Source organism: Urocitellus parryii, chromosome 6, assembly GCF_045843805.1.
Source record: "Urocitellus parryii isolate mUroPar1 chromosome 6, mUroPar1.hap1, whole genome shotgun sequence".
NCBI classification, from domain to species: Eukaryota; Metazoa; Chordata; class Mammalia; order Rodentia; family Sciuridae; genus Urocitellus; species Urocitellus parryii.
The window spans coordinates 176,226,679-176,354,121 of NC_135536.1; the positions used below are offsets into that span (position 1 = coordinate 176,226,679).

General features: G+C 37.8%; 1 protein-coding gene and 1 long non-coding RNA gene across 3 annotated transcripts; one reads left to right on the forward strand and one right to left on the reverse strand.

Annotated features, from left to right (window-relative positions):
• Positions 1 to 1,288: 1,288 nt before the first annotated feature.
• On the reverse strand, positions 1,289 to 20,439 carry Eif2s2 (eukaryotic translation initiation factor 2 subunit beta). Its single transcript, XM_026383278.2, has 9 exons — positions 20,295 to 20,439; positions 14,961 to 15,138; positions 13,257 to 13,360; positions 9,428 to 9,563; positions 8,838 to 8,938; positions 7,340 to 7,488; positions 4,897 to 4,953; positions 2,443 to 2,528; positions 1,289 to 1,764 (listed from the first exon to the last, which is right to left on the reverse strand). Exons 1-9 carry the CDS (start codon positions 20,307 to 20,309, stop codon positions 1,589 to 1,591), a joined length of 1,002 nt encoding a protein of 333 aa, XP_026239063.2. The 5' UTR covers positions 20,310 to 20,439; the 3' UTR covers positions 1,289 to 1,588.
• A 164-nt stretch (positions 20,440 to 20,603) lies between these two features.
• Positions 20,604 to 48,170, forward strand: LOC113178986 (uncharacterized). Of its 2 annotated transcripts, XR_013343765.1 has the most exons (6): positions 20,604 to 20,753; positions 22,864 to 22,938; positions 23,176 to 23,298; positions 31,128 to 31,228; positions 37,798 to 37,984; positions 47,843 to 48,170. It is a non-coding gene; the product is annotated as an uncharacterized LOC113178986 (long non-coding RNA). The 2 variants fall into 2 exon arrangements; XR_003300298.2 differs by lacking the exon at positions 37,798 to 37,984.
• Positions 48,171 to 127,443: the final 79,273 nt, after the last annotated feature.

The following is a 127,443-nucleotide window of genomic DNA, read 5'->3' on the forward strand; positions in this document are numbered from 1 at the left end:
ATGAGAATCTGTTTTGAGAATGAAGTTTAAAAACAGAAGTTTAAATCATTACTGTTTATGAACCTGTCACCAAACTCTAACATCCCATACCTTCCCTTAAGAGGTCCCACTAAAGAAATGAACACACATACATACACACAAAAGCAAAGGAGCGCTAATTATACAAGAGGCACTGATCCTTGCTTTATTCACGTAGTAATATCCAACATTGGGAATTGTGTGGGTATAGATACAAAAAAAGGAAAATGGGATCATAAACAATAGTTGGGTTCATCATGGCAGTGATGACAGCTCAACCAGTGTGTGGTTCCCCCAGGACCTACTTGGTTGAGGGAGGGGAGGCCTCCCTCTACCACTACACAGCCAAGGTACTTTGACAACACTTGGCCTATACTTTAAATTAGGGGTCACAGTGATTCAATACAGCATGGTCGAGACACTCAGGGTCAAGTAACTGCTCCTGGCCACTTAGTAGGAATAGCCTGGCAATAAGAAATCGAGTACTGTGTATGCCTTATCCTTAGCAGATCAGGGCAAGGAAGATCACAGCAGAGACCCATGAGATAGCCTTCTCCCTGTGCATCAACAGAGAAACCCTTCGAACTAAGTCCCCAGGAGGCAGAACTGGAGGTACCCCAGAAACATCACATCAGCAGCAGCATATCTTGGTTTCTCATGGTCCCATTTAAAAGTTACTTTATTACAGAAAATAGAAAAGCTTTTGTGGTTGGCCTTTTTGAGACCCAGAACACTAAGTGAGGGATGGAGGGGAGAAGCTTCCTCTAGCACCACCATTTAGAGTTCTCTACTGCATATACCACACCACTTCCTTGCCAACACAGATACCCAACTAATGTGCCAGTTACAAGACAAGATTTATAGGCCATAAAGGAAGAAAATTCTGAGGGAGGGTACTTAGCACCTTATATTTCCCTCATGTGGTAAAGTTGGAGGAGGACCTGGCAGTGAGGTAGCAGCAACAACCCTCACATAAAGAAAATAATTGAATTTTACGGTCATTCCCTGGACATTGAAAATAAGCAGTATTTGTCCTAGATCTCATGCTCCAACCACCCTCTCATGGGAAGCCATGTCACGTTAGCCTTGTATCTCCAAAGAAGCTGAGAAGGAAAATGGCTTCCCAGCTGAATGAAGTGCCTCCCAGCATCCAGTTTCTCAGAACAAAGATCCAGAGAGCTCACCAGAGCCCAGGCACAAAATGTTTTGTTTCTGTTGAATTCACCAAGTACATTTTTTTATAGAAGAGAAAACTGAAGGACAAACCAAATTGAAAGAATCACTGTTATAATAACTTTAATTTATCTTGCATTTTACAGAAGTCTATGAACGATTTTAAAAAAGCACCTCCTTACCCCATCATGTCTGACAGTTGTTAAAGTAGGCAATGAGTATGTCAACAGCTTGAGCATCGGCATCCTGCAAGGATTTCAGATCAACCAACCACTCACCAAAGAACTTGGCAGCTTTTCTATCTTGTTTTTAATATAATGGTATATCCACTCTGATGGTAAACCTGTCCAGCCAAATCTCCACAACACACTTTGCAAAATCAGTGGTGATTAGCAAATTAGTTAGCTTTGGCACGGAGCTGTGCTCGCTTGCCCGTGACAGCCTGGAAGCCGGTTTTGATACTGGCAACAGAGCATCGAGAATGACAGGTTTCACACTGTAAGAAATAGAGCCGGGTGTCCTTCTGCAGGATGGTGTCCGGTGATCGGCATGTGTGGCATGTGACATATTCCTCTGCAGGAAAAGCAACACATAGCATTACTGGTAGCCACCCTGAAACAGAGGTTGCTCTCCTCTGCATTTACATTGCATCTACATTGGACTCAATAAGCCTAGACTGCAATTTAATTGTGCACCCAGACAGGGAAGCTTAACTGAATTTCAGCTATTGGGGCAGCAATCAGAAAACACAAGTTGTCTTTTGTAATGTCCTGGCACTAAAACATGGGTTGGGCGATGGGGGGATTCTTTAAAAAAAATAAATAAATAAAAATCTAAATTCTTCATCCTGGAGCAAAAAAGGATGAAGCTGAGTTTGAAGAGATAGGATGAAGCTGCCTCTTCTTGCTTCTGTCTACACTACAGACCCCATACCTTCCTACATGGAAAGAGGCATGCCATAGCAATTATAAGTGATTAGTAAGGTCACAAAAGCAGGCCAGGCCTAGCCTGAATTGTAGGCAGATTTCGCCTTCAGCTCCAGAATCAACCAGCAGGCTCAATCAGCTGGGCCTTAGGAAATTCAAGTCCTTTTCCCTTGTGCCCCTGTCAACTTTCTCTTTACAATCATTTCCCCTCTCTTCTTTTAAAAGACTGCTTTTCCAGGCTCATTACAAACAAAAGGCTCTCCCAAAACACAGCAGCCTGATGAGAAGTTTAGAGTGATGTAATAAAATTAAGTTACACACTTACTTATATATCTTCTCAAGACATTTTCTATTTGTTTCTGTTGGAATCTTCCTTTGATTACAAGTTGGTTATTTCCATCTATAGATCCACTATGAAAAACAAAAATAGCTTTATTATTTTTATTTTTCCCTCAAAGAATCAAATTCTAACATCTTTATATTTCATCAATTTAAAATATATTCAGGGATGTAACTCAGTTGATTTAGCACCTGCCTGCCTGTCATGTGCAAGGTCCTGGGTTTGATCCCCAGCAAAACACACACACACACACACACACACACACACACACACACACACACACACACGCGCGCGCACACACACGTTTATGTGGTGCTAAGGATCAAACCCAGTGCCTCACACATGGTAGGTGAGTGTTCTACCTCTGAGCCACAACCCCAGCCCTTAAATTTTATTTTTAATCAAGTCATCAAAGCCTGATGACCTACCTATCTTCCCTAACAAATCTAATTTTAACCAATTACTTCTGCAGGGACAACAATCAGATTCATAACTAATTTTAATTAATAACTGAATTATTAATTGCATTCATGAGCCCATTCATCAAATAAAGGAAAACAAACTTTTACTGAATGCACAGCACATGCAAAGCAATGTGAGCTATAAATATAAAAATATGAAAAGGATTATTTGTATTTTTAAAAATTCTAAGTTGCATGTGGTGGTATCCACCTGTAATCTCAGTTATTCAGGAGGGTGAGTTATGAGGATCACTTGAGTCCAGGGTCAACCTGGACAACATAGTGGGATCTCATTACACAAAAAATAAAAATAATAAATAAAATATATTTGAAATTGTAGGCCACAAACTCAATGGTACTTAATGATATTTTAAAGTTCTTGCCCAATGGCTCTGGTGGCTGAGGCAGGAGGATAGAGAGTTCAAAGCCAGCCTCAGCCAAAGTAAGGCACTACCCTGTCTCTTAAATAAAATAGGGATAGAGAAGTGGCTCAATGGTTGAGTGCCCCTGAGTTCAATCCCTGGTACCCTTCTCCCTCCCAAAATTACAAATCAATAAAACAACAATTCAGTTAAAGAGTTAAGTTTATATTTTTTCTCTATCTTATCATAAAACTGACTTTACAAGAATATTTCCTGTGATTCTTCTTTAACTATAAGGGTTTAATATCACCCTCCATGAACTATAATCCTTAATTTCTAGGCTATGGTGACTCCAATGTAGGCATATTTTTTTCATGCATTGTTAAAAGAAATGGTATTTTCTCAAACCCTAAGATATTTAACCCAATGACCACAAGTTCACTTCTACAAAAATGCTAATTATTCTGAGTAGAAAAAACACTGTCACTTTTTTTCTGCTTAAAAATAAACAATGATTGTATTGAATTTATTTAAAAACTACAATTCTATAACAGAGCTTGCTTATCTATCATGGTCAATAAATTAGTTCTTAACCCCACAGCAAGTATAGCAAACTCCACTTGTGATTTTTTTAGAGAGTAAAAGTACAAAACACCTTATTTATCTCTGTGCTGACAGTAAGGCACAGGAAATTAAGCCCTTGAAGAACTCAAGCTCCAGAAACAAGTAAGATCCAAGTTTGCATCTTGACTGTGCCACTAACTAGCCACAGGAACCACTATTTCACTAAATCTGTTTCCAAATCTGAGCACTGGTATTATTTTCTACTTTACAGAAACACTGTAAAGATTGAGATTGAAACCAAAAAGCACTGCACACAACAGGTGCTCCACGTGTGTCATCATTATTATAAATGAAGTCTACATTATCTATTTTAAAGGGACATTTGGCTTCCTGAACTTATAGTAATTAAACTCATTGGCCTGGGCTCCCTGAGATCCTGGCCTCTCTGAATGGGGATGGACTGGCTCAGTGCCTTCAATAGATGAACCCAACAATCAATACAACTGATTGTAGGATTTATCTACTTCCCTGAAGTAGCTACTGAACTCAAATCCTTACTTCAATGGTTTCTCCTATGCTACTCATTACCTTACAAACTATTTCTCCAATACCCTGTTGTCAATTTAGAAAAAAAGTTCTGACTCAAGAAAATGGGTTCCTCTGAAATCTAATATGTGCTCCACAAAAAAGACCGAGAGTTCCAATTAGTGACAGGGAAGTCTAAACATGGTAGTACTTGTGCTTTCAGTTTGGTACATCAGTGGGCCTGATCAGATGAGCCAGTCAACTCTGTACCCTGTTTTTTTTTTTTTTAAGTTGTTGATAGACCTTTATTTAATTTATTTATTTATATGTGGTGCTAAGAATTGAATCTAGTGCCTCACACATGCTAGGCAAGTGCGCTACCACCAAGCCCCAGCCAAGCTCTTCCATAGAAATGAAGTAGTTTCTACTGCTCTAAAAGTTCTGGATATCAGGTAAATGTTATTTCTGAGCACATTAAGAACTTGTAAAGTGTCTGGTAGTACATAAATATGAATACAGTTTCTTACCTTGTACCCAATTCTGCCAATAAAAATGCAAGGAGATGTTTGGGCTGACGATGTAATCTAAAAAGAAAATCAAATACATGAACTGTAGCTTTCATGGAAATCTAACTAAACTTCTAAAAAAGCCACCCTGTTCAGTATTTCAATTTGTTATTACTCAGCTTTTAGCTGAATTTCAGGACATAATTCATTTAAACTTTGAAATAAAAATATATACTATATGATAAGACTTTTTTTCAATAGTTCAATACTTATAATAACACTATTATATATGCTATTTATGAACACATACATATAGAAAAACATGGATAGGAACAAGAACTTTTGAGGATAGTATCTTCCTCTTGGAAGGAAGAAGAAAGGAATCAAAATGATACAAAGGCCTTAATTGTAAAACTATTTATTTATTTGTTTATTTACTTATTGGTACTGAAGATTGAACTCAAGGGCACTCAACCACTGAGCCACATCCAAAGCCCTACTTTATATTAGAGACAGGGTCTCATGAGTTGCTCAGCGCCTCACGGTTGCTGAGGCTGGGTCTGAACTTGAAATCCTCCTGTCTCAGCCTCCCGAGCCATAGGGATTAGAAGTGTACCCCACCATGCCCAGCTATAAAACTTCTCTTTAAAGAAGTAAAAAGAAGGGCTGGGGCTGTAGCTCAGTGGTAGAGCACCTACCTCACATGTGTGAGACACTGGGTTTGATTCTCAGCACCACATAAAAATAAAGATATTGTATCCATCTACAACAACAACAAAGAAGCAAAAAATCTGAAGCAAATGTATCAAAAGATTAAAATATACTAAACCTAGGTGATGGCTACTTAGATGTTTGTTATGCCAATTCCTGTTTCTTGTTTGAAGCTGTTCTTTAAAAATAAAAAGAAACTATATACACATGTAGGCATGTCAGGGTAGCACAATAACACAAAAACAAACCAATATGAAATATTTGTATCATAAATGTATGTATGATACATTTATTCAATGGTGTACCACCCTGCTTTCAGAACAAGATAGGTCTCTTTTTTTTCCTAAAGTACACAGATAACAGGCAGAGCAATGCCACTCACTATTTTCACTTTTTAAATCTATACACTTGGCATCATTTAAATGTGTTTTAATAAGCAGACACGTAAGGGAATATTTTCCCAAAATGTAATGGGTGAGAGTTGGTGAAAATATAATAAAACAGATGAACTTCTATGTTGTTAGTGGGAATACAAATACTTAAAAGCTTGCTGGAATGCATTTGCCAATGGTTGCCATTAAAATATCCATTTTTTAAAATTCAGGAATTCCACTTTGGGAAGTTTTGATCTAAGACTCTGTTCTGAACTACTGCAAAAACACATGTCTAGGGCTGGGGATGTGGCTCAAGCAGTAGCGCGCTCGCCTGGCATGCGTGCGACCCGGGTTCGAGCCTCAGCACCACATACCAACAAAGATGTTGTGTCCGCCGAGAACTAAAAAATAAATTCTCTCTCTCTCTCTCTCCTCTCTCACTCTCTTTAAAAAAAAAAAAAAAACATGTCTAAAGATGCCCCTGAACATCTTTGTTCCCTGAAGCTTTCCCTCCAACAATATAAATCTGAGAGCAACCATGTTCAACTTAAGAACTATGAGAATATTTTGTGAAGGTATTTAAAACACAGGAATGCTATTTAATGACATAAGCAAAAGTTTTAAAACTACTGGAAAAACCAGGTTAAAAATCAGTATGATACCAATATATTTAAAGATATGTGCATTAAACTGTGGTCATCCATCTCAATGGTGAACTTTGAATGAGTTTTCATTTTCTTTAGGGTGTCTTTATTTTCTAATAAGTATATAATACTGTTGTTTTAACAAAGAAATCTAAAAAGTAATGCCTGTAAGTAATGAAAACAAGTGGTTATCTTTTTACTGCAGCAAGCATGTATCTCTCTTATGTAGGTTAAGAACAATGAAAGGCATTGCTGAGGAGCTCTGAGAAAAACAAGGCCCAAATGTCACCTGTGACACTGGCATAGAATGTGATGGTAATAAGAAAGTAGAAATTTCATTCTGGCAAAGACCATCCAAGGAAGAGGCATATCATATTGAGCCACTTTTCAGAGCTCACTATTGGCTTGATAGGCCCAGCCCCATCTGACTTTTTACCTCCCTAGACTCCTATCTGAGAACTATATTCAGGCCCCTCACTCCTCATTCCATCTGTTTAGGACTCATTCTCATAGACTAGTATGAATTGACTTCTTTTATCATCACCACAAAAATGAGCTCGGAACCTATGATTTGATACTTGACAGACCTACATTGTGATCCCCCTCAACCTAATCCCTACACCTGTGCATTTTATTTTTTACCTGCAATAAAACCCGAAATAAGGATATTTAACATCCTGAAAAATTCACTGAAAACCTGGTATTTGGATGGAGGGTCTCCATTAACCAACTTACAGTTTACAGATATCTGTAAAGTTGACAAAAGAAGTTTTCTTGGTTCCTACTCGGACAACCTGTGGAGGTTTCATAACAAATTTTCTTTTTTCTCCAGCAACCATATCTGGATTCTTTTCCCTCATGATGTTGAACACTCGATTCAGTAGCTATAGGGATAAAGTGGTATTCAAGCACATTCTTAGTAATAGCAGGGTTATTAAGTTCACATTTGAGCCACTGCTTTAATGGAGCATATTTCTTTACTTTTCTTGTGTGTGCACCCTTTGTTTATTGAGTTATAACTGATAAATAAAACTGTACATACTTATGGTATACAATGTGATGATTTGATATATATATATATATATATATATATATATTTTGTAAAATGATTACCCTAGTCAAGTTAGTTAAAATATCCATCACCTCATTTACCTTTCCTCTTCCCACTCACCCACGTAAGAACACTTAGAACCTATTCTTAGCAAAATCAAGTTAACATCACAATATGATTAACTAAAGTCATCATGCTATACATTAGATCTCTAGACATTATTATAATTAAAGGTATTTACCCCTTTGCCAACACGTCTCCATTTCACCCATCCTCCAACCCCGCCAACCACCTTTCTATTATTTCTATGAGTTTGATTTTTTAAAAATTTCATATAAGGGAGATCATGCAGTATGTATCTTTCTATATCTGACCTATTTCAGTGAGCATAATTTCCTCCAAGTTCATCCACATTGTCACAGATGGATGTATTCTACTTTTTACTAAATATACACAAACATCACTACATGTTCTAGAAGCTCCCTGAAGGCAGGAACACATCACCAACCAGGATCTATATGTCCCACTACAGATGGTGAGTGATTCCATTACAGATAGTGATTCTTTCTTGTCCAAAGTAAACACACACAACTAATTCTGCTATGTTTAAAGAAAAGTATATGATCTGTGGAAGATTCAAGCAACTCCAGACTACCCTGGTTCCAAATTAGTCATTCTGTCACCAATGCCACTCTAATCCCCAGGCTCCATACCTCAGAAGTCCCTGAACACAGATGGGAATAGTGAGTATTACAATGACTGTCACATTCTAGGCAGGCTGCCCACAGGTAGGCATCAGAAAATGCTATGAACTGGCTGTGACCTCTCTGCCTCTGTTTTACCATCAACCTATATCTCAAGGGCCCTTCCAATTCGAGGAACATTTACCTTGTTTTTCTTTGTGTGCACGGTTTGGTGGATTGAATCTGGGCATTCTACCACTAAACCACATCCTCAGCACTTTTTACTTTTATTTTTGAGACAGTATCTTTTTCATTTGCAAATTATTTAAAATACTGAGGAGTATTTTAAATAAGTTTCTGTGTGGACTCGAACTTGTGATCTTCCTGCCTCAGCTTCCCAAGTTACTGGGATTATAGGTGTGCACCACTGTGACCGGCTATCTTGTTTTTAAATTCTAGTGAACAGCTTAGCCCCTTCTTGTAAGAGAATTTGTCTTACCTCCTCATAGGTGTAGTCTCTTTCTGAGCCTGCCCAAGCAGGACCTGTCTGGTTACTGAATGAGATCCCATCGTCTTTTTTGCTATCTTCATCTTCTACAGCTACAGATAACAAAGATTATTAAGAACGGGGGTGGATTCTATTATACCAACAGAGGGGGAGGGGGCTTCAAAGACATTTGTGGTCCCTTTCACTAAGGCATTCATGACAGCCGTAAGCATAAAGAGACCAAGGATCACAAACAATCCCCTTTCCCTTAAAGGCAAGGATGTTATGAAATGCATAAGATCCTTAATATATATATTAATGTTAACACATGGTGAAATGTTTCTTGACTTAACAAATACAACGAAATAATTGCTAGAATAATTGCTAGCTATAAATAATTAGAAGGAAAAGAGTTTAACTTTGAAAGCATTTAAGAAACTTCTACATCCATAAAAACCCATCTGATGACTATATGAAAAGTTCTCTAAAAACTCTATAGTATTTTAAAACTGAACTTTAAAAGAAGTCCCCTAGCCCCAATCAAAGAGATGAAGAGCCAAGCATCAAGCCTAGAAGAGAACATGTTGAGTCCCCAATATTACCTTCGTCTTTCTCTAATATTTCATCCTCATCTGGGAACTTGACATTCTTCTTTTTCTTCTTTTTATTGCCAAGCATAATATCAAGATCATCCTCTGGTTCAGCTGGCTCTTGAACATCACTTTCAATCTTGAGATCCTAAGAAATTGAGAAAAGTCTCAATTTTGATAGTAGGGCAATAGTTTTTAATTAAAAAGACTGTGGCCTACCATCATTTTAGAGCAAAAACAATCAAATATTCAAAGCTAAAGTTACAGATAAGAAATAGCTCTCACAAGTGGGAAAAACTGGCTCAGGGATTATCATTAAAACCATAAATTTCTCAAAATACTTTTATGGGATCTTTTCCCTCCTCTTTTTTATTCTTCAGGCTTGGGATCTTATTATTCATGTTTCCAAAACAGGCTACTATCGGAACCATCTGGTTCTGATAAAAGATTAAAGAAAATTCTTTAATCTTCTGACAATCTTTAGTGGAAAAGGACTGAGGAGTATTTTAAATAAGTTTCTGACTGAATATGATGCAGTTAGTGGGTAATTCTCCTGCTGAAACCAAATACATGATGTTTTTCCACAACAATTCTCTAATATCAACTAGACATCCTCTAATTAAATTTTGATACTATCTGGAATTACTGTCAGACTCCAAAGGTTTAAAGGCTCAGTTTCATAGTTTATTGATTCTCACTCCAGATGCTAGTAACAAGTATCAGGTTCCCAAAGTTACCCACACTGACTTGTCTACAAATTCAGAGGTTCCCACAATGCCCTCCCTAAATTCAATAATTTGCTAAAATGATTCACAGAACTAAAAAAAAAGTGCTTTATTTACCAGTTTTATTACAAGGGATACAACTAAAAAAAAAAAAAAAATAGCCAAAGGGAAGCAATCCATAGGGACAAAATGTGGGGAGATGGGAACATGGCAGGTGTCAAGGAAGGCATGTCTCTAGGCATGCCACCCTCCCAGCACTTTAATGAGGCCACCAACCTGGAAGTTCTCTGAACTCCATTACTAGTTTCATTAACAATGTGTGATTTACTAAATCAATGGCCACTGGCAAGCCAAAAGAACTCAATCTCTAGACCTTCCATCCTCAGAAGTGGCAGGGGTCAAGGAAAGTTCCAATCCTCTAATCATGGCTTGATCTGCCTGATGACCAGCCCCTATCTCAAGCTATCTAGGGGCCACCTAGTCAACAGTCTTCTCATTAGCATACGAAAGATATTTATCATTTTGAAGACTGCTAACAGTTTTAGGAGCCAAAAAGATAAATCTCTCTTTTATTACACCACTTCAGCTTGGCAACAGGCTGGTGAAATCCTTATCAGCATTTCTATAGATGACATCATGAAAGAGGGAAAGATAGACCCCCCACACAGGGAATTAGGATCATATGATGAATGGATGCAGACAAGGTACAGCTTGACCAAGATTAGTTGCTATAGGTATGGATGTTAAATAGGGCATGTTAGAGATGAATCATAAACACCTCAGAAGAAAAAAAAAGGGCCTACCTCAGTCTCCAGCCTTTTAATTACTTCCTCTTCTCACCAGCTTACCCAACTCCTATTCCAAGTATACTGTCAACATTAGCCACAATTCTATTTTTTGTGTACCTATACTCTGAACTACTATGACAATGCTATGGTAATTTCAGAAACCTTATCAGCAGAAAAGTTGGAAGAGATGAGTAAACAAAATTCAGACTTGGGATCCCAAATCCAGTTCTGTAATCTGGTGTCACACACTGTCACTAATCAACCCATTGTATTAGCTAGGTATATTAAAACAGGAAGCTAGATATTGATCTAGTCTCTAAGATGACAGTAAATGAGAAATGTAGAAATTTGAATATAAATTAGCACATACTGACTAGCTTTTAGTCCTATGCTCCTATTGACTTAATCCTAATAATTAGATCTACCTCTAAACTAAGGCCAAGAAACAGTAAGAGGCAGACACAAGCAAAAATTGTTTTTCAGGTGGTTCAGAAGTCCTGGAATGGTCAGAAAATTCAGGTGGGAGCATAACCCATGACCTCAAAAACATTTCAGCTTCAAGATCGCTATCCATGCCTTTCTTGCTTCATGACCAGGATACCTGTAACATCTTCCTAAGGTTATGACTTCAATAACAGAGAAAAAAATGTATCCAAGCACTTACAAGTGGAGCTTATTAGTGACTCTTGAGGACAAAAGCTACTAGAAGTAACAAATATGCCCACTCATGTCCCAAGGGCATTTCATGACTCAAATAAACTGCTTTAACAGCCTATGAAGTGTTTTGTCCTTCCATCTGTAATGACCCAATTTTTATTAAAGTTGGACACATTATTGACGTGAATAACAAAATATAATCCATACAGAACATGAGAGAAAAAAAAAAGAATCAACTAACAAAACTTTGTTAATTTCTGTGGCACATCTCTGATGTTTCATCTAACATATTAAAACCCAATTTGTTCAGTACAATATGAGCATTTCTCTTTCTCAATTCCCCTGCAGTAATAGGAGGAAATGAGACTCTCCAAACAGGGAGATAAAAAGTCAAATCCAGGTAAAAATCATCTTGTTCTAAAGGATTCTAAATTATCCCTGAACTAAAATGAATCTGAAAATAGAAAAAACTTATTACCAACAATGCCTGATTCACTGTAAAGACTAATGTGCATTTGCTTAACTAACAGCCATCAAAATTAAGACATTATTTCCAAAACTCAATGGATTATGATAGAAATATCCGATACATGTGAAATTATTTACTTATATTTGAGCAAATTAACTATTTACTAAAGAAAAGTTTCAGTAGAAGGCATAAAATGGGATTCTTGGTGTGTCTTTATGTGCATACGTGTTTTTACTCTTCTCTCTGTGAATACACACACACACACATACACACACACACACACACACTAAAACTGCTATATGCTGGGGTGTATAAAATAGATGTGTGGGCTCTGCTAAAGTGATTTCTCTAAAAGTTCTTTAAAGTAGTAGTTCTAGGGAGGGAAAGAACAGACTTTCAGTTCTTTCCTCATTTATCCACCCTTTTATTCACCTACCTACCCACCTATGTATCTGATTCCTGTTCAAAAAATTTTTCATGTATTGAACTAGAAACCAATTCAGTAGTGGCAAGACAATCATGAGGTCTCAAGTCCCTACAAAATCAAAGAATTCCACAGAAGTAGCCTGAATGTTCTGGTTTTCCTACAGGATACACTATCAACAGCTACTAAACACTAAGACTGGGAACTATTCTTTACTGCTACCAAAAGTTTAAAAAAAACTCACAGGAATATGTGCTCCATAAGATTTCTCACTTAGATAAATCTCTCTTCTTCCAAACAATCTCAGTATGGTTAAAGACAGGGATACTTCATGATCATCTCAATGGTACAGAATATAATATTAAGACCTAAATTTACATTCCTAGAATAATAATCTTTAAAATATGTAGTCATGCCAGGTACAGTGGTGTACACCTGTAATTCTAATAACTTGGAAGGTCGAGGCAGTTCGAGGACTGCTCAGCAACTTAGCACAGCTCTAAGGAACTTAGTGAGAGCCTGTCTCAAAGTTTAAAAAAAAAAAAAAAACAGCCTGGGAATATAGCACAGTGGTCAAGTGCCCCTGGGTTAAAATCCCCAGTACCCCCCACCCCCCCAAAAAAAGTCAGAGATACAAGAAAATGACCTTAACAGTGGTGATTAAGTGCTTAACAACTATAAAGCAAAGCTACTAAGAGATAAGACAATGGGTGAGAAACAGCCATTTAGCAACCTTTCAAGAGGTCAAATTTTACCTTCAACAAGAAAGCAATACTACCTTTACACCTTCTTCAGCTTCATCAATATCAAATATCTTTTTTGTTTTTTTCTTCTTTTTCTTTTGATTAAAGAAGTTCAAATCATCTAGATCATCGGAAGCATCTATAAAAGACAGATTGAGGATTATCAATTATTAACAGCTAGCAGAAGGCAAAGCATCAAATTAAGAGTTAGACATTCCAACTATTAACTAACTCACCAGAAAAGAGAGATCAGATAGATTAATTAGTACAGTAGACCTTCCACAAAAGTAAAGGTTGTGGTACTAAAAAGCACAATGACAGGTCAACCCCAAGCTTTCTAGCAAAGAATCTGGTTAGGGGACATTTTAAGAATGTTTATTTAGTAATCTCTGACCATATCATTCTTGTTTCCAAAACAAAGTCACAGCTCTCACACAACTTCTAAGACCCTTCACCTTTATTTCTTCACTTCTACCTAGCCCTGTATCCCACCTTCCACACCTCAACCCCTGCTCCAGGCCTACAGAACTTCTTCCAATTCCTAGTGCAATGTATGTGTAGTCTCACCTTCAAGCATTCCCATGAGCCCTCTCATATAGCAATTTGTTCCATCTCACCACCTTGATTAGGAGCTACTTCTACCAAGAAGTCTTCTCTAAGCCTGTAACTGGGTTAGGTATTCTCAGGATACTTGGGCATACTGAGGTAATTACTACAAGCTTGCTTTAATAAACTGTCTTCCTTCTAGATACTAAAAGGATAAACCTTGTTCAACTAAATCCCAGTGCCTACCTCAACATTTTATTGAACTAATCAATCATCGAAAGGTCTTATATAAATTACTTCACATTTAATTAAAATAAGGCTGTACAACAAATATGAATATTGATGAAACTATCGTTAATGAGCAAGAATAGGTTCTGTTCAGAAAGTTTTCTATTTGCTCTGCCATTTTGTGTATTTAGCATCCCTCTACTACAAAGTTTTTCAAGGAACTATTTATGAATTCATTTTATCTTATTAAAACAGAAATGATTTACTTTCTAAAGCTGGTTTCAAACATGTACAAGACAGCACAAGGTATTTGCTCAATGATTATCAGTTCCCTCTACTCCAGCAATCTTATATTTGATACAAACTATATTTACTGAATCATTTATTTCTAATAGTCAAATTGTTTCTATGTTAGAGTACTAACATGAGTGAAACAATAAAGCTAGTACTTAACCCCAAACATTTCAGACTAATTAATATTTTATATGCATTTTCAGATTTGCTAATACAAAAACTGCCTATGGGGGGCTGGGGTTGTGGCTCCATGGTAGAGCACTCGCCTTGCATGTGTGAGGCACTGGGTTTGATACTCAGCACCACATATAAATTATAAGTAAAGTTACTGTGTCCATCTACAACTGAAAAAAAATTATTTAAAAAAATTCAAAAAACACCTATCCTTGATTCTATTCCTTTCTGCTCATACTCAAATACAATCCCATTAAATCTGGAAAACCAGCTCCAGAAGGATGAAGTGTCATCATTTTTGCACTTGTGAATTCAGTGGGAATTTCCTGCAACAAACCCATCATATATCTGGTAAGGCTCAATGAACAGACTACTAATGGCCTTAACTTTAATGGAAAAGCCTTATCAGGCTAGGAGGTCACTACATACACAAAATCTAAAACATAAAAGGAACCTGGGCTCCCAGCACAATAGTGACTCTGACATCAACCACTTACCTTTTTTCCTACTGTCTTCTTCATCAGCTTCCACATCTTTATCCTCAGTTGGTTCTGGTTCCACTTCTTTTGTTTCAGAGGGCTGGGTTTCTTCTGTCTGGGCATCCCCTTCCTCATCTAACATAAAGGGCTTCTTCTTCTTCTTTTTCTTCTTACTCATTGTAGGATCAAAAATCATCTGTTTAAAAAACAATAAAGAAGAAAAAGAGACCAAATGATTATTTCTTAATGATGCTTTATCCTCAAAAGGCAAACTCTTAAAGGTATAAGACAGGAAAAAATAAAACTGTCCATCCAACCTTCCTTGTACTACTAAATATGGAGTGCAGGGAGAGGGAGTGTCTGAAACATGTGCACATGCCTTTCAATCTGTAAGGTATCTATCATAAGATAAAGGAACTTCACTTTTAATTTCATAAACAAATTTGGATATCCTGAATGAATCATGGAATTAAGGGAAGGAACTTTAGCAATAAGCTATGGTTAGACGTCCCTCATTCATAAATGAGAAAACCAATACCTTGGAAAGTTTAGAACATCTGGTTGATAACCTGGAGTGGCTATATGTGGAGACTAGATCTTGATTTTTTAAAAAATTTATTCTGAAGTCTAGACAAACCTTAAATTTTAAGAAACTCCATCAGCAAATCAGTAAATCTCTGAGAAATTTCCTTAGAAGTTTTTACACTGCTTTTTGTTTGTGGAATACAAAAAATTTGCTTATATTATTTTTATCTAAATGTTCACTATACAGTAAGTAGAAAAGTAATTTCTAACTTGTAGACTGCACTGATTACCTGAAAAGTTATTTTAGATGGTAACAGTTTACACATACAGGGTAGGCACCTGACAGAGCAGAAAGAGCAAAGTCTTTAAGTCAAACAGAATTAGATTCAAATCCAAGTATTTTTTCCCCTGAGCTCCTTACCAATCTTTGCCCACTGATCTGCTGTGTTGTAGACTGTGTAGTGATCAGAAACACAACTGGAGCACAACTGCCTGGATTTAAATCCAGACTCTGGCTCATACCTGTGTCACCTCATGCCTCATGTGTAAAATGGAGATAAGCTGAACTAAAACCAAACCTGACAAGGTTACTGCAAGCATCAAATAAGAAAACATAAAGCCCTTACGTTATAATTTATATAATGCTTTACAGTTCACAAAACATGGTATCTGATTCCTATTACTGAAACATCCTCAACTTAGGTGATCTAATTTGCCAGATGTATCATGAAGCTCTCAAAACTTCCCCAACTGATTATAATTAATTTTCTTTTTATGTCCCAAGCACATTAAGGAAACTAAGCTATAGTCTATAATAAGGTAGGGTAGCTATTGTCCTCATCTAGTAGAGAAATATATACAAGGCATTATGGAAATTTTCATAGTAACATTTCAAAATTATTCTCTTGAATCCAACTGTATAAATGAGTAATTCTGAAATGCAGTCAGTTGGAAGAACATTAACTGAGAAACTTAAAGAAGCATTCCTTCCAGGATAGATGAGTCAGGAAAAGGAATCCCCCACTATTGACCTATAGTGGGCCTTGGGTCATCCTACATGGAATACTGCAATCTGTACAGGGGTAGGTACAGTTCATCATCATTCTTGAAATAGGGAGACTTGGCAAAAGGACAGACAGCACTCCAGGCACTATAAATCTGGTTTTGGCAAAGTTTATAATCCATTTATTGCAATTTTTTTTCATGCTTCAGGTTCCCTGGAATATTAACTGCCTTTTAATTATTATTATTCAGCAAGCCAGACAAAAGATAGAAGGGATCCTGAAACCTCCCAGCAGCCTTCTTAGCCCAGGAAAAAATTCTTATTTAGGTCTACAGGTAAACAGACTATGGCCCTATCAAAGGTAATAAACATTTGGGAATCATATGCTGAAATAATTAACATCTCAATTACTACCTCTGGATACTTAATACTTATGTACTTAAAATACTCAATGCCTCATTTCATTCACACAACCCTGCAAAGTAGCTTACAAATAAGGAAACCAGGGATTCTGAAGTAGCAACCAAAGCGGGACTCACCAAAACATAAGGCCATGTCAGTTTTGACTAAGATCATGGTTTAAGACTTTTATATCTGACTTTCAAATTATTGATTACATTCCAGAGGTTTTGTTTATGAGGCTAGTTTGGGTTTGAGAAGCAAATAGTTACTAAGTCTACAATGAAGCCTTCAAAAGCATAAAATTTCCATTTTCAACTTATCTTTGTTGGGTTGGAGAAGGCAAGAAAAGAGAATACCAGCTAAAATTACCCTGATTACAGCCTGAAGTGCTTCATCAAATTGTCTCCAGCATACCTTACAAAGAAATCAACTTTTTTGTCCATACTACACCCAGAAGGCATGTATATTCTCAAAAGAACTTGCAAAGAAAGGTGTTGATCTGAAATTCCTTTCAGGGCTGAAATGCTAACAGCATTTTTCATCTCCAGGTGACAGGATTCTGGGAAATTTTTATTTCTTGTATTCTTCTGTGTTTTATAAACTTCATTTACATAACACACATTCTATTTTTAATCAGAAACTTTTTTTCTTTTAATTTAAAACTTCTTTTGGAAAAACACCTTACCATATTTGTGAAAACTCAATGTTCTGACACCTTGTGACTAGTGTCTAGTATTAAGCAAGTCTAAGAAGACATTAACAGTGCTTAAAAACAAAAAACTCAGCATAGAGCTGGGTGTGGCAGTGCACCCCTGTAATCCCAGCAATCTGGGAGGCTGAGGCAGGAGGATTCCAAGTTGAAAGCCAGCCTCAGCAATTTAGTGAGGTCCTAAGCAACTCAGCAAGTTCCTGTCTCAAAATAAAAAGGGCTGGGGATGTGGTTCACTGGTTAAGTACCCCTGGGTTCAATCCCAGGTACCAGAAAAAAAAAAAAATGTAAAAAATTCTGAGTGCCTGCAAATTAGGGGATTTTTTTTTCCCCTTATCAAGTAACACATTTCTAGGTTACTGCTTTTTCATAGTTCCACTAGGTTAAAAAGGATCATGTTCTGGTGATCTTTTTGGCTTAATTACAAGGTTTAAAAAGTAACATGTGCTGTTTATGGCAATTATATTTCAATGAGCCATTTAAAGTAAAAAGAAACTAGAAAGTTACTGATAGTTTATAAGTCATTTCCAAGTGCACGTTTTCATTTGGTCCTCACAAGTCTGTAAAGCGGTCAGAAAGGACTTTTCTAATAATTATCTTGTCAATAACACTACATGAACCAGAACCTACACCCCATTCTTCAGACCTCTCTTTACCAGTTAACTTCCACCTGACAGAGGTTCTAGGTTCTAGTCCCACTAACTTGGTGCATGACCTAAGGCAAGTTAACCTCCTTGGGCCTACTCTCCTGTCTATAAAATGAAGTAGTACTGGTAAGTCTAGGAAGGGCCAAGCTGCATATACTATATCAGCTTCCAAAGTCCACTGCTGGAATGCCGATTCTGCTACCTATGCTGAACAAAATCTCGTTCATCCTTCAGTTATGTATTCAAATTCCCCTTCTTTCAAAAAACCTGATCTTGGGCTGGGGATGTGCCTCAAGTGGTAGCGCGCTTGCCTAGTATGTGTGAGGCACTGGGTTTGATTCTCAGCACCACATAAAATAAAAATAAAGATGTTGTGTCCACCTAAAACTAAAAATTAAATATTAAAAAAAAACCTGATTCTATTACAAAAATGATCGTGCCAGCACTCCCGAATTATTATGTTGATGGCCCTATATCTTCTTATGACAATTTCTACCTTTCATTACAGCTATCTTACTATTATATCTCTTCTACTTTGCATTACAGCTATATCCCTTATGACAGTATGACTACTTTATCACTGAAACCATACCCAGAATTCCCCACAGCACATTGCTCTACATAGGTACTACAGTTGCTAAACATGAAAATCTGAAAAAGCAGAAGAAATAAAATAAGTGTGAAACACTCTCTCAGTAATACAGTAAATGAGAGCCATGTTTACCATGACCTCCAAGCCAGAACCATCTACCTGAATCCTTCAGACTCTTTCTCTAAGCCTGATTCCTATCACCTAGATGAAAGCAGCATTTTGGAATTCTACTCCTGGCTCGGGCGCTGAGAATCTGATCAGTAGACATTATACAACTGTGAACCTCGGTTTTTCATCTGTAAAATGGGCAGAATAGGACCAATTTTACAGGGTTACCCTGAGACCCAAATAAGAACGAAGTCCCCTCTAGAGTTACAAATTTCTTAACTTGAAAGTACTCAATGAACTAGCCACTACCTATTTTTCAAGTCTTCATTGCTTAACTCTAACCAAACTGGAGAACACTCCACTCTGTGTAAGCACTCTTACTTGCTATTTGTCTTATCCTATAATAAATCAAGTCTTCCCACTGCTGGAGAAAATTCTAAGCATCGTTCAGGGTCTACTCAAAAGCCAACACTAGTTTAGAGAACCTCTAATTCTTCCTCATCATCCCTTCCAAGGCCCTCTAGACCGAAAAAACTACAAATTCTTCATACTTTTTTTTTTTTTGACATGGGGTGTAGTTTTGGTGGGGGCACTCTACCTCCTGTGTTCAGCAATACCGAGTGAGAGCTCTTTTAACACCAATTACATTTTAAGTCGTTTGATTTTACATGAACTAGCATAAATAGCGGGGGTGGGGTGGGGATTTGAGATCCAAGCACAACTGGAGAAAGGGGCTCAGTCAGCTTCGCAGCCTGGACTTCTCGCTCAGGTCGCTGTGAGCCCTGTTAAAGGAAGCTCGGGGACACCGGCCCGGAAACTTTCCGAGAAGGCTGTTCACTTTTTGAAGCCGAAGGGTCTTTTCCTCGAGTCCTAACTTCCTTACCCCCTCGTCTTTTTAAGAATAATGCTCGAGAGGAAAACAAGGGCAGGATACCTGCCTGGAAAAACTAGACTACAAACTTTTTAACTAGAGTGTTCCACCGGAACCGAGGGAGGCTCCTCGGGGCGCCCAGAGAGGCGAGCTGATCAGTGTCCAGCGGAAACGAGTGCAGGAGTCGCTAGCCCCAATCTCGTTCAGTCGGGGCATCAGTCCCTTCAGGACCGGCGCCCCAACGCGTGCTCTCCACTCCCGGAACGCCGACCCCAGGAAGAAGCCGGCCCCGGCGCTGTAGCTCTGAGGAGAGCCGGGAGCGGCCAAGCATGCGGATCCAGAATTTCTCGCCGGCTCCACCGCTCCGGGCTGCTTAGGCCCTGGTGCCCCACATGGCGGCGGCCGGCCGCTAGGCCGCAGGCCCGGTTTCCCCCACTGGGTGGGTAAGGCTTCCTGCCTTAGTCCTTAGCCCTAGCACCGGGCTCAGGCCCTCACCTCGTCCCCGGACATGGCTGCGGTTCGAGTGGGCTCGGCACGAATGAGAAGTCAGACGGATCAGCCCCTGGCCTCGCCGGCAGCGCTGCTCCTACCGACACCTCTCCCAGCACCGCACTAGGCTCTTGCATCAGCGAAAGGGAACGACACCCCGCCCTCCTCCCAAACGTTGGAAGTGCGCCTGCGCAGAGCTCGCCGAGGCGCAGGCGCGCGGAAGAGCCCACCCAGTGCGCTTCATGTGGCGCGAGTAACCAGGGGACGCTGCGGCGCGGGCATGCCGGGACTTGTAGTTCTGGAAGAGGCAGCCGCCCTGCAATCGGTGCGCGGAGTCTGAGCGATCCCAGCCTAGAGATTCGGTTTCTTGTTGTGACTATTGCCTGAGCCTTTCGGAGAATTCGGTATTGCTATGCTAGTCTGCTTGTAGAGTGAATTGGGGGCCATTTCTCCTGAGATAGGCAGGTAGGTGAGACTGTAATATGAACCCGTCGTGCTGTTTCCCCGGTCCCTGAGGTATTCTAGTATTTGAGGAATTCTAAGTCGGAACTGGAGACGCGCGCCTCACTAGAAGGTTTTACTTCGTGAGACATTTAACGTATTAACTTTTTACTTGGAAGACAGGAAACCGAAAGCCTTCTCCCCCTGCCTCTCCAGAGGTGGACTGAGGAAAGAAGGCGTTCCCTGAGGAGAAACGGACCAGCGAGAGAGGCTCCGGAAGCCTCAAAACAGGCATGCCTCGCTTAATGACAGATACATGTGGAGAAGTGTGTGATTCGGCAATTTCCTGGTCGTGGAACATCATCACACAACGAAATGGGCTACAATGTCCCTGTGGGACCACCACCGTGTGTCTTGTCGGTCCTGGACAGAAACTTCGTTAGGTGGCGCAGAACTGTACTTGTTTATGAAGTCGCCGCTTGACTGCACAGGGTGCACCTGCAGTTCCCTTTGGGGCATAATAGTTAACTAACATTTAGGGCGATCTCACTACTGTCGGTGCTCTCCAGATCACCCAGAACTCCTCTGGGGCTGGACAAATTGGGTTTGTTGACTCCTGGCAAGGAGGGAGGCACCTGTAGGAAACAGCAGGACATGTCAGGGACAGTGTTAGAAAGGATTTACAGTTTGGGCTTCTCAGGTAATTTGTGGGAGAGTTCAGGAGGCTAGGCTTCTCTCCGAATCAGATGTTTATCAGAAGGTGGGTGTAATTCTGTGACTGGGTATTTTAATAATTCTTCCATAAAAGGAGAAGATCCGGGAGAGACTAAAGCTCTGATTGGTGAAGAAGCAATACTCCTTCATATGACAGATGATAAGGGAATATTTAGTCATTTTTTTGTGGCTGAAACAAGGCTTTTTTGTTTGTATTCAAATATGATTACAAAAGTGGGGGGTTTTTTTGTTTTGATTTGTTTGGATTCATTGTGATCATAGAGTAGCCCTGTCAGATGTTGGTGTTCCGTGAAATTATTTAACTCAACAGGTCAGCATATGCTAGGTGATGGTGCCAGCCTACCCCCCAACCCCACTATCAGGGGCTGATTTTTTCCTCATTATGTTCCATATTATGTAATATATGATCTCTGCTTTAGTTTCAAAACAACTAGTGTTTGATAATCAAATATTTAGTATAAATATTTAGCACTCCTCACTGTATACTTCTCTCTAATCTAAGCATAGCTGGTTCTTGCCTCCAAGGACCTACTAATTTAGTGAGATGGATATTTTACTAACCCTTTTTTCAGATTAGGAAACTGCTTTTGTTGTATTGAATAATTAGTTTAAAGTCATATACAGTCAGCAAAACAGGATATCTGGGAATCCAAGTCCAGACAATCTGATACTGGTGACTGTCCCTTTATCACTTTAAGAATATGAATTCTTAAGGATCCTAAATTGCTGCCACTAAATCTCAGTTGTCATTTTCAGCTACTGATATCTTTACATATCACAGTTTCTCAACAGCAGTGCTATTGACATTTTGGACCAACAATTCTGTATTATGGGGTCATGGTCTATGCACTGTAGGACATTTGGCTGCATCTGTGGCTTCTATTCATGGATTCTAATAGGATCTCCCTCTACTAATAACAACCAAAAAATACCTCCACATATTGCCAAGTGTCCCCTGAAGGACAAAGTCATCTCTGATTGAGAAGCACTGGCATATGCCTTTTATCTCTTCCTGGGTCTTTGAAATAAAACAAACATTTGAGACCTGACAGTCCCCAAATAACTTTGAATGGGGAGGCCTTGGAGAGGAGACAAGGACACTGTGTACTAAGTTCTTGAAAAGTCTGTTCTAGGAAAATGAAGACAGAGACGGGAAAAACAAATCAAGTGGAAAATAAAAAGGGAGAACTGAGAAGAGATAAAGATGGAGAAAAGGAACTCGAGGAATGTAGCCTTACTTCACTCAGTTCACATTAGCAAAGTTATTTCACACTAACAAAAACACACTAAGGGAGTCCTAATGAGGCCTTATTTTACTTCTACTCCCTATTTGGAAAATGCTGGTATACTTAGCAAAGAGTCTTGATCAATTTGTGAAAGTATTTCTTTTTCTTTACAGCATGGTACCAGCTATAACCTCCTTGAACTGGCTACTTGAAAGAAGTCTTCCTTCAGTGATATCACTTCTTCCAAGGTAGTAGTTTATGTTCCAGGAAAAGTCAAGATTCCCTAGTGAGCTGGCCATTGTCACAAAGCTATGATAGCTAAGTTTTTTTTCAGGTTTTCTAAGTGCTTCTACTTAGCATTATCACAAATAATCACTTTTATTTTCATAACTTCTTTCATGTACGAATTTTACAAAGCATATGATGTTGATTAATTTTCATCTCATACCTGTGAAGGAAATCATTTTGATTTTCCTGTTTTATAGATACAGAAGCCAAAATATGGAGTCCACAAAAAATAGTGATAAATCTGGAAACAGCCTACAGGGATCTTCACTCTGGATCATTCTTTATGTTTAGCACCACCCCAGATCTTCAACTACCTAATAGTAAGCTAAAGATGATAATACTTCAATTGAATGCTAAATTATGTTTTTTTTTTTTATGTTTTTCCTTTGTAGGCATTTGATACCATCAGACTCTTTTTTTTTTTATTATTTTTTAGTTATTGGCAGACACAACATCTTTGTTTTGTACGTGGTGCTGAGGATCGAACCCGGGCCGCACGCATGCCAGGCCAGCGCGCTACCACTTGAGCCACATCCCCAGCCCCTAAATTATGTTTAAAGCAAATATTTTATTGGCTTTAAAATATTCCATAGTCTCTTCATTTGACCTATAAAATAGCAGGCCTATAGAGACTTTGACTTAAAACAATAGTGACAGTACTTGAACTAGTACCCAGATCTCATGATTCTTAGTCTAGTACACTTTTCACTTGGTAATACTTAGCTTACAGAAAAAATAATTAATATAGAAACTCTAATACACATAGTAATCCAGACGTATCCAACCATTTTTGAGTACTTCATTACATAGGGGTCTTAAAAAGTTAGCTTTAGGGCTGGGTCTGGGACTCAGCGGTAGAGCACTTGCCTAGCATGTGCAAGGCCCTGGATTCGATCCTCAGCACCACATCTAAATAAATAAAATAAAGGTATTGTGTCCAGCTACAACTAAAAAACATATATATTTTTTTAAAATTTAGCTTTAGTGAGGAAAAGAAAGTCATAGTAGGGTTGGGGTTGTGGCTCAGTGGTAGAGCACTTGACTAGCATGTGTGAGGCACTGGGTTCGATTCTCATAACCACATATAAATAAATAAATAGAATAAAGGTCCGTTGACAACTAAAAAGTATTTTAAAAAAGACATAGTATTTATTAATGAAAAGCAACTAGTAACTACAAAATTAAATTTATATTTGGGTTGATGTAGTAGACTTCAGAAGGTGTAGTGAGTCTTCCCCTAAAGAAGTCTTACATAGGGTTAGCCTTTGAGAAATAGATTAATAGGAATAAATTCTTAATTATCAAATTTAGTGATATGTGAAAATGACTAAAATTGTCTTTAAAAATGTGTCACTGAGGAGATTCAGGAATCATCAATTCTAAGAAAGTTGCCCAGGAAATACTATATTTCATAGCATCATTATGTTAATAGTTCCCAAATCTGTATTTCCAATCCAGACCTCTCCTCTGAGTTCTAGCCTCACATAATGCCTACTTTGAATTTGGTTGTCTTACAGAGGTTTAAAAAGAATTTTATTATTTCCCACATTAAATTTTCCTCACATCAGTTAATGGCAATGTTCTCTGCTCAGTTGCTTGTATTAGAAACCCAGGAGTTACCCTCAATTCTTTCCTTTCCTTTACCGTTGTCCTCCAATCCATTATCGAGTATTAATAAATCTGAAATTCAAACAACTTATCTCTGCCTCCACTACCACTAGCCTAATCTAAGTGATTGTCATATTTTTCTTGGATACTGAAATATTTTCCTTTTGTCCCTTCACAACACTTATCACAGTTTGTTTAATTTACTGATCTGCTATTTACTTGTGATTTTCTTAATCTTATATTACTACTAGACTATACAGAAATTCTTTGAGAATAGGTACACAGTCTGTCTTGTTCACTCTAATAATCCCAGCATCTAGCAGAGGACCTAGCTCATCATAGGAAATTAATAAATACTTTAGAAATTTGTTGAATTAATCAATGAAAATTTAATAGTCCAGAATTATAGCATTATTCTTATAGTGAAATAGTTGAAGTTGAGGCCTTTATTTAATCAAACCTGGTAAAATTGACTGAAACTACCTACCATAATTAAAATCAATTGTATTATAGTATATTTGAAAGTGTGTATTGAAATTAAAACTATACACTGGAATCCAGAAAGAGAGGAAACACTCAGGATTTGGCCATGTTTTCCATCCAGCATGTTCAGGATTGAGAAATTATGAACCCAAAGAACACTGTTAAGTTAGTTATTAGAAAGGTACACTTATTCTAGAGCATAGATCATTTCTTATGCTTTACCTGTGACCTGAATTAAATAGACCTTAATAACATCAACCTCCTTTTTTCTGATCATTCCCAAGTAGTGTTTTGATTATCAACTTAGATTCCTTGGTACCTTCATACTGGGAAAGAAATGATTTAGACAACAAACGTAAATATTCTAGTCACTGGAAAAATGCATTTCACATTAGAACATAATTCTGTGAGGACAGAAAATTAATCATTACAGTTACATTCTCGTTCTTTATAGAACTATGCTGAGCACAAAGCAGATTTTTTTTTTTTTGGTAGGTATTAGGGTTTGAACCCAGGGCACTTAATCACTGGGCCACATCCCCCTAAAGTAGATTCTTTATAAGTACTTGGTGAATGAATGAATGTGTATTAGTAAATTAGGATTATATTTTATACCACAGTCTCTTATGCATTTTTTTTATTGTGAGTAGTCATCAAGTATGTGTTCTGTACTACATGTATTATGAAAATCAGATTTCTGATTTTGGAGGCCAAATATGAGATCCTGAACTCTGGTATTCCACCTAAAGGTCCTTGAGATTATTTGGTTATCCAGTTGACCTCCTCCTTTGGTATCTTATAACTCCAGTTCATCCTCCATTTAGCCCATAAAGTTTTTTAAATAAAAAGAAATCTAATTGTGTTGTTCTCCTGATTAAAAATCAATTAATTCTGTTACCTTCCGAATAATAGCTAGCCCAAGTCTCTCTCTATGTCCAGCTCCCCTTACAATTTTACTACCTATCTTTCTTACCATTCCCCATTCACGGATGCTAAGTTCTAGCTGCACTGTATCCCTTAATATTTCATGAACATGCTGTGCTCCTTAATTTTTTCCAAACTATTTCCGCTGGCTAGAATGTCTTTGCCTGCTTTTTCCATCTGATGAACTCCTATCATCCTTTAAAATCCAGCTAGAGGGCTGGGGATGTGGCTCAAGCGGTAGGGCGCTCGCCTGGCATGCGTGCGGCCCAGGTTCGATCCTCAGCACCACATACCAACAAAGATGTTGTGTCCGCCGAGAACTAAAAAATAAATATTAAAAGATTCTCTCTCTCTCTCTCTCTCTCTCTCTCTCTCTCTCTCTCTCTCTCTCTCTCCTCTCTCACTCTCTCTTAAAAAAATAAAAATAATAAATAAATAAAATCCAGGTAGATGTTACTTTTGAAGAAGGCTTTGATTTCATTCTTGTTTTCTCTCTACTACTCTATCACAGTCCTTACCATATCATGGGTAGCTGTCTTTGAGGTCATGGAGGGCAGGATCTGTGTCTTACTCAACTTTCTGTGCTTTTCCAACACCTAGCACATATTTGTGAAAGCAAAACCTATATGAGGTGAGAGATAGGAGCACTAATAACTAACTTGCCAACAGACTTAGCTTCTTGAGCACAGCCTCCTTCCCAAGGGAGGATGGGAAATTTCCCAGCTATATTCTGTTTGGAATAGAGTGTGAACACAGTCAGAAAAGAAATGTGTTTTACATATTCCCTTTATGATTCACTATAAAAGGAGGTAATAACATTCTTCTTGACATCAGCAGGCTCTCAAAGGAGTGACTCATTGTACCTTGTACATACTCAGTACTGTGGATTGTCACTGTTTTTAAAATGTTTTGGATTCTCACTATTAATTGCTAATCTTTCCCCCTTGCTCTCGAAAGACATTGTAATATCAACACCCCGCACAGTGCCTAATACTTATTAGGAGCTCAATAAATGTTTGTTGAAAGACTTATGAATTAATAAAACAAAAATGAAACTTTCCCCTGTCTCCTGTCAGATAATTTAAGCCTTTCCTCTTAAAATGTTTTTATATTCCAGTTCCTCTTTATAGTGTTTTCCTTTTTGTTGGGAAGGGGGGACTCGGTAATGAACTCAGGGGCACTCAACCACTGAGCCACATCCCCAGCCATATTTTGTATTTTATTTAGAGACAGGGTCTCACTGAGTTGCTTAGCACCTTACTTTTGCTGAGGCTGGCTTTGAACTTGCAATCCTCCTGCCTCAGCCTCGGGATTACAGGTGTATGCCAACATACCATATAGCCATTTCCTTTTAAAAATATTTTTATTGGTGTGTAATAATTATACAGAATAATGAGTTTCATTGTGGCATATTTGTATATGCACATAACATAATTTGATCAATTTCATTCCCCAGAACCTTCTCTTGCCCTCCCCTCCTTTCTCTCCCTGACTCCCTTCCTTTATCTTACTGATCTCCTTTCTATTTTCATGAGATCCCCTTTTTTTCTCTCTAGCTTTCAATTTTAGGAGAGAAAACATGACCTTTGACTTTCTGAATCTGGCATATTTCACTTAAAAATGCTTTCCAATTCCATCCATTTTCTTGCAAATGATATAATTTTATTCTTTTTAAAAATTTTTTGTAGTTGTAGATGGACAGAATACCTTTATTTTAATGAAATTATATCTGAGCTACAGTCCCAGCCCAGATATAATTTCATCCTTATTTATGGTTTTATAACCTTTTATAATCAACTTAGCCTATTATAATATTACCCTTTTCTGTTGTCATTTAATACTTATTGGATAAATATTGGATAAACATTTAGCCTATGCTATTTTGCATTGTTGTTTATTTTTAAATGCATTTTCCTTTCTTCCAAGCAAGATTTTAAGATTCCTTTTAAAATTTTTTCTTCTTTTCTTGGGCTGGGGTTGTGGCTCAGTGGTAGCGCGCTCGCCTGGCATGCGTGCGGCCCGGGTTCGATCCTCAGCACCACATACCAACAAAGATGTTGTGTCCGCCAAGAACTAAAAAGTAAATATTAAAAAAAATAATAATAAAATTAAAAAAAAATTTTTTTCTTCTTTTCCTGTTTTTTAAAATTTCTCAGGTTAGTGGCTTGGTGGTAGAGTGCTTGCCTAGCACATGTGAGGCACTGGGTTCCATCCTCAGCACCACATAAAAATAAATAAATAAAATAAAGTTAAGTCCATCTATAACTAAAGATGTTTTTTAAAATTTCTCAGTTTAAAAATTCTTGAGATCAGAGGCCATGTATTAAAATTGTGTCTCATACAGTGTCTTGAATCTGGTAGAATCTGGGCTGGGGTTATGGCTCAGTGGTAGAGCACTTGCCTAGCATGCATGAGACACAGCATCACATAAAAAACTAAATAAGCAAAATAAAGGTATTATGTCCATCTACAACTAAAAATATTTTTAAAAAAAATATAGTAGGGGGGCTGGGTTGTGGCTCAGTGGTAGCGTACTTGCCTGACATGTGTGAGACTGGGTTTAATTCTCAGCACCGCATAAAAATAAATAAAGGTCTATCAACAACTGAAAAAAATTTTTTAAAAATTTAGTAGGATCTTTTTTAAAAAAAATGGACACAATATCTTTATTTTATTCATTAATGTATATGCATTGCTGAGAATTGAACCCAGTGCCTCACACATGCTAGGCAAGCACACTACCACTGAGCCACAACTGCAGCCCTAGTAAGAGCTTAATATTATAAATTATTGGTGAAGTTACCCAGAGTTACTTAGTATCTTGGCATCTCAAAACCACAGTGAGATACCACCTTATGCTGATTAGAATGGCTACTGTAAAAACAAAAGCAAAAGATCCACACACCAAAATATGACAGATGTTTTAAGGATGTGGAGAAATTGGAACCTTTGTGCACAGTTGGTGGGAATCTAAAATGGTACAACCATTGTGAAAAACAGCATGACAGTTCCTCAAAAAAAAATTTTTTTTTAGTTGTTGATAGACCTTTATTTTATTTATTCATATGTGGTGCTGAGAATTGAACCCAGTGCCTCACACATGCCAGGCAAGTGCACTACTGCTGAGCCACAACCCCAGTCCACTCAAAAAATTTTAAATACAATAACCACATGATCCAACAATTCTACTTTTAGGTATATATTCAAGAGAATTGAAAACTGAGTATTTAAGAGGTATTTATTTGTACACCCAAGTTCATAGCAACATTATTCACAATAGCCAAGAAGTAGAAACAATCCAAGTGCTCATTACCATATGGATAAGCAAAATGTGGTATATACATACAGTGGAATATCATTTAGCCTTAAAAAGGAAGGAAATTATGACAGATACTACACTATGGATAAAGCTTGAGGACATTATGCTAAGTGAAATAAGTAAGTCATAAAATGACAATATTATATTATCCCACTTGTACGAGGTACCTATAATAGTAAAATTTATAGAAAAAGAAAGTAGAATGACGGTTGCCAAGGACTGGTAGCAGTAGTGAAAGGGATATTGTTGTAATGAGCACAGAATTTCAGCTTTGCAAGATTAAAAGAATTCTGGAAATTGGTTGCAAACAATGTAAATGTACTTAACTGTACACAACTTTAAAATGGTTAAAAATGGTATGGTACATGTATTTTTCCACAATTTTCTTTTTAAAAGGATACTGAACAGGACTTCAAAAGGCCATGATTAGAGTTCTTGATTATTCCTTGACGACTAGTAAATCCTGAGCAAGTTTCTTCTTTACTCAGTGTCCCTGTTCCTTTATCTTTAATCAGGACAGTAAAGCCTGCCAACTCTGGGTGTGTATGAGACTCATATAAAAAACAAAACAATTCTTAGGACAATGTTTTGATTAGGACTTTTCCCAGTATTCCAGTGTCCCATGTCTCTTGATATTTATTACTAGTTTCGCGTCTTATTTCATAACAAAATGTTCTTGAAGATGCCTCAGCAATAGCTTGTTACCACTTCAAAGGATTTGTACGCTGAACCCTTTCAATTTGGGTTGTTCACCTTATAATTCGGCTCCAGGAAAGCAGCAAATAAACATCTTTTATGAGGCCTATTAATGATGTAAGATGCTAATTATCCATGTGGTTTAGCATTAACTGAGGAAATACAGTTCAAGATTTTCATGTTAATATATGGATGCTATATATATATATTCAGAATATATATATTCAGAGCAGACTTGTCAGGTTAATAATATTTTACCTATTTTATAAAAGGAGAAAATAAAGCTCAGAAAGGTGAAGTCAACAGGTTCAGATATGTATGATTCTGATATCCATACTTCTTCTACTATGTTATACTGCTCCTCAAAATATATTTGACTATACTTATATAAAGTATAGTCTATGATAAATGATATGCATTTGATGTATATTTGTACATTTGTATCAATTATCTTTCTTCATCAAACAAGTAAAAGTGACTGTGTAGAGATGGTTATTATCATTTTGTAGATGAAGTAACAAGTAGTAAGAAAATTTAACATCAAGCAACTAATAAATAATAACAGAACTTGGACAGAGGTACTGCAGTTCTCAGACTCTTGCTTTTCTAAATCAACCTCATGGGAACAAAATTTTATCTCTGCATTTTCTGATTCTGATCTTTTTGGTTTTTTTTTTGTAGCAAAGAATGAGCATCTTTTACTCTGGCTGTGCATGAACAGATTAAACATATATGTTTATCCCTGTTCACATCCCCAAATCAGTAAAATGACGGGGAACAAATATTTTTAAAGTTACTAGCCTATTGGGACAAAAAGAGCAAAAAAGAAGAGCCAATGGAGGATATCAACACATAGAAAATAGAAAGCCGTGGTTGAGTTGAGAAAACTGAGTTCTAAATGTTTTCAGAGGGGTATACCAAGAACATACTAAGAAGAGACAAGCAGCTTCATATTGTAGAATACTAGAATGTCAGGAATTGGAGGGTGCAAATGTTTCAGAGACAGGGTTGATATGAAGGGTGGAAAAGAGGGGGATTGGCCAAAAGCCTTTATAGGAATAGGAAGTTAAACTATCAGTTTTCTTCCTCTATCCTACTTACTTTCCTTCCATTTCCCAGTAGAACCCTGGACATTTTTCTGTGGAAAAAAAAAAATCAACTAGAGAAGCGTCAGACTCTGAGATACCAGCATGCTGAGGATAATAGCCAATGAAGCCAAGGTAGGAGGAAACTATGCAGAAAACAGAGATTAGACGAATTGTCTACATATTGAACAATGAAACTTACCCATACCCTCTTGCTACATTTTGCTCTAAGAAAGCTGATAGCAAGGATTATATTCCCCAGATAGGATATCAGAGATAATTTTAGTAGGAACTTAAAATTGAATAACCCCAGAGATAATTTCTATAGCTAATGATAGTTGAGGGTCCCTTAAAAAGCACCTGGGTCCCCACTTTATTATCCTACATGGAAACTCACCAAGTGACAAATTCTATTAACACAAAGCTCCCAAATAATTATTTGGTGACTCACTCTTAAATACAGAAGAGACAGCAAAGGATTACCAGATGCTTAATGTATATCAAGAAAAATAACATCAAATAGAAATGGCAAAGAAAAAAGAAACCCAAGGAAACAGACAAGCAGAAGAATATTTTTTAAAAAAATAAGCATCCTCTGAGAGCTAGTAGAAAATAATTCATCCATAAGGTAAGGGCAAGATGCTCCAATAGAAACAGAGAATAAGTAATAGCTCTGGGAAATTACAAATGTAGTAGCAAAAATATATTTATTTTTAAATATATTCATTCAAGTCTTAATATATAAATTTGAGAAAATCTCTCAGAAAATAGAACAAAAGAGCAGAAATAGAAAACAAAAGAAGATAATGAGAGGGTTAATTCATAGGTCCAACATGAAATTAATCAGAATTCTAGAACTAGGGAATAAATGGAGGGAAGGAAATTATAAAAGAAACAACTGAGAACATGTCTGATAACTGAAGAACATCTGAGTGCTCACGATAATGAAGAAAAAAAGATGACAACAACAAACACTATGACACATCATCATAAAATGTCAAAACACAAGAGATAAAGAGAAGATAAAAACAACTTGGTGGTTGAGGAAAAAGAAGGAGCAGGGGAAAGCAAACAGATTACCTGAAAAAAGAGTAGTTACTAAGAGTTACATATTTCTCACCAGTAATACTGGTGGCTAGAAGACAATGAAGCAATGCTTTCAAAATTGAGGGGAAATGATTTTCAACCTAGAACTCTGCTAAGCTATATTATCAATCAAATATGAGGGATGAATAAAGATCTTTTTAGGCATGCATTGATAAAAAATTTGCCTCCCTCACATACACATAATTTCTTTCAGGAAGCAACTAAAGGATGTGATCTACTAAAATAAGGTTTTAAAAGACGTAGGTTTTAGGGAACACATCAATGTCAGAAAGAAGCAAAAGAAGTTCCAACATGACAGCTCTACAGTTAGCCTAGCAAGGGACAGACAAATTGGAAGATGGAGTACTCTGGGGGTTGGAGGGCACGTTCCAGTGAACCTGATAGAATGCCTGTCATATTTGTGTTGAAAATAATTGAGGCATTTTTACATTTCTATTGGAGAATCTGGAAGAATTAGTGATGATGACATACAAAATCTGGCAAATAAAAAACTGAGGCAATTATTAATTTCAAGAACAAAAAATTCTATAAGAAAGGAAATTTAATCACAATAATGACTAATGGATTCAGAGTAAACCATACTTGTAAAACCATCACAAGATTAACAGGAAACATTGATTTAATAAAAAAATCTTTGATATTAGATCTTATTTAACATTTATAAATCAATAGAGCAATAGAAATGTTTTATTTGGTAAATATTGGTAAAAATTAAAAGAAGAAAGTAAGGGGCTGAAGTTTTGGCTCAGCAGTAGACCGCTCATCTGGCATGTATGAGGCCCTGGGTTCGATCTTCAGCACCACATAAAAATAAATTAATTAATTAATACAATGAAGGTATTATGTACAACTACAACTAAAAAATAAATATTTTTTTTAAAAAGAAGGAAGTAAAAGAGTTTTGGAGGGTGTTTCAGGTTTGGGGGAGATCACTGCTTTTGCCCCCACCTTTTAAAATTTGTGCATGCATTTTTGTGAGTAAGGTTATATGTGTATAGGTATGGTAAATATACTCCTGCTATTTTTTTGTTATGAACCTGGTAGTGCCATGGGTCTTGCCTTTCCTTTCCTTTCCTTTTCTTTCTCTTTCTTTTTTTCCTCTCTTTTTGTCCCCTTCCTCCTTCCCTTTTTTTTTTAAATCATGTGACTTTGTAAAGTATTTACAATAAGGCTGGGATATAGCTCAATGGTAGAGTGCTTATCTAGCATATTACAGGCCATGGGTTCATTCCCCAGTGTGCAAAAAAAAAAAAGTTTGTACAAGTATTATCTTGATAAATAGTTAAAATATCAGAGAGAGGCAGCAGGAGGAGAAGAATATCTTAAGTGTCCATCCAGACCATTAATTAAAAAAAATGATATAAATTTTCTTTAAAGAGAAATGGGGGTAGAATATTAGAAGTTTACAACCACAGATATCCAAGAACAATAAACCATAATTATGCCATTTTCTTTGATAAATCATATTTAGTTTGAGGTGTCATAGGTGCTGTCATCCTCCCAAAATGAGAGAAACAAAATGCAATGTCAGAGTGCTGCTGTTTTCTGAGTTTTAATCATTCTTATTGGCTGAATGTGGGGGGGCGGTAGGAGAGAGAATTAAATAAATGTCATAGATATTACAAAATTTCAATGAGATGTTTTCCTCAAGGCAGTGTCATGAGACTGTCTTATATTTGGAATTGCACTAATTTAGGTTAAAGTCCTACTACTTATTGGCTCTGTGACCTTAGCTGTATTGTCTCTGGCCTTCCCATTTCTTGTGTTTACCCCAGAAGCTAAATATCAATTAATAATGTCCAAAAAGAACTCCTGTGTGCTAAATCCCTTTCAATAGCAAATACGCCCCAATGTACTCAACGAGGGATGATTATGTTTTCTCTATTAAACTATAAGAACTTTAAAAGTACCAACTATACCTTTGCCTCTGAAATTTCCCACGTATCATATCATATTCCTGTTGTCTGTTTCTCACAGGCATCAATTAAATGTTTCCAGAGATATATTGACTAGTATTTTGAGGAGAGTGATTGCCATTAAATTTTTCCCTTTTAGAAATGACAAAAAGTTATATAAGACCCAGGAAAATTCTGTTTTTGTTGTTAAACTGATGATTGAGTTGGAGCTAAAAAAAAAAAGTCTATTTCATGCCAAAGAAAGAATGTCTTAATGATTTGTATTTTTTATAAAATATTTTTATGTATATTTTTTAGTTGTAGATGAGCACACAGTATCTTTATTTATTTTTATGTGGTGCTGAGGATCGAACTCAGTGCCTCACGCATCAGAGGCAAGTGCTTTACCATTGAGCTACAGTCTCAGCCCCCAATGATTTGTATTTTTATTCAAAGTATAGACAGAGTAAATCTGGGGCATAAAGTACCCCCCACATTTGGAAAATTTGATTCTTATTTTTACTTTTATCCATGTTCTTACAAAATGTGGAGTAGAATCTGTGAGCCATCTAAACAAAACGATAGCATGGAAAGACAAAGCCTGCTGAGGGGTACATAAGTAAGAGATTTTGTGATCTTGATAAATATAAACCAATACCTAGAGAACTACAGATCACCTTTGGAAATTTAAAATACACTTTACTACAATAAAAAATGCCCTCTATAAAGGGAGTCTTAATTTATAGAACTTACTTGTCTGGTTGTTTAATATGTTTTAGAGCATGACAATTTATCAACTAACGCTATATTATTATAGCTAATATTTAAATTTAATATTTTAATATTTAAATTTAATATTTTAGTTGTAGATGAACATGATACCTTTATTTTTATTTATTTATTTTTATGTGGCACTAAGGATTGAGCCCAGTGCCTCACACATGCTAGGCAAGAACTCTACCACTGAGCTACAACCCCAGCCCTGTAGCTAGTACTTGAGTGCTTCCTTTTTAAACATCTTGCTAAGCTCTTTAATACATCATCTTATTTTCCTATCATAAGCAACCCTGTAAATTAGGTATTGGAATTATCTCTGCATTACAAATAGAAAAATGGGCTCAAAGATATTAAGTAATATCATACTCCAGATGTAATTTGAGCAGATAATAGATACCTTATTTAAAATATGACAACTCCCCCTGCACCCTGCTTCTTTTTCTTCTCCTTCTCCTTTTTTTTCTTCTTCTTCATGTGAGAAATCAAAACCAGGGCTTTATGCATGCAAGACAAGCACTCTAGCACTGAGCCACATCCCTAGCCCTTGTTTCTTTTGATAGTAGCTATATCATAATACCAGTTAATTCTCTGAAAAAAAATTTGATGTGGTTCTGTTACCATTTTAGCTATATCTCCCATCTTTGTTTTAAAAAATTAACTGTGTAGACACAAGTTATATGACTTTCTCAAATTTGTTGATAAAAATATTGAAGTGATATGGCCAAGTAAGGCCCATTAATATACCTTTGTCTAGGTTCCTAGACATCCAATCAGCTATGCAGGCAACTGCAAATTCATTTCATTTTACTTCTTCAGTGGCACCCATTGTATCTCCATTGTTACCATGGGAGACTGTCAAATATGAACCTGAAATCAGGAGGGAGGATATACTTCATCTGTTTACCAGCCATATTCATAAAGGAAATGTAATTCATTTGATATGGCTTGTTTTAGTTAACACATACCCATTTCTCTATTTCATATTTCTCCAAGTGTGTTCCCAAACCATGGCTTCATTTTATAATATTGCACAAAATGTAAGTCACTAACTGGGCTATTGTTTCCAGAAATCATTATTTTTTAATATGTATTTTTTTAGTTGTTGATAGACCTTAATTTTATTTATTTATATGCAGTACTCAGAATTGAACCCAGTGCCTCACACATACCGGGGAATTGTGCTACTGCTGAGCTCCAGCCCCAGCCCTGAGAGATCACTATTTTCTGAAATGTAAAAATTTGGACCATCTTTAGTCGTTTCTAGACTCTATCTCTTTGATTTCCTACAGAGTCCTGGAAGTAAATCCAAATGTCACTAGTAACATCTTTAAGTATCCTGGGATGAAATTCTGAACTATAAAATGTAGGTGGGTGCCTTTGAAATGACCAAGGGCACTTTTACTGTCTTCTTTCATAAATTGTTTTAATTTCTTTGTAATGGTGTTTTAGTCACTCCAGTTTAAGATTGTTCTTAGTGGAGGCTTCTGGCTTTTATTATTCTTTTTTTTTAAATATTTATTCTCAAGCTTTAGGTGGATACAATATCTTTATTTTACATTTATATGGTGCTGAGGATCGAACCCGGTGCCTTGTGCTTGCTAGGCAAGCACTCTACCACTGAACCACAACCCCAGCCCCAATTCTTTCACATATATAATCACCTCTTGTCCTTTTATTTCTAGCTTCCTCTAAGTATTTCTTCACATACAGTATTACTGGTATTAGATAAGTCTTCTGAAAAATACTTTGGGGATATAGCTCAGTTGGTAGAGTGCTTACCTCATGTGCACAAGGCCCCCAGCACCACATATACACACAAAAAAAATACTTTGAATTGTCTTGTTCTTTTTGAGAAATCTTCCCTTTTCCTTCCCAAAGGTCACTTTTACCCATATATCCTCTGTAGGAAATTGTCTTTTTCTCTGCTGATTTTTTGCTTTTATTTATGCATTCTTTATATTATTTGTCATGCTGTCTTTAGCATCAAAGTTATCTATATTTATTTTCTGCTTACTAGAGTCCAAGTCCCTTGGGGACAAGAACCAGGTCATACCCATAATTGTACACTCCATTTAGTTTGGATCTTGCTCAGAGGAAATAGTCAATGAGTGTTTGTTGAATGATTTAATAAATGATCACATGAATAAATGGAGTCCTATCTAGTGAGCCTGCTCTTCCTGGCTTCTGAGTGCTGATGGTTAAATTCTCAGGAATTTTGCTAACAGACTGGTTAAACTATTGAAAATTGACCTTGGTAGAAATATCTGCACCATTGTTTTGTTACATAAAAAACAGAAGTTTCTTCCACCCAGAGCAAGTTATCATTAAACAGTTTCCAACATACCACTCTAGTAGCTGAAAATTGTGTATAACCTTTTGTGGAAGGTAGAGAGAAATAAAGAACAAAAGGGAGGGAATTCAGGAAAATGGAAGGGAGACCACTAAGTAGAGGAAATGGACCAGGAGAAGGGAAAGGGGAGGTACTATGGAAATAAATTGATCAAATTATGTAATTGCATATACAAATACATAACAATGAAACCCACTATTATGTACAGTCATAATGAACCAATTAAAAAAATCTTTAAAAATTAAAATAAAATGAAATTTAAAATTTCATTATGAGCTCAAGGATTTAAGTATACTTGAGGAATTAATTTTAATCCATTGCCATTATTATTTCTATCAACACTCCAGTTGTCCCAGTTGAAGAAGTTCATTGAGAACTTCTTTATGCAGTTTCTAGAGTTTTTTGTTTGTTTGTATGTTGGTACCAGGGATTGAACTTACCCACTGAGCCATATCCAAAGCCCCCCACCCTTTTTTTTTTTAATTTTATTTAGAGTCAGGGTCTCACAGAGTTGTTTAGAGCTTTGCCAAGTTTCTTTTTTTTTTAGAGAATTTTTTTTTATATTTATTTTTCAGTTCTCTACAGACACAACATCTTTGTTTGTATGTGGTGCTGAGGATCGAACCCAGGCTGCACGCATGCCAGGCGAGCGCGTTACCGCTTGAGCCACATCCCCAGCCCCTAGAGCCTTGCTAAGTTTCTGGGGCTGGCTTTGAAGATGTGATCCTCCTGCCTCAGCTTCCAGAGCCACTGGGAATACAGGTGTGTACCACTGCACTGACCCCAGAAATTTGTTGTTTTGTTTTTTACATGATCCTAGAAGCATCTGATTGCATCCTTGCTAGATGGTTTGACAAAGTATTATAGGTGTATCTCCTATTTTTTCTGTTCCAGATTTATAAACAGTTCCTAGGCTGATTCACTTATTGTGAAATTTTTTTGTTGTGAATTTTACTTTTATTTTTCCTTGTTTTCTATTCATGGTACTGGGACTTGAGCTCAGGGGCACTCTACTATAGAGCTATATCTCTAGTCCTACCCCTCGTTTTTTAAAAGTCAAGGTTGTCAAAGCTAGCCTCAAACTTGTGATCTTCCAACCTCAGCCATCTGAGTCACTGGGATAACAGACATGCAGTACTGCACCAGACAGATTTTTCACTTTTAAGTTATATTTTATGATGACTAAGAACACATCTTGGTATTTGTCTGAATTTTGGGTGACCTGGGTTGAAGCTGGATTCTTCTAGGGAAGATTAGTATTTGTTCTTGTCAAATGCCTCCATGTAAGACCACTTTCTATGTAAAAATTTTGGCTTGAAGGCTCTAAAAGCATGTGAATATTATCTTCAAACTTATCTGAGAGTAACAAATTCTTGAGAAAGATCTTTTTATGCAGAGCAAGGTTAAATAAAGCACCATCATCTCTATGATGATAGAAAACTCTAGTTTATTTTTTCACTGAAGTTTCAAGTTCTTCCTGGGTATCTGAATTCCAATTCGCTGCTTCATTCTCTATCCCTGTATATCTATCCAAATACCATATTCTTGATTAGTTAATAAATAATGTCCTTCACTTCCTATCTATTCAATTTGTGTTTCTCCTCTAGTTTTAGGTAGCTGTGTATTTTTTTTTCCTCTGGACAGAGTCAGACAGAAAGACAGGCAGAAATATCCTGAACTTTTACTTTCTTAAGAGCTCAATGTACATTTAAAATAATGTTTATGATGTTTGAGTCAGCAATTTTAGGGGCGAGAAAGCAGAGGGTTTCCAGAAAATCTAAGTAGAAGTACTGCTGGAAACAGAATGCCAAACATTTCTGTGCTATCAACTCTTCTTTTTCTCATCTCCTCACAGTCTCTTGGGAGAAAACATATAATGGAGATATGAGGGCCTCTCCAGTCAACATAGCCTTGCTTGGAGTCTAAAAAGCCAAAACAGTGTAGCATAGCTTTCCTCATTAAGATTCTGCTTAATCTCTGAGGATTTTATTAACTTTGGTTTTGTTTAATTTTACCCATTATCCTTTTTCTCCAAAATGGGCATTATGGGGGCTCTAATGGCTTTTTGAACATCAAACAGCTCTTGAAAGTAAAATTTGATGAATTGAGTGTGAATGAAGTAAACAGGAATTAAATTTTCATTGAAATACATATGGACTTAATAATTAGCAGGAAAGCTCTTCATAATAAAATAAATTATTAGGATATTGTTTGAGAAAGGGGAAACATGGCTGGATTGTACTCTCAGATTTTAATTTTTTTCTGAAACAATGATGTCACGGCCAGAGAATAATTAGTCCCAAACTCCTATCTCTCACCATGCACAAAACTCAACTCAAACTGGATCAAGGACCTAGGAATTAGTGCAGAGATCCTGTGCCTAATAGAGGAAAAAGGCCCAAATCTTCATCATGTTAGATTAGGCCCCGACTTCCTTAACAAGAATCCTAAAGCACAAGAACCAAAATCAAGAATTAATAAATGAGATGAATTCAAACTAAAAAGCCTCTTCTCAGCAAACAAAGCAATCAATGAAGTAAACAGAGAGCCCATATTTTAGGAGCAAATTTTTGCCACACACATATCAGATAGAGCATATGTGTGTGCGTGTGTGTGTGTGTGTGCACACGCTTGCGCACACGCTCTAGGATATATAAAGAACTCAAAAAACTTAACACCAAAAAAAAAAAAAGCAATCAATAAATGGGCTAACAAGCTGAACAGACACTTCTCAGAAGAAGATATACATTCAATCAACAAATATATGAAAAAATGTTCAGCATCTCTACTAACTAGAGAAATGCAAATCAAAACTACTCAAGATTTCATCTCACACCAGTCAGAATGGCAGCTATCAAGAATACAGATAACAATAAATGTTGGCGAGGATGTGGGGGGAAAGGCACACTCATACATTGCTGGTGGGACTGCAAATTGGTGCAACCAATCTGGAAAATAGTATGGAGATTCCTTAGAAAACTTGGAATGGAACCACCATTTGACCCAGCTGTCCCACTCCTTGGTCTATAACCCAAAGACTTAAAATCAGCATACTATAGTAATGCAGCCACATCAATGTTCATAGCAGCTCAATTCACAATAGCTAAACTGTGGAACCAACCTCGATGCCTTTCAATAGATGAAGGGATAAAGAAACTGTGGTATATATACCCACAATGGAATATTACTCAGCATTAAAAGAGAATAAAATTATGGCATTTTCAGGTAAATGGATAGAGTTGGAGAATATCATGCTAAGTGAAGTAAGGCAATCCCCTAAATCCAAAGGCCAAATGTTCTCTCTGATAAGTGGATGCTGATCCATACGGGGGGAGTATGGGGAAAATGGAGGAACTTTGATTGGGCAAAGGGGAGGGAGGATAGGGAGAGTTCATGGGGGCAGGAAAGTTGGTGAAATGAGATGGACATCATTACCTAGGTACATGTATGACTGAATGGTGTGACACTACAATGTGTATAACTACAGAAATGTAAAGTTGTGCAGCAACTGTGTACAATGAATCAAAATGCATTCTGTTGTTGTATATATCTAATTAAAATAAATTAATTAATTTTAAAAATGCTGACACAGTTTCTGCTGGGTAGTAAGCAATTAAGGAGTTTCTGCTTAATCTCTATTTTACAAATGTTTCAAACATCACTAATCCTATGTCTAGGGAAGAAACTTCTTTCATGCCTGCCCTCAGGAGTTCATAGTTTGGTAGAGGAGTGGATGTGCAAAGAAATAAAAACAATAGGATGTTCAGGTTCTGACGCAGAGAGAAGAGGAGTTAGTACATTGTGCCTGAAAGGCATCCAGAAAGGCAGCAAGATGAGAGTTTGGGCTGCGTCCTAAAGGAAGAGCTGCTTGCCTGGTGGACTCTGCTGGGCAGAGGGAGCAACACCTGTGGAGACTCAGAGCCAGGAAGACAGCTTGGAATTTTTAAGGAAGTGCCCTTAAAGTGGGAAGCCATGATACAGGAGAGGAGGACACATTAAAGTTGGGGTTGCAGGGCCAGTTCGAGTCCCAACTAAAGAGGGATGTAGGGCTTTATCCTGAAAGATCAATATTGTGATTGTCATCACAGTGTCTCAGCCCTCACTTTACATAGACATAAGATAACTTTTATTGAGGCATAATTTATGTACAATAAATGAACCCATTTCAAGTACACGTCTTGGTGACTTTTTTTTTTTTTAATACCAGGGATTGAACCCAGGGGCACTTAACCACTGAGCCACATCCCCAGCTGCCCCCCCCCATTTTTTTTTTATTTTGATACAGGGTTTTTCTAAGTTGCTTAGGGCCTCTCTAAATTCCTAAGGCTGACTTTGAACTTATGATCCTCCTGCTTCAGCCATCTGAGCCACTGGGATATTACCTGTTGACACTTAGTGATAGACATCTGAGTCACTTCCAGTTTCTGGCTTTTAGAAAGCTGCTATGGACATTTATGTATGAATCTGTATCAACATTTACTGTAACTTGTGTTGTAGCTAATAAATCTGGGCAGATCCTACCACCCCACCAGCACTAGCCAAAAAATATGAGTGGTGGCAGGCAGAAATATGAATGTTTGCTTCAAACCTAGACAAATAGTTCCTTCCTATCCTGGCAAAAGTAGTTGGTCCAAGGAGCAGTCATTGACCCAAAGTTAGAGGCTTTTCTCATAAGAAAGAAATATTTTCCACTAGGGTTGCTAAAATGGGACTGTGAAAGCTTGAACTGCCATATCTTTCTACCCTGGTTGCATAAGGAAGCCCTTATGTGGTAGGAGAGAACAAGAACCATACAAAGGAAAAAGATAGTAGGGGGAGAGAATAAGACTCCCTGCCTTCTCCAGGAATTAGATTGAAACTTGATCACATCCATGTTCAGATGGAACTGGGGCCCTGAGGAACCCAGTGAAGAAGAAACTGGAGGCTAGAGGAGAAGGAACATAAAGGAGGCAGCTGAAAGTCATGTATCATAGTCTCAGTGCCCTGATTTCCAAGGGACCAGCCCTTTCTTAATTTTGATATTAGACAAGAAAGCTTCCAGGCTGAGGCCCTGACAAAGAGGATGAATCTGGTTCTTCATCTGCAGAGAGAGACCATGAAGACATAGAACAGTTTCCCTTACCACCTTTGTCTCCACCTATCCTTAGTTGAGTTCAACAGATATATATATATATATAGATAGATAGATAGATAGATAGATATAGATAGATAGATATAGATATAGATATAGATAGATATCTGCCTGTTACTATACCAGTAAGATTGAGTCTGAGGATACAAAGAAAATAAGATAGTCTGTCTCTTCCAGGACCCCACACATTAATGGAGGAGGTATGTCTCATGTAGCCTAGCTTCTAGTAGGCACTGGGAACTTGTATTAGTCTTCTAGGACTGCCATCACAATGTGCCACAGACTGGGTAGCTTAAACAATGGAACTGTACTTTCTCACAGTGTTGAGGTCAGAAGTCTCAGATCAGTAATGCATTCTGTTGTCATATATAACAAATTAAAATTTTTTTAAAAAATTCAATACTTATAATATGTGCATATACCTTGACTTATATGTTACTACAATAAAAAGCATTAAAAATGTTAGAAGGAGGAGGAGGAGGAGGAGGAGGAGGAGGAGGGGAGAAAGGAGAAGAAGAAGTCTAAGATCAGGTTGTTGGGAGATTTGATTTCTTCTAAGGCCTCACTTCTTGGCTTGAAGATGGCTATGTCCTCCCTATATCTTCACACTGGCTTCCCTCTGTATGTGTCTGTGTCCACGTTTTCTTTCTTATAAAGAGAGCAATCAGATTGGAGTAGGGCTCATCTTAAAGATCTCATTTTAGTTTAATTACCCCTTTAAAGACCCTACCTCCTAGGGATGGGGTTGTGGCTCAGTGGTAGAGAGCTTACCTAGCATGTGTGAGGCACTGGGTTTGATTCTCATCACCATATATAAATAAATAAAATAAAGGTCCATTGACAACTAAAAAATATTTTTTAAAAAAGACCCTGCCTCAAATACTGTTATAAGGTTATAAGATATAAGGTTAAGACCTTGGCATATGAATTTTGGAGGAAACAATTCAGTTCAAAACAGAAGCAGGATTAAGTAAGGATTTTAAGTAAGGAAGGATTTAAGTAAAGGATTTTAAGTAAGGAAGGGTATGAACAGATTCTATACTTCAGTAGTATTACTGGCAATAATATGAAGGACAGCCTGAGGGAGGACAAGACAAAAAACCTGAGCCTTATTCAAGGTTTTTGAAATTATTCCAGGCAAGATATGTTTGGAAAACAGTCTATCTTCTGTCACACTACAATCAACATAGAAGACTTTTGTGACCATAGAAAGTATAAAGGTTTCTCTCAGGCAAGCAAGCAGTTCTGCAGCATGGGATACCATTTGTATGTCCTCTTATTCAGTTCAGTTCTGATGTTTCAATGTGGAAACAGCATCTGATCCCACAGGTTGAGGGTGAGGGCTCAATTTCAAGAGTACCCTCCCAACCCCCTAGCAAACATACACACATCTAGGTGCTACTTGCAAGCCCTAGGTTGTTTATCTGTGGTTCTGACTGGTCTGATATAAATGGGGACTCCTAAAAATCCCTCCTAGGATTCTATGAATTTGCTTGAGCATCTCACAGAACTCAAGGAAACATGTAGGTTTACCAGTTTGTTATAAAGAATGTTATAAAGGACACAAATGAAGAGATGACTGGTGAAGGTATGAGAGAAGGTGCATAGAGTTTCCATGATGTCTTTAAGCATGCCACTCTCCAAAAAATTCCATATGTTCAGCTCTCTGGAAGCTCTACAAACCCTGTCCTTTGGGATTTTACAGAAACTTCATTATATAGACATGATTGCTAATAGACTGAGTGGGGAAACCCAGCAAACCCCATCTATTCAGATTATTTATAGCTTCTCTGTCATGAATAATCTGAATAGCTCAGAGGATGGCAAAAGAGCCCTTTGGAATGAGAAGGATCTTATAGCCTACTATCAGACAAGGTACATGAAGAGAAGTTCATTATGGCCAAGTTGGGAGAATATTAGAGTTACTGACACTCTAAGCTAGAAAAGAAATTCTAGCTTCTATATCCTGCCTTTTGGAGGGACTTGCAAACTAAAAACCATGGACAAAAACCAATGTGTGTGTGAGTGAACGTCAGTTTCCTAGTATATAAAATGGGGATGAAATCAATACTTATCTTATAGTTTATTAAAAGAATAAAATGAGATTATTCATGAAAAGAATTTTTTAAAAGCTGTATACTTGTTATTTATTGTACTTGGTATTCCCAAAAGATATTTTTAGGTCTATAGGTGTGTGTGGGAGGCAGATATTCCTTACAGAGCATACTAGTGGCTATGATTCATTGAGTTGCTACTGTGAGCCCTGGCTGTGAGCCCTTGAGTACCCATTTCTTGTAACAGGGGATTCCCAGATCACAGGAGTTGGTTAACAACTAGTTATATGAATATTTGAGAAGAACAAAGCTCTTTTCTGGTCTATTTGAATCTTATTACCAGGAAAGGGGGAAAAAAAGAGGTTTGATTTCAGTAAATGCTAGAATTTGGGGACGTGTTTAATTTCACTAAAACAAAGGGAAGAAAACAAATAGACAAAAGCACTGAAAAAAGTAATGAGAGAAAGCCATAAGAGGTAATATGAAAACAAAAGGAGAAATCAGGAAAGAGACTAGAAAAGCAAAAACAAAGCTTTCCCCAAATGTTTCTTATTTCAGGTTGTATTCATGTCTCCTTCTTAAATACAAGAATCTCAAGGGAGAGGAGAGAAGCTCTTCTTTTTAATATCATTAAGGTTTATGCCTGGTCAATGTCAACTCATTGTTCCTAACATTATTGGTTGCAAGAAATGATTCCAGGATATTTGGGCTTGAGTTGTCATTATATATAATAATTCATATTTTTATGAATTATATACCTCATTCAGATCCCTCAGATGTGGTAATGCTAAGGAAATGACTTTTAAACTGAAACCTGAAGGATGAGTAAGACTTAGACCTGAGAAGAATGAGGAAAAATAGCCCAGGCAGACGAAATGACATGTTTATAGCCCTGAGACAGGAAAGAGTTCAGTTGTGGAGTTCATCAAAGCAGATTCATGTGGTTCATTAAAGCAGGCTCATGAGTCAATCTAGGCAAAGTTCAATAAAAAGATCCTTCTCTTGCTTCTCATATTCTCAGAGTTCATCCTGACTAATTTCTAATGTCTTAGATATGGTCAAGGCTGAAGCAACTGCCAACAGTTCAAATAGCTACCCCTGAGGCCAGGCCAAACAGCCTCTGGGGGGGCGAGAACAAAGAGATTCAGGGAGAACTTCAGGATCTAGTATATTTGTACTTTATTCAGTATGTCTTCAGAGGGGGACTGCTTAAACTACAGTTGTCTGAATTTTTTTCTAACACATCACCTTTTTACTGTGCAATTTTTCTAAAGATTTGATGATTCCTTTGTTCCCTACTTCTGTGTTTGATGCTTCTACTGCCATCATCACCCCATGGCAATTTCCAGACCAGGCACCTTAGACCCAATTTAGACTCTTCTGTCATTTGTCAAAAACACTAAGTTCTTGAGAGTAAAGCACTGTCTCTCCAATGAGTTGCCTCTGGTTCATTCTCAGGGCTAATGACCATGCCAGTCTGCTCAGTTCTCTCTCCAGCTTCATCAATCTCAATCTATCCTTCAAGTTTCTATCATGTTCATCTTTTGACTATACTAATTCTGCCCCTTTCTCAATTCTGAACATTTTCACTGTGAAGGAATCCCCTTAACTGGTTTACCCTTAGGCCTTGGAAAGCAGCATCCTTATAGTTAGCTCAGCTTTTGTTCTTCTGTCTGTCTAGTGTACTTACCCCTCACTCATTTGGTCTTCCCATCCCACAGTTTTGCAGTGCTTTAAAGCATTTTTTTATTCATTCATTCAATAAATATTTATTGAGTATATAATTGTTGAATAGCGCTGGGCACTGTAGATATACAGTTAGTAAGACAGATAGAGTCCTTACCTTGTAGAGCCAACATTTTCGCAAAAGGATGGTCAAGATTAAACTGAAATATATATTAAGCCAGAGTAAGACAAGAAAAAAGTGCTACAGCATATTAGATAAGTTCCTAGGATACTAAAAGATTCCATATGAAATTAGACTGGGAAACTAGTGGACAACAAGTTATTCATCACTGATATAGAGTAGGGTAGTAAAGGTAAATTAGGTTGGAGAGGTGAAGACCTTTCATGGAAGGCCTTGTATATCAGCATAATGAGTTTTAAACACCATTTAAAATTCCTATTTCAGTGTCTCTTGAACCTCAACTACTAAGAAACCATTTAGAAATCTGTCTGAGATCAGTGTACAAACTAGCCTGTCCCTTGCCATCATACAGCCTGGCCACTTGCTCATACCCTTCTCAGTCATTTTCAAAGGTAACTTCACAAGTTTTTCTCTGAGTGATTCTTCATAGCAATTAGCAAGCAAGGATATACAGTATTTTGATATTCTTATTGTCTCCTCCACAGAAGTATTTGGTCAATATATCAGGATAAGACAAAATAAAATACCTACATTTTCCTTGTCTTAAGGTAGACAGACTAGAACTACATACTACCCATACACAAATCTTGTATAATTTAGGGGAAAGAAAATCATGTTAGCCCAACAAAAGAAGTTGTGGTAGAGAGAACAGAGCTTTGTCATTTATTTCTAATTTAGGTTTCTTTGGTCAAAACTGCACGAAAGCATGTGTCAGGGGAATTCAGCATGATTGTCCTAGAACGTGACAGCAGGGCTGCACTTCATCATTCTGGGCTACTCACATCTGGGAATTTCCACTTGAAAAGTGTCTTTGTGCTGTCTGCCTTCTTTCTTACAGACATCTGCTCTGGAGGTGACATGTGGATGGGATGAAGTTTCTGAGCAAGTAGGGAAGGCCTAAAAACAGAACACATCAAAGTATAGACATATTCCTTTCTTCTGATATATTGGAGTCTAAAGATTTAAACTTTGTCCTCTCTAGAAGCTGGGAGCAGTTCCCGCCCTTACAGAAGGGGAAAGCTGCAACTCTTTAAAGGGATGTAGAATCAATCTCTCTCTCTCTCTCTCTCTCTCTCTCTCTCTCTCTCTCTCTCTCTCTCTCTCTCTCTCTCTCTCTCTCTCTCTCTCCCCCTCCCTGGGAATGAAACCAGGTTGCTTAACCACTGAGCAACAAACCCAGCCCATTTTTAATATTTTATTTAGAAATGAGGTCTCACTGAGTTGCTTAGGGCCTTGCTAAGTTGCTGAGACTGGCTTTGAACTCACGATCCTCCTGCTACAAGCTCCTGAGCCATTGGGATTACAGGTGTGTGCCACCACGCCCAGCTAGAAATTCTCTTTGACTAGCAAATATCTGAGCAAAGAGCTGGTCTTCAAGGTCTACTTGAAGGCATTTGTCCACTGTACTGGTGTCTTCTCTGAGGCAACTCTGAGCTGTTGACAGCTTCCTCCTTCTTCCTGTGGCCAAGTCAGGGGCATTGAAGGGCAACAACAGCGCCATAACAAAGGTCCAGTAGAAATCTTGGGTTTTTCTTGCTTTCTAAGCTGTCTTGTCTTTCCCTCCTTAGATGTGCTGAAATCTGACTACTTCAGGATTATGTGGAATGAGGAAATTTGGAGCTTCTGCTTTTAAACCCTTTTGGAAATGCACTGGAGACAACTAGTTGCTTCTTATTATTACACAAAGAAAGCTGCCTGTGAAAGGGTATGCGGAGTTAAAGGATATATTCATCATATTTGAAGAATAGCTTACATTGTCTCATTACTCATCCTTATATAAAAAGATCCAAATTAAGGAACTACACACTCCTATTTGTCAAAGGAAAATGTCACTGGTGAGTTACCAAAAAGATGAGCTTAGGAGTAATATTTGAATAGAAAATAACTTTTCAGATGTGCAAGAAAATCTTTTCCCAAGATTCTCTGGCTCATATATCCAGGATTCTCTCATATCACAGAATTCTCCACATCACAGTGAATAAAATTCAAATTTCTCAGCATGGCAAATAAGACCCTTTAAGCCCTGCATATCTGACCCTTTTCTCTCTCCAACCTCAACAGCCTTTTGCTCCACACCTGCCCCAATCCTCTAGCCACGTGGAACCACTGTGGAAAGAGCTTTGCTATCTCTGCCTCTGGGCCTTTATTTGTGCTGCTGCCCCTGTCTGGGAAAACCCATCTCCTCCTTGGTCTATTAAGCTGTGCCTCCCACTCTCTGTAAGCTCCTGGAAGGCAGGGACTGACTGTTCTCTATCATGCCTGATACCTAGCTCAAGGCAGATTTTCCAGTGAATGAAAAAAATCACTTAAAAGTATTCTTAATTAATAAAAGCCCAACAGGGCTGGTGCTGTGGCTCAGTGGTAGAACGCTTGCCTAGCAAGTGTGAGGCACTGGGTTCGATTCTCAGCACTGCATAGAAATAAATAAAATAAAGTTCACTGACAACTAAAAAAAACAATTAAAAAAAAATAACAGACCAACAGTCTAAGCTGTTGGTTGTCTTGCACAAATGCAACTAGACAGAAGAGATACTGTCTTTCCAGAAGCCAGAGACATTTCTTCACAGTATCAGGTATTCCTGGGTTTTGATACATTTATCATTGACTTGATTAAATGTAGAGTTTCCTGATAAACTTTAACAAATGATTATATTTAAAGAAAATCTATTAAAATCATATCATTTAGAACAAGAGCATTCACTAATCTACCTGAGATTTGCTATTTTCTCTATGTCATAATTATGTGATGTTTTCTTTTAGGAGTGAGCATGGAACACGTCCCAATTCCAAAAAGAAGATAAGTATGTTTTTGAACACTTCCAGAAAGGAAAATCACTCAGAGTGTACATATGCTGCTGGCAAACTATTAGGAATATTATTTACACCTGTTCAGGACTATCCACAATGAGTATTATGGTCTGTGAACCAGTGGCCCATTCACAGCATACACTAGAACTTTTTTTCACTTTATTAAATTTGCCATTCTTTTTTTAAAAATTTGTTTTAATTAGTTATACATGATAATAGAATGCATTTATGCACTTTGATATATTTTACATAGATGAGATATCATTTCTCATTTTTCTGAGTACACATGTTGTAGAATCACATTGGTCATGTAATCACATATATACATAAAGTAATAATGTGTATTTTGTCCTACTATCCTTTCTATGCCCACATCCCCGCCTCTCCTCTCCCATCACTTCCCTCTTCCTAATTTAAGGTAACTCTATCCTTCTCTAGTGCCCTGACCCCCTTCTTTGAATTATCATTCGAATATTAGAGAAAACATTCGACCTTTGGTTTTTTTGGGATCGGCTTATTTCGCTTAGCGTGATATTCTCAGACTTCATCCATTTACTGACAAGTGCCATAATTTCATTCTTCTTTAAAGCTGAGCAATATTCCATTGAAAAAAAATATATATATATCACATTTTCTTTATCCATTCATCTATTGAAGGTCACTTAGGTTGGTTCCATAGTTTAGCTTTGTGAATTGAGCTGCTATAAACATTGATGTGGCTCATTGTTCTAGTATGCTGATTTTTAAGTCCTCTGGATATAAACCTAAGAGTGGGATAGCTGGGTCAAATGGTGGTTCCTTTCCAAGTTTTCTGAGGAAACACCATACTACTTTCCATAGTGGTTGGACCAATTTGCAGTATATATGACTGTACCTTTTCCCTACATCCTTGCCAACATTTATTGTTGCCTATATTCTTGATGATTGCCATTTTGACTGGAGTGAGATGAAATCTTAGTATAGTTTTTATTTGCATCTCTCTAATTGCCAGAGATGTTGAATACTTTTTTATATATTGTTGATTGATTGTATTTCTTCTTCTGTGAAGTGTCTGTTCAGTTCATTAACCCATTTATTGATTGGGTTATTATTTTTCTGGGGTTAAGTTTTTTTGAGTTCTTTATATATCCTAGAGATTAATGCTACATCAGAGGTGCATGTGTAAAGATTTTCTCCCAATCTGTAGGCTCTCTCCTCACATTATTGATTGTTTCCTTTGCTGAGAAGAAGCTTTTTAATTTGAATCCATCCATTTATTGATCCTTGATTTTACTTCTTGTGTTTTAGGGGTCTTGTTAAGGAAGTCAGATCCCAGGCTGACATGGTAAAGATTTGGGCCTGCGTTTTCTTCTATTATGTTCAGGGTCTCTGTTCTAGTGCCTAAAGGTTTGATCCACTTGGAGTTGTTTTTTGTGCAGGGTGAGAGGTAGAGGTTTAATTTCATTTTGCTACAATGAATTTCCAGTTTTGCCAGCACCATTTGTTGAATAGGCTATCTCCTTTCCAATGAATGTTTTTGGCATCTTTGTCTAGTATGAGATAACCATATTTATGTGGTTTTGTCTCTGTGTCCTCTATTCTGTATCAGTGGTCTAAAAGTCTATTTTGGTGCCAAGACAATGTGGTTTTTGTTACTATAGCTCTGTAGTATAGTTTTAAGGTCTGGTATTGTGATGCCTCCTGCTTCACTTTTCTTGCTGAGGATTGCTTTGGCTATTCTGGATCTCTTATTTTTCAAAAAAAAAATTATGATTGCTTTTCCTATTTCTATGAAGAATGTCATTGGAATTTTAATAGGAATTGCATTAAATCTGTATAACACTTTTGATAGTATGGCCATTTTGACAATATTAATTCTGCCTATCCAGGAGCATGGGAGATCTTTCCATCTTCTGAGGTTTTCTTCAATTTCTTTCTTTAGTGTTCTGTAGTAGAAAACACCAAATAGGTCTTTCACATCTTTTGTTAGATTGATTCCCAGGTATTTTATTTTATTTGAGGCTATTGTGAATGGAGTAGTTTTCCTAATTTCTCTTTTAGCAGATTCATCATTGATGTATAGGAATATATTTGATTTATGGGTGTTGATTTTATATCCTGCTACTTTGATGAATTCCTTTATTAGTTCTAGAATTTTCTGGTGGAATTTTTTGGATTTTCTAGATATAGAATCATGTCATCAGCAAGTAGAGATACTTTGAGTTCTTCTTTACTTATTTGTATTCCTAACTGCTCTGGCCAGAGTTTCAAGGATGATGTTGAATAGAAGTGATTAAAGAGGACATCTTCGCCTTCTTCCAGTTTTTAGAGGTAATGCTTTCAATTTTTCTCCATTTAGAATGATGCTGGGCTTGGGTTTAGCATATATAGCTTTTACAATATTGAGGTATGTTCCTATTATCCCTAGTTTTCTAGTGTTTTGAACATGAAGGTATGCTGTATTTTTTCAAATGCTTTATCTGCATCTACTGAGATGATCATATGATTCTTGTTTTTAAGTCTATTAATATGATGAATTACATTTATTGATTTCCATATATTGAACCAACCCTGAATTCCTGGGAGGAAACCACTTGATCAAGGTGCACTATCTTTTTAATATGTTTTTGTATGCGATTTGCCAGAGGCTTTTTTTTTTTTAAGAGAGAGAGAGAGAGAGAGAGAGAGAGAGAGAGAGAGAGAGAATCTTTTACATTTATTTTTTAGTTTTTGGCGGACACAACATCTTTGTTTGTATGTAGTGCTGAGGATCAAACCCGGGCCACACATGCCAGGTGAGCGCGCTACCGCCTGAGCCACATCCCCAGCCCCTTGCCAGAGTTTTATTGAGAATTTTTGCATCTATGTTCATCAGGGATATTGGTCTGAAGCTTTCTTTCCTTGATGTGTCTTTGGTTTTGTATCAGGGTGATATTAGCCTCATAAAATGAGTTTGGAAGGGTTTCCTCCTTTTCTATTTCATAGAATACTTTGAGGAGTATTGGTGTTAATTCTTTTTTGAAAGTCTTGTAGAACTTGACTGAGAATATATCTGGTCTTGGTATTTTCTTGGTTGGTTGGCTTTTGTTGGCGTTTTATATTTCATTACTTGCAATTGATCTGATTAAATCGTGTATGACCTCCTCATTCAGTTTGGGTAGGTCATATGTCTCTAGAAATTTGTCGATGTCTTCTATATTTCCTATATTATTGGAGTATAAATTTTCAAAATAGTTTCTAATTGTCTTCTGTATTTCAGACATGTCTGTTTTGATATTTCCTTCATCTTGTATTTTAGACATTTGAGTTTTCTTTTTCTTTTTATTAGCACGATCAGGGGTTTATCTGGTATTTTTAGGGGTTTATTTATTTTATTTATATTTTCAAAGAACAACTTTTTGTTTTGTAAATTTTTTCAGTTGTTTTGATTTCATTGATTTCAGCTCTGATTTTAATTATTTCTTATCTTCTACTGCTTTTGGTATTGATGTGTTCTTCTCTTTCTAGGGCTTTGAGATGTAGAGTTAGGTCATTTATTTGTTGATTTTTTTATTCTATTAATGAATGTGCTCAGTGCAATAAACTTTCCTCTTAGTACTGCCGTCATAGTGTCCCAGAGATTTTGATATGTTGTATCAGTGTTCTCATTTACCTTTATTTTATTTCTTTTTATATGGTGCTGGATCAAATCCAGTGCTGTACCACTGAGCCACAACCCCAGCCCCTTCTCATTTACCTTTAAGAAATTTTTTTATTTCATCCTTGATTTCTTCTATCATCCATTCATCATTCAATAGTGTATTATTTAGTCTCCATTTGTTAGAGTAGCTTCTACTTTTTAGTTTATCGTTGATTTCTAATTTCATTCCATTGTGATCAGACTAGAGCTTTATAAAGAAATTCAGTGAATGTTTAAGACCACCTGGTAGTAGAATTAGGACTTCATTAACTGGTATTGAAACTGACTAGATAAGCAATCATAAAAGTTATTAACTTCTTGAATCCCCACATATAGTTCTATTTTGGGAACAGATATGAGCTAGTCCCAATTTCATTTTTAAATTTATTCAAAAATATTCACCAAGTACCCACACTAAATTGGAATCTCTGAATAGGAAAAAGGCCTGGAAATGTATATATTTTACATATTTGCATGATGGAAAATTTCAGCCCTAAACAAGAGTAGAATAGTAGAATGAATCCTCTGGGACCTATAACACAACTGGGGGCCAGGCATTAGGTGGGAGTTGGTAAGGAAAGAATTGATGAGTTCTGCTCAAGTCAAGTAAATGCTGAGGCCACCTATGCAAACTACTACTCGAATTCACTTTTTAAAAAAATACTTTTATTAGTTATTGATGGACCTTTATTTATTTATTTATTTATTTGTATGTATGTGGTGCTGAGAATCGAACCCAGGGCCTCACACATGCCAGGCAAGCGCTCTACCACTGAGCCACAGCTCCAGCCCTCGAATTTACTTTTACTCTTGGTGCTGCTACAGGAATAAACTGACTTTTCTAAAACAGAAAAAGCAGTGAAGCTAAGGTAGGATAGGAAACATAAGCAAAGACAGAAAGGAGGCATGTGGGCAAGTAGAGTGTCCATGATTCAAAGTCCACTATCACATGGATTAAAGTCCAGAGTTAGAGGTCACTTTCACATACTTTGATTACAAACAGCACCATTAAACCAATTATTAGATCTTTTCTGTAGGTCCATAAATAACATCTTTTTGGACCTGAACCTAAAAGAAAAACAGGTCCAAACACGCCTTTGCTCAACAAGTAGATATTTTGTGGATTTGTAATTTTAAGATCCCATTATCTCATCTATATGTCACAGTCTCAACCAAACTTATGCCAACATAGTACCATTTAAGTTCACAAAACAGAAGGACAATGCCCCCTGCCCCCCAGCCATGGGGCTATTATTAGAGATTATTAGAGAATGACCCCTTGTAGGTAATTGTTAACATACCAAGTCCCCAACACAAAGGAGAACTAAAAACACCCTCTTAGATCATATCCCTGTACTACTGGTCTTACATGTGTAAATATGCCTAGCTAAGATGGAGCTGGCATGTTCTTCTCCAATGCCTGCACGCTGCCCTGTCTAAGGATATACTTCTTTCTTTCTCTCCATGAATTCAACCTGTATCTCCTTTGACTTGTCCTTAAATTCCATTCTGAGACTACATCATAGCCTGATTGGACCTCCTCAGGACACTTTCCTGGTGAAAATGACCACATATACTTTTAGTAGGTAAAGAAATCCTATAGTTCTGGAGCTTTCCTGCTTCACAAAGACTTCACAAAGAAAGTTGAACCAGACCCCAAAGGATGGGTAGGATTGGGAAAGGCAGAATGAAGGGAAGAGGATTTGAATCGGCCAAGTCTGGAAAGCAGGAATAAGCAGAGTGTTTGGGAAATGTGAGGACACTTGGAATGGAACTAGTCTTGATGTTCTGTTGAACAACAGAAAATTAGGCAGAGACAAAGGATGAAAAGTCCTGAGGGGGAGGGAGGAAAAGGGGAAGCGCTGGGAACTCAATTAGAGCAAATCATATTCCATGCTTTTATAACTATAATGAAAAGCAACCAATAAAAACAGAAAAAAATGGAAAAAGAAAGGTCCTGCTGGGATGTTGGTGTGAGGCACTGGATTTGATCAGATAGACTGGGTCAGCCAGCTACATCAGCAAGCAGCCAAATCTGGCCCACTTTTTGGTTTTGATAACAAGGTATTATTGGGGTACACCCATGCCTGCTCCTTCACATAGCGTGGTGGCTGCTTTCCTGTAATCAAATCTGAGTAGTTGCCACACAGGCCTTATGACCCTCAAAGTCTTTACAGAAAGTTTGCTGATCCCTGAGATAGACAGTCAAGACTTGAGGAAAATGGGATTTAAGAGAATAATATCAGCTTAATCTAACACTGTAAACTAACATGGATTCAAGCTTGAAATGTTCAGAAAACTTCACATGTAGATGGTAAGAATCTTAGGTCAAAGAATGGGGAGTGTAAAGTTCTCTAATAAAGAAGAGAAATAAACTTTTACTGGACATCACTTTAAAAAGTGGTGTATTTACAGATTCTTCAATAAAGCTCCAAGGCAGATTTGGAAGATGTTAATTGAAATATTTTCCTGGTTTGCAGAGAATGTGCCATAAGGGATAATTCAGGCTGAAATGTATCTCATCTTCTTGCGTTAGCAGTTCTTGAGCCATTATTTGCTTTTTCCCTGAAGTTCTTTTGTTTGTAAATCTTTCACAGACCAATTGGGGCCAATTATCTTCCACAAAATTAAAATCAAATAGTTGGTGCCAAGCAGCTCTTTAATGCAGCTGTTTCTCCTTAACCTTGGGCATTTTAAAGGATGCTATTTTGTTTCCCAGCTGAAGCTTTCTCATTCTATGATGTGGTCAAGGCACTTGAAAATTAGTATTTCCAACAGACATTTTGCAGTGTTTCAACCTTTCTGAGCATTGTCATCCCTCCTATATTAACAGCCCAGGAGCACCTTAGGTTTAATAAAGAATTTTATTTTTACTCATATTTATTTCACCATGAATGCAAGCAGAAGAAACAAGTGAAATCATATACCTAGAGAATTGTACCCAACAAAGAAGAATGGAATGTGATATTTCAGGTGATGACAAAACATTCTTCCTTATTGATATTCATGCCCCCAATTATCACATCTTCATAATCAATTAACATTCATTGAAATCTTATAACATGCATGGCACTGTCCTCTTAAACTTTTTGGATCAGGACCTCTTTACTCTCTGCAAAAGTTGAGGATCCCAAGCAGCTCTTGTTTATGTGAGTTTTAGCTATTGATATTTACTACATTAGAAACTAAGGACAAGAAAATATGTAACTATTCATTCATTTATTTCAAAAAAGCAATATGATGGCTCAGTTGCCCATGATTTGAATCCCAGCTACTTGGGAGGCTGAGGCAGAACTTCAAGTGTGAGGCTAACTTGAGTAATTTTGCAAGATGCTGTCTGAAAATAAAAAATAAAAAGGGCTGGAGATGTAGCTCAGACATAAAGCATCCCAGGGTCAAACCCAATACCAATAATGAAATTAAATAAAAATAGCAATACTATGCTTATTACAATGAAAAAAAATTATGGGATTATTAAGTGAGTTCATAAATTTTGCAAGATGCAAGACATAGAAAAATCAATTGTATTTCTACCTACTGGCCTGAAAATAGGGACATATAAATTTAAAATACTATTGCAATACAATTATGAATTCTCCAAGCACAAAAAAGAAACTACTTAGATGTAAATCTAACAAATCATGAACAGGACTTATATACTGAAAGCTACAAACACTAATTAAAGATCCAAATAGATGGAGAAACAAATATATTCGTGGATTAGAAGATTCGGTATAAAGTGTCAGTTCTCAAAATAATATGTAGTTTAATTGATATAAAAATATCACAAGTTTTTCATAGTAGAGATTAATAAGATTATTCTAAAATTTATATAAAAAGACAAAGGTTCTAGAAGGGCTAATACAATTTTGAAAAAAAAGTAAAATGTGAGGAATTATTCTACCCAATTTTTAGTCTTATTATCAAGCTAAAATAATCAAGAGTATGAAAATTTCTGAAAACTAAAAACAACAACAAAATCTTAAGACACATTATATATAGGGAAATGATGGTAAGGATTCTGATGAAGGGGCTGGGGTTGTGGCTCAGTGGTAGAGTGCTCGCCTAGCATGAGGCACTGGGTCCAATCATCAGCACCACATAAAAATAAAATAAAGATATTGTGTCCAGCTAAAACAAAAAAAATTAAATATTTTTTAAAAAGAATTCTGATGACTTCTCATAATAAACAATATAAACTAGGAAACAATTCAATGACATTTAAAGAGTATAAAAAAAAAGAGGCAAGCCCAGAATTCTATATGCAATAAAAATGTTCTTCAAAATTAAGGTGCAATGAAGATGTTCAGAGAAAAATAAAATCTGGGTTAATTTGTTTCCTTGGACCTGAAAAACAAGAAATATTTTTTAAAAATTCTTTTACATATATTTTTAGTTTTTATGGACGTTTATTTTATTCATTTATTTATATGCGGTGCTGAGAATCAAACACAGTGCCCAACACATGCTAGGCAACTGCTGGGGTTGTGATTCAGTGGTAGAGCACTTGCCTAGCATGTGTGAGACACTCCATTCGATTCTCAGCACCGCATATAAATAAATTAATAAAATAAAGGTCCATCAACAACTAAAAAAATTTTTAAAAAGAAATATTAAAGGAAATTCTGATACTAGACGAGAACTTGGATCTATAATATAAATTAAGAGCATTGGAAATGGTTTATAAATATTTAACTCTCACATGTTAATTTCTTTAAAAATAACTGAATACTCAAGGAAAAAACAATAAAAGTGTACTGTGGGATTTATAACTTACATAAAATAAAAAGGGAAGAAGACAGAAATGTAAGTGTTCTACCATAAGGTTTTAAAGTTATACATAAAGTGGTCAGAATTTTTTTAAAGAATCGAAAGTCCAGAAATAAACCCATACATCCTTAATCACCTGCTTTTTGACAAGGAGGCCAGGATTATTGAATGGAGAAAGAATAATCTTTTCAACAAGTGGCATTGGGACAATTGGATATGTAAATGCAAAAGAATAAAGTTGGACCCCTACCTCACATCCTATACAAGAGTTAATTCAAAGTGGACTAAAGAACTAAATACATAAGCTAAAACTATAATATTCTTGGAAGAAAACAGATTAAAATTTGCATAATCTTACATTAGACAATGATTTCTTGCATTAGACACCAAAATCACAAGCAATTAAAGAAAACTATATAAATTAGACTTCAAAATAAAAATCCTTTTGTGCTTCAAAGGATTCTATAAAGAAAGTGAAAGACAACACTCAGAATGGGAGTAAATATTTATAAATCATTTAGCTGATAATGTTTAATATACAGAATTTACAAGGAACTCTTGCTATTAACAATATTAAGGCAAAAATCCCAATTTTCAAAATGAGCAAAGGATTTGAATAGATATTTCTCCAAAAAGCATAAGCAATTGGGCAATCAACACATGAAAAGATGTTCAACATTACTGGTTAGTATAAAAATGAAAATCATTACTACAATGAGATATAACTTCATATCCTGTAGGATGGCTATAACAATGATTTTTAAAAAAATAACAAGTGCTGAAAAGGATGTGAAGAAATTGGAACCTTTATACACTTCTGATAGGAATGTAGTATTGTGCAACTACTGTGGAAAAGTAGTTCAGCAGGGATGGGGTTGTAGCTCAGTGGTAGAGCACTTGTCTGGCATGTGTGAGGCACTGGGTTCAATTCTCAGCACCACATATAAATAAAAAAATAAAATAAAAGTCCATAAACAATAACAAAACAATTTTAAATAAACTAGCCTTGGGGGCTGGGGATGTGGCTCAAGCAGTAGCGCGCTCGCCTGGCATGTTTGCCGCCTGGATTCGATCCTCAGCACCACATACAAAACAAAGATGTTGTGTCTGCCGAAAACTAAACAATAAAATATTTAAATAAATAAATAAATAAATAAACTAGCCTTGGGCTGGGGTTGTGGCTCAGTGGTAGAGCGCTCTATTTCAATATAAATATTCTTAAAAAGCAAATAAGATGATCTTGAATCTAACTATAACAATAATTATATAAAATAGAAATGATCTGCCTTTGCTTAAAAAGGTGCTGATGCCCTGCATACCTGCCTTACAATATTTTCTTCTAAAACAATACAAAAATAAAAACCAAACAACATCCAAAACAAGAAGGGTGAAATAAATGTACCCAAAAGTCATGTCCCCAGCATGGCCTGAAGTCAGAGAAGTCTGAAACTTCAAGACAGTTATAAGAAGAGAAAAGTTATCAAATTCTAATATGTTATTTTCAGTCCTCCCACCATCCCCTTGCTCTGCTGTCAGGTTCTGTGGGGAGCAGACAAGTGGAGAAACAGTGAGGGAAGACAGCAGACCCACTTCTGGGGCCAAGGCAGAAAGAATAATACCTACTGAATATGAAAATTAAGAAGAATGGGCTGGAGTTGTGGCTTAGTCATAGAGCGTGCACCTAGCACATGTAAGGCCCTGGGTTGGATCCTCAGCACCACTAAAAGTAAATAAAATAAAAGTATTGTGACCAACTACAGCTAGAAAATAAATATTAAAAAAAAAGAAAATCTAGATAGGCCAGAATAAGGAAGTAAATTGAAAGTATAGGTAACTTAAAGAGAGAACCTTTAAAATGCATTGCTTCTGGAGGAAAAAAAGACAAGGGATGAGTCAAAGATGACCAAATAAAGAGTGGACTTTTTAATACAGGGGAAGGGGATACTGGATGGCTGTTAGGAAAAAAAGTAAATTAGCTGCATACTTTATGGCATTCATAAGTAGAGACTCCACATGGATTAGAGATCTAGGTGTATAGAATGAAGTCCTGTACTTACTAGGAGAAAATCTGAGTCAGTTCTACTATAATAAGATCCAGAACAAGAAAAGAAAAGATTGACAAATTTTACTATTTTAAAAGTTTGTCATGACCAGAAAAAATATTTCATAAAGTAATAAAGTAACTTATATACTGGGTGAAAATAATTGCAGCATTGCCATAGACAAAGGGCTGATCTCCCTAGTATGTAAAGAATTCTTAAAATTTGAGTAGAGAAGCTGGGATATAGCTAGTGGTAAAGCACTTGCCTTGTATGTGTGAAGCCCTTGGTTCTAGCCCCAGCACTGCTAAGAAAAAATAAAAAAGAGTAGAAAGGATTAAAAACCTGAAAATTGGAAAAATAAAATTGTGAAATGACTTGGACGACTTCACATACATGCCAAAAAATATATAAAAGTTGGCAAAAATTAAAAGTTTGACAACACATTCTCATGTAGGGCTGTAGGACACTGGTACTCTAATATATCAATGGCAGGAATGCAATTTAGTACAAGCTATTTGGAGAGAAATTTGGCAATGCCTAACAAAACTTCATATGCACTTACCTTCATTTGTTGCAGGTTTGTGTGTGTGTGTGTGTGTGTGTGTGAGAGGGGTACTGGGGATTGAACTCAGGGGCACTCAGCTACTGAACCATATCCTCAGCCCTATTTTGTATTGTATTTAGAGATAGGGTCTCACTGAGTTACTTAGCACCTCCCAGTTGCTGGTTTTGAACTCATAATCTTACTGCCTCAGTCTCCTGAGCCGATGGGATTACAGGCATGTGCCATCAGGCCCGGCCAATTTTTACAGTTTTATTGAACTATTTTTCATATATCATAAGTTGAGTGATTTGTAGTGTATGGTTCAGAAGTTTTTAGGATATTCACCAAAATCATGTAAGCATCACCACAATTCAATTTTAGAACTTTTCCACACCCCAGACAGAAATTCCCGGGCATCAGAAGTTATTTCCCATTCCTGCCCACCCTCACCTCACCAGTCAACCGCTAAATATATTTATTTTCTCTCTATGAATTTGCCACTAACTTTTATTTATTTATTTATTTTTTGGTACCCGCTATTGAACCCATGGGCTGTTTACCACTGAGCCACATCCCCAGCCCTTTTTTATATTTTATTTAGAGACAGGGTCTCACTGAGTTGCTTAGGGCCCCACTAAGTTGCTGAGGCTGGCTTTGAACTTGTAATCCTCCTGCCTCAGCCTCCTGAGCCACTGGGATTACAGGCATTACTTTTTGACATAGCAATCCTAAGAATCTCCAACAGTATGAAAACACATATCCATGCAATTATTCATTGCCAGGATTGCTTGTGTTTATAAAATGGGGATAAAATCTAAGTGTCCCTAAATAGGAGAAGTGGGTATGGCTACACAATGAGCTACTACATGGCTATAAAACAGAATCAGGATGATCTCTATCAACAGATATGGAATGACTTCCATGATATTCTGTTAAATGAAAAATAAACCAAGTACAAAAGAGTGTCATGGCCTGAATTTTGTCTCCTCAAACTTTGTAGTATTTTGGAGTCATAATTCTCAGTACCTTTGAATGTGACTGTATTTGCAGACAGAGGTTTTAAAGAGATGATTAAAGTTAACTTGAGTTTGTTGGGGTGGGACTTAGCAGTCTGACTGGAGTCCTTATGAGAAGAGGAAATTTAAACGCACAAAAAGACTGCAGGAACGTGTACACAGAGGAAAAAATCACATGTGCACACAAAGAAAAGGCAAACATCCATAAGATAAGGAGAGGTCTGAGAAGCAATCAAACCAGACAATTTGCTACTTACCGTCCAGTCTCAGAATGTGAGAAAATAAATTTGTTATTTTAGTCACCCAGTTTGTAGTATTTTACCATGGTAGCCCTAGCATACATACATAGTATGTATCATTTTATGGAAAACAGAAAGAATATATGATGTATGCAAACATCTGCTTATTTGTGCAAAGGACATACAGGGAGGATAAACCAGAAATTATTGTAAAGGTTACCTACTGGGGTAGGTATAAGAATAAGGGATGAAATATGAATTTTCCTAAGTTCTTACCAAAACTTAATAACTTTAACTTAAAGTATAAAAACCTCAAACAAATCCAAATTTGGGGAACTTCTACAAAATATGTGGCTAGCACTCTTTAAAAGAATCAAATCATAAAACATAGAAACTAGAGGTGCTATCACAATTTGAAGGGACTAAACAGTCATGACAACTTATTGCAATGTGGGATCCTAGATTGAGTCTTGCACTAGAAAAAGGACATTAGTGGGGAAAACTGTAAAATTCAATGTACATTCACTAGTAACATCATATCAACGTCAATTTCCTTGTTTTGAACATTGTCCTATGGTTATGTATGATGTTAACATTAAAGAAAGAGAGATGAAAGATGTATAGAAACTAGTATCTTGCAGGTTTTCTCTAAAATTGTTGCAAAATAAAATCTTTTAAAAAGTATAGGAGTGGTGGCCTAGGCAGAATTCAAAGTGGGCCCATGACTTTTGCCCCAGAGGGGTTTTGCATATATAAGGTTACTAATCAATTGACTCTAAAAAGGAATATTATCTAGGGGAGCCTAACCCAACCAAATGGACTATTTAAAAAAAGAGAATTTTATCCCTCTGTTGGCAAAAGTCAGAGAGATTCAAAGTGTCAGAGAGTTTATGGGAGGGAGATTTTTGTTGCTGGGATTCTATTGCTACCATATTGTGAGGGGGCCACATGAAGATTCATGCATGCAGTCTCTAGGTGGTGAAGGAAGCCACCAACTAGTAGCCAAAAAGAAAATGAGAAGAAATCCTTAGCAGTGAATGTGGCTACAGCATAACAGACTTCTGACCTACAGAACTGTGAGTTAGTAAGCTCTGTGATACATTGTAATTTGTTCCACAACAATAAAACTTTAATATAAATACTAATATTAGACTGGATGGAAAAGCAAGACCAAACTGTATGTTGTTTACACATAGACACACATATAGAAGGACATGGGGATAAAACAATGTCCTACATGTATGTACGAACAGTAACCATAAGAGAGCTGAAAGTTAGCCAGGCACTGTAGTGCACTCCTGTAATCCTGCGGCTCTTGAGGCTGAGGCAGGAGGATACAGGTCTGAGGCCAGTCTCAGCAATTTAGCAAGGCCCTAAGAAACTTAAGGAAATTATCTCAAAATAAAAACCAAAAAGGGCTGGGGATGTGACAGGCTTAGTGGTTAAGTGCCCTTGGGTTCAATCCCTGGGGAAAAAAGAAAAAAAAAAAAAACGAAAGTTAATGGCTCCACTCAAATTAGACAAAGTAAAATTCAGGATAATGAAGCACCAAAGAGTTAAAAAGAACTATTTCTTAATAATAAAAAGGTCTATTCAACAAAAAGGCATAGCATATGCCTATGTGTATGCATATAATAACAAAGTTTCAAACAATGAAATAAAAGCTGGCAGATGGAAAGGAAAAATAGGCAAATATACAATTCAGCACCTTTCTCTTAGCAATTGGTAGAACAAGTAGTCACAGAATCAGTAATGCTGATTGTCTTAAATGACACAATGTAAGCCAAATGGACAGAACTGCCAATTATCAGACTGTCTACTCAAATGGAAAATATACACTCTTTCCAAGTACATCTGGAATATTCATTAATATAGACCACATACTTGACTATAAGTAGCTCTCAGAACATTTTATAGATTGAAATTATATAGAATGTGCTATATACCTATTGTAAGCCACATGAGAATTAAATAAAGAAACACTAATGAAAAGTTATGTGGCAAAATCTCCAAAACTCTTGAAAATGGGAAAATATGATTCTTATTTGTCTTATATCCATGAGTCCAAGAGGAAATCAGAAAGGAAATGAGAAAATATCTTGAAATGAAAAATAATTAAAACCATGTATAGACATTTGTGGATTGTACAACCCTAAAGTAGAACACAAAAATTTTAAGAAAATCTGGAAATAAAAAATGGTTCTTTGAAAATTTTTAATAAAATAGATAACCTCTAGCTAGCCTGATTAAGGACTTGAAAATACTCATAGTACAAATGAGAAGTTATTATTTACAGACCTTACAGAAAGTATAATAACCAAAATAAAATTGGCAGATTTGATAGTAGACCAGAGATAACAGATAAATGAGTCTATGAATTTAAAGATAGAACAATAGAAATTTTAATCCAAACAACAAAGAATAATTATTTTTTCAAATGAGCAGAGCAAAATGGCACAATATCAAAAGGCCTAACTATTATGCCATTGGAGTTTCAGAAGAAAGGGAGCAAGAGTACAGAACAGAAAACTTATTTGAAGAAATAATTTCTGGGACTGGGGATGTGGCTCAAGCGGTAGTGCGCCGTCTAGCATGCACGCGGCCCGGGTTCGATCCTCAGCACCACATACCAACAAAGATGTTGTGTCCGCCGAGAACTAAAAAATAATAAATATTAAAAATTCTCTCTCTCTCTCTCTCTCTCTCTCTCTCTCTCTCTCTCTCTCTCCCTCCCTCCCTCTCTCTCTCCCACTCTCTCTTTAAAAAAAAAAAAAGAAAGAAAAAGAAATAATTTCTAAGAACTTCACAGATTTGATGAGTCCAAGAAGTTCAGAAAACACCAAACAAAATAAACCAATAGAAATCTGTGATACAACACTTCATAATCAGTCTGTTGAAAACTAAAGACAAAGAAAATGTACTGAAAGTAGACAGAGTAAAAATGGCATATTACTTGTAAGAAACCAAAGATTTGATTGCTGTGGATTTCTCATCATAAACGATGGAGACCAAAATGAAATGAAACACTTTAAACATGTTAAAAATATATAACCCAGAATTCTATATCTAAGGAAAATTTCCATGATAACTGAGCATGAAATAAAGGTAGTTCTCATTCTCAGATGAAGGTATATTTCCTGTAGACCTGCTCTAAAAGAAATCTAGAGAAAGTTCTTCAGGGAAAAGGAAAATGATACCAGAAGGAAACTAGAAACATCAGGAATCAAAGAGGAGCAACAGAAATGGGAAGTATCTGGGTAAATGTAATGGACTATTTTTCTTCTCTTTAGTTCTTTAAAATTTTTGATGGATAAAAGCTAAAATTATAAGCTGGGTGTGGTGGTACATGCCTGTAGTCTCAGCTACTTAGAAGGCTAAGAGGGGAGGATCATTTACAATGTTAGAAGACCTGTCTCAAAAAAAAGTTATAATATTGTCTAATGAGGTTTTCTATGTGAGTAGATGCAAAATATAAGACAACTGCATCATGGGGGTGAAGTAAAGGGAATAATATAGTGGTAGCATTTCTATATTCCTGTAGAATTAGTAAAATAATGACTTTAAGTAAACTGGAAATTTGTGCATATTGTAATCCCTTTAGCAGTCATTTAAAAAGTAACTAAACAAAATGATGTAGTAAAAAAATGCGATAGAAAACTGAAAGAATTCAAATAGTTCAAAGAGGACAGGAAAGGGGAAATAAGGAACAAAAAAAGGGGAAAACCTAGAAAATAAATAATAAAATGATAGATCTAAATCCTAACATTATCACATTAAATGTAGATGGTCAAACACATCTAATAATATGCAGAAAATGTTAGAATGGATTTTTTTAAGAATATGAGCAAGTATGTGCTGTCTACAAAAAATTCATTTCAAATATAATGATGTATTATCCAGGTGTGATGGCACCTGCTTTTAACCCCAGCTATTCAGGAGGCTGAGGCAGGAGGATTGCAAATTCAAAGTCAGCCTCATCAACTTAGTGAGACCCTGTCTCAAAATAAGTAATAACAATAAAGATATAGCTAGGCTAAATGTAAAATTATGTGAAATTTGAAAACATTAATCAAAAGAAACTCAGTGGCTATATTCATATCAGAAAAAGTAGACTTTAGAGCAAAGAAAATTCTAATTGTAAATAGGGGAATTGCATAATGATAAAAGCATAAATTCACCAACAATATATAATAATTTTAAATACATGTACACCCACCAGAAGAGTACATGAAATGAAAACTGATTGAATTGAAAGGGAAATTCATAGAAAAATCCACAATGATAGTTGGAATGCCAGCACTCCTATCTCAGTAATTAATACAACTATGAGAAAATAAGTGAGCATACAGAAGAACTCAACAAAATGGATCTAATTGAGATCTATAGGGAAGTCCATTCAACATCTGCAAAATAGACATTTTTTCCCCAAGTACACATGGACTGTTCACCAAGGTAGACCATATAATGGGTCCTATAATTAGTATAAATTCAGAAGACTTTAAATCATGAAGAGTATTTTCTTCCACTGTAATGGAATAGACTGAAATCAAAACAGAAAGATTTCGGTAGGATATCCAAACATTTGGATATTAAGCAACATACTTCTAAATGATCAAAATGTCAATAGTAATTCTCAAGTGAAATTATGATTTTTTTGTTGGGGGAGGACTGGGGATTGAACCAGGGGCACTCTACCACTGAACTACACAGCATTTTATTTTTAATTTTGAGACAGGGTCTCACCAAGTTTTCCAGGCTAGCCTCAAACTTATGATCCTCCTGCCTCAGGCTCTGGAGTTGCTGAGATTATAGGCATGTACCAGCATGCCTTGTGAAATTATAAACTTTGTGTGTGTGTGTGTGTGTGTGTGTGTGTGTGTGTGGTGCTAGGGATTGAACCCAGGGCCTTGTGTATGTGAGGCAAGCACTCTACCAATTGAGCTATATCCTCAGCCCATAAACTATTTTGAACTGACAAAAATAACAATACAACAACTCAAAAGTTTTATTTTATTTTATTTATTGATTTTTTAAAAAAATAAATGACAGCGGAATCCATTACAATTCTTATTACATGTATACAGCACAATTTTTCATAACTCTGGTTGTATATAAAGTATGTTGACACCAATTCATGTCTTCATACATGTACTTTGGATGATGATATCTATCACATTCCACCACCCTTGCTAATCCCCTGCCCCCTCTCTTTCCCTCCCACCCCTTTGCCCTATCTAGAATTCATCTATTCCTCCCATGCTCCCCCTATCTACCCCACTATGAGTCAGCCTCCTTATATCAGAGAAAACATTCGGCATTTGTTTTTTGGGGATTGGCTAACTTCACTTAGCATTATCTTCTCCAACGCCATCCATTTACCTGCAAATGCCATGATTTTATTCTCTTTTATTGCTGAGTAAAATTCCATTGTGTATATATGCCACATTTTTTTATCCATTCATCCACTGCAGGGCATCTAGGTTGGCTCCACAGTTTAGCTATTGTGAATTGTGATGTTATAAACATTGATGTGGCTGTGTCTCTGTAGTATGCTGTTTTTAAGTCTTTTCAGTATAAACCGAGGAGAGGGATAGCTGGTGGTTCCATTCCCAGATTTCCAAGGAATCTCCATATGCTTTCCATATTGGCTGAACCAATTTGCAGTCCCACCAGCAATGTATGAGTGTACCTTCCCTCACATCCTTGCCAACACTTATTGTTATTTGTCTTCATAATAGCTGCTGTTCTGACTGGAGTGAGATGATATCTTAGAGAAGAGTGCAGTTAAAGTAGTGCTTAGAGGGAAATTTACAGCATCAAATGCTTCTATTAGAAAAGTCTCAAATTAATAATTTATCCTGGTACTTTAAGAAACTAGAAAAATATACTCTACTGTCATGTATATCTAAAAAGAATAAAAATTTTTAAAAAGAAACTAGGGCTGGGCTTGTGGCTTAGTTGTAGAGTGCTTGCCTAGCATGCGTGAGACCCTGTGTTCGATCTTCAGCACCACATAAAAAGATAAATAAAAGTTATTGTGTTCATCTATAACTAAAAAACAATTTAAAAAAGAAACTAGACAAATAGAAACGAATTAAACCCTAGGCCAGCCAAAGGAAGGAAATAATAACTATTATAACAGGAATCAATGAAATTGAAAACAGGGTAGAGAAGAAAAAACTTAGAAAAGTAAAAGCTAGTTCTTTCAAAATATAAAAAAAAAACCTCTAGAAAAACTGAAAATAAAAAGGAGAGAAAAGATACAAATTGTCAATATTAGTGGAGTTATCACTATAGACCCCACAGATATTTAAAGAGTAATAAGGGAAGACTATAAACAATTCCATCCACATAACTTCAACAGCTTAGATGAAATGGAACAATTCCCTGAAAATCACAGATTATCAAAATTTCCTCAAGATGAAATAGATAACCTCAACACTCCTATAACTATTAGAGGTTTTGAATTCATAGTCAAAAACTTTACCAGAATAGGAATCTCCAGTCCCAGGTGGTTTCACAGTTCACATACTATACTATTTCATTTCAATACATCCTCAAAAAGATAAAACTATGGTGGCTGGGGTTGTGGCTCAGTGGTAGAGTGCTTGCCTAGCATGTGTGAGGCACTGGGTTCGATTCTCAGCACCACATATAAATAAGTAAATAAAATAAAGGTCCATTAACAACTAATAAAAATATTTTTTAAAAAATAAAGCTATGATATAAAACAATAGTAATAGGTTATATAATGAGTGGTTGCTAGGGTTTCAGGAGGAATGGGGTGAATTTGGGAGAACAACCACAAAGTGATAGCTCAAGACATTTTTTTGAATTGATGGAACTGTTTTGTGTCCTATTTTGGTGGTGGGCATATGAATCTACACACATTAAAATGAAGTACACAAAAACATCAATTTTACTATATGTTTATTTTTTAAAAAATTGTGTAGAACCAAGACTCCTTGAGAAGACGGTTCATTCCAGAACTGGAGTACAGGAGGCACAAAATGAGATTGGAACACCTTATGCTATAAAGTAAGGAATTACTCAGAATTATGATGGGTACACGTCTCAAGAGCAATGCAGCAGGCTTGAAGGAGCTCCTACTATGACCATATCTGGGTCAATTTTAGCACCAAAATAATTAAGGACAGTAATAAATTAGAAATCATTAAAATTAGAAAGCCATTAATTCTAACTTATACTATAACCAGTGGAAGAGATGGGAGGATAGTTGCATACAGTAGAATGCCTAATAATTACTGGTAAATGTGGAAAGAATGCTGATGTTGTAAAACCATTTTGTAGCCATCATAACAAAGTTTAGTTCCAGCAAGATTATCAGTGATTGCTAAATCTAAGGGCAAGTTTTGATGAGATGCAAGATATTGCATGAACTTAGAGTGTATCACCTAGATGGTTTATTGGTTACCAAGAGAAAACATGTAACTCTGAAGTGGAAAAATCAGACAACTTGAACAGCTGATCACAACCATCATCTCCAATAAGAGGCATATGTATATTGTATGTCTCTAGATATTAAACCTTGAGGAGAACATAAAGAATTTATATAATATTCTAATTATCAATGTATAACATGAATCTAATTGAGGAAATATCAGACAAACCTCAAATGAGGGATGTCCAATTATTTTTTAAAGAAAAAGAAATTCTGTAGAACAGTTCTAGATTAAAAGATACCAAAGAGATGAAAACTAAATGCAATAACTGATCACACACTGGATCCTCTGCCAGATAGAATGGGAGAAAAGCCATAATGGACATTATTGGACAATTAACAATATTAGTGTATGGACAGTAGATTAAAACATTATATAAATGTTAAATTTTCTGATGTTAGTCAACAACTTCTAATTAGGTCATAAGATATTCTAATTCTTAGGAAATACACAATGTGTGTTTAGGCCATGATGTTTACAGCTACTCTCAAATTGATCAGAAAAACAAAAACATTCTTCACGGAACTAGAAAAAACAGTCCTAAAATTAATTTGGAAGAATAAAAGACCCAGCAAAGCCAAAACAATCTTAAGCAAGAAGAGTGATGCTGGAGGCATCTCAATACCTGATCTCAAATTATACTACAGAACTATAGTAACAAAACCAGCATGGTACTGGCATCAAAATAGACAGGAATATCAGTGGAACAGAAGAGAAGGTTCAGAGACAAATCCACAAAATTACACTCACTGATAATTGACAAAGGTGCCAAAAACATAAATTGGAGAAAAGATAGCCTTTTCAACAAATGGTGCTGGGGAAACTGGATATCCATCTGTAGAAGGTTGAAACTAGATCCCTATCTCTCACCTTGCACAAAAGGTCAAATCAAAGTAGATCAAAGACTTTAGAATTAGAACAGAAACTGCTAGAAGAAAACAGAGTCAACACTGCAACATATTGGTGTAGGGACAGACTTCTTTAACAAGATCCCAAAAGCTCAAGAAATAAAACCAAGACTCAATAAGTGGGACAGTATCAAATTTAAAAACTTCTGCACAGCAAAGGAAATGATAAAGAGTATGATGAGAGAGCCTACAAAATGGGAGAAAATCTTTGCCAGCTAGTAATCTGACAGGGGATTAATAACTAGAAAATATAAAGAACTCAAAATGCTTAACATAAAACAAAAACAAAAACAAATAACATAATCAAGAAATGGGCAGAAAAACTAAACAAACATTTCTCAAAAGATGAAACACAAAATGCTACAATATTACAAAAAAAGTTCAACATCTCTAACAATCACAGAAATGGAAATCAAAATTACACTGAGATTTTATCTCATCCAGTCAGAAAGGCAGTTATCAAGAATACAAATAATAAAGGCTGATGAGAATTTTGTGGGGGAAAGTGTACATTCATGCATTGTTGGTGGGATTGCAAATTATAAAACCACTCTGGAAAGCAGGGGATTCCCCAAAAAATAAGGAAGGGAGAACCACTATATGACTCAGGTATCTCACTCCTCTGTATATATATCCAAAAGAATTAAATTCATCATACTGTAGTGATACAGCCACATCAATAGCAGTACAACTCACAATGGCCAAGATATGAAATCAGTCCAGGTACCTGTCCACACATGAATGGATTAAGAAAATGTGATATATATACATAATGGAGTTTTACTTGGCCATAAAGATAAAATTATGGCATTTGCTAGTAAATGAATGAAACTGAGGAGTATCATGCTAATTGAAATAAGCCAGACTCAGAAAATATATGGAAGCAAGAGCAAAATAAGGGGGCGAAATGTCAGGGTGGACATCATGAAGAGAGAAGAAAGACCCATGGCACAGAAGGAGACTGAGGCAGGGGGGAAAATTGATCAGAAAAACAAAAACATTCTTCATGCAACTAGAAAAAACAGTCCTAAAATTAATTTGGAAAGGGGAGAAAATGCAGACCAAATCTGACAAAGTTACATTATGTTCATGTATAAATATACCACGGTGAATTCCACCTTTGTATATATCTATAAAGCATCAATAAATTAAAAATAAATAGTTATAATCAGTGACTTGAAAAATTGTGTTCTATATGTGTAATAAAAAATGAATTGCACTCTGCCATCATGTATAACAAATTAGAATAAATAATAATTTCATTAATAAATAAATGAGTGGAAGGTAGACCAGGAGAGTAGAGGAAAGGGAATGGGGTGGGGGAGAAGGGAAAGGAAAGGGGCGGGGACCAGAAACTGAAATGGAGTAAATTAAATTACATGCATGTATGATTATGTGAAAATGAACCCAACTATTAAGTACAATTACAGTGCACTAATAAAGAGAACAAAAACTGCGTGTGTTCGTGTGTGTGTGTGTGTGTGTATGTGTGTGTCTGTTTTTTCAGAGAAAGAGAGGAAAAATAATAAAGCAAATGGGATGTTAACAAAAGTGGGGCTGCAGTTATGGCTCAGGGGCAGAGCGCTTACCTCGCACATGTGAGGCACTGGGTTCAATCCTTAGCACCACATAAAAATAAATAAAGGTATTGTGTCCATCTACACTTAAAAAAATATTTTTTAAAAAGAAGTTAAAATTTTTTAAAAAATGTTTACAGAAGGTAAAGCTAAGTAGGGGAAATTCAGATGATTTATGTACTGTTTTTATTTTTTCAAGTTTTTCATAAATATGAAATTAATTCTAAGTTTTTTAACCTAGTCTTTAGAAGGCAATGAAAAGGAAATGAATAAACAAACTTTAACATAGGAAATATAATCATGACACACATATCTGACAAAGAATCTCTATATAAACAACTCCTACTGGATAATAAAAGACAAGTTCAATTTAAAACAATTTTTTTTAGTTATAGACTGACACAATACTTTTATTATATTTTATTTATTTTTATGTGGTACTAAGGATTGAACACAGTCCCTCACACATGCTAAGTAAGCGTTCTACCACTGAGCTACAACCCCAGCCCAACAAGTCCAATTTTTAAATGGGCTAAGCTTGTCACAGTGAAATAAACTTGAGCTAAGGTAGGAGGATAGCTGGAACCCAGGAGATGGAGCCCAGCCTAGGCAAAATAGTTAGAACCCATCTCAAAAACAACAACAAAAAAAAGTAAAATGGGCTAAAATTTGGGATAGACTATTCATAAAGGAAGGTCTACAAATAGCCAAAAAAACATTAAAAAACTTAAATATCATATGCATCAAAGAAATACAAATTAAATCACAATGAGAGATCATTTTACATCCGCTAAAATATCCCTTTAAAAACTCAACAAAAAAATTTAAAAAAAACAAAACTACCATTAACAGGCAAAAGGATGTGGAAAATTCTTATATATAGCTGATGGGAACTTAAAAATGCTTTCCCACTTTGGAAACCCAACTGCAGGGCAAGTCTCAAAATGTATCATACTATTCACATATGGTCTATGGGCTGCCCTATCTGTAAATTACACCTCTATTATAAAAAGAAAAGGGGGGGGGATGAGGATATTGTTACAACACTGTTTAAAACTTTGAACTTTCTGTCCTCAAGACCCCGGTTCTTTACCACAGCTTCCAGGGGCCTCTATGACCTGGCCTCACCTCTTTGCCAGAACATCCCCTGTGCCCCTCCTTATTCACTGTGCTAGAGCCACACTGGTCTTTTCTGAGTTCCTCACACGTTACAAGCCCTTTTCTGCCCCAAGACCCTGGTTTGCTATTTCCTCTGTTTAGAACTCTTTTCCCAGCTTGTTGCCTGCTTGGTTTCTCCTATTCTGAAGTCTTATTTCTACCATCATGTCCTCAAAGGGCTCTTTCCTGACCACCCCGTCTAAGGTAAGCCCAGTCCAATAATTCTTCTTCTTCTTCTTCTTTTTTTAGTTGCCAATGGACCTTTATTTTATTTATTGATACGTGGTGCTGAGGATCAAACCCGGTGCCCCACACATGCCACTGAGCCACCATCTCAGCCCTCCAATAATCTTTGACCTCATCCTATTTATGACCTTTTTGGTATGCATTCTCGCTATATGTTTCAATTTTGGTTTTGGTTTCGGTTTTGTTGTTCATTTTTTATTTTCATCTTCCTCCATTTTCAATGTGTTATTCCTGTAATACTGTATCCTCATTGACTAGAATAGAGCCTGCCAGATAAAAAGTACTTAATAAATATCTGTTGACTGAATGAATAAATTGTCCTCTGAAGTAGAAGGTAGAAGGCAAGTCCTTAGTGAATACAAAAACATAACTGGGGCTGGGGTTATGGCTCAGGGGCAGAGCTCTTGCCTAGCACATGTGAGGCAGTGGGTTCGATCCTCAGCACCACATAAAAATAAATAAAGGTATTGTGTCTATCTATAACTAAAAAAAAAAAAAACATAATGAGGAACGTACTCCATTAGTCCAATTTATCTGCAGAGATATTCCAGAATTTCTTGGAAGATCTGGTGGTAACCTGCATCATGAAAAAATTATAAGGGAAAAACCTGCATAGATTTAAAATGCAAAGATTTGAGACCTGGGTGCTTAGTATATCAGAGGTTCTGGGTTCAATTCCCAGCACCAAAAATTGTTAATAAACTGTTAAGATTTAAATTAATTTTATAATAGAAATGATTTGCAAAGATAATTTAGTGAAAATCTGCCATATAAAAATATAATTTAGAAAATGTTAAAATATCCCAGGAAATAACAAAATGTTACTTCGCTCCAGACATAATCACTGAGGGACCAAGAATCACTTGGAATTAACAATATTGCAGAAGTCAGGCTGGGTGCAGTGGCATATGTCTGTCAATCACAGCTACTGGGGAGAAGCGGGCAGGAGGGTCACAAATATGAGGCCAGATTCAGCAACTTAGCCAGACACTGTTTCAATATATAAAGTAGAAAGGGCTGGGAATGTAGCTCAACAGTAGAGCCATCCTGGGTTCAATGTTCAGTATCACAAAACATAACAATTAAAAACCAATATTGCAGAACTCAGGAATCATGATAAGCAGGGACAACTTATATGTGTATCAATCACTTGATCCTCCTAGGCACTTGATGAGCAAGCCAAGGTCCCATATAAGAGGCCTCTGAATCTCACCCAAAGAGCTTACCTGTAAATATTGAAGGGAATGTGAGAAGTGAATGAAACTTTCCTTCATATGAAGCATAAAATAAAAGAGCTGATATGTTGAAATGAGCAAAAGACACATACAGAAAGAATGCCCCAAACAAGCAAAACTTAACTTCAGGTGTTAGAAATCAGGTTAGTGGTTCTCCTTGGGAAGAGAAGAGACTTGGAGAGGGAATGAGGGGCTCTAGGTGCTGGTCATGTCCGGTCTCTAGACTTACATTCTGGTGTTCTGAGTGTGTTCACAGGATGAAAATCCATCCACCCAAACACTTCTCTGTACATGTGCTTTCTTTCACTAAAAACTTGACTTAAAAAACAAGTGTGTCCAGAATACTTAGGAATTAGGCAAAAGGGGAAAGATGACTAAAAAGAAACTAAGCCATCAAGTAAAAAAGTCAGCTTGTCCCAACACACAAGGTCTGAACCAGTTCCCTCTCCCCAGGTAGGGCAGATCTTCAGGCTGTGCTCTTATCCACAAGAATGCCTGCCAGGAGGGGAGGCCAGTCTTTGCTGATGCCAAGGAAGATGGAAGTCCAGTGCAGGTCAGTGAGTAGATGAAAGCCTCACAGGCAGTTAGAGATGGGCACAGGGCTGTCTGCAACCATTCTTTCTGACTTTCTGAACCAGAGAGCCCGGTCACACTCCTCATCCTCCCATCTGTTCAACAAGCTCACATGGTGGTTGAGAATGTTTCACATCAACTACTTTTGCTCCAAGCCAATTCCTCTTAAAACAAACAAAAACAAACAAACAAAAACAACAACAACAACAACAAAAAAAACCCACCCGAATTCAAAAAGAAAATCTGTAAGCACAGGTTTGGGGATCAGTCCAGCAGGTGATTTATGGCTGGATCCCACCTGTGTGGAGGTCATGCAAGGGATTATGCAGCCCTCCCCCCATGCAAGCCCATATTCCTCTTCCTTTTCCTTTGCCCTCTGAGCAAAATGCAGACTCTAGAGGCTTTGGGGACTGCTTTACCCCAAGAGTCAGCTAGACAGTTTTTAAATTGGACACAGACTCTAGCTTTACAATCCTTCCCGATTTCCTGCCAAAATCTGAGTAAGTCTTCCCAGCCCAACTCAAGTCAGTTTTCACTCACCGCCCAATCCACTTCTTTGTGTACATTCTCCTCTGAATTATGTCCTTTCTTTCATCAATCAGAGGTGTCACCCTCCCCACAGCCCCACTCTCAGACATCGGATCTTTTTCCTTCTGTGTTCTATTTTTCTTTTTTTTTCTTTTTTTTATTGTTGGTTGTTCAAAACATTACATAGTTCTTGATATATCATATTTCATACTTTGATTCAAGTGGGTTATGAACTCCCATTTTTACCCCATATACAGATTGCAGAATCACATCAGTTACACTTCCATTGATTTACATATTGACATACTCAAGTCTGTTGTATTCTGCTGCCTTTCCTATCCTCTGCTATCCCTCCTCCCCTCCCCTCCCCTCCCCTCTTCTCTCTCTACCCCCTCTACTGTAATTCATTCCTCCCCCTTGTATTATTTTTCCTTTTCCCCTTATTTTTCTTGTCTAAGGCTTTCTCTCCCCGTTGTCACCAACGCCCTGGCTCTGCTTCCTTCCCTCCTTTGCCTAAATCTGAGCACTGGCTCCCTGGCTTCCTCAAGCCCACTGCAGCAGCTGCCAAGTTGACATGATGCCTGAAGGGCACCCATCTGCAAAGCACTTGGAAGAGGGAAACACTCATCCTTTTCCTCGATGGGGCAAGTCTGATGGGCTTTCCACCTTCTTGGCCCCTTTTGAAGATTGCATTCCAAGCCAAAGCTACTTACAAAAACATGAGGGTTTCTGCACTGGATACTAGAACAGCCTATTTTAAGTAATTGTCTCAATTTGGCTACACATTTCCTTATGTCTTTGAATTTGCAAGAGCACTGGAGCAATAGAACCGAGTATTTGTTTCCTGGACACATAAAATCCCGTTTTTCAAAGCTTCAACCTAACAGACGCTGAAACAAAATACTTCAACCTGCTGCTTTCCTCTTTGAGGTAAGGGTCAGGTCTCCTTCCTTCATCTGTCTGACAGGATGTTGGAGTAATCAAATCAAACAGCTATAATGGGCCCCCATTCCTGGTAATTACCTTTGCATGGGGCTGTCCTGCTGAGGGTTGTGCCCAAAGTAAAGCCATCATTGTTAATGCCTTATCCTTTATGGGATCCCTGTGGCTGAAGGGAAGGTACACAGACAAACTCTGTACCTTCCATGTGACTCACATCCTTTTCCTTCATGTTTACAGAGCAGCTTGAGCCAAAGAGCCATCTCCTTCTCAGGGCTCAGGGAGATGGGAAGCTTTCTTATAGAAGAAACAAGCAAACAAAAATAAAATGATAAAAAGAGGAGGAAGGGGAACAAAGGAGGAATTAGAGAAGGAGGAAGGAGAGAAAGAAAAAAATTCAGCCATGGGCATATGACTATAGCATAGATATTGTGTTGTACAGCAACACCTGAGAATGCTAAAGAAATTTCTTTTTCCCCCACTGGGTGGGGCTCTACTCTTGTTATTCAGGGCCCTGTTTCAGGAACTGTCAGTATCTGCTTTCCAGGTCTACAGAAAGGCTCTGAAATCATGATGTAGTGTTTAGATTGATGGTTCTTTGAACAGAATCAGGGAATCTCTTGGTCTGTGGAGATTCCTCCGATTGTTCCATGGACTGAGTCAAAATACTGTACACACAAGTGTGTTGGTTTTTTTTTTTTTTTTTTCACTTTTTTCCCCTTGAAATATACTTTCCACTGCGGATTTGAATCAAAATTTAAAAGTACCAAAATAAACATTTATAAAGGGAGTTATGAATGGTAAAAGGAAAGTAAGATCCTTTCTTCCCTTGGCTTCCCATTTCCCAGTATCATTTGTTCCTGCTTTTGACTCTCAGCACTGCTTTCTAGCTTGATGCCCACAGCTTGCAAACAGAAGCAGCTCCTGGCAAGAAGAACCACTCTCTGCTGCCAGGGCTGTCTTCCTCAGGTTTTTCTTGCCAGGATCAGGAGCTGAGATGTGGGGTGAAGGGTTTGTGAGGCTGTGCTTTGGATGATCTGTTTTTCCTCATCCTAGCCCCACAGCAAGAGTTAACCCCAGGAGAGTTGGGTGCTGGAGGAGGGTTTTGTGAGTTATCTAATGACCTGGTTGTTAGCCACATGGCACCACAAAGCTGCCCAGACATTCAGGCTGCTCAGTTACCAAAAGATATTCAGCTCTTTGTGGGACTAACTTATACAGTCTTATTTTCCTAGAAAGTTTCAAAATTGTAAGCAGTAAATTGAAGTGGACTTGCAGACTTCTGGTTGGATTTTGTGAAAATGAATGCAATGCCATTTATCTATCTACTAATTCTGCTGTGTGTACAAAGTACTCTCTGATAATTCAGATGCCACCCTATATTATCCAGATGCTGTTAGGCTCTCGATCCTTTGGTGTAGATCTGCCCAGGAAAGAAGCAATGTTCTTCCCATTTTCTGAAAGTAGGAAGATAACTGGTTTACTTTAAGTATGATTGGAAAGAGAAGAAGAAGAGGACAAGGAGGAAAACCAATTCCAACATCTGGATGGAATTTATTACACACCTCCTGGGATCCCCCTGGTTCCTGAATGTTTCAGTTACTGATTTCCTTTTCCAAGTCTGTGGAGGCTCATGGACTCACACTATCTGGGAATGCTGCTGTGCTGCCAGTTGCTACCAGTTGGTTTAAATAAATTGTTTGGTTTGGTTTGGTATTGGGGATTGAACCCAGAGTGCTAAACCACTGAGTCACATCAGTAGCCCTTTTTATTTTTATACAGTATCTCACCAAGTTGCTTAGGGCCTCACTACGTTGCTGTGTGGCTAGCGTTGAACATATGATCCTCTTTCCCATCTTCTGAGTTGCTGGGAATACAGGCACACGCCACAATACCCTGTTTGAAATAGGTTTTAAGATGCTATTTCCCTGTCCAAACCCCTGCCATCAGGAGGTGAGACATGCCATGTATGCATGCTTACTTGCTTCATTGTGCACACCCAGTAGGAAGGTATTCGTCACTTGTGGAGACACCAGAAGTTCTCTGCTATCTTGTATGCCATCTCAGCCCTAGATTCTACCTCATGTAGGTAGAGTTCGTGAAGATATATGTTTGGTTCCTGTTATGGTTAAGGTTTCTGGACACATCAGGATATAGCAGAAAGAGAATCAGAGAGACTCAGAAGACCTGTTTTCAGATCCAGTTGTCATTACCTGCTCTGTGATTTAAGCTGGTTTATCTGCCTTCTCTGAGCCTCAGTTGCTTTGTGGATAAATAATACCTTCAATGGAGATTGAGTGTGAATTGAGTTAGTGGTATTTGGTGCAACTCAATGCACATGAACTGCATCTGAATCTAGAGGAGCATTTTGTGGCTAAGGAGGACTCTACATCAAAAGAGGAGGATTTCACATTTATAATGTGAAGCTAGGAAAGAAGTTCAACAATTTTCAAATCCTTTGTCTTTCTATAACTTTCTGGAGGATAATTGTTTTTAAGATGGAGTGGTTGGGAAGGCCAGTGAACTCCAAGTAAGATTGTCAGTGTTCTAAATATTGATTCTGGTCACCACAGAGGTAGGTAAGTTTGGGCAAGCTTTATTTTTATACTTTAATTTCTGCTTGTTTTCTCTTAGAGCTAATGGCAATAATTATACTCTACTTTTTGAAAGCATAGTGCTATGGTAAATCTTTTTTAAAATCGGGGTCTGCTGGACATGGTGGGAGAAGCATGTATTACTTTAAAGGTTGAAGCAGGAAGATCACTTAGACTCAGGAATTAGAAGCTAGCTTGAAAACCTCTGTTAAAAAAGGTGGGGGGGATGGGGAGCTTGGGTGTGGCTCAGTGACAGAGCACTTACCTAGCATGTTCGAGGTCCTGGGTTCGATCCTCAGCACCACATAAAAACCCACTAAATAAAATAAAGATATTGTGTCCAACTACAACTAAAACATAAATATTTTAAAAAAAAATTTTAAAGGCAGGGGGAGGAGGGATGGGGTTATGGTTCAGTGGTAGACCACTTGCCTAGCATGCATGAGGCACTGGGTTTAATCCCCCACACCACATAAAAATAAACAAATAAAGGTATTGTGTCCACCTACACTAAAAAAAAATATTTTAAAAAAAGGGGGGGAGGGGGTCTATAAAATATATAAGACCTCTAAAAGTATAATTTATTATTAACCTGGTCAAAAACTTTAAACAATCATGCTAATCTAGTACTTTAAACAATCCTGCTAACCTAGTACACTCGGGGATGAGGTCTTAGTCTGTTTTGGTTGCTATAGCAATACCTGAAAATGGGTTTATTTTGGCTTTTGAGTCTAAATCCTTAGACTTAGGAGGCTCATTTTATATCAGATTTACCCGCTCTCAGGAAAACTACAGTAATCCCTTCATGACCCAAGTTTCCTTTTAAAAGCCCTATTACCTCTTACCCCATTACACTGGGGACTAGGCATTAATATGAGTTTTTGTGGAGATAAATCATATGCAAATTGTGTCAAAAGCTGTGATTTTAGATAAACAAAAGCTTACATAAAATCTAATTTAATCCTATTTTTGTGGTTGACAAGAATGAAGTATAATTTGCAATGCCCCCATTGAACTTACCCAGAGAACCAGCCCCTTGGGTTCAGTGTATAGTCCCTGAAGGGTAAAGAGAAATACCATCAGGAGTTGAACAAAGGTTAGCTCCAGATTCTTTCTTTCTTTTGTCAGTACTGGGAATTGAACCTAGGGCTTTGTGCATGCCAGGCAAGTGTTCTACTACTGAGCAAGGCCTCCAGCCCCTTAGCTCCAGCTTTTGTAAGCCACCTGAAAGCGAGTGCATGGTTAAAGTTTCTAGAATCAGGCCAAGTCTTTGTTGGATAGAATTGAAGGGCCCAATAACTTCAGAAGTCTACCCCCTATTATGATCATAGTAAGTCAGAGGATGTAGGAGGAAGACAAGTTGTCATGTTGATCTTGGCTCTTACAATAACCCATTCTTGCTTGGGCTGGGGATGTGGCTCAAGCGGTAGCACGCTCGCCTGGCATGTGTGCGGCCCAGGTTCGATCCTCAGCACCACATACAAACAAAGATGTTGTGTCCGCTGAAAACTAAAAAATAACTATTTAAAAAATTCTAAAAAATAAATAAATAAATAACCTGTTCTTGCAACTTTGAGACAAAGTTCCACACACAAATCACTGATTACCCACAGCCTTGTAAACGCTCACTTTCAAGAATACCCTAAGGGAAAACTTCCTCTTTATTAGACTTTTCGTTTTCCTTCTCATCCAAGATAACACCTATATAAGAAAGTGAGGGAGAGGGGAGGGGGGATAGGAAGGGTAGCAGAATACAATAGACACTAGTATGGCCGGCCCTATGTATAAACGTAGCTGTATAACCAATGTGATCCTGCAATCTGTACACGTAGAAAAATAAGATTACGTATCCCATTTGAATCAAATGTATGATATGTCAAGATAATTGTAATGTTTTGAGCAACTAATAAAAAAATTTAAAAAAAAAGAAAGTGAGGGAAACCCATATTTATGTGTTTTATTTTGCTTTTTCAGTGCTGAGGATTGAACTTAGGGCCTCACACATACCAGGCAAGTGCTCTAGCACTGAACTATATCCCTGACCTTTTTGTGCTTTTTGTTTTTTCTTTTGTTCCTTGACCGAGCGTATTGCAGACCTGCCCTCGATGAGCAGATTAAAGGACTGCTGGAATGTTCCTTCCACTTATGAGTTGACCTGGGTCCTAAAGCAAAAATATCTCCCCCAAACTCTTACACATGAGCATGAGGATCTTTCCCCACGTGTCCATATGCCTTTTGCATGAACCACTGAAGCAGGTTGGGTTGAGGTGGGGGAGCAGGGAGGCAGCCCCTGAGAAGTAGGACTCAACCATTCCTCAGGTGCCTTGGCCTTGCTCTGCAAAATAGAAGACACTGCTTGCTACCCCTGTCCCAGCAGCACTCCTTCCCCAACTTCCCGCAGTCCATCCCTGCTGGCATATTGGGACTAACATAAATTCTGGCATTTAAAGTCCCCAAGCAGATCCAAATCCAGACTCCCCAAACTGGGTTCACATAGTCTAAGGAGTCTTTAGTGTGAGTTTCTTTTTAATGCATGTGGGTTCTACCTCAGGAGCACCTTGGATCCCCTCTTAGAGAAATTATCTATTTAGATACACAGCAAACAAGCAGATAAGGGGCTGCTTGCTTTATATTTCTAAGATACAGGGTATGTCTGTTGGTTAGAAAAATGAGTAAATAAGGGCAGTTATCACTTGGACGGCATCTGATCAGAAAGGTTTTAGGGGATCCTAATATTTCAGTGAGTAAGTATGTTGTTCTTTCAACCAGTTTTGTTTGAAACTTCCACTGGACTGGGCCTGAGAAGAGTCCAGCTGGCCTAGGAATCTAAGAGGAGTCAACGGACAGGAAGTCTCTAGTGTGGAAGGTCTGCTCCTCTTGTGAGTACTGGGCTGCCAGGATTAGGATAGGCACATCTCCTTCACTCCCAAGAGCTTGCCCCTTGGCTGGCCCTTCTTTCTCATACTTTCCAGGCCCTGTGATCTTTATTGCATAGCAAACCATATGGTTTTGATTCTGGTCCCTGGCTTACTGAGAGCTTTTTATGACTCCAGTGGCAGGAAGCCCTCTAGCCTCTTTAAGTAGCTATTCTGTCATTTAAGAGAAGAGGCCAGCTCTTTTGGATTCCCTCACGAGCTAGGCATGAGAGCCTATTGGAGGGCAATGTGAAGTATGGAGAAAAGGTAACCAGAGTGACTGTAGGGGTGGGAAGATATCCTTGGAATTTGCAGAGGTAAACTCCATGTTTAGGCACCTGTAGGTTTGATCCAGAGAATTGACTTTTTACCCTCTGTACTACTCCTGAATTTCCATCTGAATCTTCCTGTGAAATAGAGGACAGAAGTATTGTCTGATATAAGATACCACACAAATCTTCTAATTTCATAGATGATTGGGGTCAGATAAATATCAGATGATCTTCAAAGAAATTCATTGGAAGAAAGTTCTGCATTTTGAGTGGTAAGAAAGTGAAGTCAATCACTTCTCAGAAAGGATCAATCTATTATATATATTAGTTGTAGCTGGACACAATATATTTAATTTATTTATTTTTATGTGGTGCTAAGTATCAAACCCAGGGCTTTGCACATGCTAGGCAAGTGCTCTATCACTGAGCCACAACCTCAGCTCTCAATCTACTCTTGAGTGAAAGGGGTAAAGGAATAATGATAGGCTGAGGAAAACCTTAAAGCAATTATTTTATTTAATTGTATAAAGCTTTATAGTTTTTAGCTACTTGTTCTTGTCTCAGGGCCTATGTACTTTCTGTTCTCTCTGCTTGGAGACTTTTCCAGCAAATCCCAATATTACTGATTCCTTCTTGTCCTTCAGATTTCAAGTGTCTCCTCCTTAGAGAGGACATGTCTGACCAACCTATCTCAAGTTATACCCACTTCACTCCCTATCCTGTTACCCTATTTTCTTCCTAGAACTCTTCAATGTCTAATATAGAGCCTGAACAATAACAAGTGCTCAAGAGACATGTGCTGAATGAGAAAATAATGAATGGAGGACTAGGGTGGGAGAGCTAGCCAGAAAAACTAGGTAAAATTGGAATGTTATGCATATGGCCAGAAAGAATAGAAATGATCAGGAGAACTGGGTATGGGGGTACACACCTGTACTCCCAGCTACTTGGGAGGCTAAGACAGGAGGATGACAAGTTTGAGTCCTGCTTGAGCAATTTAGCAAGACCCTGTCTCAAAGTGAAATTTTTTTTTTAAAGAATAGGAATATAACAGTGGTGCACTTTATGCTTGAATATAGCCCTTACTGCTCTGCCAATGAGGCTTATTTTAAAATAGACATGTTTTTTTCCTCTTCTCCCTCTCCTAAATTAACAAGTAAATCACAATCCCCCAACAAGGGATACATAAAATATAGCTTTTGAATAAGAGCCCTTGGTTCTCCCAGTTAGGCAGAATCAGGATTAGGATAGGCACATCTATCCTAATAGGAGTCTCCTGTGCTTTTCCTTTGCTAGCAAAATGATGAAATTTCTTTTTCTGTTTTCTCAAATCCATGTTCTCATTATTGGATTGGCATAGGGGACAAGAACTGAGCTTCACTAACAGGGATATAGCTCAGTGGTAAAGCACTTGCTTAGCATGTCAAGCAAGGGCCTGTGTTCAATCCCCAGCATTCCAAAGAGAAAAGAAAGAGGAAAAAAAAAATGATCAAGGGAGGAATTGGGACCAGTAATCAAAAGCTCCTGAGAAGCAGGAATAGAAAATTAAAATAAAAGAATCACCACATTTTGCCTGATGTCTTCCAGTCTTCATTATATTCAACAAGTGTTTAAGTACTTTGGTAGCCCAGCATTAAGAACTAGGTACCCCTGGCAACCTAGGCACCCATGGACAGACTAGGATGAAATGAATGAGACATACATCTCAGGTACAAAATTCAAGGGGGTGCCAAAAATCTCAATATATCAAATTAATTTTATTTTTAATGAAATATTAAAAATAATTTATGCAAAGGAAATCAGTGATCCAAGGAGCTCTCTTCTACTCTTCCATTAATCAGCTCATTATTCAAGGGTTATATGGAATTCTGGAATAACTTTCTCCTAGATTTTTCAAATCTTAGGTCAGGGAATGGGAAGACCTAAATTAGGTCAGCCCCCAGGAATTGAAATCTGGGATTACTATCATGGCCCTCACCAGGGACCCTATATAGAAGATGGGGAAACTAAGTTTGCTGTTTAATTCTAACCTGAAGCAGCCTCCAATGTGAGGCTGGAGCAGTGTCAGTGTGGATTCCTACCCACTGTCCAGCCTGCTTCCTCTTCTTGTAGAGGTCCCATACCTCCGAACAAGGCCTTAGATAAGCACTGTTTTAATGTTTGATCGGATAACTTGTCTGAGGAACTGACTCTCTTATTTCTGTGGTGTTAGACATTTCTACTCTTCATTTAAAGAATGGATCATTCCTCTTTTCCACATTCCTCATCCCCAAAGAATAACCAGTGCTTTTTGTTTTGGAGATCAGGCCTTCTTGTATCTCAGAGAAAGAAAAAAAGAAATCAATGGAGTTTTGATTTTTAAATCAGTCCATGGTCTCAGAAATGATAAAGTTGTTTTGACTGAATGAAAGAAAGAAGAACTGTTAGAATTATAGGAGGGATGGAGAGAATATTTCCTGAGCCTGACTTTGAGGGGATGGTGCTGAGGAGCTCTAGCTCTTTCACAGACCCCTGGGGCTGTAGGGTTTGAATGGAATGTTTGCTCAGGAGGAGGAAAAAAGCACTGCGATTTGGGAGCATCAGCAGAGATCTCTATGCTTCAGCTAGGCCAAGAGTAAGGGTCCTAGAGTAAACCACCATCATGGGCAAAGAGCACCAAGAATGGCAGGCACCAACTGAGAGATGTCTTCTTCCAAGCTGCTGAAAAGGGCCCCAGATTGAATTGTTTTGCACCCAATTGTTAGATAAGAACCAAGGGTATTTAATGTATAAAACTAAAAAATTGTGGCATTTCCACAACCTAGCAAGGATCAAAGTTATACCTGTTAGCAGTTAACACCAGTCTCCACTCTTTCCTTTAAAGTGTTCACATTTCCTGGTTCAAAGAAGCCTCCAGCTTGTTTTGTTTAACCCTGCCTCTCAGAAGTTGGAGGCTGGAAGTGTTACAGAATACTCGCATATGGATGTACATGCTATTCTGAGTGATCCTTTGCCTGGGGCACTCAATTCCAGTCCCTCCCTCATCAATTCAGTGGAAGCCTGAGTTAAAGGAGCACTCAACCAAGGATGCTCCCTGAAGAGAGAAGAAAAGAAGCTGGACAGAAATGGCCCGCACAACTGGGATTGCTCAGGAATGGGGTTCTCCAAGTCCTGCTGCAGAACCCATCCACAAGTCTGCACTGCCCCCAGGTGGCCACGGAGGAGGAGCTCTGCTCTGTACTTGGTGTAGGGACAACACTTGGAGAGATGTGGGTATCGCTTCCAGAGGGAGCTCTTTGGAGACCCAGTAGTAGGTAAACAAGGGGAGAAGCCAAGTCCCATCACTACCACGTTGGACACTGAAATACTTAAGTAATGTCTTTTTACTATGTCACTAGGACTTTGCTGACATAAATTTAAAATAGATTCAGAGAAACAGATTCAGTTCACTAGCTAAAATGCTCAGGGGTTTGAGGCAAGAGAATTCTAGCTGAGATTTAGCAAAAATAATTTTTCAGTTTTACCATTGAAGAAATTTTTAAGTTAAGACTATTTTTCTGACAGTCATTCAATTATTACAGGCTTCATTTATGCCCCGGATGAAGAAACAGGATATAATGCTATTATGATGTAATTATAAGAGAAATAACAAATAGCAATAATAAATAAATAATAAACATTGTTATGTATAATAATAAATGTTGTTATTTATTATTATAGCAATAATAGCAAAATTAAATGTGATGTACATATTGATCGAGACACACCTGAGATATACAAGCACCTAAGGGGCCAGGAGATGGGAATATCAGTAAAAGATTCATGAAAGAAGTGATATCTGAGTGGAATTTTAAATGATAAATAGGATTTATCTTTGTAGGAGCAAGGGGTTGATGGCAGAAAGAGATTACATTTCAGACAGAAAAGCCAGTACTAGCAAAAATATGGAGAGAAACAAGAGTGAGAGAGCAGGAGGGGCCCAGAGAAGCAGAAAAGGCAGACAGCAAGAGCCTTACACATAAGGGGCTAAAGAGTCTGGATCATTTCCTGTGGAGTCATTGAAGAATATATAGGCAGGTTTAATTTTGCAAATATCATGCTAGCAGAAATATGAATGGTACATTGATATGATACATCTGGAGACAGAGACCAAAGAAAATAATCTAGGTGAAAGCAGAATAATACGAGGGTGGGGTTGGGGAGAACAAAAGAGCACCTGAATTAGTGAATTTGAGGAAGAAACAACAGATCTAAGACCTTGGATGCAACTAGATGAAGGCAAAGGAAGAGGCAAGGGAAGGCTCTCTGGTGTCTAACCCAGGTGACTGTGTGACTGATGGTAACCCTGATGAGATACAAAATTCCAAAGGCCAAGCAAGACTTAGCACAAAAGAGATGATTCTTCCCTGAGGTATCTGTGGGAATGCTGAAATAGAGATGCCCAGGAATCTGTCAGAAATAAAAATCTAAAGTCCTGGGGTAAGATCTAAACTAGACATGCAGATTTGGGTATTATGAGTATATAAATGTAATTAAAACCAGGGGAGCAGAGGAAATCACCCAGGGAGAATGGGAATAAAACAAGAATAGAGTCCTAGGAACTAAAGCCTGGGATGGGTTAGGAAAGCATTGGTGATGTCCTCTTGAATATTTTCCTGGGGCTGTGGAGTTTATCAACTGTTTTCATAGCCATTATCTTAATTCTCATCTGAGGGTTTCTGTAAACAAACTGGTAACACCATTGGGATGATACCAAAGCTACAAGAGATCTGATCCACTGGGCAGGCAAGAGATGAGACTCTGTTATGTTTTGGATACGAAGTGTCCCCCAAAAACTCCTGTGTTGATGCAGAAGATTTTGGAGGTGAAATGATTGGATTTGAGAAATGTAACCTAATCAGTCCATCCTAGTTTAAATGGACTGGGTGGTAACTGTAGGCAGGTGGGACATGGCAAGAGGAGGTGGGTCACTGCTCTGGAAGGGCTCATCTTCCTTGTGGCAACTTTCCCTTTCCCTTTCTTTGCTTCCTGTCCGCCATGAATGGAGCCGGCTCCTCTGCCACACCTTTCTGCCATGATGTTCTCTTCTCATCTTGGGCCCAGAGCACTGGACTTGACCAACCATGGACTAAACTTCTGGAACAGTGAGCCAAAATAAACTTTTCCTCCTCTAAGTTGTTCTTCTCACGTATTTTGGTCACAAAGACAGAAAGCTAACACAGACTCTTATATTGTATCATAGGGGATATTTATTTCCAGCTGTAGGCTTGAAGCCCCAGGTAATCATGACACCGAATGATTCCTAAAAAAGGACTTGAAACTCTTGCCTCCAGTCCTGGTTAAGTATATAGGCTGGGCTGGGGTTGTGAATCAGTGGTAGAGCACTTGCCTAGCATGCATGAGGCACTGGGTTTGATCCCCAGCACCACATTTAAAAAAATCTAAATAAACAAAAAGTATAGCTGGCCTGTGGCCCTGGGTTAGAAAGGCTGTTGGGGATAGTGGCAGAACTAACAGGAACTCTGAAGGGCCCTCATCTCCAGAAGCAGGGCAGCCTGCCTGCCTCTGCATCTCCTGAAGATAGCAGTTCACTAGCCCCTGCAGGCGAGGAAGAAAGGCATGGTTTACAAGAGCAGAAATAAGCCTAAAGTCTAAGCAAGATGTGGAAACACCATGCATCAGTGGAATAAAATTGACTATGCAAATAGTAGTTTTTTCCTCCTTTTTTGAACTTGGAGATCTGGCTTCTGCAACTATATGTACTCTCATAATGGCTCTACCCCAATTTAAGTGATAGAACAATTCCAAAGTAGTGCTCCCTCTATAAGGTCATTTAGAATAAGCCATATGCTCTAGGTGTATTTTACACCAAAATAAAACCATCAAACACTCCTTACCTACCATTTCTAAGAGACTGGGCCTCTACATTTGTATCCATCAGAGTACATTTTCTTGATTTTATATGGATAATTGTAGTGATTAATACAGTAAGTCAGTAACTACTGTTTATAAAATAATACAATGAATCTCTCAAAGGCATTGTAGGAAGTTCAGGGCCTTCCTATGAGAAAGACATAAAGAAGTTCAGGGCCTTCCTATGAGACATAAAAAAAGACATAGGAAGTTCAGGGCCTTCCTATGAGAAAGACTTTAAAGATGACTTCCCCAGGGGAGGTTAACCCTGGGGAAGGTCATCTTTAAAGTGACTGGGTCTGTGGACAGAGAAGAAACTCACAAACTTTACATACTTGACCCTTGTCTGAAGCAGGAGCTTGCCTTTTTCCTCTGAGAAGAATTTTGTAGGTCAAAGAAAAACACAGGTTTGAAAAGAAACTCCTTTCTGAAATGTGTACAACCAAGAAAGATTTCAGAAGATCCACAAATCTTTCTTCTTAGTCTAGTTTGGTGTTGTGCCCAAATACTGAACAGAACCAGAGTCTGGCTGCTGTTAGAATTATTCATTACAATTCCTTTCCTCAAGTGGGAATCACTGATCCATTGATTTCTAAATAACCAGTTGCGGGCTGGGGATGTGGCTCAAGCGGTAGCGCGCTCGCCTGGCATGCGTGCGGCCCGGGTTCGATCCTCAGCACCACATACCAACAAAGATGTTGTGTCGGCCGAGAACTAAAATAAATAAATAAATAAATATTAAAAATTCTACCTCTCTCTCTCTCTCTCTCTCCCCACTCTCTCTTTAAAAATAAATAAATAAATAAATAAATAAATAACCAGTTGGTTCTCCTTTGTGTCTTCTCCATTGCATTCCCAAGGACTACAATTATTTTGATTGTCAATTCAAGTTAAACACAATCAGGAATTAAATCCTATTGCTATCAATGTCACTCCAAATTCTAAATAATGATTTGAGTATTGTCTATTGTCTTAGAGATCCCTGCCAAACTCCCTATAGAAAAATGAATTGACATCATAATTAAATTACATCATCATCGCTGCTCTGTTTTGTCTCTAGCTTTGGTGATGACATCTTTATATCAGCAGATTCCTGAAGAAATTCCCCTTTGAATTTACTTTGTAAATTACTGAGTGGGAAGGGATGGTGAATTCAGAGTCTCAGCTTTGATGCAATGACTTTGACAGACTGACCAAAGCTATCCCCTACTTTTCCATTGCTTTTTATGCAACCCTGAGCCACTAATGCCTTCTAGTTGTGGGGCCACCCCTCTAACCACTGCATCCTGCTGGGTCACAGTACATTCAGGGCTACTCAGTGATCTCCTCTGCCTCAGGGATTCCCACCACCCAGGGTGCTGCCAACTCAGCAGGGGTTTCCTTAGTGTGAGTTCTTTTGCCTATGTCAACTATCACGTTTAGCTATCACATTTCCAATCAGGAAGCAGCCTGAAATGAAGATGCAAAAACTGAATTTCAGGGGCTGGTGTTGTAGCTCAGTGGTAGAGCTCTTGCCTGGCATGTGTGAGGCCCTGGGTTCGATCCTCAGCACCATATATAAATGAATAAATAAATAGATGATCCATTGACAACTAAATTTTTTTTTAAAAAAAATGAATTTCAGAGACCAAGGGCATTTGGTGTGACAGGATTTCAGGCAGTGTCTGGGGTCTCTCTGGAGTCTAACTACTTATATTGGATCTTCCTGCCCAAGGTTTTGGAGTAGTTCATTAATTTGAAATGTCCCTTAGCCTTAGTGGACAGCCAGGTGAAGCCAGGACTCGACAAATTTCTGAACTAGGACTCCATCAACTGCCATTGTCTACATCTGAATCATAGCTTTACTGCTTACTAGCTATGTGATCTCAGATGCATTATTTAACCTCTTTGAGTCTCAAATTCCTCAGACGAAAAATGGAGGCAATGATACCTACTTTACAGTGCTAAGGTGGGCTTTAATTGAGATATGTATAGTACATGGTAGATGTTCGACAAATTTTGGTTCCCTTAAGCGCTACTTTGTACATCTTAGAGGTAATGTATTCATCTACCTGACCTCTTGCTTAGTAGGCAGGAGGCTTCAGTTGAAGAACCTGTTACTCAGGGGCAAGCTTCGGAAGGATGAGAGGTGAGCACCCTAGGTCATCTCAGGGATGAATGAGTTTCTCAATTACAATGTTAACACCAAGAAATACTCTGGGTTTAGCTGCACTTCAGAAAATGCTTTCAATGTTCATTTCTGGGATAAGCCTCTCAGTAGGCATTACTAGGATTCCTCATCACATCCAGATCCAGAACCTTGGAGATGGCAATGATTTTAAAAGGTTAAAATTACATTATGGAATGCAACGTGCTAGGTCACATATGTGATTTTTAAAAAATATGGTTCTTAATAGCATAAGTACTCCTTACAAGAATATGTCATTTCTGGGTTAATACTAGGAATAACAATTTATATGACTCTCTACTTTTGAAGAAGGGATCTTATTTTATTCATATTCATCCTCTTAAGGACCTATCCTATATTGCTTGGCACATCGAGATTACTAATTAAAATTAGTTTGAATTGACCCAGTATCCCAGAGTATGAAACTGAAGGGAAAAAAAGTGGAACTTAAAATTGCTGGCAAGCAAGATTCAGGCTAACTAAAAGAACTAAGAAGAAAACAAAGCTGAACAATATCTTTTCTATATATTAGACTTTGTTCATATAACTCTTACCTATAGATTTTCATTATGTGTTAGAAAATTATCTTTACTCTCAGGAATACTACCATGTTGATAGGATAACTGGCTACAACAGGGGCTAAATAGCTTTATTCCTTGAGCCCCACCAGATACCATTAACTAATCTCATATTGTGGTAATTCCATTGACGATATTATTTACCCACATTCTTTTTTAAAAAAAAATATATATATATTTTTTAGTTGTAGGTGGACACAATACCTTTTTTTTTTATTTGTTCATTTTTATGTGGTACTAAGGATGAAACTCAGTGACTTACATGTATTAGGCAAATTCTCTACCACTGAGCCACGACCCCGGCCCCTTATTTACTCACATTCTTGACAAAGCAACTGAGACTCAGAGAAGGCAGATAAACCAGCTCAAATAACAGAGCAGGTAAGTGGCAGCTGGATCTGAAAATAGGTTGTCTGAGTCTCTCTGATCCTCCTTCTGCTGTATTCTGACATGTCCAGAAACCTTAACCATGATAGGAACGAAACATAGATCTTCTCCCAAAGACAGGAGGAGGTTTGTGAACTCTGTCTACATTAGGCAGATTCTAGGGCTGAGATGGTGTGCAATACAACAGGAACCAGTGTCTCTACAAGTGGCAAATACCTTGCTTCTGGATATGCGCACTAAAGCAAGTGAGCATGAGTATGTGGCATGTGCTGCCCCACCTCCCCATGGCAGGGGCTTGGACCAGGCAACAGCATCTTACCAACCTATTTAAACCAACTTGCAACAACTGGTAGCACAGCATCATTCCCAGACAGTGTGAGTCCTTGAGCCTCCGCAGACTTGGAAGAGAAAATCAGTAACTGAAACTTCAGGAACCAGGGGTCCCAGGAGGTATGTAATAAATTCTATCCAGATGTTTGGATTGTTTGGTTTTTTTTTTTTTTTTTTTTTTGCTTTTTCTTCTTATTCTTTCTTTTATCAATTATACACAAAGAGTGAACAAGTTGTTTTCACCTTATCAAGCAAAGAACATTGCTTCTTTCCTTCCTGAGCAGGTTTGCACCAAACAATAGAGAGGCTAACAGCATCTGGGTAATACAGGGTGGCATCTGAGTTATCGGAGAGCATTTTATACACACAGCAGAGTCAGTAGATAAATAAATGATATTGAAATCACTTTAGCAAAATCCAATTGAAGGTCTGCAAGTCCACTTTAATCTATAGCTTCTGAACTGTTTACCTCTGGTGAAGGGAACCCATTTGTCTTTAAATTCTTCTAGGAAACTATGCTGAGCAAATTGGTCCAAATAGTCAAATGTGCATGTTATTTCTTTGAAGGGGAAAGACCAATCAAAGCATAACTATGAAATTTTATCTCGTGGCAACTGAGCAGCCTGAATGTCTGGGCAGCTTTGTTGTGCTATATGGTTAACAACCAGGTCATTAGATAACTCACGAAACTCTCCTCCAGCAGCCCAGCTCTTCTGGGGTTAACTCTTGCTGTGGGGCTAGGGTGAGGAAAATAGATCATCCTAAGACACAGCCCCTCACAAACCCTTCACTCCACACCTGAGCTCCTGCTCCTGGCAAGAGAAACCTGAGGAAGACAGCCCTGGCAACAGAAAGCGGTTCTTCTTGCCAGGGGCTGCTTCTGATTGCAAGCTGTGAGCATCAAGCTAGAAAGCAGTGCTGAGAGTCAGAACCAGGAACAAATGATACTAGGAAATGAGAAGCCAAGGGAAAGTATCTTACTTTCCTCCCCTCAAAAAACCACATCTTTTCTTCTGGATGGGTGAGTTTCAAAATTTTCAACCCTTCCACTATTTGAATAGAGCAAGAGTCTCACCTATTTACCAGATTAAATAAACAAGTAAGAAAAGAAAACGTTTTGTTGAATCCCCTCTGATTATTCATAACTCCTTTCACAAATGTTTGTTTCGGTGCTTTTAAATTTTCACTCAAATCTGCAGTGGAAAATATGTTTCAAGGGAAAAAAAAGCGAACAAAACCACCCAACACACTTGTGTGCATTGCATTTTGACCCAGCCCACGGAACGATCAGAAGAATCTCCACAAACCAAGAGATCCCTGGATTCCATTCGAAGAACCATCAATCTAAACACTACATCTTGATTTCAGAAACTTTCCTTTAATTTGGAATTATCTGTTATTGACCACAGACAGCGGCTACTGACGATTTCCTGGGACTGGCCAGTAGAGTGAGAGGTGAGTCCTATTGGAAAAAGAAGAAATTTATTTTTCTCTCCCAGTGTGTGTCTTAGTATAATACTACCCTACAGTTGTATCTATAAACTCATTTCTAATTCTCCTCTTATTCCTCCTTGTCTGTTCCTTCTCCATCAAATAATTTTATTTATTTATTTCTTTGCTTCTTCTGCAGTAAAACTTTTCCTGAGCCAAGGTATTTAGATGATTTTGGCAGAGTAAGTTCTGCAATTCTGTTTAGAATCACAGATTCTTATTCAGGTGCAGAATTTTCCAAAATGTTTAAACACCTTAATTGCTATAAAGGCATCTGGCCACTGTTCATACCTGGTAGACAAGTAGCCGAGATGGCATCAAGAAAGAAAAGATGCCAGGTCTATACCCTTCACTCTGGCTGCATACGGAGCCCTACTTGATACATGTGTAGAAAGCAGAAGATCCCTGATGGAGGAAGTGGCCCTGGGACCCTGTGCTGACAACACAAACAGAAGGCAAGCCCAGGGAGTCCTGGCCCATGCCTGGAAGCATTCTGTTAACAATCTCCTAACCAGGCTGAGCCCTGAGAAGGAGATGGCTCTTTGGCTCAAGCTACTCTGTAAACATGAAGGAAAAGGATGTGAGTCACATGGAAGGTACAGAGTTTGTCTGTGTACCTTCCCTTCAGCTACAGGGATCCCATTAAGGATAAGGCACTAACAATGATGGCTTTACTTTGGGCACAACCCTCAGCAGGACAGCCCCATGCAAAGGTAATTACCAGGAATGGGGGCCCATTATAGCTGTTTGATTTGATTACTCCAACATCCTGTCAGACAGATGAAGGAAGGAGACCTGACCCTTACCTCAAAGAGGAAAGCAGCAGGTTGAAGTATTTTGTTTCAGCGTCTGTTAGGTTGAAGCTTTGAAAAACGGGATTTTATGTGTCCAGGAAACAAATACTCGGTTCTATTGCTCCAGTGCTCTTGCAAATTCAAAGACATAAGGAAATGTGTAGCCAAATCGAGACAATTACTTAAAATAGGCTGTTCTAGTGTCCAGTGCAGAAACCCTCATGTTTTTGTAAGTAGCTTTGGCTTCAAATACAATCTTCAAAAGGGGCCAAGAAGGTGGAAAGCCCATCAGACTTGCCCCATCGAGGAAAAGCATGAGTGTTTCCCTCTTCCAAGTGCTTCTGCAGATGAGTGCCCTTCAGGCATCATGTCAACTTGGCAGCTGCTGCAGTGGGCTTGAGGAAGCCAGGGAGCCAGTGCTCAGATTTAGGCAAAGGAGGGAAGGAAGCAGAGCTGGTGACAACGGGGAGAGAAAGCCTTAGACAAGAAAAATAGAACACGGAAGGAAAAAGATCCGATGTCTGAGAGTGGGGCTGTGGGGAGGGTGACACCTCTGATTGATGAAAGAAAGGACATAATTCAGAGGAGAATGTACACAAAGAAGTGGATTGGGTGGTGAGTGAAAACTGACTTGAGTTGGGCTGGGAAGACTTACTCAGATTTTGGCAGGAAATCGGGAAGGATTGTAAAGCTAGAGTCTGTGTCCAATTTAAAAGCTGTCTAGCTGACTCTTGGGGTAAAGCAGTCCCCAAAGCCTCTAGAGTCTGCATTTTGCTCAGAGGGCAAAGGAAAAGGAAGAGGAATATGGGCTTGCATGGGGGGAGGGCTGCATAATCCCTTGCATGACCTCCACACAGGTGGGATCCAGCCATAAATCACCTGCTGGACTGATCCCCAAACCTGTGCTTACAGATTTTCTTTTTGAATTCGGGTGGGGTTTTTTTTTTGTTGTTGTTGTTGTTTTTGTTTGTTTGTTTGTTTGTTTTTGTTTTAAGAGGAATTGGCTTGGAGCAAAAGTAGTTGATGTGAAACATTCTCAACCACCATGTGAGCTTGTTGAACAGATGGGAGGATGAGGAGTGTGACCGGGCTCTCTGGTTCAGAAAGTCAGAAAGAGTGGTTGCAGACAGCCCTGTGCCCATCTCTAACTGCCTGTGAGGCTTTCATCTACTCACTGACCTGCACTGGACGTCCGTCTTCCTTGGCATCAACTGGGACAGCAAAGACTGGCCTCCCCTCCTGGCAGGCATTCTTGTGAATAAGAGCACAGCCTGAAGATCTGCCCTACCCGGGGAGAGGGAACTGGTTTAGACCCTGTGTGTTGGGACAAGCTGACTTTTTTATTTAATGGCTTAATTTATTTTGCCTAACTCCTAAGTGTTCTGGACACACTTGTCTTTTAAGTCAAGTTTTTAGTGAAAGAAAGCACATGTACAGAGAAGTGTTTGGCTGGATGGATTTTCACCCTGTGAACACACTCAGAACACCAGAATGTAAGTCTAGAGAGTGGACATGACCAGCACCTAGAGCCCCTCATTCCCTCTCCAAGTCTCTTCTCTTCCCAAGGAGAACCACTAACCCGACTTCTAACACCTGAAGTTAAGCTTTGCTTGTCTGTGGACTTTCTCTCTGGCTCACACACACATGCGAGGCAAGTGCTTTTCCACCCCAGCCCATCTAAATTATATTTCTATATGCCAGATTTACTAAATTATCTTTGTAATTCATTTATATTATAACATTTTTTGAAGAACATATTCCTCTTTTTCTGTGTGTCTTCTTTTGCTCATTTCAACATATCAGCTCTTTTATTTTATGCTTCATATGTAGTGTTAGACCAGGACGCAAGAAAAGACCACTGACTCCAATTAAAATCGAATTAAAGCAAGCTTATTATTTCGACCGGCCGGGCTGCCTTTCCCTCCCAAAACGGCGGGAACAAGACAGCCCCGAGGCTTCTTTGTGGCCCAGTTTTATAGCCCAAAAAGTTACACAAAGGGGGGGGTTACAGATAACAACACTCTGAGGAGCATAACATAAGTTTACATTTTTGCTGGCCCCGGCATCAGAATTTATGGAGATCTTAGAGACTCAGAGAGGGTCATTGTCCGGCCAGGGAGGGCCAGAATTTATGAGGCGTCACTAAGGTTTAGGAAAGGGTTGTTATCTGGTCAGGGAAAACCAGACCTGGGTGAGTTCAGGGCACGGGCAGGCATTCCAATCAGCTCTACAACATCAACTAATGGCCAGGCCATACAGACATCCTGATATTTTTACAGAAAACAGAAATGAATCCTTCATAACTTGTGACAAGCTGGCTTCTAATCTAATGAGATAACTAGGCTAGGTATATCATTCCCCCCTTTTCTGATGTGTCCCTTTCAAATCTTTGATAGGGAGGGGAAGAGCACTGAGGGAATTTGAATCCCTCAGGTAACAGTCTCTAAATTTTTAGAACTCACCCAAAACTGGTCTCCCTGATTTTACCTGACTTAATTAATTACTTATATTGATAATCTTTTTATTTTTGGCTCCATTGTTGTAAGAAGAGAGGCGTCACTCATTTTGGCTTCTTCTGAGCTGAGAGAGGGTGACGTGAGGGGGCACGGCGTGAGGGACATGAGTTTCCTTTTAGAAGTCAGTTCGGTTTGAAGTCTGGTTGGGGAAGAACAGGTTGTAAAGTCATCTGGGGATGGGTGCTTCTATGAGAGAAACAAAAACCATGAGTACTGAATAAATGTTGCAGCAGTTGGAACGTGTCACTGTATAGAAGTTCCCTCACCAGGCTTTAACCTTCCCAGTTATCAGGACTATAAGCATAACATTTAACTTTTAGTGTTACAGATGTCCCTCCCCATAAGATACAGTTTAATAATTTAATGTCATCTGATCTTGCAAAATTCTTTTACTAGTATGAGCTCTGTGTCTAATAGAGAAACCTTTAATTCTGTTACTCAGGGCTGGATAATCATACTAGCAAACACTAAGCCTACCTGTGTAGGTTAGGAATATCTGTAGGCCTTAAACAAAAAAAAAACTTCTGTCTCTGGCAGCTCCTCTTGATAGTCTCTTTCTATAGTTATCAGGCATTTCTGTCTGAGAATCCTTCTTTGTAGCCTCCAGTCTTACTTATTTTGGGAGGCTAACATAAAGTGTATACCTTAAAATATTATTATTATTATTTAAAATGCCCAGAAATGGCTGTATTTTGGTTTTAATGTCTTTGCTAAGTGTTTAAGATGAAGCAGTCAAACTGACTTTTGTTTCTATCTAAAGTTAAGAGTCAGCTTAGCTTTTATGGGAGTCATTCCTGGGGAAACTTCTCAGTTCTGCTAGTGCCATTTGCGCTAGGATGGGTCTAGGTCTTGCTTGACCATGTGGCTTCCCTCGGAAGCACCAGGGATGTCTCCCTTCTCTGATGACTCTCCTCTTCATAGCAAATGCACTGATTGGCTTTCTGTTCTCCAGTGGTCTCATTAGTCTCCCTGATTGGGAGGTTATGTGGCCCAGAGTTGCAAAGCTCTTTAGAGAAGTCCCCTGTTCCCTGGATTCAGACTGACTCAGAGGGCAAGAGCCAAATATTGGTTTTTCTGGCCCTTTTAATTTAACTTTAATTTTAAAACTTAATCTTAAACATCCAGCAAATAAATTTTAACAGCCTTATATTAAGGGTACTGGGCTTTAATGTCTATAACTTTATAATTATTTATCTTTTTATTAATTGGGGTCTGTATTATCCTATCTGTCTTGTAGGTGATGGCTTATTATCTCGAACTAACCCACGTTGTGTTCTTAAAGCAACACTTCTGTAAAACACTAACAGGGAATCTTTAGATCACTTATAAGGAAATTACAAAATAAAATTAACAAGAGTAAAAACACTTAGTTCGTGTAACAGCTTCCCTGAATTTTTGGCTGAGTTATACATTATATCCCCTGTTTGAGATCCTAGCAATCTTGACAGAAAAAACAACAACAAAAAAACAAACTTTTGAACATAACTTTAAATGAACTAAAATCTGGCCTACTGTTTTTATAGTCATTCTCACATGTAGTAAGATGGGACACAGAGCCTTATCTCAGGTAAGGCAGGGCTCTTTATAAATCTTAAGTGTTTTAGTTCTAAAGCTGATCTTTGTTTTTTAAATATCATTTTACAAAGTTTACATAAATTGTTTGAGGTCACATGAACATTAGCTAACATCATATGATATCACATTTAAAACTTGGATTAAAGAAAGGCTGAAAGTTTTTTTAACCTTTACATAGATTAGGCTCTCATTAACTTAAGAATACATTTAAATTGTTCCCCAATGTAAGAAGTAACAAAACTTTACATATCTTATTGATAACAGGTAAATAAATCCCCAATATATTTTTTTACCATACAACTTCTGAACACCAGCTTGATATAATGCTCTTTCAAAGTTTCTACCTTACAGACTTGTATACCTGGAAGATATGAGCACATTAATAGCATCACAATTACATTGATGTTTCTACATTAACCAAGTTTAACTTTTAAAGAAATGGCAGTACAGTGCTCTAAAATAACAGTTCTTATTTAACCAGTTATTTAATTTTTATGGTTGCTTGCTCCAGAAAAAAATAAAACTTAATAAACACAATGTTATGGGTAAACTAATGTTTTAAGAAATTTTTGTCTCTTTAACACATGACTGATTTTTTTACAATCTTATACAGACTTTAGTACAAACTTATACAGACCGTAGTAAATCAATCAGATATCTAACAAAAGTACTCATGAATGAGTAATCCCATATCAAATTTACTTTACTTATTTTATCAAAATATTAGACAAATGTATTGAACAGTGTAAACCATTTTTGTCGAAGGAAAAGTCCTAGAACCAAGGCATAGTAGACATTTTATAGACATTAATATTTTATGAGTTTTTTTGAACACCTAGAAAAACTTGTAAGCTTAAATTTTAAAGACATTTATTTTTATCTGTTTATCTAATTTAAATTGAACCATTTAAATCACATGAATTAAAGATCTTTGGATTCATTTTTTTAATTTGTTTTTATGAGCGCTCCTTATATATGTTAATTTGTATATCATATATATGATATACGGACATATGTATATATAGACATACAACACATAACAAAAGTGTGCACACATAACAATAGTAAAGGCCTTAGTAGCTTTTCGCAGGTGAAATCTCCATTGCAATGTTTCAAAAACTCTACAGTTGGTCAAAGATAGAACTGATCAGAAAAAACATTAACCTAGGTCTGTAGGGTCAAAATCATGAGCTCAAAAAAATACAGAATCTAAGGAAAAAAAACAAGAGTCCTAGTAAAAATGACTGGCCAGTAATTAGTAAATACCATACAATTTACTTTTTTTCCTTAGGTCTCAGATCAGTCTCCTACTGAGCTTGCAGGCTTCTTTCATTTGCATTTCAACATAAGTCCTGGCTGAGGTCTGGAAGGAGCAGGGAAAAACTGCTATTCTGAGCAGACACCTCAGGCCTAAGGCATTTTAACTATAAATCATAATTTTCAGGTTCGAATGTTGAAAATTATGATACAAGTTTAAGATACAATTCACCAAATTTTATATCTTTACATCTTGTTTTGTCATCAGATACCATACTATGATTTACTATCCTTGTCCAAATTAATGCACTGGTACACACAGTAGCATTTTCCCAGGCTACCCAATTCGAAATTGGTGAAAAAAAAGACTGAATGATTAGGAAGTTACTTGCCAACTTGGAAGTAGAGTTCTTTAGTTTTCCATCCTAAGTATTTAAGTTCTCTGGCATGAATTATCTGAAATCATAAACTAAACAATTACCTAAACCCAACTTTTAACTGCAGCATTGTGCAATGCATCAAAAACCCATTCAGATACCACATTGTTACAATAAAACATCATCTTTTAGACACACATTCAGCCAAGATCATTCCCAAGAAACAATTTATAATATCAACACACTATTGCACATGTCTTAAAGGGTCAGAAACAAAGACACAGGACAGACAGAGAGGAGCTCCAGACTATGGCTGACAGACAGAAACCATTTAAAACAGAGCAGAGAAAAATCTCCTACACCAGTGGCACCATAGATGTCCCCACAAGGGGACCAGATGTTTTCACAGAGGGGCAACCTGAAATATAAAATCAAGGGTCTCCATGGCGACTTTACTGCATTAAGTGTCTCCTTTTTCTTTTTCTCTTTTCAAGAAGACAGAGGTGGCATAATCCTTACAGTACAGGGAAGGAAGGAGGGAATCCCCGAAGCAACAGAGCTTCGGCAGCTGCTGGGAGTCCCTCAGTCCCTCCTTTTACATACAGGATTCCACCTCAAGCACACTCCATCTCTTAACATTTCAGTAGTCAGTTCTCAAAAAGTTCGGGGGGGGGGGCGGTGATATCAAAATTTGTAACTGAAAGTTCGATTCCTGACCTTAGAGCCAATTAATGCCAATTTAATAATGAGGACAGGGTTTTGAGAAAAAGAAAAAGGGAGGTTTATTGCTTTGCTAACAAAGGAGAAACACAGGGGACTCTCTTGATCTGGAGGGGCAAGGGGTTTTAAAGGAGTCTCACTTGTTAACCTGGGAGATACTCAGTTCTTAGGTCCCCAGCAGGCATTGCCCTCTGCACTGGAGGTGCTTCAAGCAGCCAGCTAGGGGCTTCTCTCCTCCTGCTTAACAAAGGGGGGTAAAGTTCATCGCAGTTCCTTAAAACACAGTCCAAAGGGGTGTCAGGCTGACTTGCTTTATTACCCATTTTCACATCCAATATCCTTAAGTTTTTACCACAGAAATCACGCAACAAAACGCACAAAACAAACAAACAAAAACATATAGAACACAGAACAAAATACAAGAAAACAGAAACCCGGCGCCGAAACAGAACAGAAGAGCAATGCAACGTCTTGCCAAAGCTCCGGGGTAGGAGCGCGTGCGTGCCCGTCGGCACCTCTCTACCCTTCCAGAGGAATTCCCTACAGAACAGAACAGAAGACAGAACGATTTCTCGTTACTGTCCGGACAGGAGTATATGTGAGCCTCGCCAGGCCACCTCTCTGTCATCAGAAGAGATCTCCCTTAACCGGATACCAGATGTTATAAAGGCGCCACTTACCTATGGAGGCCTCCTCCCCCAGGTGCTTGCTGATAGTTTTAGTGCGGCAGTTCACTGCAGTGCTCCGGGACGAAGGCTCACTCCGAGGCCTTGGAACGTCTCAAGTTGCGCACCCCCTAGAGTGGCTCTCCAGCCCGGAGCCCTGGAGCGAAGGCCGGCTTCAGGATTTCCAGCAGTCTGCTCTTGTGGTCTGGCCGGGCAGGGTCATCTCGCTGGGGCCTCCAAAATGTTAGACCAGGACGCAAGAAAAGACCACTGACTCCAATTAAAATCGAATTAAAGCAAGCTTATTATTTCGACCGGCCGGGCTGCCTTTCCCTCCCAAAACGGCGGGAACAAGACAGCCCCGAGGCTTCTTTGTGGCCCAGTTTTATAGCCCAAAAAGTTACACAAAGGGGGGGGTTACAGATAACAACACTCTGAGGAGCATAACATAAGTTTACATTTTTGCTGGCCCCGGCATCAGAATTTATGGAGATCTTAGAGACTCAGAGAGGGTCATTGTCCGGCCAGGGAGGGCCAGAATTTATGAGGCGTCACTAAGGTTTAGGAAAGGGTTGTTATCTGGTCAGGGAAAACCAGACCTGGGTGAGTTCAGGGCACGGGCAGGCATTCCAATCAGCTCTACAACATCAACTAATGGCCAGGCCATACAGACATCCTGATATTTTTACAGAAAACAGAAATGAATCCTTCATAACTTGTGACAAGCTGGCTTCTAATCTAATGAGATAACTAGGCTAGGTATATCAGTAGGAAAGTTCCATTCACTTCTCACATTTCCATCAATATTGACAGGCAAGCTCTATGTACCTATTCATTTCTATTATCAAGTGATTGATTCACATATAAGATGTCCCTGCTTATCATGATTCCTGTTATGTTTTGTGGTACTGAGCATTGAACCCCGGGGGCCTCTACCACTGAGCTACATTCCCAGCCCTTTCTACTTTTTATTTTGGAATGTATCTGGCTAAGTTGCTGAGTCTGGCCTCATATTTGTGACCCTTCTGCCTCAGCCTGTCCAGTAGCTGTGGTTGACAGGCATGTGCCACTGCACCCTGACTTCTGCAATATTGTTAATTCCAAGTGACTCTTGGTCCCTCAGTGATTGTGTCTGGAGCAGGTTAACATTTTATTATTTCCCAGAATTTCCACTTTCAAGTGAGCCCACATTAATATCTTCTAAATTATATCTATATTTTAAAAATATTTTTTAGGGGGGCTGGGGATGTGGCCCAAGCGGTAGCGCGCTTGCCTGGCATGCGTGCGACCCGGGTTCAATCCTCAGCACCACATACAAACAAAAGATGGTGTTTCCGCCGAAAACTAAAAAATAAATATTAAAATTCTCTCTCTCTCTCTCTTTAAAAAAAATCTTTTTTAGTGTTGATGGACCTTCTCCTTAATTTATTCCTATGTGGTGCTGAGAATCGAACCCAGTGCCTCACACCATGCTGGGCAAGTGCTCTTCTACTAAGCTACAACCCCAGCCCATCTAAATTATATTTCTATATTCCAGATTTTCATTAAATTATCTTTATAATTCATTTCTATTATAAAATTAATTTGAATTTTAGTAGTTTATTCACTAATGTTTTCGGTGATAGGGATTAAATCCAGGACCTCTGACAGGCTAAGCACCCAGGTCTCAAATCCTTGAACTTTAAAACTATGTTTGTTTTCTTTCTCCCTTAGTAATTTTTTTTCCCGATGCATGTACCAGATCTTTCCAAGAAATTTGGGGATAACTTCTGCAGATAAATTAGGTTGAAGGAATATGTTCTTCAATTATGATTTTTGTATTCACTAAGGACTTGCCTTCTACCTTCTACTTTCAGAGGACAATTTATTCATTCAGTCAACAGGTATTTACTAAGTACTTTTTATCTGGCAGATTCTATTCTAGACAATGAGGATACAGTATTACAGGAAAAACACATTGAAAATGGAGGAAGATGAAAATAAAAAATGAACAATAAAACCAAAACCAAAATTGTAACATATATCGAGAATGCATGCCACAAAGGTCATAAATAGGATGAGGTCAAAGAATTATTGGACTGGGCGTACCTTAGACAGGGTGGTCAGGAAAGGCCTCTTTGAGGACATGATGGTAGAGATAAGACTTCAGAATGAGAGAAACCAAGCAGGCAACAAGCTGGGAAAAGAGTTCTAAACAGAGGAAATAGCAAACCAGGGTCTTGTGGCAGAAATGGGCTTGTAACGTGTGAGGAACTCAAGAAAGACCAGTATGGCTCTAGCACAGTGAATAAGGAGGGGCACAGGGGATGTTCTGGCAAAGAGCTGGAAGCGGTGGCAAAGAGCCGGGGTCTTAAGGACAGGAAGTTTAGAGTTTTAAACAGTGTTGTAACATATCCTCATTCCCCGCCACTTTTCTTTTTAAAATAGAAGTGTAATTTACAGATAGGCAACCCATAGACCATATGCATATAGTGTGATGAGTTTTGAGAATAGCTGGGTTTCCAAAGTGTCAGAATATTTTTGTTTGTTTGTTTTTGTGTTTTGAGATGGGGTCTCACCATGTTGCCTGGGTGGCCTGGACTGACTGGGCTCAAGCGATTCTCCTGCCTCCTCCTCTAGAGTTGCTGAGACTACATGCTCCCACCTCCACACCAGGCTTCAAACATTTTTATTCTCCCAGCAGCGGCATATAAGAGTTCTCTTTGCTCCACATTCTCACCAACATTTGGTAGTAAGAACTTTTATGTTTTGTTTTGTTTTTGTTTTTAGATATTGTAGTGCATGTAAAATGGCATTGCCTTTGGTTTAATTTCTGTTTCTTCGATACATCGTAATGTTTAGATTTCTCATATGTTTATTAGTCAGTTGTACATCTTCCTTTTTGAAGTACATGTCCTATTTTCCAATCAGTCTTTTTAATGTTTTTTATTACTGAGGGAGTTGTTTGCATGACAGGTTCTTTGTCACATATGTATATGTCTATTTAGTTTACTAACAGTGACTTTTGAGGACCAGAACTAAAAACAAGCAAACAAAACACATGCAAAATAATTTCAAATTAATGGAAAAATAAATGGCAATTCTGGTGAATTGACCCTGCATATCATTATGCAGTACTTCTATTTATCTCTATTAATTTTTTTTGCTCTAAAATCTCTTTCATCTGATTTAGTACAGTCACTGAATTTTCTGATTAGTGTTTTCATGTTGTATCTATTCCCAACATTTTACTTTTTTTTTTTAGAAGTTTTTTAGTTGTCAGTGGACCTTTATTTTATTTATTTACATGCAGTGTTAAGACTCTCATTTTACTTCTAATTTTGCTATATCATTACGCTTGAAATGAGTTTCTTTGTAGACAGTATAGATAGTTGGTTCATTTTCAAAAATCCATCCTGATGATCATGTTTAGTTATGTTTGCATGTTCTAAATTTAATGTCATAATTAGAACTAGGATTCAGGTCTCCATTGTATTGTGTTTTCTTTTGGTTTTCTTTCCTTTTGTTCCTTTGTTTCCTCTTTCCTGTCTTTTAATTATTTGAATTTTTTAATTTTATGGGTTTTTTTGGTACACGATTTTGTAGTTTCTTTTAAAAAAATTATTATTTTTTAATACCTTTGTTTGTATTTATTTATTTTTATGTGGTGCTGAGGATCGGACCCAGGGCCTCACATGAGCTAGGTGAGCGCTCCACTGCTGAGCTACCACCCCAGCCCCTGTAGTTTCTTTTTTCTAATGAATGCTAAAGAGATTACATTATGCTTATTTAAAATTTCAGTTTCCTTTCAATTAGTGTTTTCTTAATTCAAGCAGAATGTAGAAACCCTACACTGAGTCCCTTTATCTCCCCGCTTTATGATGTAGCTGTCTTATATTACATCTACAAAGAAAAGCCGCCAGACAATATTATAATTTTTGTTTTTACCTTCATATATTTTAAAGAACTCAGAGAATCTCAGAAAAGAATTGTCGATGCTATTTACCCAGATATTTCCTATGTCTGTTGGCTACTCTTTTGTTCCTGATGTTTCCAGTTTCCTTCTCTCTTCTTTAGTAATTCTTTTAGAGCAGCAGGTCTACTGACAATGTATTCTCTTAGTTTCTCTCCACTGAGAATAGTTTTATGTATGCTCATTTGTCCTAGATACAGTCTCTGGATATAGAATTCTGGGTTAACATTAGTTTAACATGTTAAAAATGTTGTTTAACTTTTTTTTTTTTTTTGTCTCCGCAGTTTGTGATAAGAAACCCACAGCCATCAAATCTTTGTTTTCCTATATGTAATAAAGTAATATGTCATTTCTCTTCTGTCTACTTTTAGTAATTTTTCTTTGTTTTCATTTTTCAACAGTCTGACTGTGAAGGGTCATATCATGGATTTCTTTTGTTTTATTTTGTTTGGTGTTTGTTGGACTTCTTGGATTCATAGACTTCTCTTTCATCAAATTTTTGAAGTTCTCATCTATTATTTCTTCAAATAAGTTTTTCATTCTGCACTTTTTCTCCTTTTCTTCTGAAACTCCAATGACACAAGAATTAGATCTTTAATGGGCCCTGAATGCTCTGCTCCTTTTTAAAATAATTTTCTCTGTGTTTCAGATTGAATTTTTAAATTCATGTTAAACATAAAATTATACATATTCAAGGGATATCATGTAATGCTTTGATATATGTATATATTGTGTAATGCTTAAATGAGGTTAAATATATCTATCTCTTCTAACATCTATTATTTCTTTACGTTAAAAATTTCAGATTGATAATTTATATTGCTTTATCTTTAAATTCACGGAATCTTTCCTTTGTTATGTCCATTCTACAATTGACCCAATAGGGAGCTAAATTTTTGATTACTGTATTTTTCATTCCTAATATTAGTAATTTAGTAATTTAAGTATTTTCTTTTTAACTTTTAGCTACAGATTAACAATTTTATTAAATGTTTCAAAGAGCCAAATTTTTATTTTACTGGAATCTCAATTTTTTTCCATATTTTATTTTACTGATTTCTGTTCTTACATTTAGAAAATTCTCCCTTTGCTTTACTTGGATTTACTTTTCCCCATCTTTAGCTCTCTTTCTGCTTAACTCTCCACCCCACCTCCACCCACCTCTCCCAACTTCTTAATCTGGACACATATATCATTTCATTTTAAATCTTCTTTTTTTAAATATATTTATTTACAAGTATCAGTTGTCTGCTGAACACTGCTATAAATGGAAGCTGCAAATATTGATACAAGATTTTAATTATTATTCCTTTAAAAATATTCTGTAGTTTATTTTCTGATTTCCTTTTGAACCCATGGATTTAAAAGAGACATGTTTGCCCATTTTCATGCTGTTTGGAGATTTTGTCACATAACTTCATTAGTGGTTCCTAATTTAATTCTATTGTGGCTAGATAATAGATAACATAGCACACTCTGTATTAATTCAATCTTTAAATTGTATTAAGTAAGAGCTTGTTCTAGTCAAGCATGTGGTCTATATTAATGAATATTCCAGATGTGCTTGGAAAGAATGCCTATTTTTCCATTTGGGTAGAAGTTCTGATAAATGGCAGTTAAGTCCATTTAGCTTACATTGTATCATTCAAGACTGCTTTACTAGGGCTGGGGATGTGGCTCAAGTGGTATCTCGCTCGCCTGGCATTCGTGCCGGCCAGGGTTTGATCCTCAGCACCACATACAAAGATGTTGTGTCCGCCTAATAAATAAATAAATATTAAAATTCTCTCTCTTTCTCTCTTAAAAAAAAAAAAAAAAGATTGCTTTACTGATTCTGTGACTACTTTTCTACCAAGTGCCAAAAGGAAGGTGCTGAGATCTCCAAATCTAATTGTATATTTGTCTATTTTTCCTTCCATCTGCCAGTTTTTAATTTCATTGTTTGAAACTGTATTATTTTATGCATATGCAGTTAGAACTGCTATGCCTTTGGATGACTAGAACTTTTGCGCTTGCCTAGCATGCCTGAGGCACTGGGTTGTATCCCTGGTACCACATACAAATAAACAAATAAAATAAAGGTATTGTGTCCATCTACAATTAAAAAAATATTTTAAAAAGAAAGAAAGAAAGAGTCCTCTTTAACTCCTTGATGCTCTTTTACCCTGAATTTTATTTTGTCAAATGTGAATGGAGCCATTAACTTTCAGCTTTCTTTTGGTTACTGTCTGTATAGGATATTGTTTTAATCCTATGTCCTTCTATATGTGTGTCTGTGTGTAAGCAACATACAGTTTGGTCTTGCTTTTTCATCCAGTCTGACATTGGTATTTATATTAGAGTTTTATTGTTGTGTGACAAATTATGATGCATTAAGGAGCTTATTAACTCACAGTTCTGTAGGTCAGAAGTCTGTTATGCTGTAGCTGGGTTCACTGCTAGGGGTCTGTGTCCCAAGATTAAAATCAAAGTGTAGGCTGCTGGCGTTCTCATCTGAGGGAAGAGTCTATTCAAGCCATTCACGTTGTTGCCAGATTCAGTTCCTGTGACCATAGGATTGGGTTTCTCATTTCCTTGCTGTCTGCTAGCTGGTGGCTTCCCTTACCACCTAGAATCTGCATGCATAAGTCTTCTGTGGCCCCCTCACAGTATGGTAGCAACAGAATACCAGGTCAGCAGCAGAATCTCCCTTCCTCCCAGAATCTCCCTCCCTCTCAGAATCTCCCTAATGCCTTGAATCTGTCTGATTTTTGCCACCAGAGGGAGAAAATTCTCTTATTTTAAATAGTGCATTTGATTGGGCTGGGCCCACGTGAATAATATCCCTATTTTAAGGACTATTGATTGGTAATCTTAATTACATCTGCAAAACCCCTCTGGGGCAGAAGTCATGGGGGCTACTTTGAATTCAGCCTCGTACCTAACTTCTATACTATTTATTTATTTTTTTTTATACTGGGGATTCAACCCAATGGTGCTTAATCACTGAGCCACATCCCCAGCCCTTTTATATTTGATTTAGAAACAGAATTTCACTGAGTTCATTAGGATTTCACTAACTTGCTGAAGCTGGCTTTGAACTTGCAATTCTCCTGCTTCAGCCTCCGGAGCCACTGGGAATACAGGCGTGTGCCACTGCGCCAGTCTCCTATACTTTTTAAAATATTTTATTTTGACTAGAAAAAAGCTGCAAGATACTAGTCTGTACATCTTTCACCTCTTTTTTTTTTTTTTTTTGTACTAGGATTGAACCCAGAGGCACTTAACCACTGAGCCGCCACATCCCCACCCCTTTTTTATATTTAGTGACAGGGTTTGGCTGAGTTGCTTAGGGCTAAATTGCTAAGGCTGGCTTGAACATGTGATCCTCCTGCCTGAGCCTCCCAAGCTGCTGGTATTACAGGCATGCACCACTGAGCAGCTTTTCACCTCTTTCTTTAATGTTAACATTTTATAAAATCATGACACAAAACTGGGCGTGGTGGTGCACACCAGTAATCCCAGAGGCTGGAGAGGCTGAGACACGAGGATAGAGAGTTCAAAGCCAGCCTCAGCAATGGGTAGGTGCTAAGCAACTCAGTAAGACACTGTCTCTAAATAAAATACAAAATTACGCTGGGGATGTGGCTCAGTGGTCAAGTGCTTCTGAGTTCAATCACTAGTACCCCCCGCCAAAAAAAAACCCATAGCACAATGTTCAATGCCAGAAAATTTACACTGATACAATACTATTACTGAATTTACATTGAATTTTACCAGTTTTCCCATTAATGTTCTTTTTTAGTACAAGACTCATAAATGTAGGATCCCAAATTGCAATGAGTTGTCATGACTGCTTAGTTCCTTCAAACTGTGATAGTACCTCCAATCTTTATGTTTTATGATTTGATACTTTTGAAGAGTACTGGCCACATATTTTGTAAAAGTTCCTTGAATTTGGGTTTGTCTGAGGTTTTTGCATGATTAGGTCAAAGTTAATCACTTTGGGCAAGAAGGCTGCAGAAGTGATGATGAGCCCTTCTAAGTGTATTCTATCCGGGGGCCCATGATGATGTTATATCCTGTACTGGTGCTGTCAACCCAGAAATCTTAGTTAAATTGGTATCTTTAGGGTCTCTTCACATGGAGTTACTATTTTATCCTTTGTAAATAATATGTATCTTGTAATAACATGTGCAAATACAATGGAGTTTTTTCAGCCATAAAGAAAAATGAAATTATGGCATTTACAGGAAAATGGATGGCTCTAGAGTCCATCATGTTAAGTGAAATAAGTCAAACTCCAGAAGGTTAAGGGTTGTATATTTTCTCTCATATTCAGAAGCTAAAGAGGAGAAAGGAAAACAAAGGTAAGATTGGATCTCCTAAGAATCAAAGGGAGATCAGTAGAGGAAAGGGACCGAGGGTTGAGAGGTAAGGAAGTAGGGGGGAGTGCTGGGGAGTGATACTGGCCAAATTGTGTTATTATATTGTGTGCATATACCAATATATAACAAAAAATCTCATCAATATGTACAACTATGGTGTACTAATACAATATAAATAAAATACAAAATTTGAGGAAAAAGTAAAAGGGAATATGTACAAATATAGTATTTTTCATCACATTTTCTCCTCATTTCACCTCATTTTAATACCCATTGATGGTTCTAGGTTGCTACTATTATTGTGGTTTTGTCTCATTGTGAGTTCTACTTCCCTCCTAGTTCAGGTCATTTCCCTTCCTGCCCCTCCGTGCTGCCACACACACACTTTCAGGTTCTTAACCCTATCTACTCAATTTATTTTTATTTTTATTTTTATTTATTTTATTTTTTTTGGAGTGCTGGGGCTATAGAACCAAGGACCTCACACATGCAAGATAAGCACTCAATGGCTAGCTATATTCTCCCAGCTTCTCTACTCACATTTTAAAAATTCTTAATATTCTAAGGATATTAGCCCTTGGTCTGTGGTACATTTGAAGATATTTTCACCCAGTGTATTAGTTTCGTTGTCAATCTTTTCTTTTTTGTTCTGGGTCTTATCATAGTAGAACTGACTCACATTTTCTCCTAGTACAAGATTTCATTCTGTACACCTAGATCTCTAATCCATGTGGAGTCTCTTCTTATTAATGCCATAAGGTATGCAGCTAATTTACGTATTTTCCTAACAGCCCATCCAGTGTCCGATCCCCCTGTATTAAAAAGTCCACACTTTATTTGGCCGTGTTTGACTCATCTTTTGTCTTTTTTTTCCTCCAGAAGCAATGCTTTTAAAGGTTCTCTCTTTAAGTTATCTATGCTTTCAATTTACTTCCTCATTCTGACCTATCTGGATTTTCTTTTTAATTTTCATACTTGGTAGGTATTATTCTTTCTCAAAGTGGTTTTAGACCAAGCCTTGGCCCCATCAGTGGGTCTGCTCTCTTCCCACAGAACCTGACAGCAGAGCAAGGGGATGGTGGGAGGACTGGAAATAACATGTTATAATTTGGTGACTTTTCTCTTTTTATAACTGTCTTGAAGTTTCAGACTTCTCTGACTTCAGATCATGCTGGGGACATGACTTTTGTGTACATTTATTTCACCCTTCTTGTATGGGTTGTTGTTTGGTTTTTGTTTTGTATTGTTTTAGGAGAACATATTGTAAGGCAGGTAGCCAAGAGGTCAACACTCTTAAGCAAAGCCAGTCCATTCTAATTTGTATGTTTTTTCTTTTCTTTTCTTTTTTTTTGAAGGGGAGAGGGGGTACTGAGGATTAAACCCAGGGGCACTTAACCACTGAGCCACATCCCCAGTCCTTTTTTGAATTTTATTTAGAGACAGGATCTCATTGAATTGCTTAGAGCCTCACTAAATTGCTGAAGCTGGCTTTGAACTTGTGCTCCTTCTGCCTCAGCCTCCTGAGCAGCTGGGATTGCAGGGATATGCCACCGTGCCTGGCTATTTGTATGATTATTGATATGGTTAGATTCAAGTACATCATCTTGCTATTTGCTTTTTTTAAAAAAAGCATTTTTATTGAGATATGACCCCTATCACTTAAAATTTGGCTTTAAAATGTACACTCCAATAGTTTTTAATATTTACTGTGCTATGTAACCAACAACACTATCTAATTCCTAAGGATTTCTATCACCCCAAAAATAAGTCCCCTACCTATCACCATTTATATGTCTGCATCTAAGTAATTTCTTGTGCTTTGATAATTCATAAATGGTATTGTAATGGTATTTTAAATTTTGATGTCCTTGTTTTCAGGCCGGTACACAGATATGCAATTGATTTTTTTTTTCCTACGGATGGAACCCAGAGGCACTTAACCACTGAGTCCTTTTTATATTTTATTTGGAGACAAGGTCTTGCTAAATTGCTTAGGGCCTTGCTAATTTGCTGAGGCTGGCTTTGATTCATGATCCTCCTGCCTTAGCCTCCCAAGTTGCTGGGATTAAAGGCATGTGCCTGGCTACAATTGATTTTTTTTTATATCTTCAATCTTGCAAAATTCATGAACTCACTTAAGAGTTCTATAAATTTTTTGTATTCTAATAGGAATACTCTTGCTATTTTTATTTTTTAGATATTTACATTTTTCAATACTGGTGATTGAAACCAGGGATACATTACCATTTAGCTACATCACCAACAATTTTCATTTTTTACTTTGAGAATAGGTCTCACTAAGTTACCCAGGTTGGCCTCAAATTTGCATTCCTCCTTTCACCCTCCCAAATAGCTGGGATTCAAGTGTTATGCCATTAAGTTAATAATTTCTAATTTAAAATAAATGAATGAATGAATAAATAGTTAAACATCTTTCATCCTCAATTTCTAATGTAGTAAGAATCAGTAGCTAAAACTCACAAACACAAAACATGCTTGAGAATCCTCAAATTGTGCAGAGTGTAAAAAGGTTCTGAATCCAAAAAGGTTGAGACATGCTGCTCTAAATTATAAGAGAACAGGAGGCAGGTCTTGTACCTCTCTGTATCTCCATTGCCATGCATGTTGTAAGATTTCAATGAATATTAATTGGCTTTGAGGATGTAGCAATTGGTGGCACAAATGTCAATAAGTGAAAGTAACTTTTTAAAGAGGAAAATGTTATCTTCACATGAAATGTTACATTCTTCTTTGTTAGGCATAATAATCTCACTTGTTTCTTCTGCTATGTGAAATGAAAATAAATCCCAAACAGTACTTTATGGAGATTGAGGGTACTCTTGGGCGGTGAATACAGGAGGGATGACAATGTTCAGAAAAGTTAAATTCTGCAAAAACATTTGTTGGAAATATTAATTTCAAGTGCCCTACCCACATCATAGAATGAAAGAGCTTTAGTTGGGAGGCAAAAATAGCACCCTTTAAAATGCCCAAGATTAAAGAGAAACAGCTGCATTAAAGAGCTGCTTGGCACCAACTACTTGATTTTAATTGGGTGGAAGATAATTGGCCCCAATTGGTCTGTGAAAGATTTAGAAACAAAAGAACTTCAGGGAAAAAGCAAATAATGACTCAAGAACAACTAAAACAAGAAGATGAGATATATTTCAGCCTAAATTATCCCTTATGGCCCATTCTCTACAAACCAGGAAAAATATTTCAATTAACATCTTCCAAATCTGCCTTGGAGCTTTATTGAAGAATCTGTAAATATATCAATTTTTAAAGTGATGTCCAATAAAAGTTTATTTCTCTTCTTTTATTAGAGGACTTTACACTCCCCATTCTTTGACCTAAGATTCTTACCATCTACATGTGAAATTTTCTGAACATTTCAAGCTTGAATCCATGTTAGTTTACAGTGTTAGATTAAGCTGATAGTATTCTCTTAAATTCCACTTCCCTCAAGTCTTGACTGTCTATCTCAGGGATCAGCAAACTTTCTGTAAAGGCTTTGAGGGTCATAAGGCAGTGTGGCAACTACTCAGATTTGCTTAGGAAAGTAGCCAACACGCTATGTGAAGGAGCAGGCTTGGGAGTATCCCAATAATCTTTGTTATTAAAACCAAAAAGAGGGCCAGATTTGGCCTGCTTGCTGATGTAGCTGGCTGACCCAGTCTATCTGATCAAATCCAATGCCTCACACGGGCATCCCAGCAGGACCTTTCTTTTTCCATTTTTTTCTTTCTTTTTTCTTCTTTTTTTTTTTTTTTTGGTTGCTTTTCATTGTAGTTATAAAAGCATGGGATATAATTTGTTCTAATTGAGTCCCCAGTGCTCCCCCTTTTCCTCTCTCCCCCTCAGGACCTTTCATCCTTTGTCTCTGCCTAATCTTCTGTTGTTCAACAGAACATCAAGACTTAGTTCCAGTCCAAGTGTCCTCACATTTCCCAAACGCTCTGCTTATTCCTGCTTTCTGGACTTGGCAGATGCAGATCCTCTTCCCTTCATTCTGCCTTTTCCAGTCCTACCCATCCTCTGGGGTCTGGCTCAGCTTTCTTTGTGAAGCCTTTCTTGATAGCGTCAACAAACATTCCTCACTCTCATTTCTCAAGCCTTCATGGCTGTCCAGAGCTCTTAGTATAACAAACTATTTACACCTTTCTTCAGATCATTGAGTCAATTGTACTGTGACAGCAGACCAGCTCACACAGGTCTCTCACTGTCCATTTTGAGCAAATCTGGCCTGGAAGGCAGGAGCATACTCAGAGTTGACTTTGCTAAAAAGCTAAGTAAACAATGGCTTTAGTGACCTTCACTTGCTTAGGTCCCCATACTTAATTTTGTATTTGTAATTCTATATTCTCTTAAAAACAGTTTCCAAATTTATATAAGCTTCAGGATGGGCAAAACCTGGATCTGCCCCTGGGCTCACCACTAAGCCTGGTACAAGGTGGTAGAGCAGACATGGCTAATTGTTCAGTTCCTCCCTCAAAATCCATTTTCCTTGCTTCAATGCCTACCATATCCATCCCACCCCCCAGGTTGTAAGAGGGAGAAAAATGCACACCTATATCACCCCTATATTTTTTGAGTCACTGTTTTGAGGTCTCTCTGCAATGGCAGCTTAGACCTTGCAGCATAAGCTGGTCACAGTAAGTGATCAAAATATTTCTAGAACTACACATGGCCAAAAACTAAAAAAGAGATTTATGCAGACCTTCAATTCAGAATCACTCAGCTCCTCACCATCCCAAAGAATTTTTGCTGCATTTGCATTCTGTAAAATAGAGAAAGAACCATAGGTTTTCTTTACATGCTAAAAGTACTTTATGGAGATTGAGGGTTATTTTCACCAGGAAAGTGTCCTGAGGAGGTCCAATCAGGCTATGATGTAGTCTCAGAATGGAATTTAAGGACAAGTCAAAGGAGGTACAGGTTGAATTCATGGAGAGAAAGAAAGAAGTACATCCTCAGAGACAGGGCAGCGTGCAGGCATTGGAGAGGAACGTGCCTGCTCCATCTTAGCTAGGCATTTTTACACATGTAAGACCAGTAGTACAGGGACATGATCTAAGAGGGTGTTTTTAGTTCTCCTTTGTGTTGGGGATTTGGTATGTTAACAATTACCTACAAGGGGTCATTTTCTTTTCTTCTTGCTTTTCATGAAAAATCTCAAATAATATCCCTGATGGCTGGGGTGCAGGGGGCCTTATCCTTCTGTTTTGTGAACTTAAATGGTACTACGTTGGCATAACTTGGTTGAGACTGTAACATATAGATGAGACAATGGGATCTTAAAATTACAAATCCACAAAATATCTACTTGTTGAACAAAGGCGTGTTTGGACCTGTTTTTCGTTTAGGTTCAAGTCCAAAAAGAAGTTATTTATGGTCCTACAGAAAAGGGCTAATAATTGGTTTAATGGTGCTGTTTGTAATCAAAATATGTGAAAGTGACCTCTAACTCTGGACTTTAATCCATGTGATAGTGGACTTTAAATCATGGACACTCTACTTGCCCACATGCCTCCTTTCTGTCTTTGCTTATGTTTCCTATCCTACCTTAGCTTCACTGATTTTTCTGTTTTAGAAAAGGCAGTTTACTCCTGTAGCAGCACCAAGAGTAAAAGTAAATTTGAAGGCTGGAGCTGTGGCTCAATGGTAGAGCGCTTGCCTGGCACATGTGAGGCCCTGGGTTCTATTCTCAGCACCACATACAAATAAATAAATAAAGGACCATCAATAACTAATAAAAGTATTTTTTAAAAGTGAATTTGAGTAGTAGTTTGCAAAGGTAGCTTCAGCACTTACTTGACCTGAGCAAAACTCATCAATTCTTTCCTTACCAACTCGCACCTAATGCCTGGCCCCCAGTTGTGTTATAGGTCCCATAGGATTGATTCTACTATTCTACTCTTGTTTAGGGCTGAAATTTTCCATCATGCAAATGTGTAAAATATATACATTTCCAGGCTATCTTTCCTATTCAAAGATTCCAATTTAGCAATCTAACATAGCATCCAGGAATCTGCAATGTTAATAATCTTCTCTGTCCTCACATGCTCCAACCCCTAGTCTCATCTTCTCCCCAATGCCGTTGTTCTTCAGACCACACTCTGAAAAATTCTCTAGTAAAATGTCCATTTCATTTCAAGTGACATTTTGAAATGGAGATAATATTCTTTACAGAGGATTACTTGTTATTCTGTAATATATTTTGCTTAATTTAAAAATAAAACTCCCCAAAGAGATCTCCCCTGCCCTCCAGGAATGACTGAATATGTTAGATATAGATCTCTTCCACTGCTCCAGAGTTAGTTAAATTCTCTTTATGAGAAATTTCTCTTTCTAAATTCTCTGCATTGGCACGTCAGAATGCATCTGATCCACTGTCGATGTCAGGCCATCTCTGGGTTCAAACCAGGAGTTCTGGATATTTTAATTATTTTGCTGCACTTCTAAAAGTGTGTATAAGCTGCTCCTGAGAACAACTCACTTTTGCCCTGATCCTTTACTCTTCCTTTCACCATCTTCACCAGTTCCCCTCCACGGAGGAAACTCCATCCCCCTAACCTAAGGCAGTGGTCAGTCTAGAGCCATGTTTTTATGAAAGGGGAAGTGGAGCCATTGTGTTCTCTTTTTTCTCCCTCTTTTCAACTCTAGTTTAAAAGTCTTCAGAATATCGGAATACATGGTTTGGAATAAAGTAGTTAAAGTAGTCCTGTGTCACATCCTTCCCATTTAATTTTGTTTGTTTTGTTTTGTTTTTTTGATCTTGACATATCATACCCCATTCTTCTTAAGTCCCCCCGTCACCTACTTTTTTGCAGATGACCTTGTCTCCAACTTTAATGATGAAAAACATCTCCTTAATAGTAAGCTTCCAGAACTCCTATCTCCTCCACCTCTCTGTTCTTTCCTTCTTACTGAAGGAGGAGTCCTTCTTCAAGTTCAAGGCTCACCATTCCACTGAACCTCTGACACCTCCTGGCCTGTCTTTTCTCCCACCTTCTAACTTCTTTGTGGAAATGGGACCCTTGGACTAAGCTCTTCAGTCCTGTTGTCCCTATGTGTTCTTTTCTCCTTGTCATTTCTGCCCTTTCCCCACCATCCCTCTCAAATTCCTCTTTATTTCCTTTTACAACCCAACTTTATTCCTCTCCTCTGCACATTCATCCTTTCCTCAACATTAGAAATAGATCTGTCGCCCTCCCTCACCACACTGGAAAAATGCTTTCCATCAGGTCCCCTTTACTTCTGAATGACAAATGGCTCCTCTGTACTCCTCATATCCTTTGCACCTTTGCAGCATGGAGCACTGCTGCCCTACCCTTTCCCAAAACACTCCTCTGCCTAGTTCCTAAGACACCACCCCGTCCTCTTTCCTCTGTTTCCCTGGTGGCTCCCCCTCCAGACTCCTAGAGACAGCCTACTTGCCTTCCAGCCTGTTACATGTTAGAGTGCCAAAGGTCCCATAGCACCTGACCTTGTAGGTGTGTTGTGACGGTTACCTGGGATATTGCATATAAAGTTCCTAGCACTCCATCTGGCACACAGTGAAAATCACTGAGTAAATAAATGGTTCAGAGGATAATAATGATAAAGACATTATTTTCTTCCAGTTTCATACATGTTCTTTGGGTGAGCCTATACTCTCAGTGCTCTAATTTCCATGTGTAAATTGATGACTCTTATATCAGTGTCTTCAAAGTTTGAGACCTCTTTCAAGGTACATGTTTAACTGCCCCTGAGACTTCCTGACTGCTGAGTTAAAATTGGGTATGCTTATAATAATACCCTAGGCATATCTCTTACAGTGCTTACCAAATTATAATTTCAGTGAACATGTTGGGCTCTCTAGTGTGCAGCCTATTCCATCAGAAGTAGATGAGGCAATGCTTTGATAACTGGCCCTGGAAGTCTGTAGTGTGTCTTCATGAGGGCTTACGGCTTCCCCAGCTCCCCTGCAGAATCCTGCTCGACTAGGAGCTCCTTACATACAAAGATTGTTTTGTTCGTGTGTTTTTATCTATGTCACCTGGCATGATGGCCAGTATAGAATGGGTACTTGATAAATGTTTTTGAATAAAATTAAAAATGAAATTGGGATTAGCTCATATCTTTTCCCAAACCATCTCATCTAGAGAAAAATAAAGCTGGATTTGGAGTTTCACAAAATTAATAAAAAACACTTTTTATGGTTGCTTATCAGTTAATTTCAATACCAGTTAATGAAGCCCTAATGCTATAAAAAAGTGATCTTAAACATTCACTTTATTTCTTTATAAAGCTCTAACCTGTGCTTTCTCCTTTCACATGGGCATGTTCCACAAGCCCATTTGCTGTGAATGAGCCACCAGTCTCTGCATACAGACCGTGATACCCATTGTGGATAGTCCTGAACAGGTGTAAATAATATTCCTAATAGTTTGCCAGCAGCATATGTACACTCTGAGTGATTTTCCTTTCTGGCAGTGATCAAAAGAGTACCTATTTTCTTTGTGGAAATGTGTTCCATGCTCATTCCTAAAAGAAAACGTCACATATTTATGACATCCAGAAAACAGCAAATCTCAGGTAGATTAGTGAGTGCTGTTGATGCTAAATGATGAAATTTTAATAGACTTCTTTTTTAAATATAATCATTTGTTGAAAATTTTCAGGAAACTCTACAAATTAAATCAATCCAATGATAATTTTATCAAAACCCAGGAACACCTCTGGTTTCTGGAAAGATAGTTTCTCTTCCGACAGGTTGCATTTGTGCATGACAACCAACTGCTTAGACTGTTGGGCTGTTATTAATTAAGAATACTTTTAAGTGATTTTTTTTCATTCACTGGAAAACCTGCCTTGAGCTAGGTATCAGGCATGGTAGAGAACAGTCAGTCCCTGCCTTCCAGGAGCTTACAGAGAGTGGGAGGCACAGCTTAATAGACCAAGGAGGAGATGGGTTTTCCCAGACAGGGGCAGCAGCACAAATAAAGGCCCAGAGGCAGAGACAGCACAGCTCTTTCCACAGTGGTTCCACGTGGCTAGAGGATTGGGGCAGGTGTGGCTCAGAAGGCTGTTGAAGTTGGAGAGAGAAAAGGGTCAGATATGCAGGGCTTAGAGGGTCTTATTTGCCATGCTGAGAAATATGAATTTTATTCACTGTGATGTGGAGAATTCTGTGATATGAGAGAATCCTGGATATATGAGCCAGAGAATCTTGGGAAAAAATTTTCTTGCACATCTGAAAAGTTATTTTCTATTCAAATATTACTCCTAAGCTCATCTTTTTGGTAATTCGCCAGTGATATTTTCCTTTGACAAATATGAGTGCATGGTTCCTTAATTTGGATCTTTTTATATAAGGATGAGTAATGAGACAATGTAAGCTGTCCTTCAAATATGATGAATATATCCTTGAACTCACCATACCTGTCCAGAGACAGCTTTCTTTGTGTAAGAGTAAGGAGCAACTAGTTGTCTCCAGCACATTTGTAAAAAGGATTTAAAAGAAGAAGCTTCCAATTTCCATGTTCTCCACCCATTACACATAATCCTGAGGTAATCAGATTCCAGCATGTCTGAGGAGGGAAAGACAAGACAGTTAAGAAAACAAGAAAAAAAAACAAGATTTCTATTGGGCCTTTGTTATGGCGCTGTTGTTGTCCTTCAATGCCCCTGACTTGGCCGCAGGAAGGAGGAGGAAGCTGTCAATACTCAGAGTTGCCTCAGAGAAGGCACCAGTACAGTGGACAAATGCCTATCTGACCTTGAAGACCAGCTCTTTGCTTCGATGTTTGCCAGTCAAAGAGAATTTCTACATGCCTTTAAAGAGCTGCAACTTTTCTATAAGGGAGAAAACCGCTACCAACCTCCAGAGAGGACAAAGTTTAAATCTTTAGACTCCAATATATCAGAAAAAAGGAATATGTCTATACTTTGATGTGTTCTGTTTCTAGGCCTTCCTTGCTCTAAAACTTCACCCCATCCATATGTCCCCTCCAGAGCAGATGTCTGTGAGAAAGAAGGCAGACAGCACAAAGACACTTTTCCACTGGGAATTCCCAGATGTGCGCGGCCCAGAATGATGAAGTGCAGCCCTGCTGTCACGTTCTAGGACAATCATGCTGAGTTCCCCTGACACATGCTTTCATGCAGTTTTGGCCAAAGAAATTAAAAATAAGTGACAAAGTTCTATTCTCTCTACCACAACCTCTTTTGTTGGGCTAACATGACCTTCTTTCCCCAAATCATACAGATTTGTATATGGGTTCTAACTAATGCTAGTCTGTGTAAGGTGAAGATAATTAAAGCATAACTGAGTTTTAGGTTTTTATCTTAGAATATTTATTCTTATGTTACCAGAGGTTTGATTAGGGGGTCCCAACATATCAGATCTGAGAGTTACCTCAGAGAGGGCAAAAGGACAGTGAACAAATGCTTGTCCTACCCTAAAGACCAAATGGAAAAAGTAATGGTGAAAACCTGGAAAGAAATTTTAATCAGTATAGCTATATAGGGAAGACTAAGATCATCAGGGTTTCCAGCCCTGTCTGGCATGAATTTCCAAATTATATAGCAAGGGCAACCAGAAATATGCATAGTCAAGCAGTCTTTGTCAAACTTACCTCAGGATTAATCTGACAGTGACTTCCTTGCTGGTGATGAAAAAGTTACTGTTGCCTGGGGGGAGAGTAGTTGTGTCTCAGCACAAGATGTTTGCACAGACTTCTTGTCCCTGGAATCGAAGCTAACTCAGAACAAAGGAGACAAATGCAGAATGGAGACAGAGATACCAAGTGTGTAGGGTTTTTTTTTAAATCCTGCTTTAGTTACACATTGGACATTTGCAGCCCCAAGTAAACAGTATTTTTAGCAAAATCAGCCTCTCAGTCCTTGTTATGCTAATAGTTCAATGAAGGTGATAATAAGAACAACGAGATTATGGAGCTCTGTGCTTCTTCCTAGGTGTCATAAAGAGTCGCTTTTAGAAAAATTTGTAAAGGAAACTTGAAAGGGATTAAGTATATTATATGCAGAGAAAGAGAATTAATTTTATGATAGGAAAGGGAGTATGGGCATTTTTTCCAGGCAGATTTTAAAGTGGTTGTAGTTAGTGTTCAAGAGGCTCTGATGTGGACATTCCAAGAGAAGTTAGGAGCGACTTTGGAACATGCCTTGGGAAATTGCTACTGTGATATGGAGTATGGAGTCAAGTGGGTTCTTTGTCTCACAAATTCAAAGAACTAGATTCATGGACAACAGAAGGTAAAAACAGATATGAGGATTTATTAAAGCAAAGTGAAGTAAAACTCCCATGCCTGGGAGATGACCTGAGAGCACTGCCAGTGAACAACTGTTGTCTAGGGTTTATATGGATCTATAGGTTTAAGGAAGTCAGCCCCTGGCCCAATCCTGGGTAAGGCACTCAGTGACTATGAGGTATTCATGCAGCCTTTAATCTGATACTGATTTTAGGTATCTTCCTTCTTTGGCAAGACTATGGACTCCAGGTCACATATTTCCTGATTTTCTATGAACTCCAGGTCATCTATGTCCCAATTTAAAAATAACCTTTTCGTAAGTTTCTCAGCAAAAAACTGCAGCTGCTATTAATATTCTACTGCCCAGAAGGTTACCTGGAGGCCCATTTCCCTATCTGTTTAGCTTTATCTCTTCCTCCTGATTTCATTTCCCACCTCTGAAGAGGTGAATTTGGACAATGACCACTCTAGCTTCTTCAGGATGAAAAGGGGTGTTGAAAGGGGAATAGCAGTTAGGGTCTTTCTACCGAGGCATATCTAATGACCCCTTATAGAAGTCATTTGGTACTTCCATGGTAGGTTGCATCTCCATAACCATCTGTAGCTTAATGGATTCTGCAGGCATCTCACGCTCCAGGGCAATCCAGATGTCCATGGTGGCAATTGGCAGGTGACTGTGCAAGGTGTACACAGGGCAGGAATCATGCTAGGACAACAATAAACAAGGCAGAAAAGCATTACTCTCTGTAAACAATTAGCATAAAAACAATCAGTATTATCAGCCAGACTCTGAAGATCTTGAAGATAGTAATTTATTAGAACTTGAGGTGTGGTCTGATATGCCACTCATTTGTGAGTAGAAGTCATTTTGAGATTTTAGGAACATTAGCAGAGTTGTTAGACATATCCACAACATTAGTCTTCATAATGGTATAGGTGTCACCTTGAGCTAAGGTTAAGATATCTAAGGTCATCTGATTTCTGTAAAATAGTTTTCTCATTGGTGTTACTTCTGTGTTTTAGAGGGATCCTTTTAGTTGTGTTATGTGGGGCTCTCTTGATAAAGTTGGTTAGGCTTTTATGTGTTACATTATATGTTTAGGCCATTGTGAGACATAAATATCAGGTCTAGTTACACTAGTGAAAAACAAAAGCACAGATTGAGTCTGCCTATGTAGGTAGTTTGGAAGATTTATAAATCATGAGATTAAGCTCAAAAAGACTCAGGAAAAACTTGTGACTCAAACAAAGTCCTTTATAATAGTTAATTTAGGCACTCCTACACAAGAGCCCTGGCCTTATAACCCTCCATTTTTGCTTACTCTTGGGGGAACTGACACAAGTTCTTGTGTGACTGTACTTTGGTTATACTTTCCTGACAGGTGTTTAAGACTGAGTTGGTCAAAATGAACCTTGTTCTTTTTTGTTTTTTTTTAAATATATTTTTAGTTATACATAGACATGGTATCATTATTTTGTTTATTTTTTTATGTGGTGCTGAGGACCGAACCCAGTGCCTCATATGTGTGGGGCAAGTGCTCTGCCACTGAGTCACAGCCCCAGTGCCAGAACCTTGTTCTTATATACTGTTAGGGTCAGCTGAGGTTTTCCAGGGATCACTCTTGGGAACTTGTGAGAAGCCTCTTGGATCCTTTAGTTTTTCTCCTACCAATTGTGCCATCTGCCAGGATGGGTCAGGGTCCTGCTGGTCACACAAGTCTTCCCTTGAAAGAATCAGGTGATTCACCAGAGTTGCAGGGCCTGTAGAGGGTCCCATCAATCCCTGTATCCTAGCTGACCTTAGAGGGAAAGGCCAAAATATTGGCTTCTTTTTCCTTAGCCCCTTTTACTTCCTTGGCTTTGGTCTCCAAATTTTGGTTTCAATCCCCAGTATCCACCCCCACCCACCGCTCGCAAAAAAAAAAAAAAAAAAAGAAGCCAAGAATGCTTGGAACTGTAGGTTATTGATGAAAACCAAGATAACAGACAAGACTAGTTAATATTTCAAGCAATCTTTCCCATGAAGAAAAAAAACCTTAAAAGCAATGGACACTATAAACATTTTATAGCCACCAACACTTTCTTGATTGGCTGACTGCCTAGAAAAACATGTGCATTAGTAAATTCAAAGACATCTTTACTATTATCTTTTTGTTAAATATTTATTTAAGTCATATAAACTAAAAGACATTTGGAACCATTTCTTTTAAATTTATGAGTGCTCATTTATCTATAAGTGAAGTTTGATAGCATATAAATTATATAGAGACAAAAGCACATATGTAGACACAACACACAATACACAGGTGTGCACAAATATACATGAAAACAGGAAATATCACACAGACTGTTAGATTTGATTCTTTAGAAATTAAAACAGAGCCTGTCACAGGTGTCCAGCATATTTCAAAGTTAATTGGCTTTTGAATAAAGACAGCAAGGGAAAAACAAAAAAACAGAGGGCCAAAAAATTCCATTTAAACAGAACAAAATTAATCAGAATAAAAAGAATAGGACCAAAGGTAAATCACCAGAAAAACCATAAACTCAAAAAGAGAAGTTTGGGGGAAAATGGCATGGCAATAAACTACTCGAGTAAGAGCATATGAAACATCTATAGCAGACCAGAGTGCACTTTGGATCAGACTAGAGTTGGTCCAGATATTTAAAGAATCTGGGAGCCCATGAAATTCTCAGGGAAAAATTTTTATATTTTTACATTTTTTATTTGTTCTTTTTAGATTTACATGACAGTAGAGTGTATCATGGAGTCTAACTTGTTATAATTAGGATCCCATTTTTGTGGTTGTACATGATGTGGAATTTCACTGTTGGCGTATTCATATATGAACATAGGAAAGTTATGTCTGATTCATTCTATTGTCTTTCCTATTCCCATTCCCCCTCCTTTCTCTTCATTCCCCTTTGTCTGATCCAATAAACTTCTATTCTCCCCTCCCCCGTTTATTGTGTGTTAGCATCTGCATATTAGAAACAACACTCAGCCTTTGGTTTTTTGAGATTGGCTTATTTCACTTAGCATGATAATTTTTAGTCTCCAGTTTACTGGCAAATGTCATAATTTCATTGTTCTTTATGGCTAAGTAATATTCCATTGTATATATGTACCACATTTTCTTTATCCATTCATCTGTTGAAGGGCACCTAGATTGGTTCCATGGCTTAGCTATTGTGAATTGAGCTTCTAAAAACATTGATGTGGTCATGTCACTGTAGTATGCTGATTTTAAGTCCTTTGGGTAGATGCCGGGGATTAGGAAAACTGGGTCAAATGGTAGTTCCATTCCAAGTTTTCTAAGGAATCTCCATACTGCTTCCAGAGTGATTGTACCACCAGCAATATATGAGTGTACCTTTTTCCCCACATTCTTGCCAACATTTATCATTACTTGTATTCTTTTAAAAAAAATTTGAGTTGTCAATTGACCTTTATTATTTTTTATTTATATGTGGTGCTGAGAATAGATCCCAGTGCCTCACACATGCTACTCAAGTGCTCTATCACTGAGCCACAACCCCAGCCCATATTTGTATTCTTGATAATTGCCATTCTGACTGGAGTGAGATGAAATCTTAGTGTAGTTTTTATTTGCATTTCTCTAATTGTTAGAGATATTGAATATTTTTAATATGTTTCTTGACCATTCATATTTCTTCTTCTGTGAAGTGACTGTCCAGTTCCTTTGCCCACTTATTGATTGGGTTATTTGTTTTTTTTGTTTTTGTTTTTGTTTTTGTTTTCGGAGAGTAAGTTTTTTTAGTTCTTTATACATCTGAGATGCAGGTGGCAAAGATTTTCTCCCATTGTGTAGACTTTTTCTTCACATTCTTGTTTCCTTTGCTCTGAAGAAGCTTTTTAGTTTGATCCAATTTATTGATTCTTGATTTTACTTCTTGTGCTTTGTGAGTCTTGTTAAGGAAGTTAATTCCTAAGCCAATGTGATAGAAAGTTGGGCCTACATTTTCTTCTAGTAAGTGCAGGGTCTCTGGCCTAGATTCTTGATCTACTTTGAATTGAGTTTTGTGCAGGGTGAGAGATAGGGTTCAAGTTCATTCTACTACATATGGATTTCCAGTTTTCCCAGCACCATTTGTTGAAAAGGCTATCTTTTCTCCAATGTACATTTATGGTGCCTTTTCTAGTATGAAGTTAACTGTATTTTTGTGGGTTTGATCCTGTGTCTTCTATTCTGTTCCAATGGTCTTCATGTCTTTTTCATGCCAATACCATGCTGTTTTTGTTACTATAGTTCTATAGTATAATTTAATGTCTGGTATTGCGATGCCTCATGCTTCACAATTCTTGCTAAGGATTGCTTTGGCTATTCTGGACCTCTTATTTTTCCAAATGAATTTCATGACTGCTTTTTCTATTTCTATGAAGAACATCATTGGAATTTTAATAGAAATTTTGTTAAATCTATATAGCACTTTTGGTGTATGGCCATTTTGACAATATTAATTCTGCCTATCCAAAAACATGGGAGATTTTTTCATCTTCTAAGGTCTTCTTCAGTTTCTTTCTTTAGTGTTCTGTAGTTTCCATCATAGAGGTCTTTCACCTCTTTTCTTAGATTGATTTCCAAGTATTTTATTTTTTCTTACTAAGGATATTGTGAATGGGATAGTTTTCCTAATTTCTCTTTAAGCTGATTTATCATTGATGAATAGTAATACAATTAATTTATGGGTGTTAATTTTATATCCTGCTACTTTGCTGAATTCGTTTATGAGTTCTAGAAGTTTTCTGGTGGAGATTTTGGGGTCAAGAAAAAGTGGGGGTTTTTTTGGCTTTGTTTTGCTTTTTGGTACCAATGATTAACCACTGAGCCACATCCCAGCCCATCTTTTAATTTTATTTAGAGACTGAGTCTTGCTGAGTCGAGTAGGGCCTCACTAAGTTGCTGAGGCTGGCTTTGAACTCATGATCCTCCTGCTACAGCCTCCTAAGCCTCTGTGGCCAGCTAAGAAAAGAGTTTTGTTTTGCTTTTTAATATTTTTTAGTTGTTGATGGACCTTTATTTTATTCATTTCTTTATATGTGGAGCTGAGTATTGAACACAGTATCTCACACATATGAGGCAAGCGTTCTACCACTGAGCCACCACCACAGCCCCTACGAAAAGGTTTTTAAGAAAGAGAAAACTTGTACATATGGATGTCTTAATTCTTTTTTCCTCTGCGCCCATCTGGAGAGAAGAGAAAAATCCCACAGGAATAAGGACATCCCTGATGGACCTGTTGTGTCAGCTTTCTGAAGCTAAATCCGTGCAATTTGGGACAATGCCAGTTACATTGTCCTCAGAGCAGATAGTGGGCCCCTTAAACATCCTGAAAAGGTCAGGGGCTTGGTGCAGCTGGCCTTTTCATATCTCCTTCCTCTCTGTTTCCTCCTTTCTCTAACATTTAAGGAGGAACTTACTGAATGAGCAGAATCCTAGAGCACAAGAAAAGAGAAAACTGTCTTCTATGTCCCATCGCAGCTTGGGTTTAAACGTGACATTCCCTCTCCCCCTCTGGTCTTGAACTGCTTTGGGCAGTTGCTCCTGCAGTTTACATTCCAGATGGATCTCAGACAGGCAGCTAAGGAGAGAGGAAAGCTGCTGTTTTCATAATGAAAAGCAAAATGCTTCCACATAAGGCAGTTTTGACCATTTTCCTCCCTTTTGTAAAACAAGTCTAGCTGTGAGATGGTGTTATAGTTGATGTGTCCCTTGGAGACTATCTTTCCTCATCTCCCAGCTAATATGAAAGGCAAGGTTGAGCACAGGAAAATCTCAGGTGATTTTTTTTCAGGTTATGAGGGTCAGATTTTCCCAGTTTTTTTCAATACATTCTAGAGGAGTACAGAAAGTAGAAGTGTTTACCATCTATGAGATAAAGGGACAGGGACAAGGACAGTGTGTCCATCTCCTTGCCAGAGCGATCCCTGGCATTGATTTCCCTCCTTTTTTGTGTGACCATAAAGGAGCTACCTATGTAGCCTGTCAGAGTAGTCACACTTGCCCAGGTGCCTGTGCGCTTTGGGTCCTTAGATACTTTGCCCACCAGTTATTTAATTTGGGGTAAATTCCTTTAAGAAGAGGCTCGATATCTTCCTGAGGTATATTTGGGTTAGAAAGGGACTGTTTAATTTAGCTCATGTTTCTTCAGTCAGCCTCATCAACCTTTGTTGTGGCCCACATTTGCCCTCAAAATCATAATCAAGGTCATGGAAGCCCCTATCTTTCATTCAGAGCAAGCAGGTCCTATTATAGAACCAAGGACAATATTTCCACTGGAGTACACTCAAGATTGAGGACCCAGAGGAAAGACACTTCATATGATAATGTTTAGTATATCCTGGTTTGAGGTCAACCCTTAGTGGAAATGCTAAGGTAAGCAAAAAAATATCATTTCTCTTGAGATTCCACCTGAGAGGTGAATTGTGGATCAGGGATCGAGGGGAAAATGGTATTTATAGCAAAAGAGAGAGGGTCAATGGTTGGTGCCCTAAGGGCAGACTCAGGACATGGGACCTTCATGCAGCATGATGGAGTGGCCCCAGACCTCTGCCTTCAATTGTCTCAAACCTTTCTCTGTCCCACATACTAATTTTCCCCCACAGAGAGGAAACTGAAACATAGCCTGTCATCTGAGTCTTGTAGACCCTCATCCTTGCTATTTGCTCTTAAGTGACTGACAGGTGCTGGGTTTTGTTTCAAAGAAAAGGAGAGCTAATTAATGGAGTTAGTGCTTCCAGAAAAGGTAGCAGCTCACTGGTCAGCTTTACTCGTCCTTCTGCAGATCCTAGATGAGCCCCTAACAGATGTAACACAGAACATGGAATCAAGTGGTTCTTGTCTTGAGAATTCAAAGAATAAGATTCAAAGACAGCAGCAGGTGAAAGCAAAGTTCTTCTCCCCCTGCAGTGGGGAGAAGACCCAGAGGGTTTCCAGTGAATGGCTATTATGTAGGGGTTTTATGGATATATGGATTTAAGGAAGTCAGCCCCTGGTCCAATCCTGGGTAAGGCACTTGGTGTCTATGAGGCGTTCATGCAAAATTTAGTCCAATGAAAATATTGACCAGGCATTTTTCCTTCTTTGGAGAGGCCATGGACTCCACGTCACATATGTCTCAATTTAAAAATAAGCTTTTGCAAGTTTCTCAGCAAAATCCTGCAGCTGTTGTTTGTGTTCTGCTGCCCGGGAAGTTGCCGGGGACCCATTTCCCTATCTTCCTAGACTTATCTCTTCCTCCTGACTTCACTACTTTTACCTTGCCAAGAAAAGTTGCATGAGAGAATTCTGACATGGTTGGTATTGGTCAAGAAATAACTGAAAAGCATGATCCAT

Bases quoted from the DNA above. Each gene is read 5' to 3' on its own strand.
- Eif2s2 (XM_026383278.2), bottom strand. The intron at 7,489-8,837 runs GTAAGACAAATT...TTATCCCTATAG, and splicing joins GAGACTACACCTATGAGGAG to CTACTGAATCGAGTGTTCAA. The intron at 2,529-4,896 runs GTAAGAAACTGT...TGTTTTTCATAG, and splicing joins TTGGCAGAATTGGGTACAAG to TGGATCTATAGATGGAAATA.